The sequence below is a fragment of the Strongylocentrotus purpuratus genome, unplaced genomic scaffold, assembly GCF_000002235.5.
Source record: "Strongylocentrotus purpuratus isolate Spur 01 unplaced genomic scaffold, Spur_5.0 spur5_scaffold_16, whole genome shotgun sequence".
Taxonomy (NCBI): domain Eukaryota; kingdom Metazoa; phylum Echinodermata; class Echinoidea; order Camarodonta; family Strongylocentrotidae; genus Strongylocentrotus; species Strongylocentrotus purpuratus.
The window spans coordinates 15,686,755-15,798,716 of NW_022145601.1; the positions used below are offsets into that span (position 1 = coordinate 15,686,755).

At 38.6% G+C, this 111,962-nt stretch overlaps 8 protein-coding genes across 9 annotated transcripts; 3 read left to right on the plus strand and 5 right to left on the minus strand.

Moving 5' to 3' along the window:
- Positions 1 to 6,353: 6,353 nt before the first annotated feature.
- LOC764408 lies at positions 6,354 to 7,568 on the minus strand. The gene has a single exon (XM_001200694.1). It carries the CDS (start codon positions 7,566 to 7,568, stop codon positions 6,354 to 6,356), a length of 1,215 nt encoding a protein of 404 aa, XP_001200694.1.
- Positions 7,569 to 25,824: 18,256 nt separating this feature from the next.
- On the minus strand, positions 25,825 to 26,943 carry LOC100888519 (prolactin-releasing peptide receptor-like). The gene is made up of 2 exons (XM_003725316.1): positions 26,653 to 26,943; positions 25,825 to 26,226 (listed from the first exon to the last, which is right to left on the minus strand). The coding sequence occupies exons 1-2, from the start codon at positions 26,941 to 26,943 to the stop codon at positions 25,825 to 25,827; spliced, it is 693 nt and encodes a 230-aa protein (XP_003725364.1).
- Positions 26,944 to 32,209: 5,266 nt separating this feature from the next.
- On the minus strand, positions 32,210 to 33,346 carry LOC764432 (type-1B angiotensin II receptor-like). Its single transcript, XM_001200727.2, has one exon. It carries the CDS (start codon positions 33,344 to 33,346, stop codon positions 32,210 to 32,212), a length of 1,137 nt encoding a protein of 378 aa, XP_001200727.2.
- A 1,930-nt stretch (positions 33,347 to 35,276) lies between these two features.
- On the plus strand, positions 35,277 to 36,688 carry LOC584299 (prolactin-releasing peptide receptor-like). The gene is made up of 2 exons (XM_784163.3): positions 35,277 to 36,005; positions 36,482 to 36,688. Exons 1-2 carry the CDS (start codon positions 35,277 to 35,279, stop codon positions 36,686 to 36,688), a joined length of 936 nt encoding a protein of 311 aa, XP_789256.3.
- Positions 36,689 to 40,059: 3,371 nt separating this feature from the next.
- LOC587805 (carbohydrate sulfotransferase 15) lies at positions 40,060 to 64,809 on the plus strand. 2 transcript variants are annotated; one of them, XM_030986893.1, is made up of 10 exons: positions 40,060 to 40,329; positions 46,112 to 46,259; positions 53,077 to 53,324; positions 55,099 to 55,303; positions 57,393 to 57,428; positions 58,366 to 58,467; positions 61,036 to 61,189; positions 62,108 to 62,276; positions 62,997 to 63,141; positions 64,508 to 64,809. In XM_030986893.1, exons 2-10 carry the CDS (start codon positions 46,130 to 46,132, stop codon positions 64,693 to 64,695), a joined length of 1,377 nt encoding a protein of 458 aa, XP_030842753.1. In that variant the 5' UTR covers positions 40,060 to 40,329; positions 46,112 to 46,129; the 3' UTR covers positions 64,696 to 64,809. The 2 variants fall into 2 exon arrangements, with proteins under 2 accessions (XP_030842753.1, XP_030842754.1); XM_030986894.1 differs by having other exon boundaries at positions 53,137 to 53,324.
- An 8,251-nt stretch (positions 64,810 to 73,060) lies between these two features.
- Positions 73,061 to 80,004, plus strand: LOC105447198 (development-specific protein LVN1.2-like). Its single transcript, XM_030987593.1, has 7 exons — positions 73,061 to 73,162; positions 73,792 to 73,895; positions 74,473 to 74,633; positions 75,500 to 75,584; positions 76,121 to 76,309; positions 77,700 to 77,794; positions 79,008 to 80,004. Exons 2-7 carry the CDS (start codon positions 73,802 to 73,804, stop codon positions 79,071 to 79,073), a joined length of 690 nt encoding a protein of 229 aa, XP_030843453.1. The 5' UTR covers positions 73,061 to 73,162; positions 73,792 to 73,801; the 3' UTR covers positions 79,074 to 80,004.
- Positions 80,005 to 86,985: 6,981 nt separating this feature from the next.
- LOC105447196 lies at positions 86,986 to 88,489 on the minus strand. Its single transcript, XM_011684967.2, has one exon. It carries the CDS (start codon positions 88,487 to 88,489, stop codon positions 87,101 to 87,103), a length of 1,389 nt encoding a protein of 462 aa, XP_011683269.1. The 3' UTR covers positions 86,986 to 87,100.
- Positions 88,490 to 95,172: 6,683 nt separating this feature from the next.
- Positions 95,173 to 104,146, minus strand: LOC100891703 (solute carrier family 43 member 3). The gene is made up of 10 exons (XM_030986895.1): positions 103,948 to 104,146; positions 103,122 to 103,306; positions 101,901 to 101,989; positions 101,741 to 101,775; positions 101,327 to 101,419; positions 99,908 to 100,844; positions 99,526 to 99,639; positions 97,023 to 97,218; positions 96,256 to 96,379; positions 95,173 to 95,544 (listed from the first exon to the last, which is right to left on the minus strand). The coding sequence occupies exons 1-10, from the start codon at positions 104,131 to 104,133 to the stop codon at positions 95,443 to 95,445; spliced, it is 2,061 nt and encodes a 686-aa protein (XP_030842755.1). The 5' UTR covers positions 104,134 to 104,146; the 3' UTR covers positions 95,173 to 95,442.
- Between the last annotated feature and the right edge of the window lie 7,816 nt (positions 104,147 to 111,962).

Sequence of the window (111,962 nt, forward strand, 5' to 3'; positions counted from 1 at the left end):
ACAGAACGAAAATCTCTAAGATCTTTAACGAGATGATGATAATTTTGCTGTAAAAAGAAATGCTTCCATGCTTTTGGTATTCTAACAATACAAAATACTCAGTGAACTTTAATCCAGTTTTTTTTAAAGTCTTTCCATTGCAATGGGCGTCCACATTCATTTAACATATCTTCAAATTTTGCAAAACCCTTTTCTTTTCATTACTCCACGTATGATGTCCAACATTTTAATTTCCACGGACCCTACCTGATCCCCTCATAATGTTCATTATAAATATATACAAATGCTCATTTTGAAATCAATTTCAAGATTCTTGTTCATCCATAATCTACGCATATCGTATCGGTCCAATGCTTGCATTAAGAATACTCCCTTATTATATTTGTCTTTTCTTATGCATTCCTTAAAGGTACTATGTCCCTTTTGCAGCCAACCTCAAATTCTGTAAAACTTTGCAGGAATTATGAATATGTCATGTATGTCCTATCTGTGAAATTTAAACGTTAGCAGTGTCCTCATATTCAAATTATGCAAGGAAACCCGTTTACTTGCTAGACTTCACTGTCAGACACTATCGAGTGACTGACTGGCTTTTTTCTTCTTTGGTAATAACATACATGAAAAGAGTTGTAAAGAGTACATGAGCATTTGTCTATATCAATAACCCACTTCTTGTGATGGCCAAGATTAAACTGATTGAATCTTTGCGCAGCATAAAACGTATGACCATTCGGTATAATTGTCTGAAAATCAAGACTATTACTTTTGGGCTCTGTAGCCCTAAAGTCGATTTGACAACTAATAGTCATTATTTTCCCACCTGAAGACATTTTCAAGCCCCACTTTTTTTAGGGAAGTTCTAAATTAGTATTATCTTTCAAATGCAGTTGGAATTTAACTTTTTCATTTTTTTAGCCTGCAAATGGGACATAGTACCTTTAATATAGTCTTTCTCATTGCAGTTGACAATATTTCATTTTCAAAACAGAAAGGTGCTGTGATATCCGATTGAAACTTGTAAATGGGCGATTCCAAGATATTTTGTCACATACCTTACCGATATCTTCAGAGTATTCAATTCAATTCAAATGATTTTATTTCCATAGCTCAATCAAACCATGAAAAAAGCTTACATAAGATAAATATCAAATAAATTTGTAATATAACATAGGAAATGAAACTTATTTGTAATTGTACAATATAAAATGTGGAAAAGTAAAACAAAGGATCGTAGGATACCAAATATATAAGCATACCATTGTCAGAAATTAAGTCATATTTTCAAAGATAAGAGAATACCCGATGATCTGTGAAACTGAAAGCCTACTAGAGCTTAAATCAGATCAAATAATGAGGAAAATGACGCGATACGGAAACAATCCATGCACAGTGGACTAGAGGCTGGGTGAGATTATGAGATAAGAGAGAGTTAAACTGACAACGAGAAAGAGAGATAAAGAGACACGAATAACCACAGAGAGAGAGAGGATATACAAAAAAAAATCAAATTAAGAATGGTTTGATTTTTAATTTATGAACAGGTAACCAATGAAGTTTAAATTGAAGTCACAAGTGTATGATTTCTGTTTGCTCTTATTTCGTTAATTAAAAAACAAAAACAAAATTTAAAAAAAATCAATTTAAAAGAAAAAGAGAGATAAAAGGAAAACATACGGCTGGTAACCCATGATCCTCTTATCTTTTCTATCTTATTTGTTTCTGTGAACTAATTTCTACCTCTGCACTTCTTAAAGGACTCATTGGGGTCTCTTCTGAAACTGTTGCTGACCAAGTAGTAGACGAAGAAGTTGACGACGTGATTGGTGAGTCTCAGAGAAAGTGCGACGTTCAAAATCGTGTAGTATGCCGAAGGGGTGTGGTTTATCAGGGTGGATAGAATGAGCGGAGAAACAATTATTGGTGTCCACGTCACGAAGAAATATATTGTGATAATGAGGAGCATGCGAGTTGTTTTTCGCCCAAAGTCGTTTAGCTTTTCATTTTTCGGAACCTTTTGCCCATTCCGATGACGACGACGCTGGCACAACGCTGGTGTAGACGATGATTGATGTTGCTTCGTGTGTTCTGACGGTAATGGAATGGGCTGCAATTTGTCCTGTAACGACTTGAAGGCTGATAGTTAGAGACTCGAATGGGCTGCTTCACCTCTAGGTAACGTTGAAACGGTAGTATAGCTTGAACATCCTGCAACGTTTGATGACGTTTGTGTCGTTTCAAATTTGTTTTTGATGTTTGCAATGCTTGAGGTGTCATCAACGTTTTCAATAGTTCCATTTCGATCCTCCACATGGCCCGTTCTTGATTTCGACTCCGGCGAACTGTCAACGTCAACATGTGAACTGATGTTGGCGACATTGTTCACCAGGTCGGCGTGGATCTTGGCTCTTTTTCGGCTAAAAGCGTAGATGCGGGCGTACGAAAAGGTGGTCGTTGCAAACGATGCGACGAACAAAGCTAAATACATTATCGTAGTACCGAAGTGACCTGTAGGTGATATCAAGATGTGACAAATTCTTTTCCCGTTGGGACCTGAATCATGAACTACCCAATATGTGACCAGCGGAATGTTGACACCGATTGAGACCAGCGCACACATGATCACTGATAAAATCGACATACGCACTGTCATCCGGCGTCGGAATGGACGGCAAACGGCCCTATAACGATCGATGCTGATCGTTGACGTCAGGAAAATGGAGGCACATGCTGTGGCCTCTTCTGAAAGTGATGCCACCCGACACAGGTTAACGGTAATCAGGTTTCGAAATGCATTTCGGACGATGAATGTTGGGGTAAATACGCAGGCGACAAAGTCGACTATCGCTTGGCCCATGATGAGGATATCCGTGCTCGTCTTCCGTTTCTTCCATGCGTAAGTTTGGATGATGATGGCATTCCCCGGACACCCTAATAGTAGTATGAGAAGATAAAATATTAATTGACCTACTGGAAAATCACCGCTAACGTCATTCTTCATATCGCCTTTGTCTATTGTATCATATTGATTCGATTCGGTCGAGGTTTCATTCACGATCTCCAACGAACTGCAACGAGCTTCTTTCGTCAAATTTATGTGATCCATCGCAGGCTTATTGTTTGTAATAAAAATCAGGGATACTTTAAACCAAGAACTGCTTAAATATGTAGAGGATCTGCGTTCGTTTTAAGTCTGAAATGTCACCTGGGTGCTCTTTAATACCTCAGTCACATCAACGAGACATGCGGCAAACCGATAACAGAAAAAACAAAAAGTTACATTAGCCCAAATGGCCAACGTAATGGTCGGTTTTTGGTCGCTCTTGAGTCGAATTAGCGATATGGCTGAGTTACACGTAACGCCAGAAGGAAAATGACAATCAGGATTGGATAAACCGTCATCTGCTAACATGAATAAGGGGATATGACGGGAAGAGCTCCCCGGTAGTTTATGCGAGGCAGGTCGTCGTGTTTTCAAAAGAGTCTCGACTGAATATTTGAATGACACGACACCGGAAATTGGATATGTATACATACATCGAGAGAGAAAGAGATTGACAGAGAAGGACAGAGGGTGAGAGAGAGAGAGAGAGAGAGATAGAGAAAGATAGATAGAGAGAGGGAGAGAGAGAGCGTTATAAAGAGGGCTGCAGTTATGATACATTGTAATCGGATAAGCCTTTTCTTCATAACAGAGTAGACCAAGATTGGCTGTCATCAATAGGCGTAATGAGACATTATTAGATGCCTTGATATTGCTTATTATGATACTTTTCCCCCGATAATATTATCTGCTGATGACGAGCGAACTTAAGTCGAATGTCATATTCTTAATATAGGTTTTCCCGCCCAACTTCGTAAAATTAGCATCCGAATTAACGTTACGTTCATTCAAGTTCGTGCGAAATTGAATGACTATGTAGATCAACATTTAAAAAGCTAATAGCGTCATTCAATTTGATTTAGTAGCATGCGATTTCATGCTCTCGTCACGGAGACGTGCAAAACGTATGGGCCGCCGTTAGGGCCAACATAAACAACCACAAAAACAGACAAAGATGCATTCAAACAAACAAACTTCCGCGCAAAATAGACAAAGTACCCAGAAGAAGAGACAATTAACAAGCAAATGAAGAAAGGTCAAAGCAACCAGAAGAAAGGACAATTTTACAAACAAAGGACAAAGCAAAATAGACAAAGCGACGAGAAGGACAAATTCACAAGCAAAGGATGAACTGTAACAGACATAACAGCATTGTACGAACTGACCGTCAAAGGACGACAGAGCGAGTTTGGGTTAAATACGGTTACTGATCATGCGGCCTGCATATACAGTTTATATCAGTATCAAAATGAATGGCTTTCTACTAGCTAACACGGTCAGGTGGTCCTCTTTATACTTCCTGGTCTGGTATCGTGTCAATAACAAACTTAGTTTATTTGGTCGCCAACCTAGTCTGGCTTGCTTGGCTGCTTGTCAATCAGGGGGGGGGGGGCATAACGGCTGTTTCTCGAACCATCATAAGTCAATCTTCTTAGACCTACTATTATAAACGTGTGTTATAAATTAACACGCGTTTTTATAGGACGTCCACGGACTTTCGAGAATTAAGTAAACTGGCCCATGATTAAGACACTACTGCCAGCCAGCTATAAAGCACAAGGTACGTGTGGTTGCATGCACATGCCTAGCTGTAATGTGGTTGGGGAGGGGGGGGGGCAATAGGGCCTATGGAAATATAAGTATTGGAAGAGGGTATTGGATTGAAAATGTTACTGTCGGGGGGGGGGGGACTAAAATTGATAATTGATTGATAATCATTGATTTAAAATCATTGTTTAAAAAAAAACCATAAATGCGCAGATGAACTAGCTAGCCTAATTAAGCCATCCCTCTGTTGTCCTTTGATGGTCAGTTCGTACGATATGTGAGTTTTACTTCATCCTTTCTTTATCGTAATTGATGTCTATTTGCTTACCGTAAACCAAAAACGCCTACTGTTGTCCTTTGAGGGTCAGTTCATACGATGCTGCTATGTCTGTTTCAGTTCATCCTTTGCTTGTGAAATAGTCCTTCTCGTCGCTTTGTCTATTTTGCTTTGTCCTTTGTTTGTTTGTAAAATTGTGCCTTCTTCTGGTTACTTTCTCTATTTTGCTTTGACCTTTGTTTGTTTGCTTGTTTATTGTCCTTTCTTCTCAATACTTTGTCTATTTTGATCTGTCCTTTGTTTGTTTGACTGCATCTTTGTCTGTGTTTGTGATTGTTAATATTAGCCCTAACGGCGGCCCATAATAACGAGCATTAATTAAATTTAGAAAAGCGTGCAAAGATTATTCAAATTCGCGCCGGACAGACGATGGTATGTATTCGTGCATTTAATTTCGTGATTAGGCATACATGTGCTTTTCATTTGATGTTAATTTTTCACAATATACTTCTGTTGAATAATTTTATGCAAAGTTTACTTGAAGGAATGACATGCGTATTCGGTTGTAGATATATGTCAATACACAGGTAACTGTCGCTAGAGAATGTGCACAATTTGTAACTTCTCTTCTAAGCACAAGCTATATATGTAAAAATCATGGTCAGAGGTAGGCCTCAGCTTTACTAGACATGGACACGATGAAAACAAAATACAATGATGAATAAAGGAAAAGATGTTAAATGAAAAAATAAAAATAGATCACCTACTCAATCAAGAATGATGAAAACAAACCATTTAACAAATTACCTCGTATGATATGAATAAAGAGATGTTTTAACAAAAATAAAGAATGTCGAAAGAAAGAGAAAATATAAAATGCAATATAAATATATCAGACAAATAAGAAGATTGTATAATGTGACGTCACGTCAGAAAAGATCAAAGAGAAAAAACAAAAATTAACATGAAATACTGAATATCCGAATAAACATCGAGCCTCACACTATGATTATGAGGTCTAGTTTGAATTTGAATGACCCGATTGCGAAAGAGGTTGCCCATAGAAGAAAATGAAACCGCAATTCGCCAAAGAATTCTCCTCCCACTCAACTTTGGCGAAATTGCAGTGGCGGATCCAGGGGGGGGGGGGGCACAGGGGGCCCTAAATTCGCCAAAAATGTTCTGAAAAACAGGGACGTGCCCCCCGGCCCCCCCAAAATGTTATTAAAAAAAAGAAGAAATATATATATATATATATATATATATATATGGCAATGGTTGAAAAAGGTGTCCTTACCACCACCCCCCCCCCCCAACGGAGCAAATTAAAAAAATTAAAAATTTCGTGACCAAAAAAAAAAAGTGTCCTCTTACCCCCTTTTACGTCATCAGAAGATCTTTGTCATCAGAAAATCTATATCTTCATAACTATTCCCTGCCTCGGCATTTCTTAAACGACTCCTTCACGTCTCTTCTGAAACTGTTGCTGACCCAATAGTAGACGAAGAAGTTGACGATGTGGTTAGTGAGCTTGAGAGCGATTAGGATGTTAATAATGGTGAAGAATCCAGGAATGTCCCTTCCGTTAGAAACTATCGAACGAGGAATGATGGGGATGATCATGCTTGGAGTCCAGGTGAGGAAAAAGAATATTGATATAATTAGGAGCATGCGTGTTGTTTTCCTTCCATAGTCAGCTTCCTGCTTCTTCCTGAGTACCTTTGGTTGATTCGTACCACGACGTCTAAAAAGAGACCGTTTGGGCGATGACGCTGGTGAATGGTGTACTTCTGTGAGGGTACGTCGTAGAGGGAGTTGTTTAAGGTTGTCTTGAGACGGTTCAATTATGGGAGACATGAAATGCGAATCCATGACCTTACTACTTGGTGCCGATGTGATATTTGTGTTATTTGAACATCCTTCAGTAGCTACATGCAAATGCTGAACTGCTTTTTTGGTGGCTGTGACTCCGCCGAAATCTGTGCTTTCTGCACCGGGCACGAATACGTGGTCAAGAGTTCCAGTGCTTTGGTTCTCTGAACTGATGGTAGCTACTGGCAGCTCATTGTCTACAAGGCCGGCATGAATTTTTGCTCTCTTTCGGAGGAAGTTGTATATGAAAGCATAAAGAACAGTCGTCGTCATTATCGAACAGATAAACAATGCATATATCGAACACGTCGCCGCTAAAACGACATGGTAAGTCTCTTTACGTAAGGAAATGTCGCATAGCCTTCTTTTGACTGTATCGGAAAATCGGACTTGAGATAAAACAACAAGCGGAATGTTGAACGCGATGCTGACGACCACACACAAAGTAACTAATACAATGGTCATACGCACCGTCATTCGGCGTCGTAGAGGATGACACACGGCCATGTAGCGATCGATGCTGATTACCGTGGTGAGGAAAAGGGACATGAAAGCGGGTGCCTCTTCTGCAAGTGGTGACATCCGACACAAACCTGTCGTAATCAGTTTCGGGAAACCGCTTCTGATAATGAAAACAGGCGTGAATAAGCAAGCGACGAAGTCAACTATCGCTTGAGCCATGATGAGGATATCCGTGCTCGCCTTCCGTTTTTTCCACGCGTAAGCTTGGATAATGATGGCATTGCCCGGAAGTCCGAGGACCAAGACCATTATGTAATAGGTTAAGTTAACAATGATGTTTTGGGTGATGTAGATATCGCCTATCTCGTCATCATCATTGCTGCCAAGATGGCGCTGACCATGCGATGTCCTGTTCATCATCATAATGATTCTAATGTCCATATGATCAATGTCGTTGAATGCTTACAACCATTCGGCAACTTTCGTTTGGAAACAATTGTCGAAATTCCCACTAAGCTCCAAAATGAATCCGACACCCTGAATGATCATCCAAATAATGATTATTTGATTATTATAGATTAACCGTTTTTTAATTTGATTGATAAAGAAGGAGATCATCGGAGAAAATATCAGAATATTAGAGAGGATGACCAATTGAAAGCCCTTACTGACGGACTACAATAAATCTACTGGATATGGATAACAGAATGGCAGCGCCTATAAGAAGCAAATCACTTTATATCTGAGTTAATTGTCTAGATAATTTACAGAGTAAATACTTACGGTTGACATGTTCGTGATGGTACGACAACGGAAACGTTAATGGGCTACGTTATCAAGATTGACACTTATTGGTATTATGGAGTAAAAGGGAAAATAATAATTTCCTGAAATGGGCAGAGAGAGATAGGGAAAGAGATATAGTGAGCGGAAGAAAGAGACATAGGGTGAGAGATATGACCCTTGAGAGAAAGAAGAGAGATATGAGAGAGAGATAGTGGGAGCGAGAAATGGAGAGTAGGTAGTTGATAATAGATGTGACTCTTGGGAGAAAGAAGGGAGAGGAAAGAGAGAGTGGGAGAGAGAATTATAGAGAGAAGTGTGAGTTTAGCAAACAATAAGAAAGTTATCAACTTGGTATATCCACAGTTGCCAGTGTATCCCTATTTAGAAGTTATGTATACTTAATTACTCACGTTTCACACTTCTTACAAACCCACATACACACAGAGACGCGCTCACACACGCACATACACACACCCTGAAACATGTGCACACTTATAGAGCTCTTCAGGTCCCCTGAGAAAAAAGAAGTAAAAGAGAAAAGTCTATTAATTTTCGACTACATGTTTACTTTACGAAAATATTTAGTAGGTGATAATACATGTACAAACTAAGGCATAGAACGCAAAACAATCTCTCTTTCTCGCTCCCCCTCTCTCTCCTCCTCCTCCTCCTCTTCTTATTCTTCTCATTTTTCTTCTCTCTTCCTCTTTCTCTATTGGTCTTACCTCTTCTTCTTCTTCGTTTCTTTCCCTTCCCTTTCTCTCTATCCATCTTCCTTCTTCTTGCACTTGCTCTATCTCCCTCTCTCCCCCTTTCCAATTTGGGAGATGATCACTCAATTGGGTTCACCATACCACGGTTATACACACTGTTAATGTTATTCGTACTAATCGGCAATTAGATCTTAAAACGTTAACGCTGAATTTCATTCCTTTTAAATACGACCGTGATATTGCTTACGGAGAACGAGTTTTGGGTTAATGCCTAGAAATCAGCACGACCAAGGTCTCATCGCTGTTTTTGTGATTCAGGTAGAATTTTAAGTGCCTCTATATTTTTACACGTTTCGATACAAATTGAATGAGGGTTGAATTGGGTGGAAAAATGTTAAGCCAGATCATATTTCAAATGTAGAAGCGTGGGTTAAGACCACTCCGCAAACATCTACTAAATACATTCGTTGATATTAGTAGCGTATGCATCAAATTAAAAAAAAAACATGGAGGTAGGGCCCATGATGTTTTTCGACGGTGAATATTGTCTATAAACCTCCGATGAGAGCGCAAAGTCAAGGTTCTTATCCGTAACAATCACGATCATAATTGTAGCCACGTTTTTCGAAATTTGCAGTGCACTTTTAGCTATAGATAAAACTGTAAGCCACATAAAGTGTTAATAGTCAATGAAATATAAATGACTCATTGCATTCACAAATAATTTTTTAAATCAAACATGACAATAAGTAATAGGCCTAGCATAATATATTAACTACTGTATTGATTACCAAATATCATCAATTCAACTTTCTTGTTCATACGTCTCTGTTTAATAATGAATTCAATGTTACTTAAGAAGTTCTAGACTACATTTAATAGAAATCTCCATTTTTGTTAATTTATAGAAAGGGCAAATTACACTGATTGGAAGCTTAAGTCAGGACAATCGGTTGTTTGAGATCCTCTCATTAGGGCGGGGGCTGCCCCCGAAAACTGTCTCTTGTAACGACGCCCCCGTACGAGAACTAGAAGAAGACGGGCAATTTCAGGACTTCGTGATCAAACACCGAGCCGTCATCAGATAAAGCGTTCTATAGAAAGATGATATTAAATGATAACACATAATTGATGGATGGAAGTAATTTTGGATTACAAAAATCTGATAAAATTATGAATTACGAGATGACGCCACTATTGATTGAAGGTTTGGGTGAAATCTGTTGATTTAAGGTTCTATTAAGACCGGTTTCGATGTATATATTTGAAATCTTGTCGTTGAGAATTAAACCTTTGAAACAATTAACAGGAAACAGGGAACACATCAATTTGTGTCTAGAGCCTAGATTATATGACAGTTGATATCGCGCATTAACGTTATTATAATTAAATACAGAATTTGTGATGAAGTCATTGTAAGGTCTATACCAGATTTACAATGGATATATCACATTTCAAAGAAATGGGGTCTGGTAAAATGAGGTATCAAACCCTTAAAACAAACATGGTGAGGTTTTCATCATTAAACAAATGATGATGCTAAAAGTGATATGTATGCAAGATCTGGCAGTTGGGATGTGCCATTCATCGCATTTCTCGATTTTGTAATAATGGCATGGTCGGCCCGTCATAGAAGGAAGGGGGAAAGACGACATGGATAAGGAACCAGAACTTGAGTGGTAGGCGGAACAGGGAGTGGTGGTCGAAAACAAGAGGGGAAACAAGAAGAAGAACATGGGGGGGGGGGAGAAAACGGGGAAGTCATAGAGAATGATAATGAGGAGGAGGAGGGAATGAAGAGAGAGAGGAGGAGGAAGAGGACGAAGAGGATGAGGAGGAGGTGGAGGGAAAGGAGGGTTAGAAGGAGGGAAGAAGAAGGGGAGGAGGAGGGGGAAGGAGGAGGAAGAGGAGGAGGAGGAAGAGGAGGAGGGCGAGGGGAAGGAGGGTTAGAAGGAGGGGGGTGGGAGGAGGAGGAGGAGGGGGATGGGAGGAGAAGGAGGGGGAGGGGGAAGACGGGGAGGACGAGGAGAAGGAGGAGATAAGCAAAAGTAGATGTGGTTGAAGAATAGTAAGGAAGGTGTAGAAGGATATCCTTTTTTCTATTCCAACGGTAAATTTCTAATGAAAAAAAAAACATGTTTTGTATGAGGGCCTGTGAGTAACAGCAATTATACAGCATGATAAAGCGAACTTTAATTTCTTTTAAAAAAAAATTACTTGATAAGTAATTGATAGATAGAGAACACGGCAGTGCCGATTTGAGGATCGATAAGATTTACCGTTTGGTTGCAGTAGCTTGGAAGGGTGAACCATCTATCAGGATCAGGTATTCCCACTGTCATGTTCAGAACTCCACTCGCAATCACGAAAGTAACTGCGATAAAATGAGAAAAATACCCGACAGTCTAAGCGGAATAGAACTACAGAGTTATCATCGGAAAATAGCGTCCGTGTTATACAAATTTGATTGATGTCCGATATTGATTACTTGTCGGAATAGATTCATTGGTAAATTTTACCATCGTTTCCTTGTGGGCAGGATAATAATAATAATTATAATAAGAACATTCCGTGTTTATATAGCGCTCAATACATCGATCCAAAGATGTGCCTAAGCGCTTTACAGATATAATATTACCCCGGTAATCGGATTCAGGCTCACCCGCACACAATGTGTGCACATTTTCCACTCCCTGGGGAGCATTCCAGCCAGTCGCTATTTTACAAGCGCACACTTCCTCCTACAACCACGTGAACTTTCGCATCATACCGGGTACCCTTTTAACACCTGGCTGGAGAGTAGCAAATGCAGGTAAATATCTGGCCAGGGGATATTAGTGCCGTGTCGGGATTCGAACCCTCAACTTTCGCATCTCCAGTCAACCACCTAAACCACCCCGCGTTAATTTTTCTTAAACCTACTACTGTCCCACAAATATACATTAGAAATGAAACATTAATAATAACTAGAATTTAATTCGTCACGAAGACGAATAAGGTGGTCTGTCTAAGTCTTATGATAGAATTGAGAATGGGAGAAGTTATATAGACATGTAAACAATGATGATCATGATGACCATGATGATGATCATGATAGTAAAGGTGATGATGATAATGATAATGTTATATGATGATAAAAACGATAATGTTAATGATGATGATGAGCACAAGCATGATCCTAACATCTGATTGAAAAAATAAGGAAATATTTAAATAGCAAATAGTCTCAGCTACAACAACTAAAATTTGGGAGAAAACTGTTGAATAACAACCGAGATACTGGTCAAAGCACCTTGTCATGCAGATTCATGTTTTGAAAAAAGTGACCTCCCATAGACATAACACGCAAATATGACAAATTATGCATTGTCGCCTTTAATGGAATATTTAACTATGATGACGTCATCGAAATGAAAAATGAATGGCATATTTTTGATAGAGAATTATCTCAGCTACAACATATTAAATTCTGGGAGAAAATCGATCACCGATAAGTGAGATAATCTCAGTTAAACAAAGACAAAAATAACGTCATCAACAAAAAACATTTGTTTGAGTTTAGATGCCAATATGATGACTTTGTTTCACTTTGTACGAGTCAGGGTGGTATGAAATCATATCTACAACTCATGCTTTCTCCAACCATGATATAAAAATTGGGGGTCAACGGACTATCTGAAGAGCTATTTCGATTTTTAAAATGGCATGTTTTTGATCAAATTTGCATTATATCGCCCATAGCAGTACGCGCGGATTTTGAACTTTGACGCACGCTCACGGCCTTATGTAATATGAAGAGTGACTGAAATTAATGTAAATTGTCAATTACGTTAAGAGGAATCCAAACCATGTAAACATTTTGAATTTGACTTTTTGCGCGCGTCATGAGCGCGCGCAACGCGCGCGGGGACATGTACGGACGGAAAATTTTGAAATGCTTAAAATGACCTGATTCGTACTCTCCTTTAGTAGTTAAGTGATTTTGAGCTTTTTAAAATTTTGACGCACACGTACGCGCGCGTCATGACCTTTATGTGACCTTTGATGACATGACCTGTTGACCCTTGACCTGAAGTATATGTGATATGAATATGAATGACCTTTGCTAATGCATCATGGAGATATGATGGATAACGTGATTTCACAAAATGGCGCCTGGATGACGTCACGATAACCTGATGACCTTGAAAATGTTCCTGTCACGTCTCATGACAAAGACCTATGACTGTGTCAAAATTGAAAGAAATTAACACAACCGATCTTGAGTTAAACGATAAACAAAAAACGGGAAGAAATAAAAATAAAGAATAACTAGAAATTTAATTCGTCACGAAGACGAATAAGGTGGTCTGTCTAAGTCTTATGATAGAATTGAGAATGGGAGAAGTTATATAGACATGTAAACAATGATGATCATGATGACCATGATGATGATCATGATAGTAAAGGTGATGATGATGATGATAATGATAATGTTATATAATGATAAAAACGATAATGATGATGATGAGCATAAGCATGATCCTGACATTTGATTGAAAAAATAAGGAAATATTTAGATAGCAAATAGTCTCAGCTACAACATATTAAGATTTGGGAGAAAACTGTTGAATAACAACTGAGATACTGGTCAAAACACCTTGTTATGCAGATTCATGTTTTGAAAAAAGTGACCTCCCATAGACATAACACGCAAATATGACAAATTATGCATTGTCGCTATTAATGGACTATTTAACTATGATGACGTCATCGAAATGAAAAATGAATGACATATTTTTGATAGAGAATTATCTCAGCTACAACATATCAAAATCTGAGAGAAAATCGATCCCAGATAAGTGAGATAATCTCAATTAAACAAAGACAAAAATGACGTCATCAACAAAAAACATTTGTTTGAGTTTAGATGCCAATAGGATGACTTTGTTTCACTTTGTACGAGTCAGGGTGGTATGAAATCATATCTCCAACTCATGCTCTTTCCAACCATGATATAAAAATTGGGGGTCGATGGACTATCTGAAGAGCTATTTCGATTTTTAAAAGTGCATGTTTTTGATCAAATTTGCATTATATTGCCCATAGCAGCACGCGCGGATTTTGATCTTTGACGCGCGCTCATGGCCTTATGAAATATGAAGAGTGACTGAAATATATATTAATTGTTAATTACGTTAACAGGAATCCAAATCATGTAAACATTTTGAATTTGACCTTTTCCGCGCGCCGTGAGCGCGCACACCGCGCGCGGGGACACGAACGGACGGAAAATTTTGAAATGCTTCAAATGACCTGATTCGTACTCTCCTTTAATAGTTAAGTGATTTTGAGCATTTTAAAATTTTGACGCGCGCGTACGTGCGCGTCATGACCTTTATGTGACCTTTGATGTCTTGACCTGTTGACCCTTAACCTAAAGTATATGTGATATAAATATGAATGACCTTTGCTTATGCATCATGAAGATATGATGGATAACGTGATTTCACAAAATGGCGCCTGGATGACGTCACGATAACCTAATGACCTTGAAAATGTTCCTGTCACGTCTCATGACAATGACCTATAACTGAGCCGAAATTTAATGAAAATAATTAAACCAAACTTGAGTTATCCGGACCACAAAAAACGGGAAGAAATAAAAATAAATAATAACTAGAATTTAAATCGTCACAAAGACGATTAAGGTGGTCTGTCTAAGTCTTATGGTAGATTTGAGAATGGGAGAAGTTATATAGACATGTAAACAATGATGATCATGATAAACATGATGATGATCATGATAGTAAAGGTGATGATGATGATGATAATGATCATGATCATGATGATGTTGATGATGGTGACATTGATGATGATGATGATGATGATGATATTGATGATGATGATGATGATGATGATGAGCATGAGCATGATCCTGACATCTGATTGAAAAAATAAGGAAATATTTAGATAGCAAATAGTCTCAGCTACAACATACTAAAATTTGGGAGAAAACTGTTGTATAATAACTGAGATACTGGTCAAAACACATTGTCATGCAGATTCATGTTTTGAAAAAAGTGACCTCCCATAGACATAACACGCAAATATAACAAATTATGCATTGTCGCCTTTAATCGAATATTTAACTATGATGACGTCATTAAAATGAAAAATAAATGGCATAATTCTGATAGAGAATTATCTCAGCTACAACATATCAAAATGTGGGAGAAAATCGATCACCGATAAGTGAGATAATCTCAATTAAACAAAGACAAAAATGACGTCATCAACAAAATACATTTGTTTGAGTTTAGATGCAAATATGATGACTTTGTTTCACTTTGTACGAGTCAGGGTGGTATGAAATCATATCTCCAACTCATGCTTTCTCCAACCATGATATAAAAATTGGGGGTCGATGGACTATCTGAAGAGCTATTTCGATTTTTAAAATGGCATGTTTTTGATCAAATTTGCATTATATTACCCATAGCAGCACGCGCGGATTTTGAACTTTGACGCACGCTCACGGCCTTATGAAATATGAAGAGTGACTGAAATTAATGTAAATTGTCAATTACGTTGAGAGGAATCTAAATCATGTAAACATTTTGAATTTGACCTTTTCCGCGCGCTGTGAGCGCGCACACCGCGCGCGGGGACACAAACGGACGGAAAATTTTGAAATGCTTAAAATGACCTGATTCGTACTCTCGTTTAATAGTTAAGTGATTTTGAGCAATTTTAAATTTTGACGCGCACATACGCGCGCGTCATGACCTTTATGTGACCTTTGATGACATGACCTGTTGACCCTTGACCTGAAGTATATGTTATATTAATATGAATGACCTTTGATGACGCGTCATGAAGATATGATGGATAATGTGATTTCACAAAATGGCGCCTGGATGACGTCACGATAATTTGATGACCTTGAAAATGTTCCTGTCACGTTTCATAATGATGACCTATAACTGTGTCAAAATTGAGAGAAATTGGGCGGATGGATATTGAGAAATCGGATACACAAAAAAGTGGAGAAATAAATAAAAATAAATAAATAATAAATAAAGAAAGAAAATTCTGACGAAATCAATAGGTGGTCTGTTGATAACAGACCACCTAATAAATAAAGAAAGAAAATTCTGACGAAAACAATAGGTGGTCTGTTAATAACAGACCATCTAATAAATAAAGAAAATTCTGACGAAAACAATAGGTGATCTGTCGTTGACAGACCACCTAATAAGAAAATAATCTTTAAGGACCCAACTGTGGAATTCGATGTTGATTGCATGAAATATATAATAACGTTTAACAATGTCTTTCTTAGAAATTATCATGGGACATTCCCTAATCTTTGACTTAACCATATTCGTCCACTCTAAAATGTCCTACTGATGAGTGATGGTGTATTCTACTGTCATTATAATACCCCATGATGACCGGCCTTTCCGCACGACAGTCTTGTTACAATTGCAACGGTGAAGATAGCCACCGTCGGTGTCACCATTGATGACCTTCCTGAAGTCATTAGACTACTCTACTGACTGTTAAGCCAATGATGTATGGGCCATTCTGCAGGACATTCTTGCGGCAATTGCAACGGTGCAGATCCCCACTGTCGGTGCCACCATTATTGACCTTCCGGAAGTCAATAGAATACCATACTGACTGTTAATCCGATGATGTCTGCGCCATTCTGCAGGACATTCTTGCGGCAATTGCAACGGTAAAGATACTCACCGGCAGTGCCACCATTGCTGACCTTCCCGAAGATGGAGCCCCCTGTAGGAAGGCAGGATCCATGCACCTGGTTGAGTGCTACGACCCCGTCCAGAGGGTCCTTGGGACTGGAGTAGGTATAGGACCAGGAATCCACTAACAAGCCTTGGTTGCCTCCCAAGAAAAAGTTGTTGATAGCACGGCTTGATCTAGTTTCAGCGATTGAAACAAAAGGAGAAATCAAATCATCCCTAGATAAATATGATATACAAGATGTATGAGGTTCGTGAACGACGGGGCAGCATAATTCGAGTATTATTAAGGGTAAACTAGCTTGAATGTAAAATACACATTATGTAAAACCGTGTTTTATGTGGCAGAAAATATGGGTATCATGTATGAATATAATATGAGTAAAATGACATCTTGCAAGACTGATCAGTCACTAATTTGTATTAAAATTAATTAGAATAAGTAAAGGTTACAGTCGCTATTTACCCTGCTATGTGTCCGGAAGGGAACCATTGACCTGGAGTGTTTAATTAATCATCTAATAAATTTCATCTTTAAACTTCTTTATTTTGTAAATAGTGTTCTCTACTTTTCCTCATTCATCTAACTCCCTCTCACCCTTCGCTTGTCTCTTCACCCTTGTCTCTCCCTCTCTCTCTCTCTCTCTATCACACTATTTCTCTCTCGTCATGACTAATTTGGGACGCAGGCACTTGGTTCTGGTTGGTAGGCTTTCCTCTTGAGACAGCTCTGTGTGACTTCATGTATGATCCACTCTGTATCCTGCCAATCAAAACAGCGCGAAACGTATATCTCCAATGATGCATAGAATATAAAATGTTAACTTGAATGAAATTGTATTCCTGTAAATTTTCACCAAACCAATCTTCTCATTTCTTTCTCCCCCTCCCCCTGAGAGAGAAAGAGAGTTAGGGGGATGAACAAGTTGACAATGTGGTTGGTGTTTCTCAGAGCAAGAGCGACCTTTATGAATCGTAGTAATTCATCTTCAACAGGATGGGTGGGATGAGAGAGGGAGAGTTAGTTTGACAAAGAGAAAGCGAGACAAAAAAGACAATTTTAGCCAGAAAGCTGAAGAAATAAAAGAAAAAGGGAAAATTAAAGTAAAAAGTGATTGATTAACTAATTTATTTGCAGATAACCAATCAAATTAACCAAATCGAATTCATAAGTTTGCGATTTCTATGACCTAACTTCCGCCTCTATACTTCTTAAAGGATATTCCGATGTCTCTTCAGAGACAAAAATGACATTTAAAGCCAGAAAGCGGAAGAAAAAAAAAAGGGGGGGGGGAATTAAGGTAAAAAGAAGAAAAAGAGGAAGAGAGAGAGAAAGAGAGAGTGAAAGCGTGATAAAAAGGGCTGCAGGTGCAGTCTTTAGTCAGTATTTGCTATACATTTTTTGGGGTGCACTTTTTCAAATTTTCCGGGGGGACGATCCCCCTAAACAAAAATGAGGGGGCGTGTCCCCCTGCCCCCCCCCCGGGATCGCCGCCCCTGCTTATTACTAAAATGCAATGCTGCATTTGTATGTCAGTCATGAATCAAGGGCAATGCTTAGAAAGAGGTATGTTTTTAGAGCCGCTTTGAAATCGCTCATAAAAGTATGCAGGGCCGGTAATGTATGGCTCTTGATGGTTATTCCAAAGAAATGGACCTGCACGAGAGAAGGCTGTATTAAAGTATATTGATGCCGATGATGCTTCCCTCAGTAAATCTCACATTTCCAACATAAAAGTCAATCGTCCCTCGACTTGCCTTTTGATTAGCTTCTAATCCTCTCTCCCATCCCTCGCTCTCTTTGTGTTTGTCTGTGTATTTTAATACTTTTCTCCGGATCATACACGATCCATAAATGTGGAATAACTGTCTCTTATTTATTTCCATGAAATGATTGCCAATATGATCTATTTTTGATTTTGATAATGTTTACATTTAATAACCTCCCTCAAATTGTAAAAACGTAAACCCAAATAACGGCATTTGTAAAATGCATCCAACATAATCTTGCTAATGAGTTTTTCTTCTGCCTCTATTTTCCCTTCCATCTCTCTTTTTCTAAAATAAGCCAGTTCACAGATACAATCTGCGCATGGGCAGATAAAGGTCAATTGTACCAAAATGGTAAAACCCACAGAGATGAATACTGGATATGCGCTCATGAAAGTTATGTAACATTATTCATTTATGCACCAACAGTATATTCTATGATACGCAGGTGGAAGTATTCTTTTCAAGAGGTCAAACAAAAGGTATTCATGAAGCACATCTAGGACTTTGGCAGTTATTATTCTAAGATGCTCAAAGTGGAACTTCTCCATGTGTAAAAGATCTGTGGATATTTGGGGTCATTTGTACCATGTGCTATCTGTAAACTCCCTTATTGCATACAACTTCTATTTTGTTTTTGTAATTTGTATTTTGTCTTTGTAAATAATTTGTAATTGTAAGTGATGTTATTTTGGAATGTCGTCCCTTCTTTTGTAAACAGACTTGCCGAAAACATCCCAGCGGCCGAAGGCAGGTTTATTTTGATACCATATTGAAATGAATAAATCAAACCTACAAACAAACATCTCCTCAGAACTGTGTTAAGTCATACAGATTGATCAATAAAGTTCTGATAAGATATACAGTATAATTATCAAGTATAAAGCATATTGTCACAATATTTTTCTGAGAAGAGGTGAGAAAAGGAATTATTCCAGCTTTCTGGGCAACGTGGTATTTTCCTGTGGATGATCATGTCACTCAATGGTTTCAGGTTCATTTTAATGGTCTTTGATCTATGATACAACAATCAAGTCACTTTTACCCATCACGCATATGAAGAGCATGATTTGTTTAAGGTGAAGAATTTCTACTACGTTGGATGGCAATTGGGGGCGAGAGGCGGTCACCCGTCCTTAATATTTTTTAGCCAACTCACACATGCATGTTTGGGGTGTACGGGATCTACCCCTCTATTGAAGTCATGAATCTTGATTCGGCAAGTAGACTTTGACGCTCTACACATTCCGGACTGGATTGGATTGGATTGGATCTGTCAGTGCCGTTACCGGTGGTTAATAAACCATGCAGTCCATTTTCAACGTAGCTAACGACAGCTGCATAAGACAGTGTGCTCAGCCCAGCTGCCAACTGAAGGTAAATGTCATGCTAATAATACCGCGTGCCTGAAAATAACGCGTTATTTGGCAAACTCGAGATGATGAAGACAGGTCTAGTTACTGCCCTACTCACCTCCTCATTTACAGATTAAAGGCCCACAGCACTACTTGTAGCTACTTGCGCCCTCTGTATAACAAACCATGTCTAATCGGTGACCATTGGTCCCCCATGATCCTCTTTTTCTTATGTTAACTGAGAGCTGAGTTGATGAGATAACCACCTGTCCAGTGACCTTGCAGGGCAGTCTAATCCCTCCTGTAAACTATGGCAGATACGCTTTAAAACCAAGTTTTCTAGATTACTTGGAAGCAGCATTGTATCCATGGCTGGCTTGTCCTGGTGACATTGATCAATAGGGACTTTTAGATTTGCGTGGACTGATACGTGTGACGTCCATTCAAGAGAGTGCATTAACAGGACGTCGATCGTAGCAATCCACGTTGTCTTTGTGCAAATCTAAAAGTCCCTAATGTCTTTGTGTCGGCGACTTGGATCGCGCCGCTTGTACAAGAGAGGAGAGTGAGCGAGAAAAAGAGGCACAGAACGAAAGATATTTATTATTATGTACCTCACTTAAGAAATCCAGCCATCTGATTGGTCGAAATTGCAGTCTTGGTTTTAGTCATTCCCGTAAATAAACGAAAAATGCCAAACCCATGTAATAGCTCTAGAGTAAAATCCCGGCAAAATTCCAGTTACCATGAAAATAGTTTAGTCTTGAGCGAGAGCGGATACCATACATTGTGTGTGTGCGAATCGAAGTCCCCTCTCATTCATAGTGTACACACACGTTTGCCTGCTAAGTCTCTGGACGTGGATCGAAGTCCCCTGGCCCCGCACGCAGACGCAATAAAGCTAGCTGTGTAGAGGAATGATGGGAGGGGACTCGGATCACGATAATAGGGACTTTTAAATTTGCGTGGACTGATACGTGTGACGTCCATTCAAGGCAGTGCATTAAATGGACGTCGACCGTAACAATCCCCATTGTCTTCGTGCGAATCTAAAAGTCCCTATTGCATTGCAAGACATGATTAATTCTGCTGACAGCAAGAACACCAAAAGGGTCCGTGAAATTCTCCATAAAAATATTGAGATTATTTAGTTCTAGATCTAGGCTACCTGCAAGTTATCAACAGAGACCTCGATAGCGTAAACAAACTTCCAAATTCGGAGCTCGACAACGTAGATCTAGATCTAGACTGCATATTTATGCGTGCAATCTAAATGGGAAGGATTTTAGCACACAAACTCGAGTGGTGCGCGATCAAACACCCTATAGTCAGGTCAATATACGGTAAAAAACACCCCAACCCCAACAAATTGCAACAAAAAGGTGTTTCAACGGTTTCTAGTAGTATTCGACCTCAGGAATAATATATAAAAAGTATACCAAAATCGACTGTTCAGAAAACTGTTATTTTCAAGATGGCGTCCAAGATGGCCACCGATACCTAGAAATGGCCACAAATCACGTATTATCCATCTTAGAGACATAATTTTGGTGTCTATCCCATGGTTTCGGGGGTCAGAGAATCCAATGAGACAAGTAAGAATGGTTTGTGATGGTCTAGGAAACCCCAGAATCCAAGATGGCGTCCAAAATGGCCGCCATAACATAAAAATGGCCATAAGTCACTTATTATCCATCCGAAAGACAAAATTGGGGTGTCTATGCTATGGTTTTCGGGGTCATAGAATCCACTAGGATAAGTTAGAACGTTAACCGGTGGTTCAGGAAACCACGAAATCCAATATGGCGTCCAAAGGGCCACAAAACCACTAATATCTCTCAATAGAGGGCGCACTTTATAAACAGGAAATGAATTTATAATTTTTCTCTCTCACCCTTATGGTGTCACCGACCTCCCCCCCCCCCAGAAAAAGGGTCTTTTCCCATAGGAAAGAAATGAGCCTGCCGCATACTCCTGCGGCAGACTTGCCGCAGATCTGCAGCAGACCTGCCGCAGACAGTCATCTTTTTCACATGCAAATTAGTTTTGCCGCAAACTTGCCGCAGACTTGCCGCAGACTCTTCATCATGGATATTCATAGAAAAGGTTATAACAAAGAGTCTGCTGCAGACCTGCCGCATACTCTTTCATATCCAGTTAACCAGTTGACGTGGCAATTAAGTATGCAGTCTTGCTGGAAGGCTATGCTAGAGAGCATGCATTGCATCATAACATTCTAGCACCTTGAATTAGTAGAAACAGCTAAAACAGGCGGAATTGCTTCAACAATTCTACAAATATGGGTTTAATACAATGCAGAAGTAGAGGTAGAGGAATATATACGATAACTGCATACACATAGTCCAGAGTAGAGTCACAGATCCATGTGCTAGTTACAAAAAAAATGTGAGTTAGTGGGGCTGAAGATAAGATCACTTATAGCACAACAAAAAAGTTTGAAACAGTCCGTTAATTCCTCAGTCTCCTCTTATGTAACAAATTCCTCTTGTGGTACAGGTATAACTTAAAGCAAATGGGGGGGGGGGGAGGGGGGGGGAGAGTGACAAAGACAAAGAAAACATTTAATAATAATATCTAGACACACATTCATAATACCTAACATACAATTAAAAATGTTTAAAACCTTGCGTTGTTCATGTCATCTTATAACGAATACACATGCAGATCTTCATGTTCCTTCATTTTGATGAGGAATGTACTTTAGTAAGGAAAAAATCATCTCCTGCTTCACTATCAAGTGACTCGTTATATGGATTGTAGCATACATCAAGTTGGCAAGGTCCACACACACACTGTTATATGGTTAGTCCGTAACATCTGCAGGTATAGCGAGGTGTGCTACAAGCAGTACAGAAGTAGCAATGAATCAACTTAAGAACATTACTATAGGTGCAGCCTCCGTATATGACATTAGTGGAACCAGATGATTGTCCTGTAATTTCCATCCCTAGTCTGTGATGTCCATATCTTCTCACTCTAATTCATCCATGCCATGACTTGGTAGCATTGTGAAAATTGTGAAAAGTGGGCTTTACTTCGAGAAAAATGACCCCTAAAAATAGGTAGGGGTTTCTAATCGAATCCCCCCCCCCACCTGCGCTTGGTAGTATGTTCTGAGGGAGTGCATTTGGTGGATACTGACGTAGGAGGGAGTTGCGTTGGCAATTTGCTTGACCAACAAGTTGTATCGTAATGATGCAACTGAGTCATTACAGCGGCCACCAAACATGACAGACATTGCTTTGATACCAAGTTCCTCTAAGTTACTTTGGCTGACTTGGTAGAAGGAAAGTACTAGCACAGGATTTCAAAGTGAGGTTGCATTTCACAAGCTTCTGGAAGACTGCTTTCTTTCCTATTCCGGGAAGTCGATTCGCAATCAGAGTAGGCATCCAGAAAAAGTAGTTGTGAGCACAGATCCCGTACCCATGCAGGTCCACTTTCAACTGCTTAATGTTATACACCTTCGGAGCCTTGGCTGCATTGTAAGAGTGGAAGTATAGTTCCCTGTTATCTGTTCTAAGGATTCTGCGAAGTCCAGTTCCTTTCATCAGGGTACCGATTGCTTCCAGCAAAATCATGAATGTCTGGAAGCAACCTAATTGCAAGTCAATCCCTTTCAGTGGGCTATTCTGGGGTAAATAGCTCAGCGGCCTTCCAATATGCTGTTTTAATAGTTTCGTTCAAAAGGAAAGACAAAGCTACGACTCTGGGAGAGATTTCGAAAGTACAAATTGTACCTGAACAAACCATAAATGCTGCTTTGCTTTGCTGTTTCAACAGTTCCTGGTAGTTTAAAAAACAAGGGAACTTGAGGTAGAAGAGGTGATGATCTTTGAGCTCAGTCCGTTCCTACCTTCATTTTTCGAGGCTAGGAATGTCTTTCGGAAGGCTGAGTAGCCTCAGCTAGCTCATGTTATAACCGATCATGGAAGTAAAGTGTCGAGTGAAGCCGTAAAAGAACACAGACCGGTATGTCCTTGATGGTGGTTCCTTGGTGCATCGGATACCATGGAAGACAGAAGACAGCTTTGGCAGAATAGCACGTTCACATCCTAATTTCACAACCCCCCCCCCCCCACTAGATGGTTCTGCAAATGTAGTTGTTGACGGATATGGTGGAGGGCCGTCAATTAATGAAAATACACACCAGCGACGTAGGCAGAACGCCCATCCAGTTGTCAGATTCAATGCAGACACAGTATTCTCAGGCACGAAGGGTGGGTTTTTATAAAGAGACTGCAATAAGCAGAGACTCATGAATCTCATTAGTGAGGAACTGAGGAAGAGTAATTGCACCGTCATCAATGTATCCGGGGATGCAGATATACATTATTGCTAAAGCTGCAGTGAATTCTTCTCGTCGTTAGTCTACTACTCTGATTTGAGAAGGCACTGATTTGCCAAGGCTCCGAAGGTGTATAACATTAAGCAGTTGAAAGTGGACCTGGGTTTAGATCTATGCTCACAACTCCTTTTTCGACATGCCTACAATGGTTGCGATTCGACTTCCAGGATATTCAGAATCGGAAAGAGAGCAGTCTTCCAGAAGGTTGTGAAATGCAGCCCCACTTAAGAATCCAGTGCTAGTACTTTCTTTCTTCCAAGTCAGCCACAGGAACTAATAGAGGAACTTGGTATCAAAGCAATGTCTTTCATGTTTTGTTGCTGCTGTAATGACTCACTTGCATCATTACGATACAACTTGTATGTCAAGACAATTGCCAATGCGACTCCCTCCTACGCCAGCCTCCACCAAATTCCACTCCCTCAGAACATACTACCAAGTCACGGCATGGATGGAAAGTGAATTATAAGACATGGACGTCACAGACTGGGGCTGGAAATGAGAGTACAATGATGTTGAATACGAAGGCTGTACCTAGTAAGCTTCTTAAGTTGATTCATTGCAATTGTTGTACTGCTTGTAGCACACCTTGCTGTACCTGCAGATGTTACAGATTACCATGTAACAGTGTGTGTGTGGACCTTGCCAACTTGATGTATGCCACAATCCATAGAACGAGTCGCTTGATATTGAAGCAGAAGACGACTTTTTCTTACTAAAGTACACTCTTCATCAAAATGAAGGAACATGAAGATCTGCATGTGTATTCGTTATAAGATGACATGAACAACACGAGGTCTTTAACATTTTTAATTGTATGGTAGTATGAATGTGTGTCTAGATATTGTTATTAAGTTGTTACTTTGTCTTTGTCACTCCCCCTCTCCCTCCCCCCCCCCAATTTGCTTTAAGTTATACCTGTACCACAAGAGGAATTTGTTACATAAGAGGAGACTGAGGAATTAACGGACTGTTTCAAACTTTTTTGTTGTGCTATAAGTGATCTTATCTTCAGCCCCACTAACTCACATTTTTTTTGTAACTAGCACATGGATCTGTGACTCTACTCTGGACTATGTGTATGCAGTTATCGTATATATTCCTCTACCTCTACTTCGCCTCGGGCAATAGCTCGATTTTTACCTCCCCTTGAGCGTATAAAAACAACCATGTCTCCCAAAGCATTCATTAATACTATACTATGTCTTTATTGTTTCTTTCATTTAGTCTAACAAAATAAAAATCAAGCGTTTTGACTTTTTCATTCAATGTTCGTACTTACTAATGTGCAAGATCATATAATGTTGTACCAACCACGAATAGGAACATTTATGAGTTATGAGCTATTGCGAATGAAATCTAAGAGATAATTATTGTTTGACGCAGTAAAATACTTATCATTTATGCATTCAAATTTCCAAAGTATATTTCGAGATTATCTCAATATACTTGCAGAGTTTGCAGAAGAGATGTGTCGTATAAGGTTTCATCCGGGAAAGTATCTCTGCCTCGCGCCGTCTATAGGCCTACAAACCGAGGTTGTTCGAAATCAATATCGAAATTATCATTCCGTTTGTTATGTATCTTATTGTCAAACATAGGCTGGTACGTGTCATATAATTATTTGTTATAATATCATTTACCACTGTATATACAAGCTATAATGTTTATTGTTAATTTATGATTACTCGAGAAACTATACCACTTGTTAATTTTCTTGTTCATATCTGAACGAGCATTAAGAGCAGCTGTTTCGACCCATGTCTTTATTATAGATTACGTCATCAGAAGATCTATGCGATGAAAAGATCTTTTGCTTCATAACTATTCTCTGCCTCGGTATTTCTTAAACGACTCCTTCACGTCTCTTCTGAAACTGTTGCTGACCCAATAGTAGACGAAGAAGTTGACGATGTGGTTAGTGAGCTTGAGAGCGATTAGAATGTCAAGAAAGGTGCGGAATTCTGGAATGTGCCTTCTGTCAGAAATTATGGAACGGGGGATGATGGGGATGATCATGCTTGGAGTCCAGGTGAGGAAGAGGAATATCGATATAATGAGGAGCATGCGCGTTGTTTTCCTTCCATAGTCAGCTTCCTGCTTCTTCCTGAGTACCTTTGGTTGATTCGTACCACGACGCCTAAAAAGAGATCTTTTGGGCGATGACGCTGGTGAGTGATGTGGTTCAGCGAGGGTTCGTCGTAGAGGGAGTTGTATCTGGTTGTCCTGAAACGGTTCAATTATGGGAGACATGAAATCCATGACTTTACTACTTGGTGCCGATATGAGATTCTTGTTATTTGAACATCCTTCAGTAGCTACATGCAAATGCTGAACTGCTTTTTTGGTGGCTGTGACTCCGCCGACATCTTTGCTTTCTGCACAGGGCATACAAGTGTGGTCGAGAGTACATGTGCTTTGATTCTTTAAACTGATGGTAGCTACTGGGAGCTCATTATCCACTAGGCCTGCGTGAATTTTTGCCCTCTTTCGGAGAAAGTTGTATATGAAAGCATAAAGAACAGTCGTCGTCATAATCGACAAGATAAACAAGGCATATGTCGAACACGTCACCGTTACAACGATATGATAAGAATCGTGACGCAAGGGAATGTTGCATAGCTTTCTTTTGACTCTATCGGAAAATCGGACTTCAGCCAAGAGGGCAAGCGGAATCTTAAACGCGATGCTGACGACCACAAACACAGTAACTAATACAATGGTCATACGCACCGTCATTCGACGTCGTAGAGGATGACACACGGCCATGTAGCGATCGATGCTGATTACCATGGTGAGGAAAAGGGACACAAAGGCGGGTGCCTCTCCTGTAAGTGGTAACATCCGACACAAACCTGTCGTAATCAGTTTCGGGAAACCGTTGCTGATGATGAAAACAGGCATGAATAAGCAAGCGACAAAGTCGACTATCGCTTGGCCCATGATCAGGATATCCGTGCTCGTCTTCCGTTTCTTCCATGCGTAAGTTTGGATGATGATGGCATTCCCCGGACACCCTAATAGTAATATGAGAAGATAAAATATTAATTCACCTACTGGAACATCACCGCTATCGTTATTCTTCATATCGCCTTTGTCTATTGTATCATATTGATACAATTCGGTCGAGGTTTCATTCACGATCTCCAACGAACTCCAACGAGCTTCTTTCGTCAAATTTAGGTTATCCATCGCAGGCTTATTGTTTGTAATAAAAATCAGGAATACTTTAAACTAAGAACTACTTGAATATGTAGAGGATCTGCGTTCGTTTTAAGTCTGAAATGTCGTCCCGGGGCTCTCTAATACCTCAGTCACATAAACGAGGCATACGGCAAACCGATAACAGACAAAACAAAAAGTTACATCAGCCCAAATGGCCAACGTAATGGTCGGTTTTTGGTCGCTCTTGAGTCGAATTAGCGATGTGGCTGAGATACACGTAACGCCAGTAGGAAAATGACAAACTGGATTGGATAAGCCGTCCTCTGCTAACATGAATAAGGGAAAATGGCGGGAAGAGCTCCCTGGTAGTTTATGCGAGGTAAGTCGTCGCGTTTTTAAAAGAGTCTCGACTGAACATTTGAATGACACGACACCGGATATTGGATATGTAAACATACATCGAGAGAGAAAAAGATAGACAGAGAAGGACAGAGAGTGAGAGAGAGAGAGAGAAAGAGAGATAGAGAGAGGGAGAGAGAGCGTGATAAACAGGGCTGCAGTTATGATACATTGTAATCCGATAAGCCTGTTCTTCGTAACAGAGTAGACAAGATTGGCTGTCATTAATAGGCGTTATGAGACATTATTAGATGCCTTGATGTTGCTTACACGATACTTTTTTCCCGATAATATTATCTGCTGATGACATGAATAAGGGAAAATGGCGGGAAGAGATCCCCGGTAGTTTATGCGAGGTAAGTCGCGCGTTTTCAAAAGAGTCTCGACTGAACATTTGAATGACACGACACCGAAAATTGGATATGTATACATACATCGAGAGAATAAGAGATAGACAGAGAAGGACAGAGAGTGAGAGAGAGAGAAAGAGAGAGGGGGGAGAGAGCGTGATAAACAGCTAGGCTGCAGTTACGATACATTGTAATCGAATAAGGCTTTTCTTCATAACAGAGTAGACAAGATTGGCTGTCATCAATAGGTGTTATATGAGACATTATTAGATGCCTTGATGTTGCTTATATGATACTTTTCCCCGATAATATTATCTGCTGATGACGAGCGAACTTTAGTGGAATGTCATATTCTTAATATAGGTTTTCCCGCCCAACTTCGTAAACTTAGCATCCGACTTAACGTTACGTACGTTCATTCAAGTTCGTGCGAAATTGAATAACTATGTAGATCTACATTCAAAAAGCTAATAGCGGCAGTCAATTTGATTTAGTAGCACGCGATTTTATGCTCTCGTCACGGAGACGTGCAAAACGTATGGGCCGCCGTTGCAACGCGTTGGGGCCAACATAAACAACCACAAAAACAGACAGAGATGCATTCAAACAAACAAAGATCCGCGCAAAATAGACAAAGTACCCAGAAGAAGAGATAATTAACAAGCAAACGAAGAAAGGTCCAAGCATCCAGAAGAAAGGACAATTTTACAAACAAACAAAGGACAAAGCAAAATAGACAAAGCGACGAGAAGGACAAATTTACAAGCAAAGGATGAACTGTAACAGACATAACAGCATCATACGAACTGACCGTCAAAGGACGACAGAGCGAGTTTGGGTTAAATACGGTTACTGATCATGCGGCCTGCATATACAGTTTATATCAGTATCAAACAAAGGAATGACTTTCTACTAGCTAACACGGTCAGGTGGTCCTCTTTATACTTCCTGGTCTGGTATACCTAATCTAATAATCTTAAAGATAATATAAAGTTTTGGTATGGGGTCATGAATTTGGTTCAAATTAACATATTGGAAGCATATACGATCCGAAAATATTCAGTTTTCGTCGTCGCGGTTGAAATCGAGTCTAAAGTTATGAAATTGAAAATAATAACTCTTTTTGTTGTATAGCCCTCTCTCAAGGTCTAGATATCAATTAAGCTATAAATTTATGTTTCTTGAATAAAAAACCCGATAAACTATTACCATTTGGAAGTTAGATATCACAACTACAGATTCTGAGATTTTCATGGTCGCATCTACCATTAAACGGCCGTAGGCGCTATTTGAAATTAATCAAAATTTACCGGGAGCACCGGTAAATTTTTATATACAATTTTTCTCGAAAGCAGAAGTGTTTTAGGAGCTAAATTTTATAGTGTTAATAATACATCCACAGGGGCATCCAAATATATCAAAATTGTAAAGAATCACTTTCCACCCAGTTTTCAAAATTTTCCAAAACTTTGTATTAATACAACATTTAAGTGTGTCAATAACAAACTTAGTCTATTTGTTCGTCAACCTAGTCTGGCTTGCTTTGTTGCTTGTCAATCAGGGGGGGGGGGGGGGGGGGGTGCGTAACGGCCGTTTCTCGAACCATCATAACTCTAACTTCTTAGACATACCGTTATAAGCGTGTGTTATAAATTAACACGCGTTTCTATAGGAAGTCCACGGACTTTCGATCATTAATTAAGCTGGCCCAAGATTAAGACACTACTGCCAGCCAGCTATAAAGCACAAGGAGGTACGTGTGGTTGCATGCACAAGCCTAGCTGTAATGTGTTTTTTTTTTTTTGGGGGGGGGGGGTCAATAGGGCCTATGGAAATATAAGTATTGTTTGCTTGTTTATTGTCCTTTCTTCTGGGTACTTTGTCAATTTTGATCTGTCCTTTTTTTGTTAGAATGTGTTTTTGTGGTTGTTAACATTGGCCCTAACGGCAGCCCATAATAACGAGCATTCAATTTAGAAAAGCGTGCAAAGACTATTCAAATTCGTGCCGGACAGACGATGGTATGTATTCGTGCATTCAATTTCGTGATTAGGCATACATATGTGACATTTGTGCATTGCTTTTCATTTGATGTTAATTTGTCACTTAATATACTTCTGTTTGAATAATTTTATGCAAAGTTTACTTGAAGGAATGACATGCGTATTCGGTTGTAGATATCTGTCAATATACAGGTAACTGTCGCTAGAGAATGCACAATTTGTGACTTCTCTTCTAAGCACAAGCTATATATAAAAAGTTCTGTTTTCAGACCGCAAATGCCTTCAAAGTGCATGGTTATTGCTCTTATTCTTATCTATGACATTTATAGTGCCCTAATAGAACCTAAAATTGCTATGAAGGTAAGACCCCAAAATGTGTAAAAATTTAGCCAATACGATCATACCAATTCAGCTCCACTTAAAAAAAAAAAACACGGTGACCGTTAATTAATTATTTAATTAAAGATAACAATACATGAGCCGGCTAATATAAGCAACACGAAAATGTCAACAAAAAAGCCAACATCGACATTGGCTGAAATACGACGTAAAAGGCGTTATTTCGTTTTTTTCAACGGTTTTTTCAAATTTTTCAAAATATTTAATATTTGTGGTGGTACACAAGTATTATAAATCGTTATATTTCAGCCGTCTCTGAACCGATTTTGATCAAACAAAGATGATTTTGTCATTTAAATATTATGTTCTTTCAAATGAAATTATTTTGTGTAGCGCCCTCTGCAACAGAACTCAACTATCCCTTTAAAGGTACCATGTCCCATTTGCAGGCCAAAACTCAAAGTTGAAAAGGTTAAATGCCAATGGCATTTGAAAGATAATACTAATTTAGAACTCCCCTTAAAAAAGGGGGCTTGAAAATGTCTTTTAGTGGGAAAATAACGACTATTAGTTGTCAAATCGACTTAGGAGCTGTAGAGCCAATAAGTCATAGTCTTGATTTTTAGACCATTGTATTGCATGGTAGTACGCTTTATGCTGCGCAAAGATTCAATCAGTTTAATTTTTGCCATTACAAGAGTGGGTTATTGATGTAGATAAATCCTTTATAGCTCATGTTATGTATGTTATTACCAAAGAAGAAAAAAAGCCGGTCAGTCACTCAATACTGACAACAGTGTCTGACAGTGAAGTCTAGCAAGTAAACGGGTTTCCTTGCATAATTTGAATATTAGGACACTGCTAACGTTTAAATGTAACAGATAGGACATACATGACCTATTCACAATTCCAGCAAAGTTCTACAAAATTTGAGGTTGGCTGCAAAAGGGACATAGTATCTTTAATAGACATGGACACGATGAAAACAAAATACAATGATGAATAAATAAAAAGATGTTAAATGAAAAGATAGAAAGATCACCTACTCAATCAAGATTGATGAAAACAAACCATTTTAATAACAAATTACCTCATAGACATGTAAAATGAAAAATATAAAGATATGAATTAAGAGATGTTTCAACAAAAATAAAGAATGTCGAAAGAAAGAGAAAACATAAAATGCAATATGAATATATCAGACAAATAAGAAGATTGTATAATGTGAAATCACGTGAATGCACGTTAATGAAATTGATCGCTGCTTTGACGAAATTTGCCGGGAAAACCTATACTCAAATGGAATCATGCATGTATTTGTCAGTCATCGTGGAGGCAATGTGGTTAATATGTGTCTTCCAGTTTAAGCCTTCATCTACATATATTCCTAAAAAAAATTGTAAAACAGACTCTGGATAAATATTCATCATTTAATTGCACATGTAATTCATCAACATCGAAATTGATAGTTCTACCTTTTAACACCATATAATTAGTTTTAGTCATGTTGAACTTTAATTTATTAGCATAAAACCAGCAAGAAACCTTCTCCAATTCTGTTTTCAAATCACTATTCAGTTGCTGAACAGATTTACCAGACAAAAAAAAATTTGTGTCATCAGCAAATAATATAAATGACAATTTACTAGAAGCAAAATGAAGATCATTAATGGGAGGCCAAGGATACTCCTTTGAGGAATTCCAGTCACAATGTTACATAAATCAGAAGACTGTTGATCTATATCTATATCTTCATAAGAGCCACTGTGGTTTTGACGGCTCATATCTGAACGAGAATTAAGGGCAGCCGTTTCGACCCCTGGTCTCATCTAAAGATTACGTCATCAGAAGATCTTTGTCATCGGAAGATCTATATCTTCATAACTATTCTCTGCCTCGGTATTTCTTACACGACTCCTTCACGTCTCTTCTGAAACTGTTGCTGACCCAATACTAGACGAAGAAGTTGACGATGTGGTTAGTGAGCTTGAGAGCGATTAGGATGTTAATAATGGTGTAGAATCCAGGAATGTCCCTTCCGTTAGAAATTATGGAACGGGGGATGATGGGGATGATCATGCTTGGAGTCCAGGTGAGGAAGAAGAATATTGATATAATTAGGAGCATGCGCGTTGTTTTCCTTCCATAGTCAGCTTCCTGCTTCTTCTTGAGAACATTTGGTTGATTCGTACCACGACGTCTAGAAAGAGATCTTTTAAGAGATGACGTTGGTTGGTGATGTAGAGCTTGTCGTAGAGGGAGTGGTATCAGGTTATTCTGAGACGGTTCAATCGTGGGAGACATGAAATGCGAATCGGTGACTTTACTATCTGGTGACGATGTAAGGTGTTTGTTATTTGAACATCTATCAGGAGCTACATGCAACTGCTGAACTGCTGTTTTAGTGGTTGTGACTCCGCCGAAATCTTTGCTTTCTGCACCGGGCATGAAAGCGTGATCGGGAGTACATGTGTTTTGGTTCTTTGAACTGATGGTAGCTACTGGGAGCTCATTATCCACCAGGCCTGCGTGAATTTTCGCCCTCTTTCGGAGAAAGTTGTATATGAAAGCATAAAGAACAGTCGTCGTCATAATCGACAAGATAAACAATGCATATATCGAACACGTCGCCGCTACAACGACATGGTAAGACTCTTTACGTAAGGAAATGTCGCATAGCCTTCTTTTGACTGTATCGGAAAATCGGACTTGAGATAAAACAACAAGCGGAATGTTGAACGCGATGCTGACGACCACACACAAAGTAACTAATACAATGGTCATACGCACCGTCATTCGGCGTCGTAGAGGATGACACACGGCCATGTAGCGATCGATGCTGATTACCGTGGTGAGGAAAAGGGACATGAAAGCGGGTGCCTCTTCTGCTAGTGGTGACATCCGACACAAACCTGTCGTAATCAGTTTCGGGAAACCGCTTCTGATAATGAAAACAGGCGTGAATAAGCAAGCGATGAAGTCAACTATCGCTTGAGCCATGATGAGGATATCCGTGCTCGCCTTCCGTTTCTTCCACGCGTAAGCTTGGATAATGATGGCATTGCCCGGGAGTCCGAGGACCAAGACCATTATGTAATAGGTTAAGTGAACAATGATGTTTTGGGTGATGTAGTTATCGCCTGTCTCGTCATCATCAGTTCTGCCAAGATGGCACTGACCATGCGATGTCCTGTTCATCATCATAATGATTCTAATGTCCATATGATCAATGTCGTTGAATGCTTACAACCATTCGGCAACTTTCGTTTGGAAACAATTGTCAGCAATTCCACTAAGCTCCAAAAACGAATTTGTCACCCTGAAAAGATCATCCAAATAAGGATTAATATAGATTAATCGTTTTTTAATTTGGTTAAAAAAGAAGGAGATTATTGGAGAAAATATCAGAATATTAGAGAGGATGACCAAACAAAACCTTTTTTAACGAATCACCATAAACCTACTGGGTATGGATAACAGAATGGCAGCGCCTATCAGAAGCGAGGCACTTTATATCTGAGTGAAATGTCTAGATAATTAGCAGAGTTTATACTTACGGTTGACATGTTCGTGATGGTACGACAACAGAAAAGTTAATTGGCTACGTTATCAAGATTGACACTGATTGGTATAATGGGGTAAAAGGGAAAATAATGATTTTCCGAAATTGGCCGAGAGAGAGAGAGAGGGGGGGGGGGGAGGGGGAGAAAGGGAGATAGTGGGATGGAGAATGAGACAGAGACGGGAGAGATGGGACTCTTAAGAGAAAGAAGGGAGATAGGAGAAAGAGAGAGAGGGAGAAATACAGAGAGAGATGTGAGTTGAGTGCAAGGGAAAGGGGGAAAATAGAGGTAAGAGAGAGAGAGAGAGAGAGAGAGAGAGTGTGAGATTTGTTGATGTTTTGCGTGTTAATCCTTTAATTAATGTTTTGTACAGTTATCACAAACCAAACCTTTTTGTAATGTAAACTTTGATTATGAAAATGAGTAGACATCTTTCCTTTACTTATTTTTTTCCATGGCACCAGAAGAGCTCTATAAATGCGCACGTGTTCAAGGATGTGCGTCTCTGTGTGTGCGGGTGTGCGCGCGTGTTTTTTTTTTTTTTGAGGGGGTGGGGGGGGGGGGGGTATACATGTTTAGTTGGATGGGGTTATATGTTTTATGTTACAATTGATTTCATTTCTTGTTTCAAATTTATCAATCGTTTAAAGAGGGATATGTTCGTTTGCTGATATTTAATGGGAACCAATTGTGTATCAAAAATAATAATGAATTATGTCAAAATGAAAACAAACTGTATTTTTCAGAATCATGATTTCCTTAAGTTGAGATATACACATTAAACAGGGATATATATATATATATATATATATATATATATATATATAAAGAGAGAAAGAGAGAGAGGGAGAGAGCGAGCGTGGGGAAGAGAGAGGAGGGAGAGAGAGAGAGAGGGCGAGGGAGAGAGAGAGAGGTTTACACATGGGCAGGTCTAACATTTTGAACCTTTAAAATCAGACATGCATGCTATCTCATAAATTGCATAATTGCAAATAGAGCGAGAACTTAAATGATTTTAAGGACACACATAATTGATGGTGATTACATAATGGTACCCATTAATGGTTCCCATTAAATATCATCAAACGAACATATTCCTCTTTGTCGCGCTCGTTCTCGCTCTCTCTCCTAATCCGTCCCATCTCTGCTTCCTCATTTCACTCAATCTCTCCGTAATAATGTTAGCCCTTTCATTCCCTCATTGCTGCAACGGCAAGCTCTATTAACTCTTGATGCACGTAGCAAAATATCCATGGCCAAGATCATTTGTGCCCAGGCAACACTACCCAATTTCGGCTGAGATCATCGGTCGATCCGCTGACGGAGATAAACAAGGAGTGCTAAGCGCTGGTTCGTTGGTTTTTCGATTCAAAATGTCAAGAAATTAACCAAAGTTAGGCCCTTTGTAGGACATTATTTTAAATCAGACAGAAAATGAGGTAAGAGAGAAATAAAACATGGGATACTACATGAATTCGACTTCGGAACTGAACACTTTGTTCACAGCTATGAACGACTCAGTAAATGATTTTATTACTTCTGAAGAAAACTATGAGATTAAGGACCAAGATATTGCTACTGCTGTTAACTTAACCTATTATACGATGGTGTTGGTCTTAGGACTACCAGGTAACACTGTTATCATGAAAGCCTACGCATGGAAAAAACGGAAGACGAGCACGGATATCCTCATTATGGCTCAAGCGACAGTCGACTTCGTCGCTTGTGTATTTTGTCCTGTCTTCACCATCCGCAATGCATTCCCAGGGCTGATGACCAAAGGTTTGTGCCATGCGTCATCTCTCGCCAATAATGCAACGGCTTTCGCCTCACTTTATCTGACCACTGCGATCGGCATCGATCGCTACATGGCTGTATGTCGTCCATTACGACGACGAATGACGGTACGTATGTCCATTTTCATTGCAATACTGTGTACGGTCGTTTCCATCGTGACTAACATTCCAGCTGCAGTGTTTACTGAAGTTCGTCACTTCGGAAGTATTGGAAGAAGCCTGTGCTTCGTTTATGGCTCTTACGTCTTGGGTACAACAATGTCGACTTTGGTGTTATTCACCGTATCGCTGATGACGAATACTGTCCTTTACGCTTTGATCTACGTTGCCCTTCGTAAGAGAGCAAAGATTAACGCCGACATGACGGGGAAGCATCCCGTTGTCGCTACTGTTAGTACAAGAAACGCTCGTGACTATAGTGGCGGTTTGCAAGAATCCAGCTCGATGGAAAACCGCATGATCGCGGCGGAAACAAAAATGGAGGACGGCACTTCTGCCTTCGACGTTACGAGTACCGAGAACAAATTTAAAACAAATGAGGTTTCATTACATTCAGAGACAGCGGAATGTTCAAGTAACATTACCTTGTCATCGTCACCTAGACGTAGGTCTAGGCCCTCCGGCTCTCATGTCACATTTGCAGTGACTAAAATGTCAAGGCAAAATAAAGACCCCCTACCGTCACACACAAGTCAGAGGAAGCCTCTTTATTCCCCGGCGTCATCACCGAAGATGAAACCTTTCGAACGCCAGGGTACGAAGCGAGACCAGAAATTAAAAAGCAAAAAGGAAAGCGACTACGGAAGGAAGACGACCCGTATGCTTCTTATCATAACGATATTTTTTTTATTACGTGGACTCCCAAGGTTGTAGTCCCCATCATTCCACTTCCGGCACTTCTAAGAGCTAGTCAAATTTCGGGACATATGGCGGTTATCCAGATCCTCTACTCTCTCAGACTCCTTAACCACATCGTCAATTTCTTCGTCTACTATTTGGCCAACAACAGTTTCAGAAGAAACGTCAGAGAGTCGTGTAAACATTGCAGATGCACCCAGAAGTTGATCATGTAAAAGGGGTGTGAGAGATAAACAATATGTAGACAGTGCTGATAGATAAGCACTGGTTGAATAATTAGGTTTACATTACGTTTTGCCGTTTCAAATCCCTTTAATCCAATCCAATCCAATCCAAAAGATATTTGAAATAGCGCCTTTTCCTTGCCGTTGCAAAGCGCTGCACACACGCTCCAAACTGATAGACTTAATTTCTATATGATTTAGTATTTTTTTAATATTTAGTTTTATTTTAAATTAATGACATTTGCTGTATTGGATGTTCTCATACATATTAATTTTGCCCCTCTCTCTCTTCTCTCTCTTTCTCTCTCTCGATTTTTTTTCACTCTATACAGTGCGTCTCAGAAAAAAGAAACCGAGAATTATCCATGATTTATCATAACTTAATCACAATTATTATAATTGTAAAGCTTAGATCCTCCTCTTTCATTTGATGCAACTCATATTGATGCATATTTTACGCAAGAGTGATTAAAAACAATTTGAAGAAAGGGTACCAAAAAGATATTCGGCGAACAGTATCTGAATTTTAAAGACAAAATCAAATTTCTAGCAAATTCATTTTCTGCCCTTTCTTTTCCGAATAACTCGTTGCTCTGTCGTTAATTGCATGATCAATGGGAAATGTAAACGTACCTTATGCCTAGGTCACATTTGTAACGGCGGCCGTGCAGTCTCAAATATCTACGGCCAATAGCAATTATAGGACCACCGCAGCATTCCCACGGTCACATACGGTAGCGGTCACATTTGTTAGGGTAGCCACACGGCGTATTTTGAATGTGTGGAGACAGAAAATCTGCGACTGCCGTACGACCTTTGAAGTGATGACGCGCGGTCGCCTCAGGGCGTCCCTGCGGTGGCCGTAGCGTTTCGATAACTATTAAGGCAGAAGCAAGGAAGCCTCAAGGTGCCCGCAAGGCAGCCGATTGGGGGACCATACGGCGACCGTGCGGCCAGACTGATGCTAGAGTATATAAACCGCAAGGCTACCGTACGCCCGACGTACTGACGCCGTGGAACCGCTCTACGGCATGGCTACGGCGTGTCTAAACTAGAAACGAAAACAGTTACAACTCAGCGTTACAATCTCACGGCGACCCGTACGGCCTGTAAAGATAGGGATACGCCCTAGGGTGACCCTGAGGCCAACGCAGATCTTTTGCGGCCGCCGCAAGTATCTCGCGATTTCGGGAGCGCACGGCCGCCGCTGCCGCCGTGGCAAATGTGACCTAGGCATTACTAGCAATTAGCCTTTTACTCACCACTCCGTTTCGTTGACGATCAGCCATGCATAAAGTTTTTTGTCGTCTCTGTTTGTTGCTACAGCAGGCAGCCAGTAAAAACAAATTCGTTTAATAAAATTATGGAAATGCAAGCATAGCTTTAAAAAAACAGAACTTTGTTGTTGTTTCTGGCTCATTTTACCTGATTGAGGTGTCATATGAAAATGCAGAAAATTAACTTTCTAGAAATGTGATTTTCTCTTCAAAATTCAGATACGCTTCGCCAAATGACTTTTTGGGACCCTTTCTTCGAATTGTTTTTAATCACTCGTGCGTAAAATATGCATTATACCGACGAGGCTCACATGGGTAAAACAAGACATATATTTTCATTATTTTAAAATAATAATAATAATTATTATTATTATTGTTTCATTCTTACTACTAATGTTATTATTTTCATCGTTATTATTGCTGTTAATATTATTATTAGTAGTATAAGTAGTAGTATTAGTAGTAGTAGTAGTATAGTTATCTCCATATAAAAGAATGGTATCGAGGCCTAATCAATGTATGTGACTGAACTATGTAGTCTCTCCCTATTGTTGTTGTACATACAACAATATTCAATGCAATGTATACATCACAATGGGGTCGAATTCACAAGATCTTTAGATAGATCTTTAATCTGATCCCCAATCAATATATGTTACTTGTGCTGTCAACTACTAATTTGACTATGTCCATCTTTTTATATTTGTCATACATGTATGCGCTCATACGCAATTTTATGTATCTGTTTTGATATATTGAGTGTATTTTCATATTTAAAACAAATTCATTCAATATGTTTCCTTTGTCATATACATTCATTTTGTTATAATTCATATGTGCTTATTTTACACGGACCTTCTACAAATTTTATCTGAAGTTGGTGTTCATTGTGCTGAATTGCTTTGTTCTTATATAGAAACATAAATAAAACGATTTCTTTGATAGATGCATGATTATTTTTTGTCCGTGAACAATAAATTCTGAATTCTATTGAATTGAATCGGTGACTGAGGAATTTTCTTTCAAGATTCAACCGAATGTAGAATTACAGACACAAAAGTCAACTGCACTACAAGTTTTAATTGTTTATTTTGTCATGAACATACCATGTGCAGGTTTTTCAAATACCCAGGGTTTTAGAAAATGTGCTGCAGTTCTAATATATTGTAATCGGATAAGCTTTTTTTACAACAGAATACGCCAAGATTGGCTGTCATCACTAGGCATTATGAGATATTAAGGGATTGGGTATCTTTGTCTCAGATTGTGAAACAAAATTCTGGATTTAGCACATGTTGCAATCATAATTCTAAACCTTTAGGTCAGTCAGGAACCACTTGACTTTTCAGAGCCGATCACCTGTCTGATTATCAAGATATTATGATTGGAAATCGACGTTTTTTAATAACACTACTGTAACAGTTTATTGGGGAAAATGAATAGGTAAAACCGGTCATTCAAAGATCTTTACTGTTTTTGTGGCACTTCATGATCACTTTGAAGCGCAATTTTTTTAGGGCTACAATATTACACCATATCACAGACACTGATAACATGTAGGGCTATGCATATCAGATTTAACATTGTTAAACGATGCGTTTAATAGATGCCTTTGATGTTGCTTACATGATAGAATTTTCCCGATAATATTATTTGCTGATGATGAGCGAATGTCATATTCTTAATACTAAAATGGAATGCTGCACGTGCACGTCAGTCATTAATCGAGGGCAATGCTTAGAACGAGGTATGTTTTTAAGAGCAGTTCTGAAATCGCTCAGGGCCGGTAATGTATGCTTATTCCAAAGAGCTAGCGACCTATTTTGACCAAATTACGGTGGGTGAACTTCCAAAAGTCAATGGGACACGAGAAATCCAATGAACGTCGGAATGGATGTGCTTTTCGTTTAAACAAAAAATTAATTTTTAACGAATTTTGGGGTAAAAAAAGTCCATAGGCTAACGTACATGTTAGGCTGCTGGACTCTGCCGATAGAGGGCGTTGTCAAATGAGACTATATGTACGAAAGCACCGTCGTCATCGAAACCGCTAACGGACGTATAAGCTGCGCAACATCTCCACGCTCCAGTACCTCGTAGTAGCCGACGTCGGGTGCCTAAATCGAAAGCTCGCTTATATTGATCTTTGCCTAAGGGAGTCGAGGAGAATAAAATTCTATACTATACTTTTTACCATGTACAGTACATTGTACACAAAATCCACGCTTGGTACATGCAGCAGAAGTAGTATTTTTTGTTGGTGGTCTTGGACGGCATAGCCAAAATTTACGCGTAAAGACCTATATTCAGCTGGAAAATAAGAAAAGAAACTCGCAGCCCCCAGTCAACGGTCACGTATGTTTTGCTATGCTTTTTATATTCATTTGTATTTGGTGGTATGCTTAAATTTAATTATCACTGAAATGTTGAATTCCATTACATGTTGCTGAGGTTGTTTCGATGTGTATTCTGGGCAAGTTATTCAAAATGTGTTGTGAAAATGACATAGCTAGCATTTTCTCTCTGTGATGATTCGATGCGATTAATATGACCAGAATTTAAATTTGAAATACTCGACATTTCTATACAATAGATGCTTGTCTTCAGAGGGCAGGGAAAACTATTAAGCTCGTAGTGAAGCGAGCATGAAAAAGTTTGGATAATTCTTTAAAGGCATCGTTTAACAATGTTAAAGCTGAGATGCATGAAGTGCCTCAACAAAGTAAAAATCTTTGAGTGACCAGTTTTACCATACTCATTGTCCCCCAATAAATCGTACTGTTATAAAAACCGTAATGGAAACGAATTTTTAAATTTTGATTTCCAATCACAAATATCTTGATAATCAGACAGACGATCGGCTTGTAAAAGTCATGGTGTTCCTGACTGACCTAAAGGTTTATACTTATAAATGAAGCATGAGCTAAATCCGGGATTTTGTTTCAGAATCTGAGAAAAGGTTACCCAATCCCTTTAAGAATGTATATGTCCACAATGACAGTTGATTTCTCTAGACTCTAGGTATTCATAAACTGTGGAAGTAGTGTACCTGGGAAGCCCCGATTGTTGTAGATCTGTAGCAAGTTTTAACTGATTCTCTTTCCTGCATGATTTCGATTCGGAGTCGTTACTTTCATGAGTATAGAGAAACGCGCATGAAGAATGGTGAAACAAGTCGATTGGAAGAAATAGCACGTATGATATATATATATATATGCAATAGAAACAGACGAATATTTACAAGCTGGGCAACCACAAGACAGTGGCGGATCCAGGGGGGCCGAAACGGCCGCGGTCCCCCTATTGGCGGCGCAAAAGGAAGAAAAAAGAGAAAAAGAGAAAGGAGAAGAGGAGGAAAAGAAAGGAGAAGAGAAAAGAAAGGAGAAGAGAAAGAAAAAAAAGAAGAGAAAGGAAAAGAGAAGAGAAAAGATAAAGAACAAAGCCCCCCCCCCCCCTCCCTCCCGGAGGGACCGAATTTGTGTTCCCAAAATTTCAGATAAAGAGGTACTTTTCACGCAACAAAGTCCGGCCCGTAATACACAAAAATCCGGCCCGTACTGACTTTACACACCGGAGATAGAGGGGTGTTTTCAAAGAGAGGGAACATACATGTGCGTACCTTAGATAACACTGAGTGGGTGGGGGTGGGGGGGGGGGGGTGGGTGGGAAAAAGAAAAGTCGGGTGAGAAAGGGGGAAAGACAAGGACATGGGACTAACGGTGACAGTAACGACGAATGAGGGAAAACTGTAATCGGGAGATTTGGGGTCATTCCAGAAGGCTTGGCAAACGTCATTGAATAGAGGGGGGCCGGGCCGGTGTCGTGGCGTTATGTGTCTTAGCGAAATCACGTCTGTACAGACGCATATCGCCAGGCGATATGAGTCTTAGAGACGCGTCTCGCCGCATTCCACCGGCGATATGCGTCTCCTAGATCGGCGATATGAGTCTGCGATTGGCGAAAAGTGTCCCCTCGATTTGTTAACGTTTATTTTCAGAAAAACCTTAAAACAAAAAGTTTGGCGTATTATTTAGCTGTTTTTATGTTTGAAGTGTTACGTTTTTATAATAGGACGTTGCAAAAAATGTTAAGTTGCAATCGATTGCAAATAACTCATATTTTGCAACTATATCAAACGAAATCTCTACATTAAAACAAAATGGCGATATATTTTCAATAATTAAGTTTAATGTCAGTATAACTTAAATGTCAATATATTTCTAATCATCCTCGGGGCAATTATTCACTGCACAGCCATTAATTTAAATCGTTTAACATGTCTAATGTCTACATGCATATTCGGAATACGAGTCTGAATTCTTAGACTGGACGCGCGGATTTTGTTTACACAACTGTTATTAAGCCAGTTTAGTCAAGTACAGGCGCGTACACAGGGAGGGGGGGGGGGTAACCCCCTCCCCTCTTTGGTAATTTTCTGTGTGTAAACCCCCCATAACCCCCCTAAACCCCCCTTTATTTTTTATTTATTTATTTTTTTTATAAAAAAAAAAAAAAATTCCCATGGCTGACCTAAAAAAAGGTGACCTTACCCCCCCCCAAGGGAGCAAAATGTCAATTTTTCAAATTTCGAGACCCCCCCCCCCAAAAAAAAAGTATCCTCTTATTAATTGTCGGCAGGGGCGGCGATCCCAGGGGGACGGGGGACACGTCCCCCCGGAAATCCGAAAAAGTGCAAAAAATTAATAGCAAACACTGACTAAAGACTGCAACACACTTATAAGCTCTGGAGGGCCCAAGAGTACAGCGTTTAGACTAATAAAAATGAAAAAAAATATTCTCGCTCGTTCGCTATAGCATCCCTTTAAAGGGAGACACAAATCTTTTCTCAAAGTTTGTTTGTTGATTCAGGGAAGCAGGGTGCGATCCAGCCGGGGCGGTTCTCAACAACATGAAGCAAATAGTAAGCATCTAAAAACTTCAGATGACTGTTTGATTATAATTTAAATTTGAGTCTATGCCTCAATCATAATTATATAGAGAATATAACCACTAATTTCGCTGAAACGATTCTCCTCCTCCCCGTTCTTCTTCATCTTTTACTTCCTAGTAGTAGTAGTTGGAGTAGTAATAGCAGCAGTATCATAATAATCATTGTTATATTTATAATTTTAGTAAATATCGTAATTATAATCATTATTATAAAGCTTATTTTTTTATTATCATTCTTATAGTTATTTGTATGCTTTTTCTTCTGATCATATTTATCGTATACACAATACGTCATGTGCCAAGAATTTATTGCTATGATACATCCAAGATGTCTACCAAAACTGTCAATTCGTTCCTGAAATAATCAAGCCAAAAGGAGAAACATTAGAATTTCTACTTTAAATTGAAATAAATTATATAGGAGAAATAAATAGAGAATACAATCATGATTTTGGAACTAAGGGGATTAACATGGACATAATGCACTTGTTTACATGACCACATTATCTCTTATTCATTCTACCTCCAATTTTGCAGACTGTTTTCAAAACACTATCATGTTTGTCGATCATAGTTCTATGAAGCTAGATGTCTCATGGTAATTTAAGCAATCTAAGCAACAATTTCTGAATTTTAGCGACAATCGTTCGCCTTTGCTGCTCTATAATACTATTATGACGTGCAGTAACAAATTGAAACTTCAGAACTCGTGATAAATTCGTTTAACAGTTGATTCCACTTGGTTGATACTATTGTTCGGGTTATTTAGCAGAACGAGATAGAAATTGATATTCTCATGGCTAACGACTTTGTGTAAGTAGTTATTCATTGTGTCTACAATGCTATTTGAACAATATATTTGTGACAAAAGACGGCATTTCTATGTAGGGTCAAAAGCCGTCAAATAACGAGAACATGGCACACAAAAAGATCCTCAGTACTGGGTCTAATTTAAAGGAAACTTAATTTAAACCCGGCCATATTCTGTCTCTCTCTGTCGCTCTCGTTTGTCATTGCCTTCATTTTCCCTCGCTTTCTTCATTCTTACCACGGAATATGTAATGTGTATGCACCTGTATGCCTCAATCATTGAGAATATACTCACTGATATTGCTGAAATGATTCTTCTCCTACCCCTGTTTCTTCATTTACTTCTCCTTAGTAGTTGTAGTTGTAGTAGTAGTAATAGCAGCAGTATCATAATAATCGTTATTATTATCATTGTTATATTTATTATTATAGTAAATATCGTAATTATAATCATTATTATAGTAAGTATGTGTTATCGTTATTATCCTTATAGTTATTTGTATGCTTCTTCTTCTTATCATTATTATCGTATACACAATACGTCATGTGCCAAGAATTTATTGCTATGATACATCCAAGATGTCTACCAAAACTGTCAATTCGTTGCTGAAATATTATCAAGCCAAAAGAAGGAACATTAGAATTTCTATTTTTAATTGAAATAAATTATATAGGAGAAATAAATAGAGAATACAATCATGATGTTGGAACTAGGGGATTAGCATGGACGTAATGCACTTGTTTACATGACCACATTATCTCTTATTCATTCTACCTCCAATTTTGCAGACTGTTTTCAAAACACTATCATGTTTGTCGATCATAGTTCTATGAAGCTAGATGTCTCATGGTAATTTAAGCAATCTAAGCAACAATTTCTGAATTTTAGCGACAATCGTTCGCCTTTGCTACTCTATAATACTATTATGACGTGCAGTAACAAATTGAAATTTCAGAACTCGTGATAAATTCGTTTAACAGTTGATTCCACTTGGTTGATACTATTGTTCGGGTTATTTAGCAGAACGAGATAGAAATTGATATTCTCATGGCTAACGACTTTGTGTTAGTAGTTATTCATCGTGTCTACAATGCTATTTGAACAATATATTTGTGACAAAAGACGGCATTTCTATGTAGGGTCAAAAGCCGTCAAATAACGAAAACATGGCACACAAAAAGATCCTCAGTACTGGGTCTAATTTAAAGGAAACTCAATTTAAACCCGGCCATATTCTGTCTCTCTCTGTCGCTCTCGTTTGTCATTGCCTTCATTTTCCCTCGCTTTCTTCATTCTTACCACGGAATATGTAATGTGTATGCACTTGTATGCCTCAATCATTGAGAATATACTCACTAATATTGCTGAAATGATTCTTCTCCTACCCCTTTTTCTTCATTTACTTCTCCTTAGTAGTTGTAGTTGTAGTAGTAGTAATAGCAGCAGTATCATAATAATCGTTATTATTATCATTGTTATATTTATTATTATAGTAAATATCGTAATTATAATCATTATTATAGTAAGTATGTGTTATCGTTATTATCCTTATAGTTATTTGTATGCTTCTTCTTCTTATCATTATTATCGTATACACAATACGTCATGTGCCAAGAATTTATTGCTATGATACATCCAAGATGTCTACCAAAACTGTCAATTCGTTGCTGAAATATTATCAAGCCAAAAGAAGGAACATTAGAATTTCTATTTTCAATTGAAATAAATTATATAGGAGAAATAAATAGAGAATACAATCATGATGTTGGAACTAGGGGATTAGCATGGACATAATGCACTTATGTGACATTCTCATGGCTTACGACTTTGCGTTAGTAGTTGTTCATCGTCTCTACAATGCTATTTGAACAATATTTGGTGACAAAAGACGGCATTTTTATGCAGCTTCAAAAGCCATCTAATAACAAAAACATGGCAGATAAAAAGACCCTCAGTACAGGGTCTAATAATTTAAAGAACACTTAATTTGAACCTGGCCATATTCTCTCTCTCACTCGTTTGTCACTGCCTTCATTTCCCTCGCTTACTTCATTCTTACCACGGAATATGTCATGTGTATGTGTAGGCCTCATTATGTTAATTAGGGTCAATGGTCAAATTGTCTCAATATATCTTCCATACATCCATAATGATCAAGGCTAAACAGTAGAAACTTGACATATGGATAGATCATAATGGGAGAAGCATTTTATATAACAATATGACATCGTGAAAATGCATTCTTCATTATGTAAATCATTAGCATTCGTATCACCTAATTCGTGACGAATTAAAGTCTAGTTAATACTATTATTACTAACATTATACTGTTGTTTATCGATATTTGTTGTTCTTGTTGTTATTATCTATTTCTAGCTGTTTCATTTTCTAAGGATGCATATCAAAAGACAATTGGCAGCTGGTATTGTCCTCCTGAACATAGCGTTATTTTCTTACGTGTATTACAACGCCCAGGAGCAGAAAGGGTACGCTCCGGTAAACGCTCAAACCAGCAACGAGAAAGGTGAGTCAACATAATAGCGATAGATTTGACCTTTAAAGGGCCACTCTAACCAAAACGGGCTTTAAAAAAAAATGAAAAAAAGACATGTAAAGTAATTTTTGACGGAGATTCCGAACATGACAACGATTTTTCTTAGAAATCCTCAATAATTCTTGATTCTAGCTTTAAAAATGACGACTCAGAACGCTCAGAAAAAAGCCCAGTTTAGGAGCTGTATTGCGGAACTGTTTATGACGTCACTGCAGGCGCCTTTCCGGTGGAAAGGAGGGTGATTTAGGCTTTAAAATGTCTTTAAAAATGCAAACTATGATATTAATTGGGGAAAAAAGACGTTTATCCGAAAGTTAATAATTATGCACTTGTAATCCCAGTACGTTTCTGGCAATTTCGTCATTCCTAATGTAAGATCCTTAGTTGTAAGACAAATCGGACATGCCCGCAATGACGTTAAATGAGTCATCAAGGCCACGTGACAGTATTACCCTTTTTCGAGGGGCGTAGCCCTGCAAGCGTGAGAACTGTGAAAAATAGATGATCATTATAATTTTATGGTCAATTCAGAGATTTTCTGAAAAATCAGAGGCTGGAATAATAATAAGTATAGGTGTATTCATGTTTTGAAAGGCTATGTTCGTTGGTTTAGAGTAGCCTTTTAAAAAGAAATGCAGCCACTGTTGTAGTTCTAGTAGTTTATACATGTGAGGGAACCATTGTAACTGAGTAACGGACACACACAATATAAAAGACGATCTTAGCTTTTTTCCGAAAAAACGTTTAAAACAGAATAATGAGTTGAAATGGTTTACAAACTACTTGTCTGATCGAAAGCAAACTGTTCATTGTCATGAGAAATTGTCTATTTTTTAATTTGGTTCCTCATGATATAAGTTTATTTTGTAGTGTGATAGAGCTTTGATTTTAAATATATTAGTTGATTATTTTATTCTATTATTGTGTTTTTATATATTTAATTAATTAAAGGGATAGTTGGGTTCTGTTGCAGAGGGCGCTACACAAAATATCTTTTGTGTGAGATAATTAAAAACAGAGTGTCAAATTTGAAATAACATACAATTTAAATGACAAAATCATCTTTGTTTGATCAAAATCGGCTCAGAGACGGCTGAAATATTCATAATATAACAATTTCTAATATTTGTGTACCACCACAAATATTAGATAATTTGAAAAAGCCGTTGAAAAAACGAAATAGCGCCGTTTACGTCGTATTTCAGCCAATGCCGATATTGGCTTTTTTTTTGTTAGCATTTTCGTGTTGGTTATATTACGCACAACCAGTCGGCCCATGTGTTGTTATTTTTAATTAAATAATTAATTAACGGTCACCGTATTTTTTTAAAAGTGGAGCTGAATTGGTATGATCGTATTGGCTAAATTTCACACATTTTGGGGTCTAAAATTACCTTCATAGCAATTTTAGGTTCTAAAAGGGCACTAGAAATGTCATAGATAAGAATAAGAGCAATAACCATGCACTTTCAAGGCATTTGCAGTCTGAAAACAGAACTCAACTATCCCTTTAAATATCATGTCATTCTGACTTGGTTTTTACTCAATATTATGGTCACTAAATATTTTCATCATGACTTCATGAGTATTTTAACAATTCTCATTATTATATGTATGATTATTTTGTTTTCATGTTTTAGTGGAAGTTTTTAATATTCAGGACCAGGATGTAAACCAGTCCTTTCTTATCTTGTTATCCCGATGAAATATGTTCAAATAAATAAATAAATAAATAAATAAAATATATTGTTCATCCCATACAAATCATGTACGGATTACGTGATACATCTTCGTATATTTCAATAGGAGGCGCATAAGGCTATTGAAATTGCCTTGGTCTGATTTATCGAAATTAGTTGCAATCGTGTTCAATATGAAGACATTCTTTCAAAAAGGCCTGTGTCTCTTCTCGATTCTCTTTTGTGACCCCCCCCCCTGTAACAAAAATCAGGCCTCTAAATTAAGTGAATTCCTTACTGAACGTGAATGGATCACAGATCCCTACCCCTCCTGCCGTCAAGTTCAGGGCCCCGTCTTATAAAACAGTTACGATTCATTACAAATAAGTTTCAATATTATTGATATCATTCGCAATTAACTCTGTATTATGACGAGATGTAAAGTTATGAGCCAGAGGAATATAACACTGAGCTCCTATAGGAAATCTTTTCATTCAGATGGTCATATCTCAGCCAATAATTAACTTTTTTAACATTCGACATTTGGATATTATTTGTTATGCTCTTTCGGAAAATGAAAAACAAATTGAGAAATTCTAAAAATAGATGTTTGAAGACGTCACACGTCACCCTCTATTACAGCTGACAAATAAACACCTAGTTTAAATAGGTTTGCTTTAGCGTGCACACAGTACATAGATATGTAATAAGCGCACTTACCTCTTTACGTGTTTACGTGCAGTTATACATTGGTATATACACCTATATTGTGATTACATTATCAGGGATTCTTTCAATATTTGTTTCACTTTGTACACAATACAAGATATTGGTTAAGAATCATATATACTTTTCAGTTGGGTGTGATGGAAAATCAATTTGCGAGCGAGGAATCAAATTAAGATTTGTGAGGTTGCAGTGCGAAAAAATTACATCTCATAAAGAGGAAAACCCCCAATCCTGAGGTTATATACATTCTCATAACGGAAGACTGGAAAGACCTTCGATATTAGTAACAAGTACATCATCAGTAAAGCGAGTGAGCGTAGCGACCGAGCTTTATATACTGGGAGGTGCTCTTAGTCTCTTGAAATTAGGGGCGCGTTTAATAATGAGAGAAGAAGGGGACACTTATCAGAAAACTGATAAAAGTAACTCGTGTCATAGTTCAAAGAGTAATTATCACAGGTGAAAATGTGGCACTTTTTACACCTTTAAAAAGAGGCACTCACCAGGAATGAAAGAGGTCACTTATGAAAATTGTAAATGGACATTTGTCGACGGAAAAGGGGCCCCGATCTGATTGTGACAGGGGAAGTTATAAGCGGTGAAAAGGGGGCATTTATGAAAAGGGGATCGGGCCCTTATTAGAAAGGGAAAGGGGCACATATCATTGTTAAAAGGGAAATTATCAGTAGTAAAAGGAACACGTATCGCACCTGAAAAGGGACAACGACCAATATGTGAATGAAAAAGGGGGCACTTACAAAAAAGAAAATGTGCATTAGTTGAAAGAAAAGGGGTACCGACCATATTTTAATAGGGGAATTTATCAAATGTGAAGGGGGCAACTATCAGTTACCCATGGGCCATTAGGTCAAGTTAATGGACTATCTAACCGTTTTATCATTCTATTATAGTTATATAAGTCTTTGATTTTGTTATACTGTGTTATTGTTTTCATAATGATTCTCGGAATGAAAAACAAACAAAACTTATCTGAAGGGAAACGTAGTAACTTGAAAAGTACATGAAAAGGGGTATTTATGAGAAAGGGAAGAGGCTCTCTTTTAATAGGGGTACTTATCATTAGGAAGAGGGGCACTTATTAGAAAGTAAAAGGGGCTCTGGACCAAGTAAACGAGGCACCTCTCAAATCTAAATAGGGAAAATTATCAGAGGTTAAGGGGGCACTTATAAAAAGTGAAAAGGGGCACTTCTCGTTCCAGAAAAGGGGCACTTATGAGAAATGTTTGCTTATCTTCAATGGAAAAATTACGGTGGGGTAGGGGGGGGGTTGTGGATGAAATGGACATAATGAACCGATCAGAACTGATCTATTATAATTCATGCTTCTTATCCTTCGTGTGCTTGACCTAAAACCTAACAATCGCTTGGCAAACTGATTCCAAAGTTCGACTCGTTTCACATGCGATATATAGCTTACCTCGGCAAAATATTTGCTTATCTTCAATGGAAAAATTACGGTGGGGGGGGGGGGGGGGGGGGGGTAAGCGGACATTTTTTTTTTTTTTTTGGAGTCCAAAAAAAATCGCAACGACTCAGCCAGCCGAAAACTCGCTCAGTGGGGGGGGGGGGGGGGGGGGGGGTAAGCAGACCCTTTTTTTTTTTTTTTGGAGTCCAAAAAAATTCGCAACGACTCAGCTAGCCGAAAAGTCGCTCAGTTGGAGGGGGGGGGGGGGGGGGGGGGGGGGGGTGGGAGGGGGGGGGGGGGTAAGCGGACACTTTTTTTTTTTTTGGTCTCGAAATCTCAAAATTTGACATTTTTCATCGTTAGGGGGGGGGGGGGTAAGGTCACCTTTTTAGGTTAGCCGTGGGTATAATTTTTTTTTTTTTTTAAATAATTATAAAAATAAAAAATAAAAAAAAAGGGGGGGGGGGGTTTTAAGTTTTTTTAGGGAGGTTTACACACATAAAAAATACCAAGGGGGGGGGGGGGGTTTGAACCCCGAACCCCCCCCCCTGCGTACGCCCCTGTCTTCAAGTATACGCGAGTGCTATTCGAGTTTCCAAGAGTGGAGTACAAGCACGACGATCGTGCTGTGAGTCATGCCGAGATGCCCACGAGATTAACGCGAGTTTGGATGGAGTACGGGGACTTACGGCGAGTTTCGTATGAGCTTGGGCAGAGTATAGGGCGAGCATGACTAGCGCACCATGATACTTCAGCTGGCCAACAATTGTGCAGAAGAGGGAGGGGGTTTCAAGTACTTGAAATGTGCCCTTTTTACATAGGAAAAGTGCCCTTTAACTTTGTAAAAAGTGCCCCTTTTAATTTGTTAAAGTGCCTCTCTCCCTTTTCATCTCTTTTCATTTCAATTCAGTAAAAGGTTTTTTAAAAACATGAGTCGCAGCCCCATGACTGAATTGGTCATGTGTGCAATTTTAAAGACTTATTACATATTTCAAACATAAAAAACAGTTACAAAAATATGTCAATATTAAAATATGTATGGTTAATATGGTAAGATTGCTTGGGCAGCAACATTAAGAAAAAAAAAAGATAACATGAATTCAATCTTCTCGAATCCAATATCCTTGGCATATTGCCCCTCCTTGGCATAAGTGCCCATTTTATTTTGACAAATGCCCCTTTTCCTTTGATAAGTTCCCATTTTCCATTGCAATAAATGTCCATTTCCAATTCTCATAAGTGTCCCTTTTCAGGAACGAGAAGTGCGCCTCTTCGCTTTTGATAAGTGCCCCATTTACCTCTGATAATTTGGCAAATTTAAATCTGAGAGGTGCCTCTTTTACTTTGACAAGTGCCCTTTTCCTTTTAATAACTAGCCCTTTTTTAACTCCGATAAGCGCACCTTATATTTGTTAGATGTGCCCCTTTTCCTTTCTAATATGTGCCTCTTTTTCTAATGATAGGTACCCTCATTGAAAAAGAGCCCCTTCCCCTTCTCATAAATGCCTTTTTCATCTCTGGTAAAAAATCCTTTTGAGGTACGAGAAGTTACTCCTTTTCACTTCGGATAAGATTGTTTTTTTTTATTTTACGAAAATCACCAGGAAAAACAATAACACAATATAACAAAATAAATGACTTATATAACAATACTAGAATGATAAAACGGTTAAATAGTCTATTAACCTAATGGTTCTGTTCTTACATGGAGCACTGATAAGTGCAACATTCACTTCCTTTAAATGTCCATATTAAAATGTGGTCGGTACCCCTTTTCTTTCAACTAATGCACATTTTCTTTATTGTAAGTGCCCTTTTTTCATTCCCATAAGTGCCCTTTTTCATATCTGGTCATTCACTTGTGATAATTTCACTTTAAATAATGATACGTGCCCCTTTTCCTTTCTAATAAGGGACCTTTTCCCTATTCATAAATGCCCGTTTTCACCGCTTATAAAAAACCCTTTCAAAATCAGATAGGGGCCCCTTTTCCGTCGAAAATGCCCATTTCCTTTTTTCATAAGTGCCTTTTTCCATCGCAGGTGAGTGCCTCTTTTTGAAGGTGTAAGAAGTGCCCAATTTTCAGCTCTGCTAATTACACTTTGTACTTTGACACGGGGTACTTTTCTTTTCTGATAAGTGTTCCCTTTGCCTCTCAACATCAAACGCGCCCCTAATTTCAAGCGACTAAGACCACCTCCCCCTAATCAAAGTTCGGTCGCTACGCTCACTCGCATTTATAGATGATATAGGCTACTTGTGTTAATTATCAAAGGTCGTTCAGTCTTACGTTTATGAGAATGTGTTTATAACCCCATCAGGATGATTTATTTTTTCCTCTTTATAAGATGTAATTGTTAGCACTGCAATCTCACAGATCTTAAATTTGTCCTCGCTCGCTTAGCTCGCTCTCAAATTGATTTTTAGACCATCACACCCTACTGCAAAATTATGATGCTTAAGCAATAAATTGTACTGTGTACAAAGTGAAACAAATATTGAAATGATCCCTGATTATGTAATCACAATATAGGGGTATATACAAATGTCTAAAAAAAAAATTATATTTTCGTTTTGAGATTTGCCCTGCTCTAGATAGTCACACGTGACCACATTTGGCCAATAATTTGATTAGGATCTAGGAGTGAGTTGTATAAAACTGAGAGAAATATATATATTTTATTTTCAGATGGCTTGGAGAATAAGTTTGAAATAACTTCTACATCAAAGCCACAACGTAATTTTTTAAAATTATTTCTATTCTTGAATTGAGTTTTGGATTCCTTAAATTGATTAAATGACTGCATTTATCTTGTGAATCATCTTAAGGGCTCCATTATCATATTTATCATGTTAATATCACACCTAAAAAGTACAAGAAATATCCGAGCGTGGAGGATTACAGATTTCTATTTTTTGACGCTGTTGAAACACATAAATTTTGACTTTATAGATCGAGGCTACGCAAAGACAGAGAATGAATATTCACAAACGTTTTCGTCTAAAAGGCCAGGCATTCAGCCCTCAAAGATGAAAAATACCGATGACTTGCACAACTTAACGGCCAACACACGAAAGGAGGGGATCGAAATTCACAACATCGACGTTCAGCAGAAGACTAGAGTCGGACCGGCCGAATTCTGGAGGCCCGAGTTGAATTTATCATCATTGCCACCAGGCTTGTACAAGAGGGGGAAACCGGTGAGTGCATTGAATTCCCCCGGTCCCCAACAGAAACAAATATTCCGTGTGCCCGTGCCTTGAGCCATAATGCATGGCCGTACAGAAGATTTTGTTATGTTCGGGACCGGGAGGAAATTCAATGAATTATTTAAAAAAAAAAAAAAAAATGCAATAAATTATCAATAATTCATTGAATCCCCCCCCCCGGTCCCCAACAGAAAAAAATATTCCGTGTGCCCATGCCTTGAGCCATAATGCATGACCGTACAGAGGATTTTTTATGTTGGGGACCGCGGTAAAATGCAATGAATTATTGATAATTTTTATCATTTTCTTTGTTTGTTTCTATTTGTGGTAACTGCCCCCTTCCCTTTATGTTGGGGACCGGGGGGAAATTCAATGAATTATTGATAATTTATTGCATTTCCTGTTTTAATTTTATTTGTGGGAACTGCCCCCTACCCTAGCCCCCCCCCCCCCCCCCCCCCCCCCCCCCCCCCCCCCCCCCCCCCCCCCCCCCCCCCCCCCCCCCCCCCCCCCCCCCCCCCCCCCCGCTGCGTACAGTCATGGTTCAGTGGCAAAGCAATGGGCTCATAGCCGTGAGGCCCGAGGATCAAAACCGTGCCGATGTGCTATATTAGTGCCCTTTTGTGGCGCATTAATCCTCATTACTGTCATTTATGACTTATGGGCGTAGGTCCCCTATTTGATAAGCATAGTAGCATACACATGCTTTAGCAGTCACGCAAAACAAACACTGGCAAATTATTATTCAATAAAATCTGAGAATGTATACTATCATCTAGATCTATTAGGAATAAACCATTGTCAAAATAATTCCATAAATTGAGGTAAAAAAAAAATATTCCAACTTTATGAGCAACAGTGTATACAGGTATCTTCAGAACGAGGGAATGTCAAACAGAGATGACTCCTCTTTAGACAAAGCATTTGGATTTGATAATTATAAGAAACATAAATGAAGAGGAAAGAATGGGTTTCATTTTTGGATGAACACCATGAAGGGTATAATGTACTAATGGGAAAGGGTGGGGTATAATTGGGAGAGAAGAGAGGAACGTGGATGACAGAAAGAGTGAGACATTCAATTAGGGAAGAAAGAGAGAGAAAGGTAGAACTAATCACATTGTCATCTAAAACCAGAACGAGGCGTTTCAAATATACCATTTAAATGTACCGCTCCGAATTTCATTTCTGCATTTGGAGTTTAATGTAGCTGTCATGTTTGTAATTGTTAGACCACAATACATGTGTCAACGTATGGATTTTTCTTCTCTCAAACTCTACTCTCAAATATACTTAACTCCTGCCGAAATCAACTTATAAACTCTTTCTCTCAAATAAACAGCGAAGCCTAGTACTTAAAATGAGACGAGCATAAAATGATGTCTTGACTATGGACCTGATCCCGAGTTGCACTGCCTTTATTAAGAGAAACTCAATTCTATCAGATAAGAACATAAATGACATCATAAATTTAATTTAAACAAATCAGAAACATAAAAATGGAATAATACAACATAATGGAAGAACCCAGGGAGAAGTCATGACTTCCTTATTAGTAATCCGGTTTTACTCAAATTTGTTTTGCTCTATTTCTCATGTTTTTCTGCATCTATTAAAAGCAAATTATTTTGTGGTGGACTTAGTCTTTAAAGGTAACGTCTTCAGTGCCAGCGACTTAAAGAGAAGGTTGAGTTCTGGGAAGAGATGAAAAATAATTTGTGAGCGTTATCATTGTATACGTAATTATCTCCCTTTTTTTGGACAGGTATTTGATTCTCTGCCAAAGACATATCTGCCAGGGTATAAGAGTGCGTGCTGGAAGCTGAAGGGAGAACTCAAATGTTGGCCCTATTTCTATCTACTTGGAATGCCCAAGTGTGGAACGACCGACTTGTGGTCGAAGATAACCATGCACCCCGATGTGAAATACACCGTAAAAGAGCCCCACTGGTGGGCTAGGGTTAGATTGGGTGAGTTCTCGTATGTACTTTGTTATTCAACAAAACGTTATAGTAGCACACATAAACTCCTTGAACTGCTTGAAAATAAAAAAAAAGACCGGGCTATTTGAAGTCTTAGTACGGCCGGGGGGGGGGGGGCATTATGATCCCCCTTAAGATCTCGGCCGTGAAAATCTGCACGCATGTCAAGTGAAGTGTATTAAATAATATGATAATTTCAATTTTTTGAAAAAATCACTCATTTGCATATTTATGGTAAATTATGCAAATAAGGTCATAAAATCACATTTTTACCCATACATCATATATTATTCATATTTAAGCATTCTTTTTCACTACATATATTCATTAGACCATTTGGAATAATAATACGACAACTTCTTTTGGAAGAGCCAGGTTATTTCTTATGTTATCTATTGTTTTGATAATTTCTTATGGATTTTGTTGTTTTTGTTGTTTTATCTTATTTCTTACTACATTATTCACCTAAACTTTAAACAAGACCCAATAATCAATGTTTGATCTATTTTATTTTAGGAAAAATGACATTTCCATATGTTTTGTACACAAATTACAAAAATGAGCGATTTTCGGGGTGACATGCAAAGACAAAAGATCATGTGACCTTGTAACCGTAGGTCCGATTTTCAAAAAAAAATCTTTTAAAAGATGCGCAAGACTCAAAAAGATAAAAGTCAGCGAGCGGCGGGGCGCCATCCATATGCGTTCCCAAACAGTCAGAACAATTGTGGGGGGGGGGGGGGCATAATGCCCCCGGCCCTATTATCATTATAATTATAATTGACGAAAGACTTAACTCCATTCCGTTGACAATCAGCCGTAATCGAAAGACTTCATGCATGGCTGATTGTCAACGAAACGGAGATAAGTTTGTTGTCAATTCTGCATGTTGCTATGGCAGGCATCCAGTGAAAACGAATTCGTTTGATAAAATCATGGAAATGCAAGCACTACTTTAAACAAACAGAACTTTGCCATTCCTTGCTCATTTTTTCTGATTGAGGTGTCATATGAAAGGGCAAAACCTCAACTTTCTAGAAATGTGATTTTCTCTTTGAAATTCAGAAACCGTCCGCCATAATTTTTTAGGTTTTCTCTCTTCAAATTCATTTAATCACTCATGCGTGAAAGATACATCATATGAGTTGCATCAAATGAAAGAAGAGGATCTAAGCTTTCCAAATATGTGTCATTTAGTTATTATAAATGTGACAAAGTTATGATAAAACATCGATAATTCTCGGTTGCGTTTTTTTCTGGGACGCACTGTATAGTTGTCGAATCGACTGAAGTGCTACCAAGTCAATAAGTAATAGTCTAATTTTCAGACCATTGTACCGAATGGTCGTACGTTTTGTGCTGCGCAAAGATTCAATCACTTTAATTTTGGCCATTACAAGAAGTGGGTTATTGATGTAGACAAATGCTCATACCCTTTACAGCTCATTTTTTGTATGCCATTACCAAAGAAGAAAAAAGCCAGTCACTCACTCAACAGTGTCTGACAGTGAAGTCTGGCAAGTAAACGGGTTTCCTTGCATAATTTGAATTTTAGGACACTGCTAACGTTTACATTTCACAGAAAGGACATACATGACATAATATTCATAATTCCAGCAAAATTCTACAGAATTTGATGTTGGCTGCAAAAGGGACATAGTATCTTTAAAGCAGATTAATATTACAGCTAATCCAAGTATGCAGATGAATCAAGTGATAGGGTGGTCAATAACTCATATAATTCAGAGAGAGAAAAACAATATTTTATGAAATGCTTGCACTTTGTTTTTCTGCCGTGAACTCCTAATATTCTTTGATTATATCAAACGAAATAATGATGGAACATTTCATGCGTAAATTTCTGTTCATTGTGGTGAATCACAAGAGAATTGTTTAAGTTCCTCCCAGCCCCGCCCCTCCCCCCCCCCCAAAAAAGGGGGGGGGGGGACATTGAAACCCAACTAACATAACCTTCAAAACATGAATACACCACTACTTATTAATATTCCAGCCTCTGATTTTTCAGAAAATCTCTCAACTGACAAAATAATGATAATAACCGTCCATTTTTTCACAGGTCTCACGCTTGCTGGTCTACGCCCCTCGAAAAAAGGTAATATGGTCACGTGGCCTTGATGACGTATTTGACGTCATTGCGGGCATGTCTGTTTGTCCTACAACTAAGGATCTTACATTAGGCATGTCAAAAATGCCAGAAACGTACTTGGATTATCAAGTGCATATTATTTTTCGGATAAATGTCTTTTTTTCCTCCAATAAATATCATAGTTTGCCCTTTTAAAGACATTTTAATGCCTGAATCACCCTTCTTTTCATTGGAGAGGCTCCTGTAGTGACCTCATATGCCATTGCGCAATAAAGCTCTGAAATTGGGCTTTTTTGTTGTTGAGCGTTCTGAGTCGTCATTTTTAAAGCTAGATTCCAGAATTATTGATGATTTTTGTACAAAAAATGTTATTATTTTTTATAGCCCGTTTTGGTTAGAGTGGCCCTTTAACAAGTGCTGTAAAAAAAATTAAAGACCGTCTGTACTAGTTTGGCTAGGAAGGATTAGACCACCCAGGGTGGTCACTGACAGGTGGCTATCTCAACAAGTCAGCTCTCAATTAACATGAGAAAAAGAGGATCGTGGGGGACCAATGGTCACCGATTAGGCATTGTTTTCTATATAGAGGGAGCAAGTAGCTACAAGTAGTACAGTGTGCCTTTAAAGAGTACCCTGGGTAGGGGGTTGACATGTATACAGAGAACATAACATGACAGTTTATAAACTCAGCAATATTCCACGATGACATTTAATGAATTAAACAAAAAGTCATAATCATTATCAACCAAATTTTTTTCAAAAGACATTCATCATGGAATTTGTTTGAGAATTTTTTAAAATGGGGCTCAATTCGCACCAAAGCTGGACTTGGGCTGCAAGTTACTTCGAGCTTTGTGTTCATCATGGGTTTTATGCACATCGGTTCATACTTGCAATTTACTTGTTTGAATATCTGTTTGTGGTGCATCAACATCGCTGTTAGCATTTCTAGTGACAGGGAATCTCGCTGGCTACGCATCCCGATCTAATGAGATGGTCCAGCAGTTCAAGTTACATCCATCTATGAAATCACGACTCATTATCGGTAAGTGTAATAAAAATCAGGGCAGCGTTTCACAAAAACCGCCATCAATATATTCTGCCCCCAAAAAGCTGGAACTGCTTATCATCAAATGTTACAGAATCTTTGTCTCTGAGTTGTTTTAAATCAAGATATAAAAACTAAATATTTAGTTTCTTATGTGTGACATGTGATCTGTGGGTTTCTTCCTTTCGTCACTTCTTCTTGTTTTGTGTCGTTGTCTGTCCTTTGTGTGTGTGTGTTCGTATGTCCTAGTTCTTTTCACCCATTCTTAATCTTATTCATTGTTTTGGGCCATGTTTAATCTGTATGTAAAACAGGCGCGTACGCAGGATTTTTCAAGGGGGGGGGGGGGGTTTAACATTTTTAAATCGGGCCGAAAATTTCGCATCGACTCAGCCAGCCGCTGAATAAGCGGGGGGGGGGGGGGGTAAGAGGACACCTTTTTTTTTTTTTTTTGTCCCAAAAAATCGCAACGACTCAGCCGGCCGCTGAATAAGCGGGGGTAAGATCGAGGACACTTTTTTTTTTTTTTTTTTGGTCTCGAAATTTGAAAATTTGACATTTTGCTCCGTTGGGGGGGGGGGGGGGGGGGGGGTAAGGTCGCCTTTTTTAGGTCAGCCATGGGAATAATTTTTTTTTTAATTATTATTTATTTTTTTTTTATTATTAAAAAACAAAAAAAAAACAAAGGTGGGGGGGGGGGGGTTAGGGGGGTTTTAGGGGGTTTATTCACATAATAATACCCCCTCCCCCCTGCGTACGCGCCTGATGTAAAATGTATTGACATGATGTTATTGTTTACCGCACTCTCGCCACAGGCGTTTGCTTTTTACAACTGTTTCCACCTGTAAATTATTTTCACTGTGTATATTCGAACATGAGAAACATTTAGAAAATAGATGTCTACTTGAATGAATAATAAGATAGGGAAAAGTCTTGGTGATACAGGCTTCCAATCCTTTCGGGACCATTCCTAATGGTTAATTTAATTAACTTGTACTAATGTCCTTTGGCAAGACATTGATCTTCATTTGCCACACTCCACCCAGGTGAAGTAAATGGGTACCTGGTAGGAATTTATTCCTTGAAACGCATCGCGCGTAACAGCTGCACTGCTAAATCCAGGGTAATTATGCTGAATTATTGTAGAGCGCTTAGAGACTTCTGATGAAGTAAGTGTTAGGCGCTATATAAGCAAGGATAATTATTATTATTAACTTTCATTATTATTATTAGTTGTAGTAGTAATAGTATCCAGGGCTCAAATTAATTTTTTGTCTCACGGGGGCCCCCCCCCCCTCAATTTTTTTAGGGGGGGGGGGGATCGTCCCCCCTGGGAATTTGAAAAAGTGCAAAACAAATTGTATAGCATGTAATATGTGATCTTATACATTGACTCAATGCTACATGCTATACACACATACACACAGTTAATGTACACTGTGGTGTATGGGCTCTTCTATACACAATATAACCAGGCATGCTGGATTGCAACCTAACTCTGATGTTTCTCTATGTGTCTTCATTTGAGTACTAACCATACAGCTAAACAACCCCACATTATATAGCATATACTGAATAATGACTGCAACACACTTTAAGGCTCTGGAAGGCCCAAGAGTGCAGCGTTTAGACTAATAAAATTGCAATTTTTTTTTCGCTCGGTCGCTACGCTCCCTCGCATAACATCCTCGTAAAAAAAATTCGCATTTCGTCCCCCCGGTCATTAACAGAAATCGCCGCCCCTGATTCCACGACATTTTGGTCTTCCTCTTCTCCTCAAAAGGGACTTTTAGATTTGCGTGGACGTGGACGTGGACGTGTTACGTCCTTTTAAGGCACTGGCAATCACATGTGACGTCCTTTTAAGCACTGGCAGTGACCTTAAAAGGAGGTCACGCGTTGCAGTCCACGTTCTCATCGTGCAAATCTAAAAGTCCCTAATATTGATTTACTGGTCGAGGTTCATTATTTGCTGACAACGAAAAACTTCTCCAGGCCATGACCATGTTTCTGCCCTTTCCCGATCGCCTCCAGCTACAGCAGACATGGCGCGGCAGCGTGCACACGCACCGCTACTAACGGCGCAGTAGGCCTATAACCACTGCTGACGGCGGCACTGCACTGCGAGCTGAATCGGTAATAATAGGCCTACTCATGAAACGAGAAATCTTGCACGCTAATCTTAGTTCCATTTCATTGGTTTAAGGTTTGAAAATTGAAACTCAATATTGTGTTAAAGTTATAACAGAAAAGATTATCTTTATTTTATAATTCCACCGGAGCGATTTTTAATTTTGCAATCGCCCCCGTGAGCAACCTGACGGGGGCGATTTTGCAGCTTACGGGGGCAAATCGCCCACCGCCCCCGTGTATTTTGAGCGCTGATAGTATCACTGTTATTATTATTATTATTGTATTTATTTATATCATATTATTATTATTAATATTAGTATGATTTCACTATTGCCATTATAATTTTCATCATTAATATAGATATTATTATCATTATTATTGTTATTATTGATATTACTCTTATTATTATCATCATATTTTTAAACATTAAAGGTGACGGCTCCGCGTCGACCTTCTGGGACAACAGTTTGTGGGATACATGGGATGGAAAACGCTATGAAGGTCCAGAATACGTCACCGCTGACGTCATTAATGTAGCCCAACCGGACGCCAAGCTGATCGTCATTCTTCGCAATCCTGTAGATAGGTATCTATCATAATAACAATAAGAATGATAATAATAGTATTACATATTATAATAACATAAGGCCATCAACATCATTATAATAATAACCTCATTTTCATTAATGAGTCGTTAATTGGCAAGTCATGTCTATTCAAATTATCTTTCCTCACAATGACGCCAGGGGAGTGTTTCAAAAGCGAAAAATCAAGTATTTCAGACTTTTTATAAATTCCACATCAAGAACATGAAATTTCCTTGATAAAAAAAATTTATAATGATTTGAATCAACATTTAAAGGTATAGACTAGTTTTGGAAACGTCCCCTCTCAAAATATGAAATGGAAGCTGTTATGTAAAAGAATATGTTTTGACAAATACGTGATGATACAAATTTTGCCGGGAAACCGCCTACTAAGTGATATATTTGGTAAATTATCATATTGATCCGGCCTGGATAGATATCGCGTAGTCCCATATACATATTTTTGTGTAGCCTACAGTGCTTGGTACTGTAACAAAACTGAGCCAAATTTCTTATCATTTTGATGATTTTAGAATCTTGCGGTACACACATACGCTAGATGATCAATCTTTTCTGATCGATTCCACAATGTTTCTTTCACAATGCAATCGCATGACCAGAACTGGTCTATACTTAATGCCTTTTAAAATAACTTTTACAAAATATTTTCATTAATTTTAACGGCTTTCCATAATTGTTAAGTCCAACTTAGAGATGAGTTCAACTAAGGATCTTTGTGAAACACCCCAAGAACTGTCAATTTTGACAGACAGTGCATTGCAAATGTTCACATTAATAATAATTATCACCGTATCTCTTGTACAAAAAACCGACGATGTCTAACGTGAAAGGTGAAATGTGGAATAAGGCGAACTGGATTGAATTTTACTCAATTTTGTTCCTTGTTTTCATTTCAGGGTGTACTCCGATTACTTATATTTCAACCCCATACACATAGTCAGTGTTGATCATTTCCATACAATGGTTGTGGAAGTGATAGACAGATTCAACACGTGTCTGCAAACGATGAGCTTTCGGGGATGCACATACAGCATAAAACAGATTGATAACCAACCTTTACATACTGTGAGATATGGCCCTTCTTGTAACATTGTTATAATAATAATAAAAGCTAGTTCTTTATATAGCGCTTTTCAGGACCGAAGGCCCTCTCAAAGCGCTTTACAGATATAGCCAAGGGTCGATTTAGCGGAGTCTGGAGGCACTGACTCGAGTATGAAACGTTACGAAAATTATTGAAGCCCTAAGCGGATCTAAGCTCTGCCAGTCACTGGCTGTTTCAGTCTGGAGCTGCCAAAGTACAGAGCCTATCCTTTATCCCGTCAGCATAGTCTCACAATGCAGACACTTTTAACAAAGGCTGACGAGGGTTGTGCCTGCAAACTTTGATATTACCTTTCCCCTTTCCCCCTCTCTTTCTCTCTCTCTCTCTCTCTCCCTTTCTCTCTTTCTCTCTCTCTCTCTCTCATCTTGTTTTCTCTTCGTTCGATATGGTGCACAAACCAATTTGAGATTCGCATGGATTTAGTGATCTCGCATTTCAAACATGCACAACTCCCTCATTGTTAGCCTGATTTATTCAGTCATTCTATTATGCTCTTATTTTTCTGCTTTCATACCCCTGAAGTTATATCAAGGGTTGGATTGCCCTTTAGCCTAACCAGAAACTCAAGTGCAATCACAACCCCTATACCTTTAACGAATTAAGCCCGGAGCCAATATCAGATGAACCACATAATTAAAAGTACGATATGTTTGTCTTTCTATTATCTCTCACCCACACAGCGGCTCCTTGTAGGCCTCTACGCCGTCTACGTTCGTGATTGGTTCAGGGTCTACCCACGTGATCAGCTCAAAATCATGAGATTGGAAGATTGGCATATCAATTGCACTGGACTCCTCCCAGAAGTATTCGATTTTCTTAATCTGGGTAAGCATGTTACTTTCCTCTCCATTCGTGGTGATTTATTTGAGACGGATGCATGGTATATGCGAATCAGACGTTTTCCAAGGGAAGGTCTTGATAGTAAAAATAGGTGTGTAAAATGTGACCCGGACTTCAACAATCAAATTGCCTGTCATCCTATAAATGACTCGACATAAGTGGAGATATCATCCTATAATGGCTGGTCCTGACTCGAGCCGTCATCTTTGATTGGAGTCGTCACCCTACAGTGACTTGACTTGACTGGAGTCATCACCCTAAAATGACTCGACTTGGTTGGAGTCATCACCCTAAAATGACTCGTCCTGACTCGAGCCGTCACCTAAAATTGACTCGACTTGATTGAAGTCGTCATCCGAAAGTGATTTCACTTGACCGGAGTCGTCACCCTAAAATGACTCGACTTTATTAGGATCGTCACCCTAAAATGACTCGACTTGTTGGAGTCATCACCCTAAAATGACTCGTCCTGACTCGAGCCGTCACCCTTAATTGACTCGACTTGATCGGAGTCGTCATCCGAAGGTGATTTGACTTGACCGGAGTCGTCTCCCTAAAATGACTCGACTAGATTGGATTCATCAACCTAAAGTGAATTGAATTGATTGGAGTCGTCAACCTAAAGTTAATTGACTTAATTGGAGTCGTGATCCTAAAATGAATTGACTTGATTGGAGTCGTCAACCTAAAGTGAATTGACTTGATTGGAGTCGTCAACCTGAAGTGAATTGACTTGATTGGAGTCGTCAACCTAAAGTGAATTGACTTGATTGGAGTCGTCAACCTAAAGTGAATTGACTTGATTGGAGTCGTCTTCCTAAAATGACTCGTCCTGACTTGAGCCGTCTCCCTAACTTGATTTGACTTGACTGGAGTCGTCATCCTAAAGTGATTTCACTTGACCGGAGGCGTCACCCTAAAATGACTCGACTTTATTAGGATCGTCACCCAAACATGACTCGCCTTGAATGAAGTCGTTACATTATAAATGACTGTCATTGAATTAGGTCGTCATCCTATGACTTGCGTGGACTGAATTCCACACCCTATAAATTGCCTTGCCTTCACTGAAGTCGTCATCATAAGATGACTTTATTTGTCATCCTATTAATGACAAGACTAAACTGGAGGCACTGCCGAATATATCACCTTGGATGGAATCGTCACCCTATGAATGACCCGCCGCTTCTGGAGTCGTCACTCGCTGTTACTGGAACCGTCACCCCTTTAATGACTCGCTTTTGATATTGTTGTATCATGTCTCTTTTGTAAATAATAGTATTCACCAATGAATATTCCACGATTAGATTTTACTTTCATCTTCTATGTTTTATCTCTATTTCCTTTGCAGAAAAGAAGTCCGGTAAGACGATAGCGCAATTTTGCGAGAAGAAATTGCAAAACGGCAACAAGGTCGGGTTACATGCGATTGGAGATATGCTTCCCAAGACGAGAAAGCTTTTAGAAGACTTTTATGAAAGTCCAAACAAGGAACTTAGTCTGTTACTAGGGGACGATAAATATCTATGGCGAACCTGATGATGATACTTTGCTCTCTTGAACAGTACAGCACTGTCTGAATAAATAAAAAAGTTACAAATTACAAAAAACCGCAGCTCGAGTTCAGATTTGACGTGGTAATACAAATACATGCATATGTATTTGCATATGTATATGCATATGCATATGTATATGCATATGTATTTGCATATGTATATGCTCAGTGGCTGCCGGGCTCACGATCAATTGGGCAAAAAGAATTTCCGTTTCGGTTTAATAAAATTTGGAGTGGACTATTAGGCTATTATTATTATTATTATTATTATTATTATGATCTAAATGTATTGCATTTGCTAGGAACCCCTTTATTCCGTTTAATTTTTCTTACTCAAGGCTACTTGATTTTATTACTATTTTTATAAACTTATCAATTGTACCCTTTTAAAATCAATTTCATTCAATAATTTTACAATAATTTATATATTTGCCTATCTTGCGTCGTTCTATTACATATATTTTAAATGTTGTATGTTTAATTTTTAGATTTAAGATGTACACCTGTATTAGCTTTTAGCTGTGTCATTGACTATTAAAGATTGTCAACTTCAAATTCACTGTGAAATAAAAGCAATTCGTCAATATTTGTTCCCCCACTCCCCACAGTCCTGGACCCATGATGATGATGATGATAATGATATGATGTTAATATGAGGATGAGGATGATGATGATGTTGATATGATGATGATGATGATGATGATGATGATAATGGTGTTGACATGATGATGATGATAATGATGATGATGATATGATGATGATGATAATGATGACGATGATATGATGATGATGATGATAAGATGATGATGATGATGATGATGATGATTTAATGATGATGATATGATGATGATGATGATGATGATGATATGATGGTGATGATGATGATGATATGATGATGATGATGATGATGATATGATGATGATGATGATGATGATGAGATGATGATGATGATGATGATGATGATATGATGATGATGATATGATGATGATGATGATGAAGATATGATGGTGATGATAATGTTGATATGATGATGATGATGATATGATGATGATGATGATATGATGATGATGATGATGACGATATGATGGTGATGATGATGATGATATGATGATGATGATGACGATATGATGATGATATGATGATAATATGATGATGATGATACGATGATGATGATGATGATATTATGATGATGATGATGATGATGATGATATGATGATGATAGTGTTGATGATGATGTTGTGATGATGATGTTGATATGATGATGATATGATGATGATGATGATGATATGATGATAATGATGATAATGATGATGATGGTGATGATGATGATGATAGTGATAATGCTGTAAATAATTGTAACAATTTAGCCATCCAGCTGCGAGGATGTTTTTTTTTTTTACTAGTAACCTTGAATCGAGTAAAATCTTAATCTTTAATGATGATAATAATTTGATTTATAGAGTGTCTTAGCCGCCCGTATTCAATTCAATACTTAAGTACAAAATTCAAGCTTTTTACTTAGTATTTGGTTTACATAAAATACTTAGCCAATTTTGGTATTCAATTCACACTTTTGTGTAAGTATTTTACTTTCAATCTAAGCCAACTGCATACCAGACTTAAGCCAACTATTTGGTGGCCTTGATTGGCAGGCATATGGTTTTCTTACGCAGTGTTGACAATGACAATGACAATGACAATTTATTCTCATGTCACCCACATTGGGGTATTGGAGAAGTTTACAATCAGTTTGAATTTGTCAATTAAACACTGTGAAATATACAATACAAATAAAATTAATGTTAATCCATACAAAATAACACTATCGACAATAGTGAGAAAAATTATGATGATAATGATAACAATATTGATGATGATAATAATAATAATAATCAAAAACAAAACGATAATATTAATTAAAACGATAATTAATGACGAAATTAATGGAAGCAATTGAAAAAGAAATTTACTGGCACCAGTAAATTGATATCTGAATTAATGAATTACTGAAAATATTCTTGATATCAATTTAATAAATTGATATAAGACAAAAAAGAGAAACATAAAGTTAATATTGAACTCATAACATGTTTTTGCACATACTTAAATTAATGAAAACGAAGCATTATTTTTCGACAGAATTTTACTAAGTTTAACCGTGTTTGTACATTATTGGAGTTAAAAAGCTGATCCATTTTCAGTGTATTTGGTCTTTCAATAAAATATTTATCGATGAACAATTTTCTTTCTGAACGAAAGGTAGGGCATACAAACAAGTAATGAAACTCATCCCCAAGCGATTGCAAATGGCACAGCGTACATAGCCTCATTTCCCTTGGAGTATTTGAATATCTACCAGCTACAATCGGCAGGTAATGATTGCCACAGCGAAAACGACTTAATATTGTCCGATCTCTTTTAATGAGATCGATTAAGTATCTTTCTAAACATAAAGAATGTTTGAAGATTCGATAGTTAACACAATACGAATTATCATACATACAAGCAGACCAATACTGAGCTTGAGAATCTCTCAATCGACGTTCCACAGTTTGTTTGACCCACTCATAGCTAGTATTTTCACAAATTTCCCATAAATTAGACATCCCCATATTGTCCAGAGTCAGCTTGATTTTTTTTAACCAAGGTGCCTGATATATATTTTTCTCAAAGAGTAATTTTAAGAAAATATACACCTTACCAGAAAATTTATCCTGTCCACTATGTACAATCCTACACCAGAAGTTTATCATTCTGCTTTCGATATATTTCTCAAGTTTAAGCCTCCCCAATTCACCAAGTACCATACAATTTGCAGTTATTTTGTTGACAGAAAGGGCTTGCTTACAAAATTTCATGTGGAAAATTTCAAGATCATGTAGCACTTCAAATCCCCATATCTCACTTCCATAGAGCAGAATGGGCAACACAAGTTGATCAAATAATTCCAAGAGGATATCAATAGGTAAGTGCAGTTGATAAGTTTTAGATAATAGACTATACATTGCTCGTCTAGCTTGATTAAGTTGCTTAATTTGAGCTTTACGAAATTTGTTGTTGTAGTTAAAAGTAGTTCCAAGATAGACGTATTCATCAACAACTTCTACAATATCATGATCAAATTTAAATATAGGAATTTTTCGAACTTTACCACGAGAAAATACAACAACTTTGGTTTTAGCTGTGTTAACTTGAAGAAACCATTTTTTACAGTAATCAGATACTGCATCAAGAGCAAGCTGAAGTTCACTTTCAGTTTTTGCAAGAACTATTGTATCGTCTGCATACAGTAATGTAAAAAGCCTGAGATATACATCTATACCTTTTTGATACGCAGCTGCATCAATCTTGTCAGGAAGAATATGTATGCCTCCAAACTTTTCACAAATGAATTGTTTGAAGTCATTTAAAAAAAGGACAAATAGCATCGGAGACAAATTTTCTCCTTGTCGCACACCAATGTTACAATCAAATGAAGAAGACTTTTCTGTACCAGAAATTACACATGACTTAGCCTGAGCATACATATGCTTAATTACTTTGAAAAACTTTCCATCAACATTATTCTTAAGTAATTTATTCCAAAGAGAACTCCTGTCAACCAAATCAAATGCCTTCTTGTAGTCAATAAAGGCACAATAAACCCTCTCTTTTGAAGAGAGATATAAATCGATCACTGAATGAAGAACAAAAATGTGATCAAGCGTTGAATGACCATTTCGAAAACCAGCCTGTTCATCACCTAGCAATTCATTATCTTCGAGATAAGACGTAAGTCGCTCATTCAAGACTGCTGTAAACAGCTTGCCAAGACAACTTGTTATTCCTCTATAGTAGTTCGGATCATTAGGATTTCCTTTCTTCTTATAAAGAGGGTGAATTAACCCTATTGTCCATTCATATCCCGCGCACAATTATATCAGCGCGCATTTATTGCAATGCATCAATTGCGCATTACTTTTGATTGACCGTGTGACGTCACAATGCTTATTAGTAAGTATTTTACTTAAATTTTGACTTACGTAAGTATAAGTCTATAATGCGATTTGAATACGAGATAAGTAAATTACTTAACTTAGCCATTTACTTAGTAAATTTCTTACTTATGCTAAGTATTGAATTGAATTGAATACCGGCCCAGGTGTCTTTACCAGTGAATACAAGCCGTTGTCACTTAAATGCATATTAAAAATTGGGTGGATAGTGATTCTTAACAATTTTGATATATTTGGATGCCCCTGTGGATGTATTATAAGCACTAGAAAATCTAGCCCCTAAAACACTTCTGTTTTCGAGAAAAATTGAATATAAACAAATTTACCGGTGCCTACGGCCGTACAATGGTAGCTGCGACCATGAAAATCTCACAATATGTAGTTGTGATATATAATTTCCAAACGGGAATAGCTAATCGGTCGATTTTAGTCAAGAAACATTGTTTGATAGCTTAATCAATATCTTGACTTTAAGAGGGAGCTATACAACATAAAGAGTTAATTGTTTACAAATTCTTTCATAATTTTAGACTCGATTTTAACCGCGACAACGATCACGGAATATTGTAGGATCGCATATAGTTCCAATATGTTCATTTGAACAAAATTCATGACCCCATACCAAAACTTTGTATTACCTTTAAGTGGTTTTAAGGATACACGCAATTAACAATGGTACCACTTAATGGATCCCATTAAATATCAGGAAACGAACATATCCTTATTTGTTGCGCGCTCTCTCCCACTCTCTCTCTCTCCTTATCCTTCTCATGTTTGCTACCTCATTTTACTTACTTTCTCCGTAATAATGTTAGCCTTTTCATTTCCTCACTGCTCCCAATGGCAAGCTCTCCCGAATCTTGACGCAAGTAGCGAAATATCCATGGACAAGATCATTTGTGCCCAGATAATAACTCAGGCAACTCGACCCAAGTTCGGCTGAGATCATCGGTTGATCCGCTGACGGAGATGAACAAGGAGTGCTGAGCGCTGGTTCGTTGGTTTTTCCGATTCAAAATGTCAAGAAATTAACCGAAGGTAGGCCCTTTGTAGGACATTATTTCAAATCAGACAGAAAATGAGGTAAGAGAGAAATAAAACATGCCATACTACATGAATTCGGCTTCAGAACTGAACACTTTGTTCACAGCTATGAACGACTCAGCTAATGACTTGATTACATCTGAAGAAAACTATAAGATTTAGGACCAAGATACTGCTACTGCTGTTAACTTAACCTATTATACGATGGTGTCGTCATGAAAGCCTACGCATGGAAAAAACGGAAGACGAGCACGGATATCCTCATTATGGCTCAAGCGACAGTCGACTTCGTCGCTTGTGTATGCTGTCCTGTCTTCATCTTCCGCAGTGCATTTTCTAGAGCTGACGACCGAAAATTTGTGTAAAGCAGCATCTCTCGCCGAAAATGCAGCGGCTTTCATCTCACTTTATCTGACCACAGCAATCAGCATCGATCTCTATACATGGCTGTGTGTCGTCCATTACGACGACGAATGAATGTACGTATGTTCATTTCATTGCGATACTGTGTACGGTGGTTTCTACCATGAGTATCATCCCAGCTGCGGTGTTTACTGAATCTCGTCACTTCAGACGTCTTGGAAGAAGCCTGTGTTTTGTTTATGGCTCTTACGTCTTTGGTGTTATCATAACGATCCTTATCATAACGATATTCTTTTTCATCACGTGGACTCCCAAAGTTATAGTTCCGGTCATTCCACGTAAGGCTGTTCTTAGAGCTGGTCGATTTCCAAGATATTTGGCAGTTATCCAGATCTTCTTTGCTCTCACACTCCTTAACCACATCGTCAACTTCTTCGTCTACTATTTGGTCAACAACAGTTTCAGAGGAGACGTCAAAGAGTTTTTTATTTTTCAAGGTATTTTTTTCCCGAATTATCTCAAGTATTTTTTTCTCACAATTTCTTTCTATAATTTTGTTTGTCTCCGAAAAAAAATGGAAACATTTTCGGGCAACAAAAAATGGACCCGACCCCCTAAATTTTCAAACCAAGACTATCTAATATAACAGATATTGACTGGCAGGGGATGTAATATAACATTCTTTGGACCTGAAGATAGTTATTTTCCCTCGTGCCCATATTTTCCCTCAGCGTTGGGCGCTTCGGGAAAATATAACCACTTGGGAAAATATAACTCCCTTCAACGGTCCAAATAATGTTATATTACACCCCCTGCCAGTCAATATCTGTATATATATTTATATAATCTATGCAATGAAATATCTTATTAATTTGTCTGCTCTGCATGGACCATAAACCGAACAAGACGGGTTTCCTAAAAGTGTGTTCCTTTTTCCTTTCATTTTCTGCTCTTAATCCAAAAAAGTGAAAGGATAAAGTTCTATTGGCGCTGAACGATCAAAAAGATGAGGTGCGGAAACCATATTTTAATCCTGATTGTAGGGTATCCTTTGTTGAATCTATTTAAAACCATTTAATAACTTCGGTTTATTGACAAAATACCCTCGGGTATAGAACAGTTTGGAGAGTAAAAGGTATAAACTTACGAAATGTGGTTGCTTTTTAGAAAATAAATAAAACTCAAACGCACACGCACACACACACACACACACACACACACACACATCCTATAACATGTGTTCCCACCCTGTAATATTAACACAAGGGTGTAGAGTGTTAGGGCGTATATGCGGGGGTGTGCGTGTGTGTATGTGTGTGTGCGCGCGCGTGTGTGGGGAATGGTGACTAAATTATATTCTATTTAATTTGCTTATTGTAGGTGGCCTTTTTAGGAAAAATTTGCTTCTTTGGACCTTCCTGACAATATATTTGCATTGTATTTTGTATGTTTTATGTATTCTATTTTCTAAAGTATGCTTTGCTTCTATATGTTCATATGGTTTAATAAATTCAATTAAACAAAAACCGTGATAGGTGCAATTTCCCCGACGTTCCTTTGAAACGCGTGTTTTGTATAAACACGCGATCCAATGGTATCGGCGAACTGCAGACCTACTCATGACGATTTCGTGAACCGCTGCCGAGGAGTCTTGTACGTGTGACACTATCTGAGTTCAAAGTCGACATTCCATTTGTTTCGCGGAGGAAAAATAAGGGCAATATATTCCATGTTAATATTTTCGATCTTATATTGATTGAAGTCTCGCATGAAGTGACCGCATCCGCTATTATAAAACTGGAATCACGCAACTTTAAGGGATTCTGTATTTAGAAGTGATGTCATATTCTCCGTGCATGAGCAGTTAACCGAGAGAGAGGGGGGGGGGGGGGGTGGTCAGACAGACAGACAGAGACTGAGAGAGAAAGAGTTGACAATGTAGCAGAAGTTATAAACCTGGAATCTCGACTGCAGAGGTGACTCTGGCCTGGTTATCGAATTTTGTTTCTAGATCAGGAAATAAAGATAATACTATTCATTTTTACATGAAATATGCTGCAGAAAATATTTTCGCAATCAACAGTCTATTGTGCCAATTAGGCCTATTTCATATTTTGAGGAGCTTTATTTAAAGGGGTAGTTGAGTTTTGTTGCAGAGGGCGCACATTTTTTACTACCATGTGGTCACCGTAGGGAAATATGTCGATTTCTATCACAAAGGCTTTCATCGTTTCACATTGCTCTCCTGGGTATGGAGTGGCAAATGTAGATGAATGCCTTACCAAAAGACATTAGTGCCTTGGCGGAGAACGAACCCACGACCTTTGCATGTCCTGTCAAGTGCTAAAACAGCTCGACTACGAAACCCCTCCAAATAACTGACAATATATTATCTACAAAAGTAATTTAATGTCTGTCAGTATTAAGACAACATTCAGGCGAGTTATTTTAGTTCATGCTTTTGACGGTATAGTTGATATTCACAAAATGATCAACGTGTATATTATGTGCATACGTACATGGATATGTAGGTTAGCTAATATTTACCGACTTGATGAGTAGGTAGCCGTAGTTGACACCTCTTATGACCACCCCCCTCTATCCCCCACCCCACCCCTTCTGAAAAAAAAATCGAGCGACTCTTCATGCTCTCGTCATTCTCTAAATTTAAGGTACCTGGTATCACCATTTTGAGCGGGTGTGGTCCTGTCCTTGTACCGCGTGGTTAAATATTAAATTAAAAATAAAATATAACACTATATTATCTGACCCTGTAGGTCAACAATATTGGACTTTGGCTGTATTCTGTCTTGTGATGGTGATTATATTGTCGAACGGTAATTCATTAAATTAAAGTTACTTGCAGTCACAAAAATAGATTATTCTCTCATTCAAAGAATACAGCCTTATGAGACAGGTCATGGGCAATTATGGTATAAATATCGCCGGAATTTATCTTTTTGGATACAGAGTTCCACTGGTGTTATCCAAAGGACAACGTTGACAAGACTAAAATTGATAGGTTTTTACTCCTCAAAGAAGTTATTCGGTGAGTAAAGCGCTTTTATTTTTCCCCTGCAACTGCCCTTGAACATAATATAAGTGAAAAGTAGCTTGCAATTTTTTGCGAGCAGTTTCTGCTGGCTGGCCTATTTCATTAGCATAGCAATGAAGTCAACAAGTATATTGAATGTTCTTATCCATTAATTATTTCCATGCAATTATTGTCTCATTGTTCATGCTCTTAGACATGTTTTGCTTTATTTGTCGTTTAAAATGTTCAAAACCAAAATATATTTTGTTTTTTCTCTTTATTATCCTATATTTTTCCATTCTGTTATAGCGCCCATCCCACGTTTCCTTCTTCATCGAAGATGCCTTTTTTCTTCTTCCCCTTACCTTATTTTTCCAATCAATTATACATTTTAGATTGGTTATACATTGCACCTAATTGGAAACGTAATATATTGCATTTGTGAGTCGCCGTTGGCAATAATAGTAGGTCTACATGTTACTTATACCTTGAAACATCGGGGTCCTCATCGAATAACATGAATCAACAGCTTGAATATCATAAAGTATGACACTATGGTGATTTGATGCATACACACCTTATTTTTCGGTGTCCTTAGAATTCGTTTGTTTAATATTTTTCTATTTGTCAATTTGACATTACAGAACCGAAAACATGAAGCTAATAGCGTTTTCCGCCCTCTTCCTCCTGACTGTGGCGAGTGCCCAGAAACCTTGCTGTGGACCGATGCAGATCATGACTGGAAATGGTATGATGACTGGCGGTGGCAGTGAAGGAGGTGCATGTGATGGTGGTGGTAGTGGTGTTGGTGATGGTGGTGGTAGTGGTGATGGTGGTGGTGGTGGTCTTGGCGATGGTGGTGGGGAGGGGTCAATAAATATTTCGTCGGTGGTAGTGGTAGTGCCATGCGATGGCAGTGTTTGTAAATGTGTTGTTGACATAGAATTTATATTTGCAGCAGAACACAATATTAACCAATGCAATTATTGGTTTTATTTCGATAGATTGCGGGAACGTGTAAACCTACCAAAATAGTGAGTCAGCCTTGACCGGCGGTAGGGACTTTTAGATTTGCACAACGACAACTTGGATTGCTACGGTCGACGTCCTTTTAATGCACTGCCTTGAATGGACGTCACACGTATCAGTCCACACAAATCTAAAAGTCCCTATTCACGGATCAGGACAACGTGATAATAGTCTGTATATTTGTATTTCAATCAACAGTAATAATTAGTAAGACTTTGAAATTAAAATTAACTTATATTAGAATGTGTCATTCAAGTCAAACCAGCATGGCTAAAAACTTCTTCTCATCTTCACAGGCGCCACAGTAGGAATACAAAATAGCGGACCGCAGGGGTACTACACATATGCCTATGGTGCCTTCGACTATACCAATCGGCGGTTCGGTTACAACATAAATGTGGACCGCATCGACGGTAAAAGCTCGCACGACTACCGTGTCGTCCAGAAATACGATCAGGTAAGAACAAAAGCGAGAACAGGGGGAGGTAAGAGGAGAGCGAGAGAGATAGAAAGAGAGGGGAGACAGGAGGAGAGAGAGAGAGAGAGAGAGGGGAATAAAAAGGATAGGAGGTTAAGACAGAAAAGAGAAAGAAATACAGAGAACAAGACTAATCGACAGACAGACTGACTGCCAGACAGAGGAATGATAGAAAACTAGAGAGAAGAGAGGGAGAGAGAAGAGAGAAGAAGAGAAAAAGAGAGAGAGAGAGAGAGAGAGAGAGAGGGAGGGGTAGGGGCAGTGGGAGCGGAAGAGAGAAATAAGGAGTTGGGTTTGGTGACTGTACCTTCTGTTAGGGAGATGATCCCTGAAAAATATACGAATGTATGATGATTAAAGGTGGTGATGAGAAGGAGGAGGAGGAGGAGGAGAAGGAGAAGAGAGAGTGAACGATTATAGTGATACTAAGGATGAGAAGAACGATGGCGATGATGATGATGATGTTGATGACGGGTGCTGGTGGTGGTGTTGGGGGTGTTGGCGTGGTGGTGGTGGTGGTGGTGATGATCATCATCAATTCTGATGATGTTATCAACAATTCAACGCATTACATTTTTATATAAACTCCACCATCGTAGGCCATGTATAAAACATCTAAAACATGTAAAAGGGCGATTATAGGAACATCTACAACAGTCAAATTGTATTACACTAATTAACAATATTCATAAGATTCATCGAAAGAGGAAACTGACATTTTAACTAGCAAACGGAATTCCAATACAACATTTTGTTTAATTTCCGGGATTCAATTCCATTCACGTTAACATTTTATATTCTACGCATCATTGGAGATATACGTTTCGCGCTGTTTTGATTGGCAGGATACAGAATGGATCATACATGAAGTTACACAGAGCTGTCTTAAGAGGAAAGCCTACCAACCAGAACCAAGTGCCTGCGTCCCAAGTAAGTCATGACGAAAGAGAAAATAGTGTGTGTGTGTGTGAGAGAGAGAGAGAGAGAGAGAGAGAGAGAGAGAAGGGTGAAGAGACAAGAGAAGGGTGAGAGGGAGGTAGATGAACGAGGAAAAGTAGGGAACACTATTTAGAAAATAAAGAAGTTTAAAGATGAGATTTATTAGATGATCAATTAAACACTCCAGGTCAATGGTTCCCTTCCAGACACATAGCAGGGTAAATAGCGACGACTGTAACCTTTACTTATTTAATTTCATTTTAATATAAATTTGATATGACTGATCAGTCTTGCAACATGTCATTTTACTCATATTATATTCATACATGATACCCATATTTTCTGGCACATAAAACACGATTTTACATAATCTGTATTTTACATTCAAGCTAGTTTACTCTTAATAACACTCGAATTAAACTCATATGCTGCTCCGTCGTTCACAAACCTCATACATCTTGTAGGCCTATATCATGTTTATCGACGGATGATGTGATTTCTCCTTTTGTTTAAATCGCTGAAACTAGATCAAGCCGTGCTATCAACAACCTTTTTCTTGGGAGGCAACCAAGGCTTGTTAGTGGATTCCTGGTCCTATACCTACTCCAGTCCCAAGGACCCTCTGGACGGGGTCGTAGCACTCAACCAGGTGCATGGATCTTGCCTACCTACAGGAGGTTCCATCTTTGGGAAGGTCAACAATGGTGGCACTGACGGTGAGTATCTTCACCGTTGCAATTGCCGCAAGAATGTCCTGCAGAATGGCGCAGACATCATTGGCTTAACATTAAGTAGGGTGTTCTAATGACTTCAGGGGGGTGTTTAACAAAGATCCTAAGTAGAACTTAACACTAAGTTGGACTTAAAAATTATGGACAGCCATTGGAGCCTTAAAATGTAATTATTCATAAGCAAAAATTCAAGTATTTCAGACTTTTTTTTATAAATTCCACATCAAGAACATGAAATCTTCTTGATGATAAAAAATATGAATGATTTGAATCAACATTTTATGCCTTTCAAAATAACTTTTACAAAATATTTTCAAAGGTGCTAATGGCTTTCCATAATTTTTAAGTCCAACTTAGAGATAAGTTCAACTTAGAATCTTTGTGAAACACCCTCCGGGAAGGGCAATAACGGTGGCACTGACGTTGAGTATCAGCACCGTTGCAATTGTAACAAGAGTGTCCTGCAGAATGGCGCAGTCATCATGGCTATTCCAATGACAGTAGAATACCCCATCACTCATCAGTAAGACATTTTAGAGTGGACGAATATGGTTAAGTCAAAGATTAGGGAATGTCCCACGATAATTTCTAAGCAAGACATTGTTAAACGTTAATGCAATTAACATGTAATTAACAATGCTTTATGTACTATATATCAATTATAGCTTGCATCACATGGAATTGCACGGTTGTGTCTTTAAAGATTATTTTCTTATTATTAATGTTTCATTTCTAATGTATATTTGTGGGAAAGGAGTAGGTCTAAACAAATTAAACGTGGAGTGGTTTAGGCGTTTGACTGGAGATGCGAAAGCCGAGGGGTCGAATCCCGACACGGCACTAATTTACTTTGGCAAGATATTTACCTGCATTTGCTACGCTCCACCCAGGTGTTAAATAGATTCCCGGTAGGATGCGAAAGTTCACGTGGTTGGACGAGCAAGTGTGCGCTTGTAAAGTAGCGACTGGCTGATATGCTCCCCAGGGAGTGGAAAATGTGCACACATTGTGTGCGGGTAAGCCTGAATCCGATTACCGGGGTAATAATATATCTGTACAGCGCTTAGGCACATCTTTGGATCGATGTATTGAGCGCTATATAAACACGGAATGTTATTATTATCATTATTATTATTATTATTATCATTATTATTATTATTATTATTATTATTATTATTATTATTATTACTATTACTATTATTATTATTATCCTGCCCACAAGGAAACGATGGTAAAATTTATCAATGAATCTTTTCCGACAAGTAATCAATATCGGGCATCAATCCAATTGTATAACACGGACGCTATTTTCCAAAGATAACTCTGTAGCCCTATTCCGCTTAGACTGTCGGGTATTTTTTTCATTTTATCGCAGTTACTTTCGTGATTGCGAGTGGAGTTCTGAACATGACAGTGGGAATACCTGATCCTGATAGATGGTTCACCCTTCCAAGCTACTGCAACCAAACGGTAAATCTTATCGATCCCCCAATCGGCACTGCCGTGTTCTCTAGCTTTAAATTAGTTATCAAGTTTTGTTTTTTTAAATAAAAATTAAAGTTCTTTTATCATGCTGTATAATTTTTGTTACCCACAGCCCCTCATACAAAATACGTCTTTTTTGTCATTTGAAAATTTACCGTTGGAATAGAAAAAAGGATATCCTTCTCCACCTTCCTTACTATTCTTCACCCACATATACTTTTGCTTATCTCCACCTTCTCCCCGTCCTCCCCCCATCCCTCTCCTCCTCCTCCTCCTCCTCCCATCCCCCTCCTCCTAACCCTCCTCCCCCCTCGCCCTCCTCCTCTTCCTCCTCCTTCCTCCTCCTCCTCCCCTCCGCCTCCCCTCATCCTAACCCTCCTTCCCCTCCTCCCCCTCCTCCCCTCCTCCCCTCCTCCTTTTCCTCCACCTTTTAAACCTCCTCCTCCTCTTCCTCCTCTTCCTTCTCTTCCTCCTCTTCCTCCTCTTCCTCCTCTTTTTCCTCCTCCTCTCTCCCCATTCCCTCCTCCTCCTCTTCCTTCTCAATCTCTATGACTTACCCGTTTTCTCTTTCCCCCATGTTCTTCTTCTTGTTTCCCCACTCCCTGTTCCGTCTACCACTCTTATGGTGCCTTATCCCTGTCGTCTTTCCCCCTTACTTCTATGGCGGGCCGACAATGCCATTTTCAAAAATCGAGAAATGCGATGAATGGCAACATCCCAACTGCCAGATCTTGCATAAATATCACTTTTATCATCATCATTTGTTTAATGATGAAAACCTCACCATGCTTGTTTGAAGGGTTTGATACCTCATTTTATCAGACCTCATTTCTTCGAAATGTGATATATCTATTATAAATCTGGTATAGACATTGCAATGACTTCATCACAAATTCTGTATTTGATTATAATAACGTTAATACGCGATAACAACTGTCATATAAACTAGGCTGTACACACAAATTGATGTGTTCCCTGTTTCCTGTTAATGATATCAATGGTTTAATTCTCAACGACAATATTTCAAATAGATGCATCGAAATCGGTCTTAATAGAACCTTAATTCAACAGGTTTCACCCAAACCTTCAATCAATAGTGGCGTCAACTCGTTATACCATAATTTTATCAGATTTTTGTAATCCAAAATTACTTCCATCGATCAATTATGTGTTATCATTTAATATCATCTTTTTATAGAACGCTTTATTTGATGACAGCTCGGTGTTTGATCACGAAGTCCTGAAATTGCCCGTCTTCTTCTAGTTCTCATACGACGCGTCGTTACCAAGGGACAGTTTCTGGGGGCAGCCCCCGTCCTAATGAGAGGATTTCAAACTACCGATTGTCCTGACTTAAGCTTCCAATCAGTGTGGTTTGCCCTTTCTCATACAAAACAAAGAAGCGAGATTTCTAGTTAATGTAGTCTAGAACTTCTTAAGTAACATTGAATTCATTATTAAACAGAGACGTATGAAAAAGAAAGTTGAATTTATGATATTTGGTAATCAATACAGCAGTTAATATATACTAGGCCTATTACTTATTGTCATGTTTGATTAAAAAAAATTATTTGTGAATGCAATGAGTCATTGTTATTCGATTGACTATTAACACTTCATGTGGCTTACAGTTTTATCTATAGCTAAAGTGCACTGCAAATTTCGAAAAACGTGGCTACAATTATGATCATGATTGCTACGGATAAGAACCATGACTTATATGCGCTCTCATTGGAGGTTTATAGACGATATTCACCGTCTAAAAACATCATGGGTCCAACCTCCATGTTTTTTTTTAATTTGATGCAGACGCTACTAATGTCAACGAATGTAATCAGTAGATGTTTGTGGAGTGGTCTTAACCCACGCTTCTACATTTGAAGTAGGATCTGGCTTAACATTTTTACCTCCCAATTCAACCTCATTCAATTTGTATCGAACCTTTTAAAATAGAGAGCCACTTAAAATTCTATCTGAATCACCAAAACAGCGATGACACCTTGGTCGTGCTAATTTCTAGGCATGAACTCTAACCTCGTTCTCCGTAAGCAATATCATGGTCGTATTTAAAAGGAATGAAATTCAGCGTTAACGTTTTAAGAGCTAATTGCCGAATAGTACGGATAACAATAACAGGGTGTATGTTCGTGGTCTGGTGAACCCAATTTAGTGATCATCTCCTGAAATTGGAAAGGGGGAGAGAGGGAGATAGAGCAAGTGCAAGAAGAAGGAAGATGGATAGAGGAAAAGGGAAGGGAGAGAGACGAAGAAGAGGTAAGACCAATAGAGAGAGAGGGAGAGTGAAGAAAATGAGGAGAAGAAGAGGAGGAGGAGAAGGAGGAGAGAGAGAGGGGGGGGGGGGAGCGAGAAAGAGAGATTGTTTTGCGTTTTATGCCTTATTTTTGTACATATGTTATCACCTACTAAATCTTTTCGTAAAGTTAACTTTTGTACAAAATTAATAGACTTTTCTCTTTTACTTATTTTTTCTCATGAAACCTGAATAGCTTTATATAAGTGCGCACATGTTTCAGGGTGTGCGTATGTGCGTGTGTGCGTGTGTGCGTGTGTGTGTGTTGTGCGTGTGGGGGTTGTAAGACGTGTGAAACGGGGATAATTATGTTTACATAACTTCTAAGTGGAGATACACTGGCAACTGTGGATATCCCCAGTTGATAACTTTCTTAATTTTTTGCTAAACTCACTCTGTATTTCTCTCTCCCTCTCTCTCTCTCTCCTCTCTCTCTTCTTTCCCCCAATGAGTCAAATCTATCATCAACTACCAACTCTCTATTTCTCACTCTCACTATCTCTCTCTCATATCTCCCTTCTTTCTCTCAAGGGTCACATCTCTCACCCTATGTCTCTTTCTCCCGCCCACTATTTCTCTTTATCTCTCTCTAGCCTGCCCATTTCAGGAAATTATTATTTTCCCTTTTACTCAATTATACCAATCAGTGTCAATCTTGATAACGTAGCCCATTAACTTTTCCGTTGTCGTACGATCACGGACATGTCAACAACAAGTATTAACTCTGCTTTTTGCCTAGACAGTTTATTCAGATATAAAGTGCTTCGCTTCTGATAGTCGCTGCCATTCTGTTATTCAAATCCAGTAGATTTATGGTAGTCCGTAAGTAAGGGCTTTGGTCATCCTCTCTTATATTCTGATATTTTCTCCGATGATCCCCTTCTTTTTAAACCAGATTTAAAAAAAACGATTAATCTATAATAATCCGTATTTGGATGATCATTCAGGGTTTCGGATTCATTTAGGAGCTTAGTGGGAATTTTGACAATTGTGTCCGAAAAAAAATTGCCGACAGGTTGTGAGCATTAAACGACATTGATCATATAGATAATAGAATCATTGTTTGATGATGATGATGAACAGGACATCGAATAGTCAGTGCCATCTTGGAAGAGCTGATGACGACGAGACAGGCCTTGACGACGTCAACCAAAACATCATTGTTAATTTAACCTATTACATAATGGTGTTGGTCCTCGGACTCCCGGGAAATGCCGTTATCATCCAAGCCTACGCGTGGAAGAAACGGAAGACAAGCACGGATATCCTCATCATTGCTCAAGCGATAGTCGACTTCGTCGCTTGCTTATTCACGCCTGTTTTCATTATCAGAAATGGTTTCCCAAAACTGATTACGACGGGTTTGTGTCGGATGTCATCACTTGCAGAGCAGGCACCCGCTTTCATGTCCCTTTTCCTCACCGCGGTAATCAGCATAGATCGCTACGTGGCCGTGTGTCACCCACTACGACGCCGAATGACGGCGCGCATGACCATTGTATTAGTTACTGTGTGTGTGGTCGTCAGCATCGCGTTCAACATTCCGCTTGCCGTGTTAGCTGAAGTTCGATTTTCCAACAGAGCCAAAGGAAAGCTTTACGACATTTCCTTACGTCACGATTCTTACCATATCGATTTAACGGTGACGTGTTCGATATATGCATTGTTTATCTGTTCGATAATGACGACGACTGTTCTTTATGCTTCCATATACAACTTCCTCCGAAAGAGGGCAAAAATTCACGCAGGCCTGGTGGATAATGAGCTCCCAGTAGCTACCATCAGTTCAAAGAACCAAAGCACATGTACTCTCGACCACATTTGCATGCCCGGTGCAGAAAGCAAAGATTTCGGCGGAGTCACAACCACTAAAAAAGCAGTTCAGCATTTGCATGTAGCTACTGAAGGATGTTCAAATAACAAAAATATCACATTGGCACCAAATAGTAAAGTCATCGATTCGCATTTCATATCTTCTATAATTGAACCGTCTCAGGACAACCTTAAACAACTCCCTCTACGACGAAACCTCCCAGAACCACATCACCCACCAGCGTCATCGCCCAAAAGATCTCTTTTTAGGCGTCGTGGTACGAACCAACTAAAGGTACTCAGGAAGAAGCAGGAAGCTGACTATGGAAGGAAAACAACGCGCATGCTCCTTATTATATCAATATTCCTCTTCCTCACTTGGGCTCCAAGCATGATCATCCCCATCATTCCTAGTTCGATAGTTTCTAACGGAAGGCACATTCCAGGATTCATCACTATTCTTGACATCCTAATCGCTCTCAAGCTCACTAACCACATCGTCAACTTCTTCGTCTACTATTGGGTTAGCAACAGTTTCAGAAGAGACGTGAAGGAGTCGTTTAAGAAATGCCGAGGCAGGGAATATTTATGAAGATATAGATCTTCCGATGACGTAATCAATAACTGAGACAAGAATCGAAACGGCTTTCAGATATGAGGCGGCAAAACCACAGTGGTTCTTTGAAGATGGCTGAAAGTATAATCCGCTTCACATTTCTGAGTCCTATAACGTAGAGCTGACTAAATACGCTTAGGTCTTTTGTTGCGCCCAATTACCATTCATTTTACACGTTAAAAAAAAAACGACGGTTTATGTTTGCGGCGGCTTACTGCGCAATAGGCCTACATGTATATGAAAATAACTTGAAAGTTATCGTTTATTTTTGTAAAATTATGCCGCAGCTCTACTTTCGGATATCCTCTGGATTTTATGAAATAAAACTTCAGTCTTGTCATGCTTGTAAATAATAATAATAGCTCATATTTATAATGCGCCTAATACTTTGTTTCTAGGCGCAGCACATTTTATTACCCCGATCATCGGATACAGGCTTACCCGTATCACAATGTATGCACATTTTCCACTTCCTAGGGAGCATTCCAGACGATGTATATGGAGCAATCGAAAACTGGCAAAAGCTGCTATTTCAGAGGCTACGCGTTCCCCAATCTCCCTATTTACAGCTTTCGAACAATCCTCGGTTTGCATGGAGGGCGCAAGGCAGAGCTACTTTCCCGGATGAAACCTTATACAACACATATCTTCTGCAAACTCTGCAAGTGTATTGAGATAATCACGAAATAAACTTTGGAGATCTGAATGCCTAAATGATAAGAATTTTACTGTGTCGAACAATAATGGTCGCTATTCTTGGTTGTTATAACATATATGACCGTGAATTAATTAAGTACGAGCATTGACTAAAAAAGTAAAACCGCATGAATCTTGTATTCTATTGTGTTAGACTAAATGAACGAAACAATAAAAACATAGTTCTCCATGACTCGAGATGTAATTTGATATATTATATTGTTCCCTCTCATGCATATCTCCTTCCCAATGCGCATTTCTCTTTCCTCATCTTCTTCTCAACCCCACATGCAGCTCAACCTTTTTTTTATTATTTTCTGTACCCCCGATCTCTGACTTCTTTTTTTGGCATTGCCTACTCTTTGTTTTGTGACCGTGTTCTCCAATCTTTGTCATGTAAAGTACTCTCTCGTCCCTGTTGGCATCCCTTTTGTTTTCCTATTCGTTATTCTTTTTTTAGTTACGAGTTTGTGAATGTAATGAGTCATTATACCTAGGTATCATTTGAGGGGTCCACACTTGTACAAGCATTGCTTCTTGGTGGACCTCTCTGTTTCCAATATGTATTCCTTAATTGTTCAACTGATTATGATTGATTTGTAACTTTTTTGTTGGATACAGAATTAAAATTGAATTGAATTGAACAGTAATAAATATCTTCCTCTCCGTGTCCCTCTTTCTCGCTCGCTCTCCTCTATTGTACAAACGGCGCGATCCATGTTGCCGACACACAGACACTGATCAATGTCACCAGGACAAGCCAGTCAAGGATAAAACGCTGCTTCCAAGTAATCTAGAAAATTGGTTTTAATCTTTAAATGAGGGGTAAGCCGGACATTCAATGTGTATGTATTTATGACATTTAATATAGAAGAAGAAGAGACGACATTCCAAAATAACATCACTAACAATTGCAAATTGTATAAAAAAGAAAAAAATACCAAATTACAAAAAAAAAATTATATGCAATTTTTGAAGAAGAGAGGTGTTAGGAGAAATAGAGGCATGAGACAAAAACAAGATTAAGCAACAGAACGTTTTTTTTGTATATCATGATCGAATCTTGGTATTAAAAAAAAATCATTAGCAAGAAATGTTGGATGCATTTTACAAATACCGTTACTTGGGTTTGCGTTCTTACCGTTTGAGGGAGGTTATTAAATAGCTCATATTCTCACAATCATTTCATGAAAATATTCCACATTCATGGATCGTGTATGATACGGGGAAAAGGATTGAAATACATAGACAAACACAAACAAAAAAGAGCGAGGGGTAGGAGAGAGGATGAGAAGCTTATCAAAAGGCAGGTCGAGGGACAAAGGACTGTTGGAAATGTGAGATTTGCTTACGGAGGAAAGCCTCATCGGCATCAATATACATCAATAGAGCCTTCTCTCATTACCGGCCCTGAGCGATTTAATAACTGCTTTAAGAACATATATCGTTCTAAGCATTAACCTAGATTCATGACTGACGTTCACATGTAGCATTCCATTTTAGTATTAAGAATATGACATTCGCTTGTCATCAGCAAATAATATTATCGGGAAAAATTATATCGTGTAAGCAACATCAAGCCATCTATTAAAGGCACCGTTTAACAATGTTAAATCTGATATGCATAGCCCTACATGTTATCAGTGTCTGTGATATGGTGTAAATAATATTGAAGCCCTACAAAATTTTCGCTTCAAAATGATCATGAAGTGCCTCAAAAAAGTAAAGAGCTATGAATGACCGGTTTTATTTAACTCATTTTCCCCAATAGACTGTTACAGTAGTGTTTTAAAAAACGTTATGAAAACGGTTTTTGAAATTTCTATTTCTAATCATAATATCTTCATAATCAGACAGGTGATTGGCTTTGAAAAGTCAAGGGGTTCCCGACTGACCTTAAGGTTTATAATTATCATTGCAGCATGAGCAAAATCCTGGAGTGTGTTTCAGAATCTGAGACATCGATACCCAATCCCTTAATGTCTCATAATGCCTGTTGATGACAGCCAATCTTGGTGTATTCTGTTGTTAAGAAAAGCTTATCCGATGACAATATATCAGAACCGCAACACTTTTTTTTAAACCCTGGGTATTTGAAAACCTGCACATCGTATGTTTATGACAAAATAAACAATTACAACTTTCAGTGAATTTGACTTTTGTATCCGTAATTCTACTTCCGGTTTAATCTTGAAAGAAAATTCCTCAGTCACCGATTCAATTCAATAGAATTCAGAATTTATTGATCACAGACAAAAAATAATCATACATTTAGGAAAGAAATCGTTCTATTTATGTTTCTATATAAGAACAAAGCAATTCAGCACGAAGAAACAGCAACTTCAGATAAAATGCGTAGAGTGTCCGTGCAAAATAAGCACATATGAATTATAACAAAATGAATGTATATGACAAAGGAAACATATTGAATGAATTTTGTTTAAATATCAAAATACACTCAATATATAACAAAAAGATACATAAAATTGCATCTGAACGCATACATGTAGGACAAATATAACAGATGGGCATAGTAAAATTAGTAATTGACAGTAAATTGCTTGGGGATCAGATTAAAGATGTATTTAAAGATCTTGTGAATTCGACCCCATTGTGATATATAAATTGCATTGAATATTGTTGCATGTACAACAACAGGGAGGGAGAGAATACATAGTTCAGTCAGATACATTGATTAGGCCTCGATACCATTCTTTTATATGGAGATAACTATACTACTACTACTACAACTACTAATAATAATACAAATGAAAGCAATAATAATGATTAATAATAATAATAATAATAATAGTAATAATAATAATAATGATAATAATAATAAAATAATAATAATAATACTAATACTAATAATACTTATAATGATAATAATAACATTAGCAATATTAATTGTTACAATAATAATAATAATGATAATAATAATAGGCCTATTGTTTACAAAAATATGAAAATAATTTGTCTTGTTTACCCATGTTAGCCTCATCGGTATAATGCAATTTTATGCATGAGTCATATGACACCTCAATCAGGAAAAATGAGCCAGGAACAACAAAGTTCTGTTTATTTAAAGTAATGCTTGCATTTCCATAATTTTATTAAACGAATTTGTTTTTACTGGCTGCCTGCTGTAGCAACAAACAGAGACGACAAAAAACTTTATGCATGACTGATCGTTGATGAAACTAAGTGTTGATTAAAAATGCTAAAAGCTAATTGCTAGTAAGGTACGTTTACATTTCCTATTTGATCATGCAATTAGCGACAGAGCAATGAGTATTTCGGAAATGAAGGTGCAGAAAATAAACTTGCTAGAAATGTGAATTTCTCTTTGAAATTCAGATAACGGTTCGCCACATGACTTTTTGGTACCCTTTCTTCAAATTGTTTTTAACACTCATGCGTAAAATATGCATCTTATGAGTGTTACAAATAAAAAAAGAAGAGGATCTAAGCTTTTCAAATATGTGTCATTTATTAAATCTAATTGTCATTAATTTATGATAAAACATCGATAACTCTCTGGGACGCACTGTATAGAGTAAAATAAGCGAAAGAGACAGACATAAAGAGAGGGGGAGAGAGAGAGAGAGAGAGAGAGGGAGAAGAGGGAGGGAGAGCAAAATAAATAAATATGAGAACATCCAATACAACAGATGTCATTGATTGAAATTACATACTAAATATATCAAAATACTTAGAAATTAAGTTTATCATTTAAGAAGGATTTGAAACGCAAAACGTTATGTAAACCTAATTATTCAACCAGTGTTTATCTATCAGTACTGTCTAAACATCTTTTAAATCTCTCACATGCATTTTACATGATCAACTTGTGGCTTCATCTGCACTGTTTATACGACTCTTTGACGTTTCTTCTGAAACTGTTGTTGACAAAATAGTAGACGAAGAAGTTGACGATGTGGTTAAGAAGTCTGAGAGAGTGGAGGATCTGGATAATCGCCATATGTCCCGAAATTTGACGAGCTCTTAGAAGTGCCGAAAGTGGAATGATGGGGACTACAACCTTAGGAATCCACGTAACAAAAAAAAATATCGTTATGATAAGGAGCATACGGGTCGTCTTCCTTCCGTAGTCGCTTTCAAGTTTGTCTTTTAATTTCTGGACTCGCTTCGTACCCTGGCGTTTGAAAGGTTTCATCTTCGGTGATGACGCCGGGGAATAAAGAGGCTTCCTCTGACTTGTGTGTGACGGTAGGGGGTCCTTATTTTCCCTTGATATGTTGGTCTCTGCAAATGTGACATGAGAGACGGAGGGCTTAGACCTACGTCTAGGTGACGATAGCAAGATGTTACTTGAACATCCTGCTGTCTCTGAATGCAATGAAACCTCATTTGTTTTAAATTTGTTCTCGATACTCGTAACATCGAAGGCAGAAGTTCCCTCTTCCGTTTTTGCTGCCGCTGCGATCATGTGGTTTTCCATAGGGCTGGATTCTTGCAAACCGCCGCTATAGGCACGAGCGTTTCTTGTACTAACAGTAGCGACAACGGGATGCTTCCCCGTCATGTCGGCGTGAATCTTTGCTCTCTTACGAAGGGAAACGTAGATCAAAGCGTAAAGGACAGTATTCGTCATCAGCGATATAGCGAATAACACCAAAGACGACATTGTTGTACCCCATACGTAAGAACCATTCACGAAGCATAGGCTTCTTCCAAGATGTCCGAAGTGACGAGCTTCAGTAAACACAGCAACTGGAATGTTAGTCACAATGGATACGACCGTACACAGTATCGCAATGAAAATGGACATACGTACCGTCATTCGTCGTCGTAATGGACGACACACAGCCATGTAGCGATCGATGCTGATTGCAGTGGTCAGATAAAGTGACGCGAAAGCCGTTGCATTATTGGCGAGAGATGACGCATGACACAAACTGTTGGTCATCAGCCCTGGGAATGCACTGCGGATGATGAATACAGGACAGAATACACAAGCGACGAAGTCGACTGTCGCTTGAGCCATAATGAGGATATCCGTGCTCGTCTTCCGTTTCTTCAACGCGTAGGCTTTGATGATGACAGCGTTCCCCGGTAGTCCTAAGACCAACACCAGCGTATAATAGGTTAAGTTAACAGCAGTAACAATATCTTGGTCCTTAATCTCATAGTTTTCTTCAGATGTAATTAAGTCATGAACTGAGTCGTTCATAGTTGTGAACAAAGTGATCAGTTCCGAAGTCGAATTCATGTGGTCTCCCATGTTTTATTTCTCCCTTACCTCATTGTCTGTCTGAATTAATATAATGTCATACACAGTGTCTACCTGTGACAAATGAACGTTGCCGTTATACAAACTTCTTGACATCTTGAATTAGAAAAATCCACGAATCAGCACTCAGCGAAATTGGGTCGTGTTGCCTGAGTAATTATCTGGGTACAAATGATCTCGGCTATGGAAATTTCGCTACGTGTGTCAAGAGTTGGGAGAGCTTGCCATGGGAGCAGTGAGGAAATGAAAAGGCTAACATTATTACGGAGAGAGTAAGTAAAATGAGGAAGCAGAGATAAGAAGGATTTTAGGAGAGAGAGAGAGGGAGAAAGAGCGTGACAAAGAGGAACATATTTGTTTGATGATATTTAATGGATATCATTATGTGATTAACATCAATTGTGTGTGTCTATAAAACCACTTAAGTTCTCGCTTTATTTGCAATTATGCAATTTATCAGATGACACACAAGTCTGATTCTGAAGGTTCAACATGTTAGACCTGCTAATATGTAAACCTCTCTCTCTCTTCCTCCTCCCTCTTCTCTCTTCCCTCTTCCTCTCTCTCTCTCTCTCTCTCTCTCTCTCTCTCCCTCCCTCTCTCTCTCTCCCTCCCTCTCTCTCTCTCTCCCTCTCTCTCTCTCTCTCACTATCTCTCTCTCTCCCTCTCTCTCCGTCGGCCAATTCATTAGTATTGCTAATACCCCATTTTACCAGTCAGTGTCAATCTTGATAACGTAGCCCATTAACTTTTCCGTTGTCGTACGATCACGAACATGTCAACAACAAGTATTAACTCTGCTATTTGCCTAGACAATTCATTCAGATATAAAGTGCCTCGCTTCTGATAGTCGCTGCCATTCTGTTATTCAAATCCAGTAGATTTATGGTAGTCCGTAAGTAAGGGCTTTGGTCATTCTCTTATTTTCTCCGATGATCCCCTTCTTTTTAAACCAGATTCAAAAACGATTAATGTATGATATCCCGTATTCTGATGATCTCCTCAGGGGGTTGAATTCATTTTGGAGCTTTATTAAAAACGTTGATTTTGTAGAAAAAAATCAAATTCCAGAAACGGTTAAAATATGTAATTACATGAGAAAATAAATTTTTGAAGATACTAAAGTGTCTTCCTTCCTCGCTCGCTGACAATATTTTGACAGCAAGGCAAATAAGGGCAACGAGAGGCCCGAATATCCTCATATTCGTGTATCAAGGTCATGACCGAATATATCACTTTTTATTTATATACATTCGGCGGCAAGGTGCCCGCATACAATACCTTAAATAGTTTCTAGTGTGTGGATTACAAACAAATTTTTTACCAGTTTGAAAATGTCTTCTCTTTTTTATTCTTAAACGTGCCCATACGTGTGTGCATAGCACTTGACGAGAGCCAGAGCAAAATTAATAGTCTGTAAAGACGTTGGGATTTAGGAGAACATTTTCATTTCTTAAGAGGGTACCGTGACTAACAAAAAGTTAAAATAACGCTGCTCCAGAGAAGTAGTTGTCCTCGGGGGGTAATTGTCATCGGGGGAATTGTCCTCGGAGGGGGGGGGGGGTAATTATTATCGGGGGTAGTTGTCCTCGGGGGTTAGTTGTCATCGGAGAGTAATTTTCCTTGGGGGGTAATTGTCCTCGGGGGGGGGGGTAATTGTCCTCGGGGGTAATTGTCCTGGGGGGTAATTATCCTCGGGGGTAGTTGTCCTCGGGGGTAATTGTCCTCGGGGGGTAATTGTCCTGGGGGGGAATTGTCCTCGGGGGGTAATTTTCCGGGGGGTAATTGTCCTTTGGGGGTAGTTGTCCTCGGGGGTGATTCTCCGGGGGTAATATTCCAGGGGGTCATTGTCCTTTGGGGGTAGTTTTCCGGGGGGGTGATTGCCCAGGGGGTAATTGTCCTAGAACCATTCATAACTCAAACAATACAACTTTTACAAAGTGGGACATTTTTTATGACTCACTCTGTACACAGAAAAAGAGAGCGAGGGTTGGGAGAAAGGATTAGAAGCTAATCAAAAGGCGGTCGAGGAACAAAAGACTTTATGTTGGAACATGTGAGATTAACTGAGAGAAGCATCATCGGCATCAAAATACATCAATTGAGCCTTTTCTCATGCAGGTCCATTTCTTTGGAATAACCGCAAACTTAATAGCCATAAATTACCGGCCCTGCATGATTTCATGAGCGATTTCAAAACTGCTCTAAAAAACATATCCCTTTCTAAGCATTGCCCTTTATTCATGACTGACAAACACATGCATCATTCCATTTTGGTGTAAAGAATATGACAGTTGACTTAGTTTCGCTCACCAACAGCAAATTATATTGTCGGAAAAATTGTACCATGTAAGCAACATAAAAGCATACAATAATGTCTCCTAACGCCTATTGATGACAGCCAATCTTGGCCTACTCTGTTACAAAAAAAGGATTATCCGATTACAAGATATCATAAACCTAGCCCCTGTTTATCACGCGCGCTCTCTCTCTCTCTCTCCCTCTCTGTCCTTCTTTGTATATATCTTTCTTTCTCGATGTATGTACACATATCCAATTTCCGGTGTCGTGTCATTCAAATGTTCAGTCGAGACTTGAAAACACGACAACTTACCTCGCATAAATACCGGTGAGCTCTTGCCGCCCTTTTCCCTAGCTTATTCATGTTAGCAGATGACGGTTTATTCAATCCCGTTTGTCATTTTCCAACTGGTGTTACGTATATCTCAGCCACACCGCTTATTCGACTCAAGATCGACCGAAACCGACTATTACGTTTCCCATTCGGGCTAATGTAACTTTTTGTTTTGTCTGTTATCGGTTTGCCGCATGCCTCGTTGATGTGACTGAGGTATTAGAGAGCCCCAGGACAACATTTCAGACTTAAAACGAACGCAGATCCTCTACATATTCAAGCAGTTCTTGGTTTAAAGTATTCCTGATTTTTATTACAAACAATAAGCCTGCGATGGATAACCTAAATTTGACGAAAGAAGCTCGTTGGAGTTCGTTGGAGATCGTGAATGAAACCGACCGAATTGTATCAATATGATACAATAGACAAAGGCGATATGAAGAATGACGATAGCGGTGATTTTCCAGTAGGTGAATTAATATTTTATCTTCTCATACTACTATTACGGTGTCCGGGGAATGCCTTCATCATCCAAACTTACGCATGGAAGAAACAGAAGACGAGCACGGATATCCTCATCATGGGCCAAGCGATAGTCGACTTTGTCGCCTGCGTATTTACCCCAATATTCATCGTCCGAAATTTCGAAACCTGATTACCGTTAACCTGTGTCGGGTGTCATCACTTTCAGAAGAAGCCACGGCATGTGCCTCCATTTTCCTGACGTCAACGATCAGCATCGATCGTTATAGGGCTGTTTGCCGTCCATTCCGACGCCGGATGACGGTGCGTATGTCGATTTTATCAGTGATCATGTGTGCGGTGGTCTCGATCGGTGTCAACATTCCGCTGGTCACATTTTATGTCGTACATGATTCAGGTCTCAACGGGAAAAGAATGTGCCACCTCTTGATATCACCTACAGGTCATGTCGGTACCATAATAATGCATATAGCTTTGTTCGTCGTATCGTTTGCGACGACCACCCTCCTGTACGCCCGCATCTACGCTTTTATCCGAAAAAGAGCCAAGATCCACGCCGACCTGGTGAACAATGTCGCCAACATCAGTTCATATGTTGACGTTGACAGTTCGCCGGAGTCGAAATCAAGAACGGGCCATGTGGATTGTGGAGGACCGACATGGAACTATTGAAAACGTTGATGACACCTCAAGCATTGCAAACATCAAAAACAAGTTTGAAACGACACAAACGTCATCAAACGTTGCAGGATGTTCAAGCTATACTACCGTTTCAGCGTTACCTAGAGGTGAAGCAGCCGATTCGCGTCTCAAACTATCAGCCTTCAAATCGTCACAGGACAAATTGCAGCCCATGCCATTACCGTCAGAACACACGAAGCAACATCAATCATCGTCTAAACCAGCATTGTGCCAGCGTCGTCGTCATCGGAATGGGCAAAAGGTTCCGAAAAATGAAAAGCAATACGACTTTGGGTGAAAAACAACTCGCATGCTCCTCATTATCACAATATATTTATTCGTGACGTGGACACCATTAATTGTTATTCCGCTCATTCCATCCAGCCTGATAAGGATAAACCACACCCCTTCGGCATACTACACGATTTTGAACGTCGCACTTTCTCTTAGACTCACCAATCACGTCGTCAACTTCTTCGTCTACTACTTGGTCAGCAACAGTTTCAGAAGAGACCTCAATGAGTCCTTTAAGAAGTGCAGAGGTAGAAATTAGTTCACAGAAACAAATAAGATACATTTTTTTAAAAACAAATTATTGCATAAGGCCATTTATTCATAGAGCTGCTCTTCATTTTAAAAAGATCCCTCCGTAAAAATTCGCAACATTACTTTTACTGGGGCTTTTAAAAACCAGCCTTTAAAAATTAAGATATTCATCTAAATTAAAAGAATGTACCTATTTAACCTGTAGTTTTCCCCCTTTTTTTCTTTTCATGTAGTAGTAAAACTGTATATATATATATATATATATATATATAAATATTTTACTAAAGGCGTCATTAGAGGGGCATTTGGAGTGAAAAATGATTAATTATATAGTCATTATGAGTCATTAAGTAGACATTAGGGTTAGGGTTAGGGTTAGGGTTAGGGTTAGGGTTAGGTTTAGGGTTAGGGTTAGGATTTGTATGATGTCCACTTAATGTACCATGTTGGGTTCTATATATACTTGTTTGTTTATTTTTGTATCTTTTGTTTTCTGGCCTCGAGGAAGACCAACAGCAACATTATACTGTTGCAGATGATTTTGGATTCATCAGCTGTATGTTTTCTTTTTATCTCTCTTTTATTGTATTTCTTTTCTTTTAAATTGAAATTCTTTGTATTTGTGTTTTGCTTTTGAATTTACGAAATATAAACAAAGAGAAATCGCACACTTCTGAAATTCAATTTAAACTTCATTGATTACCTGTTAATAAATTAATAATCAAACACTTTTTACTTTGATTTTCATATTTTCTTCTACACACCCCCCCCCCCCCCCTCTCTCTCTCTCTCTTTCTCTATCTTTCTCTGTCTTACTGGCTAAACGTGTATCTTTATCTCTTTTTCTCTTTGTCAGTCTAACTCTCTCTTATATCACCCATCCTCTTGAAGATTAATCACTACGATTCATAAACGTCGCTCTTGCTCTGGGACTCACCAACCGCATTGTCAACTACTTCACCCCCTACTCTCTCCCCCTCTCTCTCTGAAATGCAAGGCACCCGTAAGGGTGCCAGCAGGGTACCAGCCGAGTGCTGGCCGGTAGGTTACGGGCTCCGTCCGATGAGCAGGTGCACCAATGGTTGTACATGTGTTATATAGGCAATGGCGAGCTTGCGACCTATTTTGATCAAATTACGGTGGGTGAACTTTCAAAAGTCAATGGGACATGAGGGATTCAATGAAAAACCAAGTGATAACGTACGTCGGGGTGGATGTGCTTTTCGTTTAAACAAAAAATGAATTTGTTTACGATGTTTTTTGGTAAATGTCCATAGGTTAGGCTGCTGGACTCTGCCTATAGGGGGCGTTGTCAAATAAGATTTAACGGAGCTATATGGGGTAATTTTCCGAGGGGAAATTTCCCGGGGGGGGGGGGGCAATTATCCAGGGGGTTATTGTCCTTGGGGGTAGTTTTCCGGGGGTAATTTTTCGGGGGTGATTGTCCAGGGGGTAATTGTCCTGATACGGCCCAGGTTCGCACATTGGAAAGCTAGGGCCTCCAAGGATACGTCACAGCGTTGCCGCTTTGTATTTGATTGAATACAACTTTTACAATTGATAACTTTCTTATTTTGATTTTTGTTCAAACTTTCACAGATTTGTTTTTCTCTTGTTCTCTCTCTCTCCTTTTTCGGACTTCTCATTTAAAAAAGAATCATGAAACATTCCATTAAAACAGTTCCAAAGAGCCCTTGACTTAGTTATGCAAATGGTAGTTCATACCTATTCCATATTGCTTTCAACTATAGCCACTACCTCAATCTTTTCCAGGTGAATCTTGGACGGCATAACAGATTGTTTTCGAGTCTCATCAACGCTTTAGATTACGCATTCCCGGATTTGATGTGATTGGATAGTTCTTATAGTGAACTTAAGTAAGAATAGAACAAAATAAACAAACTAAACAACATTACATATACCAGATTACGTGATAAAAATAAAATAATTTAAGTGTATGGTGATAACCAAACTAAAGCAATTACTTTTTTTTGGTGGGGGTCGCCTACCTACATAACTAACACGTTTGCAAATACTACTTTCCCCCCCCCCCCAAAAAAAAAGAAGATCTCAACGTAATTTCAATATTCAATAATCATCACCTATTGAAATGCGTTAACACTAATCTGTCGTAGTATAATAGGGTATTGAAACTGCAATTGGGTATGTTTCTCGAAAGTCTTTATAAACGTGTAAAATGACAACGTTATTTTTGCTTTAAGGCTGTTTCAAATATGACGCGGCAAAATATTTAATTTAACCGCGAGAGCGTTTTTATGACGTAAAGTGTAATGTGCATCATATTCCAGAGCTCATGGAATACGTATTAGTCCTTCGTTGCGCGTAGTTGCCTTTCATAATACACGTAAAATAAAACAAACAAATAAATACGTTGGTGTTTTTTTTTGCGGCGGTATACAAGCCCTTTTTATTCATTTTTCTTGAGGAGTCATTAAAGTACATTATATATTATATTCCCATGGCGCACACTGAACATACAAGTATGTTTGCCCATACCTCCATCTATATTTCATTATCCATGCTAATAACTCCTTGAAAATGCATGAGGTATGACGTAATTACATATACCAGCAGTCATTCATTTTGTGGCCCCTGGAGCTTGTCTTCTTCTACTCTTGACATAGAGGGCAGCAGGTAAGAGTAGCGTCGAAATGTCGGCAATAATAAAACCAATTGTCACCTGAAATGAAAAATGACAAAAAATTAAGTGACATGCTGCTTTCTAAATTATACCGAAATACATTAACATGAATTGAAATAATTTAACTAAGCCCGGAGGCACTGCTAGAATATACGCTGTGAGTATATGTGTATGCGTGTGTGCATGTGTGTGTGTGTGTGTGTGGGGGGGGGTATCAATCAAATAAATCATAACTGTCTTCAAGTTTAAAATGTTATTGTTTGTGTAACCATTCATCAGACCATGCCTTGGGGTTTTACTTCTCATAAGTTTTGGAGATATCTCGTCCTTTCTCACAATCAACCGTGCGCTTAGACAATGCAGTTTCTAGAGCTCTTTCAATAATCTGTCTTTCAAAAGTAAGTATGAATTATATTGTTGTTATTACACCAAACACTCGTCGGAGGATTTATAATGTCCACATTTTCCTAAGAGTACAGGCTTGAACTCTATCTCTTACCCATCCCCTTTCAACCGGGAATTTTTTCACGTTTATATTATTTTCACGAAGGTAGGCAAAGTTGTCGGGGGAGGGGGGGGGGGGGGGAGGGTGGCGTCGGTATTGTCAGACCACAAACAAAAAATGAGGCAAAATCTTTTTTCATTCGACATACGTGGAATTTCATTAGTTTGCCAACTGGAAGGATTTGCCAACGAAAACATTTGTCGCTACTCGGTAGACCTATATATCATTGCATGTGTTATGCTTACATAAAATGGATCACCATCAAGATACGTCTGGAGTATGATGAAGATTGGGTACTGGAGAAGGCTGAATAACCCGCAGATGGTTCGAATTGCACCGTATACACTGGCGAAGTACTGCATCGGGAAGCTGTGATGTCATCAAAATAAGAACGATAATAATGTTGAGATAAGCTATTTTCTCAGTAGTATATATTGCGTAATCTCAATTTAAGTAAATTAAAGATTGATATTAAATGAAGATCAGTCAATTTTTATGTTTCTTTATTTTTTGAATACATTTCCATATTCTTGGTTGTTTCTTTTCATATAAAATCATCGTAATATTTAAGCACACTGTTACGTTTGCCATTTTCCGATATGTTATGATCATACAAGAATTGTACAAAGGAGGGTCATCGAAATAAAACTTGAGTGGATGATGATAATGGTGGTGGTGACGATGATAGATGATTATGATAGATGAGTATAATGTTGGTGGAAATGATTGATGATGATAATGATGATGTGGTGATTGTTTTGGTGATGGTAGTGGTGGAGGTGGTGATGAGGATGATGATGGTGGTGGTGATCATGACGGTGATGATGATAATGATGATGATGATGATGATGATGATGATGATGAATATGGTGCTCACGATGCTGGTGATAATGGATGGTGATGTTGAGTAAGGCCAATGATGTGTAGGACCAAGAAGGGTGTAGAACAAATCGAGGGTAGGAACAAGCTTACAGAAATTGGGACCAATTTGGGTGTGATCCCCAATACTTACACGACACTGACGACTGCCGGACCGACACCGTACAGCAGAGACGGCACGATGAGGAGTAAAACGAAAGTCAGATACTGAAGCTGGAGGCTAGGAATCAGGACACAAACGGAGTAGCCAATTGAAGCAAGAGCAGTGATCACCAGAGGAAGGCAGCTATCACGCATGTCCGCGTACGGATCTCTCACCTTGGTTTTCTCTGCATTATTTTCATGGAAGGTTGAAAATCATTGCGTTACTCTTCAAATTTAAAGTTTTCCAACATTTCCCTTCTTTGGGAGCATTTGTCCTACAGGGAGATTTTCCTGGGGGGAAGTTGTCCTACAGGGTGATATTCCAGGGATAGTTGTCCGACAGAGTATTATTCCGGGGAGTAGTTTTTCTACAGGGTGATATTCCGAGGAAAGTTGTCCGGAGGAAGATTTTGTGCCGGGGTAGAGTTAGGCTATCTGGAGAAACCTATCCTGCGTAGGTGTCCTGTATGGTGGCCCTGAAGGAACATCGCGAATAGACAAAATCGTGAAAAATATGCGATAAAATTCACGATATCGTCAATTTTATCGCATATTTTTCACGAAGAAATTCACGAAATTGACGATATCGTGAACTTTATCGTGAACTTTTCACGATAAAATTGACGATATCGTGAATTTTATCGTGAAAAGTTCACGATATAAAGTTCACGATATCGTCAATTTTATCGTGTACTCTATCGTGTACTCTATCGTGTACTCTCCTGACGGGCGCTTCGTAAACAAAACCAGCCCTAGCTGGGGGAGACAGAGAGAAGGAAAAAAGGGAAAGGGAAAGAGAAGATAAAAGGAAAGAAAGAATAATAAGAAGAAAAGAGGGAAACGGGGGGGGGGGGGCGAAGGGCTCTTGCCTCCTCCTCACTCCCCCCCCCCCCTCCCCGCCAAAAAATAAATCAGAGAGAGAGAGAGAAGGGAAAGGGAAAGGGAAAGAGAAGATAAAAGGAAAGAAAGAAGAGGAAGAAGAAGAAAAGAGGGAAACGGGGGCAAAGGGCTTTTGCCTCGTCCCCCCGCCCCCCGCCAAAAAATAAATAAGAGAGAGAGAGAGAGAAGGAAAGGGAAAGAGAAAAAGGAAAGAGAAAAAAAGAAAAAGAGGGAGAATAGGAAAGAAAGGAAAAGAAAGAAAAGAAAGGAGGCAAGAGCCCTTCGCCCCTGTTTCCCTCTTTTCTTATTCTTTTTCCTCTTCTTTCTTTCCTTTTATATTTTCTTTCCCTCTCCCTTCTCTTTCCCTTTATGGCGGGAGGGGGGAGGGGGAGGTAAGAGCCTTTCGCCCTTCCCCCTTTCCCTCTTTCCGTCTTCTTCTTCTTTCTTTCCTTTTATATTTTCTTTCCCTTTCCCTTTCCCTTCTCTCTATCTCTCTCTCTCTCTCCTATTTATTTGTTGGCGCGGGAGGGGGGAGGAGGCAAGAGCCCCTCTTTTCTTCTTATTCTTCTTCCTTTCCTTTTTTATTCTCTTTCCCTTTCCCTTCTCTCTCTCTCTCTCTTATTTATTTTTTGGGCGGGGGGATGCAAGAGCCCTTCGCCCCCGTTTCCCTCTTTTCTTCTTCTTCTTCCTCTTCTTTCTTTCCTTTTATCTTCTCTTTCCCTTTCCCTTTCCCTTCTCTCTCTATCTCTTATTTATTTTTTTGGCGGTGGGTGGGGAGGGAGGAGGCAAGAGCCCTTCGCCCTTCCCCCGTTTCCCTCTTTCCTTCTTATTCCTCTTCTTTCTTTCCTTTTATATTTTCTTTCCCTTTCCCTTCTCTCTCTTATTTATTTTTGGCGGGGGGGGGGGAGGAGGCAAGAGCCCTTCGCCCTTCCCCTGTTTCCCTCTTATTCCTCTTCTTTCTTTCCCTTTCCCTTCTCTCTCTCTCTCTCTCTCTCTCTCTTATTTATTTTTTTGGCGGGGGGGGGGGGGGGGAGGTAAGAGCCTTCGCCCTTCCCCCGTTTCCCTCTTTCCTTCTTCCTCTTCTTTCTTTCCTTTTATATTTTCTTTCCCTTTCCCTTTCCCTTCTCTCTCTCCTTATTTATTTTTTGGCGGGGGGGGGGGGGGGGTGAGGAGGAGGCAAGAGTCCTTCGCCCCCCCCCCGTTTCCCTCTTTTCTTCTTATTATTCTTTCTTTCCTTTTATCTTCTCTTTCCCTTTCCCTTTTTTCCTTCTCTCTGTCTCCCCCAGCTAGGGCTGGTTTTGTTTACGAAGCGCCCGTCAGGAGAGTACACGATAGAGTACACGATAGAGTACACGATAAAATTGACGATATCGTGAACTTTATATCGTGAACTTTTCACGATAAAATTCACGATATCGTCAATTTCATCGTGAAAAGTTCACGATAAAGTTCACGATATCGTCAATTTCGTGAATTTCTTCGTGAAAAATATGCGATAAAATTGACGATATCGTGAATTTTATCGCATATTTTTCACGATTTTGTCTATTCGCGATGTCCCTTCAGGGCCACCATAGTCCTGATACGTCTACAATTTAACTATGTTTACTTACTTGTTGTTGAGCAAGACGTGAAGATGTTGTTCCTGTCCATGAGGAGACCTCCAATAGGGCCAACGATGACAGCTAGGAACTGGATAATGGAGAAGACGTCTGTGTACCAACTCACTAGATTACCAAACCAGATGATGGGAGTTAAACAAAAAATGATTATGCTATTGTATAGCTATAGTTAAACCGTGACCTGAAAATTCAGCAGTCAATATTTGTTATAAATATCGTATCCAATTGGTTTATGATATTAATCTTGGTTATCTCCCCTCACTTGATGACCTTGTCTTAACGCATTTCATTAACCTAGGAAAACTGGTCTCCTCCTTTCTAGTTCATTCAATTTTTTTAAAGGCATGTGTAAGGCTAAGAACGATGGACTTACCCACATCTTCATCGCCATCGGCCAGTCTGGTGAGAAAGGAGTTGAGGGTCCCAAAAGTGAAGATCAGATCAATCTGTAGAAACGCCTGCCAGAGAAGTAATAAACAAAATGGCGTCGACAAGAGACACGAACTAAGACTTCCATACTCCTTCCTCTTCCGTTCAGCGATATTGGAATCCCCATCATCATCGGGTGTTTTATCCGTCTCTTCGTTCATTAATGGGTCCCTATCTTCACCAGCTTCTTTATTACTTACTTCCACTCCATCCTGTCTCGAGTCTCCAATTTCAGTGATTCGTTTACCCGTCTCTTCGCTCATGCGTTGGTCCATCTCCTTGTCAGTTTCTGTGATGATTGGGTCCACTCCATCCTGTCTGGAGTGCCGATTATCAGCGATTCGTTCACCCGTCTCTTCGCTCATGCGTTGGTCCATCTCCTTGTCAGTTTCTGTGATGATTGGGTCCACTCCATCCTGTCTTGAGTGTCCATTTTCAGGGATTCTCTTACCAGTTTCGGCCGTCATGAATTGGTCCATCTCCTTGCCAATTTCTCTGATCATTGGTTCCCCTATATTCTGTCTGCAGAGCATATTTTCAGGCATTCTCTTACTCGACTCCTCGTCTAAAGGTTTTTCCATCTCCGGAGCTACTTCTCTGCTGATGAAATCCATTCCAATCTGTATATAGTTCCCAGTAACACCTATCACCGGATTGGAGAGGTCCCCAACGTCCCCTCGGTTTTGGTAGTACGCGCTCTCTTCTCTGTCCCGATGAGTGGTCCTAGGGGCGCTGCAGGGGGTCAGTCTGTACCCCTTCGGGAGGGGCCAGGGGATGAACTTGGTAGGAAGGAAGAGGAATGTGTTGATGTGGAGCAGGAGCACGGATCCAGCCATAATGAAGAAGAAGGTATTGATGGAGAATCCGACCTCGTGTGCTCTCTGGTGGTAAAAGACCAATAGCGATTCAAGTTGAATGGAGATGAATTATCCTTAAAACCGCTATTTCACACGCAGTCTAGGCAAACTATCTACTCTAAAAAGTTAGGAAGGTCTGTTGGTCACAGTTTTGTTTGTTTGTAGTTACGTACGTACTCCTAAAATACAGAAAGATGCAATGCATAATTTGCAATATGGATGAGACTGTTCAGAAGAAAAAAGCTTTCGACAATAGGAATTTTGAACTTGCAGCGGTCACCATGGTCACTGCTTTCCAGGCAGCAATATTTCACTAATATGTTTGACACAATTATCACAAATTAGAAACAAAACATTGTTATGTATATCTGATTCCCAATTTGCACAAGAAACGCTTTCAATAGCCCGTCCAATAGATTTACAGCTTTAGTATCTAATTACAGATGTGCACAACCTTTAGAGATCCATGCAAAATCTTGCCAAAGCACCTTAAGAGTTGATTATACCTTAGCGATAACAGATATTATCACAGCTGCGCTGTACATGGCGTTGATTGTCGTTATGACGGTAGACTTATGTCCTCTGAAAAGATTCCCAATCTGTTAAAGAAAAGTAAATCATCAAATAAACATCACAATATATTCAACCCATGTAGACCATTCAAAGGAAGATTCTTATTTCAGAAGTAAAATCACAGTGTCATGGTCATTGATTGTTCAGTGCATAGTCATGGAGCCCAGTGTAAGCGGCCAATCATCAGACTGTCGGTTAGCTCAGTTTATCTGTCAAACAAAACTTGTTATCTACTATTCGGAACGATCAACTTAAGCTCCCAATCACAATACTGACTGACTACTGTTTGGATAGATCAATTTGAGTATTGAATTATGAATATTTGACGAATGTGACCTTTGACTCACCTGCATGGATGAAAAGAGCAATATGACGCTTCCAATTAGACATTTGATTTTGACCAATTGAAACCTATTGAGACCAATTAAAACCAATTGGAACCAATTGAAACCAATTGAAAATTCAATTGGTGTTCAATTGGTTTCAATTGGTTTTTCGTCTTGGGAAGAGTAAAACAGATGGTTCCAGGAAACAAGAGAATGGAGTAGGTTGAAGAGCTGAATGCCATCATTAAATAACCAATCAGCATCAAGAAGCTGATAGCATCGTAAAGGAAACAAGTAGAGGAAATCAAAACTAGTATCGACCATATATTCATTTATGGGGAATTAACCTCAAACTAAATGTTAATTCCAGTTTGTAAGCCATTTAAAACATCCTCTGAAAAATTTAAAAAATCATAAATTTGTCAAAAGGAAGACGTAACTCTTCTTCAGAATCCTTCGTCTTTCGTGGTTCGCGGCTATACAGCAATGCTTTTTATGTCAAATGAAACGTTGTTTTACTTTCTATGTCATGGTAATGCTTTATAGTCGAGAGGTTAATTTCTTTGATTAATCAAAATCTGAATAGAATATCAGAACGAAAATGAAATTCCGTGAAATGTTTGTTCTTGATCTTTAAGTTGACAATCGAAAAACACACGCACATGTACTGGTTTAGCATGTTATCTTTGATATTGTTAATGATCCCATCATTGTAAAACTTATACCCTGACAAAGATTATTGTGCTCTGCGATCAATTTCAAACGATAAACGAATTCTAAACTTCATGTCTCGACTAAACGCTTTGCCTTATCCTATACACCTAACCTTATACCTAGTCCCAATGCCTAAACTTCTTTCTCTGACAAACTAACAAATGTTGCTGATGGCACCCAGATGTAGCTTGCTTGTTCGGACAAGTCGACATCATGACTTAAATGTGGGGAAGACAAACCCCTGCTCTTGCGACAATTGCTCCGGGCTTTATTTTGTCACAGGTGTAGGGTAATATAGAGTGTTGCAATTGGGTTTAATGTTAGAGGAAGACAGGGTTGTGAGTTGGTCTAGCGGCATGTTCACTTGGTCAGCACTCTAGCTGTCTTCGCCTACAAACTGACTGAGGCGACCCCGGTTCGAAACTGAGTCACGCCTTTCGGATGGTGACGTTAAAGGTCGGTCCCCAGACGTAAACAATCATATCTGATAGATACACCTCTGTAAAAACCCAATTGACACACACACGTTAGAATACGATAAGGTGTTGGGTCCAGAATTGAAGTTCAGTATTCGGTTAGTGTAGGAATTGACGCGGGGCAAATGTCGCAGGAGCATGTGTCCTATACATCAGGCACATGTTACGAACGACCCCTTTCAACGATGTCCCTGACACTTTATGGAACGTACCTCATGACCAGCCGAGATAATCTAGTTCCATACCGATCTAAAAGGAAACCAATAGGGAACATGGATGTTGACTGAAGAGCGATGGCTACAGAGAATACAAGCTGAAGGCGACTAGCCTGCTCCGGACACGAGACATGATTGCCGGTAACTCCGCCGAGGTTTCTGGTACTAGCGGTGATGTTGGGCTAGATACAGGTGCAAATATAAAAAGAAATGGTCTATGAAGACGATACAACTTTGATATATCATATATACGTTCTATAAAGCATTTCTGACAAGTTTGTTTCCACTAGTAGTTGAATGATAATGAGAGTAAGTTGATGAATTAAAAATACGAATGAAACAAGGAAAGGGTGGGATCGAATTATTAACATATTGATCACATTGAAAATGTGGGCGTCAATCATAGGACAGGTTTCCTATGTTCTCCGACCTCGATTATTACCATTTTGTAACATTTGGTGTTTCAGTGAGACAATAAAATCTATGAAGGCTAATACTTCTCTTTTTTTTGTGCAATATATAATATACGCTAAAAAATTGCCTTGAATAATACCGATAAAAATAAATTAAATCCTTACATAATCTGGAAATACCATAACTGTTCATAGTGACTATGATAAAAAGTAAACACATTGCGAGATATTGGGAAAATGGAATTGGTATCAGCAATGCCCTTTATTTTTAAACGGTGATCCTTCTTGTTAGTACCATACAAGCTTCCTGATTTAAATATATCAGAACTTTTCATCGTTATGGGAAGGACATAGCCAAGTAAACATTTTCTTTGAGGATGTTGAAGTCGTGAAAGTTGTATCAATCTTACCATTATGGAAGATGTGGTATTTTCCCTGGTGGTGTTGTCGTCGTCGCACAGGTCACTGAAGTAGCCAAGTTGTATGAACACGAAGACAAACGAGGGCCAGCCGTTTATAATGGCGCCGTGAAAGAGATTTTCGAAACATGTAAGAAGAAGAGCGAGGAGCCGCTCGATGACCACCAAATCCCTCATCTCACCCGTGATCGTTTACAACAGTTGATTATATATCTAGGCCTATACCCCTTTCTTCAAAGGATTCACAGAGCTGAGTCAGGCAACATGAATGTAAATTAGAACAAAGTTATTGTGACGTTCAAAATCAATTTCCAATTTCCCTATTTAATTCGGGTTTATTGATATGAACAATACATATGTAAAACATTGTATACGTGATTGTAGTCCGAAGACTAATGAATTGGCAAATCAATTTGCCAATTCACTTCGGGTTTTATTGAAATAAAAAACAAATTTCATAATTAGTGTTCATGATTGTGGCCCGAAGACTTATGATATCATGTTTACATGCAATATTATGAGTGACATGAAAAACACAGACGTAAACATTTAACAACAATGTTACGAATTAAAAGTACCCTGTCGCTCATTATAGTTGGAATATTTTGGTTTTACCCTAATTCATGGAATTATTTTAAAAATAATTTATTCCTAATAGATCTAGATATTAGTATACATTACATTCTGAGATTTTATTGAATATTAATTTGCCAATATGTGTTTTGAGTGACTGCTAACGCATTTGTATGCTACTATGCTTATCAACTAGGGGACCTACGCCCTTAAGTCATAACTGACAGTAATGAGGATTAATGCCTCACAGAAGGGCACTACACACTAAGAAAAAATGGTGCAAGTATGCACCTTTAGGGATGCAAACCGATGCAACACTAGCAGGACCTTTATGGGTTCAATCCTACACCCGTTAAGAGGGGAGTTGGCTGGACTTCTTATTTAAAAGGGAATGGATAATCTGATATACCTCCTTGACAGTAAATGAACCCAACTTATCTTTCAAAAAATCTTCTTTAGCGATATCTGAGTCTAGTCTTGTTTTTCGCCATTTCCGTTCTGCTTTACGGCGATGTTGGCGTGCCACAAGCACACACTAATTGAACCAAGGTCTACGTAACTTCAAAGGGCGAGACTTGGTTACCGATGGAGCATAGGTATCAAGTACCTTAGTGATTCCAGAAACATACCAATCAAATAAGGATTCACTATCTTTTCCTTCAGGTTGAGATGACACTAATTCATGTAAAGCATTAGTGAATTGAATTTTATCGATCTTGCGGTAGTTGCGTAAAGGGAAGAAGTAATAGAGATTGGCTCTGATTTATATTTAGCCAGCGAAAAGCAGATCATGCAATGATCAGAAATGCATGTATCGACTGTATGACAGCCTAGTATCACTGAATCCTCTCGGGTAAAAACTAAGTCTAAAGTGTGACCCAGGTTATGTGTTGGACCTTGAACATGTTGGATAAACCCAGCAGATGTAATGATATTCTTCATTTGGAACACATCAATGTTAGTCATATCTTTCCAATGGACATTAAAGTCTCCTAATAACATCAATTATCCTGGATATAGTGATATCTCACTTACATATTCATCAAATTCCTTCAAGAAATCAGAACCTGTAAATCTATTTGCTGGAGAAGGTTGTGGTCTATACACAGTGAAAATATTGATCGAACATGACAAATCGGTAACGTGTGCACATTCAAAAGTGGAAAAACTCAAAACTGAGTTTTGTTATCATCAACTTAAGAGCGGACTTTACACCAATGCCACCCCCACGTGTACTTGCAATTCTTGGGGAATTTATAAAAGCATACCCTATAGGAGTGCACTCCCCAATTACCACATCATCCTGTGAATTTAACCAGGTTTCAGTAATAAACATGATATCGATATCATGTTCACTGACATACTCAGTAACATATGTAGTTTTATTCCTGACAGAAAGCGCATTCCATAAACAAACATTACAATTAGACTCAACAGGAGAATTATTTACGCATTGGACTGCTTTAAGATTGTCGATGTTCCTCCCTCTCTGTGTCTTGAAGTTCAGTTTCCCATTTGTAAAATTCTTCTTCTGCCCCCCCCCCCCCCCTCTCTTCCCTCGAAGATGTGTCTGGATACCTACTTCCTTGATCCCTCTCCATACATTCTCGTGGAGCATGCCTCTGTTCCTACCTGTTTTGTGAAGTATATTTGGTAATCCATTATTTTGTCACTGTCTCAAAACTCAAATGTCTCCATGCACGGTTGCACTGCAACAAAAAATCCCTGCCATACATGAACATGATAGACAAAGAAAGCGGACAAAATATACAGTTCCTCGGGTAGACAAAGGAACATCCCTTCACTGCTATTATGTAAACATGGGTAGAACAGGTGTCACATGCATATTCACCTGTTCTACACATTTTTACATAATAGCAGTGAAGGGATGTTTCTTTGTCTAACTGAGGAACTGTATATTTTGTCCGCTTTCTTTGTCTGTCATGTTCATAGTGACACCTTACGTTCTCCATTTCTATTGCAGGATGTAGAATGCTTGGTAGCCCCATAGTCCCTGTGTACAAACATGTATGTTCCGTTGTCGGTCCTGGATTAGGGTCGACATCGCCGGACTTCAGTAACTGGAGCTGAAAAGTTGCTGATGAATTCTTGTAGTATAGCTGGCGGTGTTTCAAGTACTTACAATGAATCAAGGATACTGAATTATTTGAATGTCCTTGTTCACGTACATGATAGTGAACAGCTGTAGAATGAATTGAAATGCTGATACAATGTGAACGATGAGCCAAAGTCTCAATACATAGACTACCAGAGCATCAATGACTTACAGAATAAAAGCACCTTTACAACTGGGCTATAGTTGAGTGAACATGAATGTTGAAGTGAAGTGCATAGGCACAGTATACATTCAAGGCACAGCCGACATGTACATGTACAAATCGCTTACAGATTCGGTGTAGCTCAAATAACAAAAGACAGTGCCAAAATATCGCATCAAATATCCCACTTTCTACTGCACAATACAATTCTAGATTTGGTCACATGTAGCCATGCACATAACAAAATTAGCATGATACAATTGAAATTCGATATAACTGTGAAAAACTACACAAAATATCAGAGCACAAATACTACATTTTAACCACGCAGGGCGACAAAAATGTATATATTATCTTACCCTTACCGTTGCCTTTAGTGTTGTGTTGTGGGTTGGAAAGTAATAACTATTAAGCTAAATAAATGTAAGTATAGAGACAAAGAAAATGGAGCCTGCAGAAACACGTGTTGTTGCTTTGGTAGTTTAATCCAGACTCAATATCCATGTGCTTTTACATGTGTATCGATCCCGGTCTCAGGATTAATTGTGACGTAGTCGCGGATACATATCCCGTTTGTCGTGTACAAAAATATTATTAATGTTTTATTTTCTCCTAAGCAGGCCCAAGAGTTTGATGTTTGGGGGGTGGGGGGTCTAAAAAACTTCAACCGATCTTGGATTTTTGGGGGGTTACGTGCCTGATCTCAGTACCTTCTCTCTTGGGGCACTACCCAAAATACGTTATGGATATGTAGCATACTATCATAGGTCCTCTAGAAATATTAAAAAGTTCCACCTGATTCATACATTTTGAAACAATGACATTTTTGTCATTCTGTTTTTTGTAATACAAATGAGAATAATGTTCCCCACCACATCACAATAACATTACCGAATCAGCCGGCCAATTTGAATAGCCCATGCCTGTAGTGATTACAATCAACTTTCACAAATTCATATTTGTTCTCATATTTTGTCAGATTTCATTCAAACTTTCACCAATCTGCTTCTTTGATTTTTTTGCTATTGCGTTCTTTAGAGTATTTTGCTCTCAAGGTTAGATTTTGATTGAATCTACACTTTTTCGAACATTGGACCTATTTGTCTCACCTAATTTGTGTTGTTTTCTGGCATCACATCCGTTCAGTTATCTGTCCCAATAGCGGCCAAGTCAATTGATACAGTACATTGACCGACAGTGATTGCAATATATATATATATATATATATATATATATATATATATATATATATAAAACCCCAGTGTATGTCATACCGTACATGTATCGGCAAATGTAACCTGAATACTGATGATGATGATAATAATAATAATAATCACAATGCTGAGGATGATAATAATGATGATGAAATTATACAAATAATGATAATAATGATAATATCGACAACGACAACAATAATAATATCAATAACAACAAGAAGGAGAAGAAGAAAAAGAAAAAGAAAGGCGAGAAGAAAGTAAAAAGGGAGAGAAAAAAAGAAGAAGAAGACATTGCAATAAGTCAATACTTTGTATACAAATTATGTATATTTTTCTGATGGATAGTGAGAATATGATACGATATTCAAAATAGATTTCGCCGTGAACAAATAAAAGTCATTTGAACTATTTTTGAATTCAATGATAGTTTTTCTTTTTGATACGCTCCTTCTTCGAATAAAAAAAAATACATGACAAAATGAAAACAAATATACTGCAACACAAAATTTCTTTAGGAAAAAAAAGCGACACGATTTAATTGTCTACCAATCGACTAGAATCATTTCATTCAAAGACTGAATGATTTATAAAAAGAGAAAACTTACCAAAATAAACTTCAAATAATGTCCACGAGACAGTGAAAGATACAGAAAGAAATTTAAAATAAATGTAGGGAGTGTGTGTAGGGGCGGGGTGCTATCCGATTCTCCGTCGAATGTAGGTGTGTAACCATGGACCTGACGGTCGGATTATAAATTCCTTTCGGCCTTTCAAAGAATTGTTTTCAAAATCGTTGTGTAATCTTGGGTTAATATAATTATTACAGGGTTGTAATGAATGCACACAACCACGCGTTTAGCAATACAGTGGTGGCGCTGTGCAGTGATTGTACAATGACCCATTGATCAGGAGAGTTTGGCCAACCCCGTTCGAATTGGGCACAATATAGGCAAAAGCAAAAGAGTATACATGCTGTGACCAACTGAAACCAAGTTGGCCAAACTATAGATGGCTCTGATCCCCCTTGAGAAAAAAATCATGTAAAAACACGTGATTTTTACCTTTTTGGGGGGTTGCCAAAAAATGAAAACAAATATGGTGGTGCAAATTTTAAAATTTTAAAATTTTCGAGGACCTAACAAAAAAATTTGCTCACTACCCCCTCCCCCCCCAAGACCACCTTTCTATAAAGATCAAAATTGTTTGTCTCCCTTCAAAATACCTTCTTGTTCATACCAAGAGAACCTGTACATAAAGACCGCCAGCCTCTTTAAAGGCCAAATTTCTGAAAGTCTGTCTCCCTTGAGCGGTCTTTTCATAAAGGTTTCACTGTATATATTCAGTATACATCAATCGATTCCATGTTGTTTAGGCCAAGGCTGGTGAAGGGTCGGGTGAATGGCCCACATCATCGACGAACTATTAACGAATCCCCATCACAGATTTGTATAGGAAAGCTTGCATTTCTACCAGCCGATATTTTATTTATTTATATCTATATTTATGTATTTATTCATTTCCTTACTCTCCATTTATCTATTTATTCCTTTATTTAGTTATCCATTTATTTCAATTCGGGTCGTGGGTTTCGCGTTTGGAAAGGTTGATGGAAGGGGTCGTTTCAGGAAACGATGCATTTTATTTATGTCTTCCTCCCTTCCCCTCCACCTCTCTCCCCTTTCCCTCTCTCTTCGTCACTCTCCCTCTCTCTTCCACCCTCCTTCTTTTCTCTTCCACCCTCCTCGTTTTCTCCTTCTTCCCCGTTTCACTCTCTTCTCTCACTTTGTTCCTCCTCCTCATCTCTCTCTTTTTCTCTTCCTCTCCTCCATCCCCATTTTCTCCCTCTCTCCCCTCTCAATTGTTGTTACTCGCGTAGTTTTATTTGCCTTCAGTCTGTACGCCATCCACTTCACTCATGTTATGTGATAAAATGATTATTAAAGAACAAATCAAATGAGTTCCAAACCATTCTGTGACATTTAATGACAAATAAAACGACTAAACAAAATACAATAAAATCGATTTTAAAATGGAATATATATCTATTACCACTAATATACATAATAATGATTTGGTCATTTCCTGTGTATGCGACCACCTCTCAAAATTGATATAATAAATTCACACAGGTACAGGTATAAATATATATATATACATATATATATATATATATATATATATATATATATATATATTATCGAATGAATAAAAATATGACATATTATTTACCACATATAAGGATTAAAATGGAAATCGAAACAATTTTACAACAGCTCTCATTTTTATTCCACACCATACGATTGGAAAGACTTCAAGAAAATCAACCTAGGTCAATTTCAACAGCATTGTGCGTCATTTGTTGAAACGTGGGAACATGAACATGACGGATTACGTAATCAGATCATGATTTCTATCGGCAGTACAATGGGGTGTTGAATTCGAGTTGATTTCTAGAAAATCTATGCGATTGTGTTAAGCATATTCAATAAAAAGAACCGATTCTTACAAAGCGCTTTATCAGGTACGACAGACCAAAGCACTTACATTACTATTATCACCACGGTCACTGGATTCAATTACTATACTGCACATTACAGCTGCACATTCTCCACTCCCTGGGGAGCCTTTTATTAACAGGCGCACATAAGCCTAATCCAATCACATTGATCTTCACATCCTACCGAGTGCCCAATAAACACCTGGGTGGAGAGAAGCGTGATTATATTAAATACCTTACTTACGGACACATGTGCTGTGCCGGGGCTCGACCCCACGACCTTTGCATTCCCAGTCAAGTGAATAAACCGCTCGACTACACCTCTACAATGCAATGGTTACTATTCCGACAACTTTTTTTCTCAATACATCCTCTCGAAGATGGCCAGAACATTAAGTGACGAAATTGAATACAAATATTAGCCCTATTCTTTCTCAGCTTTAGAACCATCACCGAATGCTAATATGATATTGCAGAAAGTGGAAGGATTTCAAAAATTATGCTGACAACAATTTTACATGAGATACATACTTTTATATTAAGAAAACAGCACACAAAGCAAATAATGAGTCACAGGCTACCTCGGGAATAGTCGTATGAAGACTGCATGAAAAGGAAGATTAAGACAAATCTACCCTTGATCATTGAAAGTGGATAGATTTATCTTGAATGATAATTAATGAGAGTTTATGTGAAACATAGCCACAAACAGTTTTTTCCATCTCATCCAAAATAACATATATTTTACCAAAATTATCCTTTCTGTACATCATGTCAATTTTAATGTTAATATCTACGTATTCAAATGTTTTTGTTTGTTGCTGTTTTAGTCTAAAAATAATAATATTAATCTTTAAAGTCCACTCCAATTTTTTTATCAAGTTAAACCGAAAATGGAAATTCTTTTTGCCAAATTGATCGTGAACCCGGCAGCCACTGAGCAGCGCCAGACCGACGTTGCTCTGTCCCTTATTGTTGAACGCCAAACAAGGTAGCAGCAACTCCCGTCCTTTAACGTCTTTTGGTATGACGCGGCCGGGGTTCGAACCCACGACCTCCTGGTTGTGAGGCGTTTGTCATTCAGAAGTGAATATTTACGCCTTAGTCTTCTTCAAGAGGTAGAGATCTGTTATCCAAAGAGTTGTTCATGACGTAAAAAATACATACAACTATGATGGTTCTGTATACATGTAAATAATAAATAACAACCCAAGACTAAACCATTTTACATGGGGTGGTTCCTGAAATTGATGTTATCTTATATGACACTATTAAAACGAATGCCTTGGAATGCATAGAGCCGCTTGGTAAAAGAGTTTGTGCATGAAGTAAAATACATACAACCAGTGCGATTATCTTCATCACCATGAAGCGGCACTTAACTGGAAGAAGAAGAAGAAGAAGAAGAAGAAGAAGAAGAAGAAGAAGAAGAAGAAGAAG

Bases quoted from the DNA above. Each gene is read 5' to 3' on its own strand.
- LOC764408 (XM_001200694.1), bottom strand. From the start codon at position 7,568: ATGGTCTTGGTCCTCGGACTTCCGGGCAATGCCATCATTATCCAAGCT.
- LOC100888519 (XM_003725316.1), bottom strand. From the start codon at position 26,943: ATGGGCCAAGCGATAGTCGACTTTGTCGCTTGCTTATTCATGCCTGTT. The intron at 26,227-26,652 runs GTCCGATTTTCC...GAACCGTTTCAG, and splicing joins CGCTTGCCCTCTTGGCTGAA to GACAACCAGATACAACTCCC.
- LOC764432 (XM_001200727.2), bottom strand. From the start codon at position 33,346: ATGGTCTTGGTCCTCGGACTCCCGGGCAATGCCATCATTATCCAAGCT.
- LOC584299 (XM_784163.3), top strand. From the start codon at position 35,277: ATGGGATACTACATGAATTCGACTTCGGAACTGAACACTTTGTTCACA. The intron at 36,006-36,481 runs GTTAGTACAAGA...TGGACTCCCAAG, and splicing joins AGCATCCCGTTGTCGCTACT to GTTGTAGTCCCCATCATTCC.
- LOC587805 (XM_030986893.1), top strand. From the start codon at position 46,130: ATGCATATCAAAAGACAATTGGCAGCTGGTATTGTCCTCCTGAACATA. The intron at 46,260-53,076 runs GTGAGTCAACAT...TTGACTTTATAG, and splicing joins TCAAACCAGCAACGAGAAAG to ATCGAGGCTACGCAAAGACA. The intron at 57,429-58,365 runs GTAATATGGTCA...CATCGCTGTTAG, and splicing joins TCTACGCCCCTCGAAAAAAG to CATTTCTAGTGACAGGGAAT.
- LOC105447198 (XM_030987593.1), top strand. From the start codon at position 73,802: ATGAAGCTAATAGCGTTTTCCGCCCTCTTCCTCCTGACTGTGGCGAGT. The intron at 73,896-74,472 runs GTATGATGACTG...TCATCTTCACAG, and splicing joins GCAGATCATGACTGGAAATG to GCGCCACAGTAGGAATACAA. The intron at 74,634-75,499 runs GTAAGAACAAAA...TTTGATTGGCAG, and splicing joins TCGTCCAGAAATACGATCAG to GATACAGAATGGATCATACA.
- LOC105447196 (XM_011684967.2), bottom strand. From the start codon at position 88,489: ATGGGAGACCACATGAATTCGACTTCGGAACTGATCACTTTGTTCACA.
- LOC100891703 (XM_030986895.1), bottom strand. From the start codon at position 104,133: ATGAGGGATTTGGTGGTCATCGAGCGGCTCCTCGCTCTTCTTCTTACA. The intron at 99,640-99,907 runs GTAAGTCCATCG...TTGGTAATCTAG, and splicing joins CGATGGCGATGAAGATGTGG to TGAGTTGGTACACAGACGTC. The intron at 95,545-96,255 runs GTAAGCATAACA...TTTTCATTTCAG, and splicing joins TTGATGGTGATCCATTTTAT to GTGACAATTGGTTTTATTAT.